Raw genomic sequence first — 140554 nt, 5'->3', positions numbered from 1 at the left:
GCCTAGCAACAGGCTTCCACCAATGGCAGAGCAGAACAACAGTTTCAGGAACCAATCTTCTTGGCTCTCTCTCTCTCTGTGTCTCTCGCTTCTGTGAAAAAACAGAAAAGGAAAACAAGAAAAAAAGTTTTGCCGAGGTAAGAAGTTCACTCAACAGCTTTATCGGGGCTGTTACATAGAAGCTAGTTCAGTTTTTCTGATCTATTTTCCCAATTGTAACGTTTGCCTGTTTCAGTTTTAAATGCAGAAACCACACGGATCAACTTAGTCCAAAGATTTGCTCCTCTCAACGGTGACAAACAACTATTGAACTTTGTCACTGTAAACAATTTACAACTTTAGCAATGATTGTGAAGGAGATTATAACTGTGAACATACTACATATATACAAATATGCGGAGCGTTTTAAACCTTTTCACAGTCAGAGAGTGAAAACTGCAGACTAAGAGGGTATCCCCCCACCCCACTCTTCAAACACAGCTCTAGGTTCGAGCCTGTGCGTCTATCACTGAGCAGACTGGTGGGTTAACCCTTACCTGTCCAGCACACCACAACCTACACACTTTTCCCCTTGTTTATAAGCATTAAACCTGTTGATTGCAAGTTTCAGAGTCAGACATTAGGCTTTATGTTATAAGACAGGGTCGAACCAGTGTGGGAATTAACTGGACTAGAGATGCCTTTTTGGACCTCTTTGTGCAACTCTTGGTCCATTTTCTCCTTTTTCTCCCCAGTTGCCTTGCTCTGATCTGTGTGTATTCTGGCAGGCAATCAGAGTGGAGCGGTCTCGCCAAGGGCCGGCTTTCCTGAGAGGAGAGGCGTGCCCCCCAGACCAGCGGGTCCTAAACCAGCAACAGTAATACTGGGAGGAAGCAGTGCTGCCTGGATTCCACAAGAAGCACACACAAAAGAGGAGGAGGAAAAAAACTAGAGATAGAAAAGGAAAAGACACCTTGCTTTTGCGAATTTGTAACGCTAGGTGTAAACACGCACATACACAATTCCCTAAAAACTCTCTACAGACTGTGTGTCACAATTCAGGGGGAAAGGCGTTGGTCTGCAACCCTGGTGAGCACGTGAGGAAGAGTGAGTTCCCGGGGATGTTATTCTAGAGGGAGAGGGCAGCTGTCACAATACAACAGGCTCCGAGAGAAAAGATCCCATTGAAAAACAGAAAATACCAAAGCCTCCCCTGCTATCTTTAGTCTGATATGACACGGCCACAGAAATCAATGAAAAACTCAAAACCATTTGCTTCATCTGTCCTCTTTTGCCTCCATTTCTCTAATAACAACCCCAGCTGTCCTTTGACTCTATCACAAAGTTTACACATGGGAAACAAAGGAGATAACACAGCGGGGCGAGTCCTGAGCTGCTGCCAAAAGTTCAAAAGATGAAACTCAGCCAGTGTTTCGGACTCGGAGTACATGCACGGTGAAATCTAGGGCGAGCTTATCTCTGCTGTTATCAAAAAACATGGGTCTAACAAGCCTGATCAGCATTGAGACTCTAACAGCTCCTGTGGTGTGACGACGCCGAGTCCCTCCTGGCATTCCTGGCATTCACAGCTGCTTTTTTTTCACCTCCCTGACAAGACCTCGGCTCTGCTGACTGAGCAAAACATGACTCATCTGACTGGGAATTGAGCCAAAAAGTTGTTGATCATCTCCCTATAACTAATGGCTATTGTAAACCTGGCACAAAGGAGCCGACCCTTCATCTGTTTCTGTAAAAAGTACATAGAGGTGATGATTCAGTCTGAGAAACACCAAGAAACAAGTTCATAACAGCAGCTTTCAGGCGACCGCACTCCACCTAGTAATCCAAACGGGAGCCACTAAATCAAAAGGCAATAAAAACGCGATGAGTCGTTGAGCCAAACAAACATTTAAACCATTTTCATGTCTCTGCTCACAGAAAACAAAACTCAACAACATCCTTTTATACAACACAACAGAAGAAGAGATGAGAGCAGTGATCGAGCGTGAGATGGACCGGCTGAATGAGTAGACAAAAACAGACTGATGTAATAGATGATGGAGGGTGGAGCAAAGATCAGAAACTACAGGTCGCTGCATTAATCTTTACTTCTGTGACACCAGTTTCACTTCTACCCTTCTCTGTTTCCACTATCTATTCTCTCAATCTCTAAACTTCACCAGGACATATTTTGATTGCAGAGTGGAAGAGGGGATGTGATACTAGTGTACTTTAAGGGGGAGGAAGTGATATGGGCCTAAGAACCATTTTGGCAGGGTCCTATTACTTCATTAATAGGCAATGAGCCCTGGTACTGAATGGCAGAACAAAATGGCTGGCAGAACCTCATTTAAGTGTGACATCACGGTGGCTGCCACATAAATGTTTAATCGTTTATGAAATGTCACTTTGATTAGGTGGAAACTTGAGCACCTCGGTCTGCACTTTTCACTGGTCTTAACCGACTCAATGTTTCCAATTATTTTACAGATGCTGGATTTTCCAGCAAACAGAGGAGATAAGATGTGCAATGTCACAGCATTTATAAAAATTTCACAACTATTGGGGGTAAGCTGTTTAGCCACATGCTAATGACTGCATCAGATCAAGATACAGTTGAAGCCAGTGAATAAGCGTGTTGATGGCGTTTCTATCATGCGTCTGGCTGAGACCAACCTACTGCCAACAACACATTGCAATTTAGCCATTTAATGTATTTTTTGCCTCCTGTATACCGAGGCACCAAGAGTAAACCAAGAGTATATTAGGTAGGAAATCCTCGGACACAGACAATCTCCTGTTTTGTGCAGCCTGTGTGGAAGAACAACTCTCTCTGGACTTTGTCCAGACTTAATACTCTGGCACCGTCTATGAGAAAATGGTTAAAGTCAGTTGCATAAAGAAAAATTCTCCTTCTCCTCCTCTGGTGATGTTTTGTGCAAGTTTATATTCTATAGATATATGTGTAAGTTTGAGTTCAGCTAGGTAGGTGTCATTAACATGTCCTAATGTGCAAGGATAAAACCCAGGTATTATATACAAACGTGTAGGGGCTGGTTTTTCCTTCAGGTACCATCTGTTACGTTGTTGTTGTTGTTTTTTCCACTTTGCTGGGTAAAGTTGCTGTTTCCAGAAACAAACAGCATAATCCAGGAACAAAAAAAGGTCAGTCAGAGGTCAGTGAGACAGGTCTGAATAACACTGTATCTACCTGTAAATAGACTTAAGTGTACAGATTATAGCTTTGGAGTCACACACCTCTCATTTTCCTTCTGTTCATGTTTGTTCCTCTCAGATTCCACATCCAGTCTTTAGGTTTTTTACAAAAATATACAGACTCAAGCCACCTGACTCAGTGTGTGCAAACACAAGAGAGACAAGTACCAACATACACAATATCCTAGTACATGCACGCTGTCCCCTTGAGACTATAACCACCGAGTTCCTCAAATATGAAAACCCAAACCACATGACATTAGATCATGAGTTTGTACTGTCCAAAACAACAGCGAAAAAATGTAGAAAATGCTGACCTCGGCACATTAGCTTCTGGGGCTAAAAGTTGCCCATACATCCCTCCAATCAAGCAAACAAATAATTACAATCACTATATCGGCCCGTGCAGTTAGATGAACTGTAAAAAGGCTGTGATTTAGATAAATAAGTATGCAAGTGTGTTCTATGTTTGTGTTCAGCAGCAGTGAAGTGTGTGGTCACATCACTTCCGGGCGTGAAGTGTTGACAATTTAGCTCCTGTGTCTCTAGAGTTAGTAACTTCACCCAAAATTGAGGAAAGACATAAACTACTTTAAAATTCATCAGTGGACGTTCAGCAGCCAGAAAGACGCGTGGAAGAGCAGTGAATGTGCCAAACTGAGCAATAATTTATCCTCATTGTCACTGTAAACGTCTACTTTTTGTTAACTTGCAGTTAAATGGAACTCAAGTATTTAGGTTTAATTTGATTTGAGTTCAATAACATGAGTTCATTCTGATGTTTACATTCACTTTATTCAGCTCTGTTTATGTATCAGTCTACATGAAAATTTTGAAATTACAAACAAATTTAAAATAAAAAACAAAATAATAATAATAATAATAGGCCTGAATTAGCTCTTGTGCTGGTTCTTGACTTTCACAAACCCTCCATGGACCTGGTAACCCTGACAGAAGTGTGTCTGAATTGTGTGTGTGGTCCCCATCCTCATGCCACAGGTAGTGTTAAGGCATATTTGCTCTGAGGTTAATCAATTACAGGACTGTAACACAGAGAAAAGAACAAACCAACGGCCGCGAATCATTTGTATCTTTCCCCTTGTGGACTTGAGCCTGATTTAAATGTCTCACTAACACACTGAAGTGTCATATATAATTAAGAGATAAGATGGCTTCTGGCCACTGTAGCATGCACTGATTATATCACTGTGGTGACGAGAAACATTAGTCACTTTGTCCAGCCGAGCAGCAATTGAGTCGTTCCTTTTAAAACAATAAAGTTGTTACCTTTATGACTACTTTGATTGGATTATTTTTAGGTTTCACAAACACATTCAGTGATAACTTCCTGCATGCAGGAAGCTTGCAGTATCTCTGTAAGTGGTCTTACATAACTGACACAGGTGGACAACATTGTATTTACATCACCTTAAGGTCTGGCAGAATTCCTATTTGTGTCATGCTTAATAAACATATGAATCTATTGTGTTGAATTGCACTGATCTGGTCATCATAAGTGTTTGTGATAAAAGACGTTTGTGGAGCTTTAATTCTGTTGATTTTGTTTCTCAGTCAAACACCACATGTAAACAAAAAGTCTGAAAATTAAAATTCATACATTTATACCCTCTATTTTCAGCAAAAATGCATCTTGTTTACCAGAATCTGACAAGAAATGCCAATAACACTAATCAGACTCTCATAGACCCCCGCTGTAGCCAACCATATGGCTTTTATTAAGACTTTGCTCATCAGTGATTATGTCACACATATTGGATGTTGGGGTTAAAGAGTACAATCACGATGAATGAAAAGAGTGATGAGGGAAGAGTGATAAAAGGTAGGAGGGCAGAGGGAGAGGATTATTTGATCAGTGTGCTGAGAGAAAGCACCTTGGACCTTATCATGGATAAGTAAACAGCCCACACCGTCTGGAGTGACATCATTGTCCCAGAGAATCAATAACCAGCCGCTTCCTGTGCAGCGGGAAAATCGATGACTCTGTACACTAGATTACCTATTTGTGCCCACTCACCTGAGGAGGCACACACTGTCATGTAGAGTACATACATGGGGAGCATTAATAGAAACAAACCCACTGTCACAGTTTTCACCAAGGGAACGGTATCTGTGCAGCTTCGGTGCAGAGTCAGCACGCTGTGGGATTAGTGGCAGCTACAGCACGGTGTAGGCCTACTGTTGAAGTGTAAAGGGGATCAGGGCTCTGCCAAAACAGATTTCTATCAGGTTTACCACACCAAAAAACACACCTAAAACCAAAGCAGCTTCTCCCACACCTCCCTGACTTCCTCGCCTCTATTCCTTCAGCCTGTTTTGGCTCCATCAACAGTATGTTATTACACAATACAGGCTGAGTTCAGGGGTAAAGGGTAGTAAAATGAGTAGGAGGAGCCTAACTGTATTTTTAAACCACACAGGCATTTAGCATCACTCAAAGGACTCCTTGTAAATTTTGTCACCCATAAATGAGCACCTGGTATGTGGTCTGAGATGTAGCCAGCACTGACAAAACTGCAGCTGGATGTGTTCACCAAATGATTTCAGTTAAGCAGAAAATGCATTGCTTCTGGCTTGTTTTCCTCACTAAACATCCAGGACGAAAAGTTCAGCATCGTGAGCCCTGCTCTCAGATTGCTGCTATTCCCCTGCCAAGGCGAGCAGTGGAAGAGCGGGCAGCTAACTGACAGGACTGGATAAGGGGATAATGAGTAACTGAGCTCCGTGCAGTCCCCCATCACCTGTTTGTGTGAGAGAGCGAGACAGTGTGTGTGTGTGTGCGCGCGCGACAGGAAGGAGAGGGAATAAGAGACGAGACAGAAATGGAAACAGAGGGCGGGAAAGCTATCAAACAACACTAACGCAGTTCAACTCACATACACCAAATACAGGCTGTGTGATGTGTGAAGTGTGTGATGAGCAAAGTTACGAAGAGACGACTTCAACTCGCAAGAGACATAACTAAACAAAATGTGTTTACGTCCTGAGGTAACTAAGGTAGAGATGCATAAGAGTGGATGTATTTTCGTGCACAATGTGCAGATTGCATACAGTCTATTGTATATTTCCCTAGTTGGGATCGTAACGTGTGGTTAACCGCAGCAGCTCTTTCAGTACTGGTTTTGAGCGAGCACAACGAAACATGAACAGTGACCAAACATGACAAGCTCCTCTCGTTTTCGCTGTGTGCACTCACCTGGGACACCGTCTGTCTGTCCCTCCACATCCTGCTGAGACACCAAATGTTGTGTTGTAATAACGTCCAGAACGGGCTTATGGTGAAAGATGGTCGCCAACCGGCCACTGATCATATTCACAGATATTCTATTACACTGAATAGAGGCGTTTCCTGCCTCTTTCAGGAACATTATTAAATAGTTTGTTCTTCCACAAATCACAACATGGGTGGCAGTTTCAACTGTGTTAACGTCAGAGTTTTATACATGTTTTTCTAGCTTGTTCACGATGGCCAATGCTGAGTGTGTCTGATCCAGGATGTGCGTGTGTGTCATTGTCTGAGAGTGTGTGTTCATGCAAACGTCTGGAAAGGAAACCTATTCTCCTGATGCACTGGAGCAAAGTTCTGGCTAGTAGCCGATAAATCTCTGACCCTCCGCTAACCTGCCTGCAAGGCCGAGACAGCTCTCACTGCTCCGAGGACCATCCTGCTGGTCGAGGGTGCGTTCTCTACGGGACTCCCACAGGAAAGCTTCACACAATACTTGATACTGAGCGCACACAGACAAACTTTAACATGCTTAAAAGATAAATACACAATCACCCTCACATCTTAAATGTGCACACACACCGTCAGACAATGGACAGTGGAGCTGTGCCATAAGAGAAGGCTGTTGTCCAGTCACTGGGCAACTGGGGCAGCAGATGGTCATCTTCCCTACCAACTAACACCCGTCAGCAGGAAGGGGTGAGGGGTGAGGCTCAGCAGAGTTGTCTCCATCTCTGAGAGAGCATCTTAAACCAAGTACATAGTAATGACTCAGCTATAACCCATGAAGCAAATGAGCTGGACCCTGATAATCTGAAAGTCTGCACAAAGTTACAGCACAGAAATGGAAGGTTTAATAGACCCAGATGTAGTGAGTGAAACACAGCTTGCCCCAGAAAGAGGTACTGCTCTCTGTAGTGTTTGAAATGAATGCCACAGATTCAGAGCAAACAAACTCGGGTAAATAACAAAAGTAGAAACATGCATGAAAAAGGCAAAGTAGGAGAAAGGTCAATTCTAACGTGAAGAAGAAAAGTGGAAAAAAAAAAAGAAAAGCTGACAAATTACAGCTTCTGAGTGTGAAAGTTATGATTGTGGAGTATGCACTGGTGTGTGTTAGTATGCAGAACTGAGTGTGTGCAGGATCCAGAGGGGGAGGAAAGAAGAAGACGAAGAGTCAACTCGTCTAGTGTGTCCACACTGTAGAGGATTGTTTCTATTATTTGTTGGTCTCAGCCTTTGTTAATAAAAGAAAAAACAACAGCAACCCTGCATTTTCTTTTATATGTTTTGGGACAATAACAAGACTTATCTTACATAAAAAAAAGGACTTAATAACTGGGGCAGGGTAGGCAGACGCAGGAGAGACGTGAGCTATTTGTGCTCAGAAACAGAAAACAAGTTCGTATGAATGGAGCGTCTGTGTGCACGGGTAGAGTGCGCCTCCTTCAAGAAAATATGTTTGTTAGAGAGCGTTACTTCACACAGGAGGTATGAGAGAGTCAGGGAAACAGAAGAAGAAAGCAAAGAGACAGATCAAGGAAGAGCAAGAACAGGAGAAAGGCACCGTGCAAACAGGGGAAAGTGGCACAAGGAAGGAATGGTAAGTGAAGCAGAGAATGATGGGTGGTAAATGAATACCCCATGCCTGTGTTTTCTTTTCACTTGGCACAGAAATAAACCACAGTCTTGTTTTCGATCTTTTCATTCGAGCTGTTTACTTCTACTGTCAATGAATACTCCTCTGTCCCCATCACCATTCACCTTCCACGCCCCTGCTCCTCCTCTCCTTTGATAATTTGCTTTTCATCAACGCCTTGACGCAATCTCCGCTGATCGTTACTTTTGCCACCGGGACAGTTGAGAAGAATGCGGTCAAACCAGGATTCGCAGCATGGTTGACGGCCAGCTGATGCATTAGTCATCTCACCGAGAAGCCACTCGGGTCACGTCTGCGTAGGCAGATAGTTAAATTGTCAAAAAGGTGATGAATTGCTGTATTAGCACATTACATGTGGCATTATGACACATAATGTGCTTCGGAGAGCCTGTTAGTCGACTGAAATACACGGAAAACAAATAGGAAAACTGTTTTGGAATATTTTATGGTGCCTGGGATAGGACCAAACTATTTTTTCCCTCCATTACATTCTTTCTAAGAACGTCCTGGTGGATTCCTGAAAAGTTGTATTTCAGCAGAGAGTTTTGAAAAACAACATCAGCTGCCAAGGCATGCACAAAGACGATGATTTTTTTCATACATGTAACTACGACACTGCTGGGACTAGAAAACACTGTAGGCCACATCTACATCTTTTCCCCTCCTCACACCCCGCCTCCCTTCGTACACCCCATTTGCCTCCTCCCTAGTTACTCCCTTCACACAAACACAGGTCTCAATAACATGTCTTCAGATTGAGAAAGCGAGTCAACAGAGGGCTGGGGGCAAGAGAGAAAAAGGGAGAAATTGAGAAAGAGGGAGCGGGGAGGGGATTAAACTATATAGTAAGCAATGTTTCTTTCATTCTAGGCTCCCAGCAGGCCCCGCTTCAGTTTGATAAATAACAGGCCCCCTCAAAGCAACAGATGCTACAGCTCAAACCCCAGCAAATTTGTCAGTCCTGAGCCAAGGCTCTCCACGGCTGTTCCACATACAGACAGCCAGTGCTCATGGAAAAACAGGTCCCCCCTCTCCCTATGGCTCTACAGCCCCCCCGCCATGAAGACAACCCAGTTATAGAAAGCCCCCAAGTCCCCAGACTTCATCGAGGAGGTACATTCAAAACAATGACTCCCTCCCCCGCTGAATAAGGTCAGTGCACTCGCAGCTTTCTGGTCAATTTCAAGACTAATTCTATCATTTCATCGTGTTTGTATCTGCGGTTTGACGCCACGATCAGCGCTACTTTACTTTATCGAGCCGTCCAAGTTTCAAACATTCCCCACGCCGACACTCCTACGGCTCAAATTGTTATACAGCATGGAAACATGGTCTCTTTGAAACAGAGGCCTTTCTTTGGGGGAAGAGTTTTGGTATTTGTTCTGAAGTGGGGTTGTGCAAGTTGCTTCGTCTGACAGGCAGCGGATGAGATATTTAGGGATAAAGTTTTGGTTGAGAAGTGCAAACGAGGTGTGTGATTAGAAGTGTTGATGCAATCAGTTTTAGTGTGATACTGGGAGAGGACGTGTGGGTGCAGGGGCCCATCATCTCATACTCTTAAAGTCAGACTAGACGGACACCGCTGTGGAAAGACTGTTATTTAAAAACACATGACACTTGCGTTTCTGTTTTTGGCTTCTTTTTTTGCTTTCATGGGCTCTGCTTTTAGAAATGCTTCTGAATTCTTCCTGTTTTGTCTCCCCCCCCCCCCCATCTGTCTGCCTTTAGTGCGAACTACTGCTGCTGCGAGGTCAGCTCTGATATCAGACATCAGTCATGAACCAAATATACCAGCTACCGCTGCGTGATTGTCTGTGCTTCTCAAGTGCTCAGGAGTGGAGGGGTAGATAAGAACAGGTCTTCCTATCAGTCGCCCCAGTGGTTTCTATGGCAGCTACATACACAACTGGGGAACAGTCCCATGATCTCAGACAGGCCACAGTCTAGAGAAACATCCAGAGGGTCAAGATACAGTGACACTGACCAGCTTTAACAATATGAGCCTGAACCCATCCGTCCACATACTACACCTCACTGTCAACATCCACCGTAAATAAAAACTTCCATCCACAGATACAGTTACACTGACACTGGAACAGTATCTGTTACAGCTTGGAGGAGAGGGTCTATAGAGGTTTATATATATCGTTCAGCACATTGTTTTGGTTCACTCTCATCATTCGAACAGCATTATTTTCAGAGGCAGCAGTTTTCAGCAGAAACCCTTAAAAAAAAAAATCACTTGCACACAACTTGACCAGCATCAAATTGCACACAAAGCGTTTTGGAGCTTTTAGAAGCTAAAGAGACAAAAACACAACAGTGAATGTCAGCGTTGGATTTATCGGGTATCCGGAAACATGACTCCAAATACTGTTGCTCTTTATCAGTATAATGTGTAAATACGCTAGTGTTGCTCCCATGTGGCCATACATTGTTATTATTGTATGTTTAAATTTAGAATAAGGGTCCATTACCTGTACTGTAAGACTGATTTCCATTCCCATTCTAGCCCAGCTGAGATGTCAAGATGTCACGTCAGAGTAAAACAAACCAAAGTAAAGTAATGTTGACACTGACGAGATCCCTAAGGCCACAGGAGTACATTTTACGTTTCTACTTTAGGCTTTATTTTCAATCTGACCTATTTCATGTCTTCCAGAAATCCTGCAAGTTGTACATGTACACGGCATTTCATCTTCTGCAGGAGAAGGAACGTCGTCATTTTTCTACTGTTCTTCATCAAATCGATTTCGCTCTGTGACATCAGGGCATCTTCTACATTGAATGATCATGCAGCTTGGAATCATTTGAACACTTTTATTTATGAATAAAGTCTAAATAATTTGCCTCCTTTTAACAATTTTAGGAATCTATTACCTTATCTATTGTAAAAGTGACTTATCAATTCTTTACATGAAACTTTCATCATGTTCTGTGTTTTATAAGCAAACGAAAATGTTTCATTTATCTTTGTTTCACCAATGATCAAATACTGAGAATCAGAATCGACGTCATTTGCAGGTTTGTTTACAGAAACCACAGGTTTGATCTCAGTATCAACAACGCAGGAAAAAGTCTGATCAGGTGAGACTGATGAAAGAGGTTGGACACTGAGACCAAAAAGAAGATAAAACTCAAAGCGAGCAGAGACAGACAGCCTGGTTTCTGACAGGATTTTCACAAGCGCTGACATCACTGTGTGGGAAAGTTCATCCATGTCTTTTCTTATCTGTCTCTGACCTCATAGATGTCAGGTGGTGTTCCTGCACACAGATGGAGGTTCACATCAAAACACAGCCCTCTGTCCCATTTTCCATGTGAATCCTCATCCACACCTGCGTGTGCACACAGTTCACGCACAAAAAAAACACATGCACATACAGTCATACACAGTAGATTTCATTGCAGAACATGGCATGAAGGAAGTCTGACCAGGATTGTAGCAGTGCAGGAAGGAAGTGGAGCACACCCCTGGATCTGAACAGGAAGCAGTCAGGAAAAGAGGACAGGACACACACACACACACACACACACACACACACACACACACACACACACACACTTACAGCTCTTTAGTTAGGAGAATGAACACTGAATTACAGCATGAACATTTAATAGAAAGTCAGCAGATGAACTTTCAGCCGCCTTCTTCATTAGCTGTCCACTTTATACTTTTAGAGGGAGACAAATATAGAAAATATAGAAAGGCTGAGATAATTTTATAGATCATTTGTCCCATTCTATGTGCTTTTCAATGCTTTTCAATGCTTTTCACAGTGTGTGTCAAACTCCACACGATGTCCGGACCTGATTCTTCTAACTCTGTCCAGAGTTTATTTTTAAAAACAGCTAAAGTAGGCAAAGACAAAAGATTTTGTTTTTGTGGGATTTCTTCTACTCAGCTTGTGTTTTAGAGCTGGCGCACAGAAATATGGTGGTCCTTCTCACAGGCATGTTAATGGATATGTCACCAAAGCTGTTCCCAGTATTCTTCATGCTGTCCTCTGACAAGAGGATCAACATAATACTGTGTTCCCTCAGGACAGGGTCTGATCTGTGTCTATGAACCTGTGTGAATGTGAGTGTGTGGGTGTCAACTAACAGTCACCTGGAGTCCCTGCTGTGCTGCACAGTGAGTAACGATGAGTGGTTCTTCAGACACAAACCCACAAACACCTAAACATGTGGCTCTAATTCCAGAGAGCAGCAGCAGTAGTGTTTCACACCTTCATGTCAAATGTCTTGGAGTTGCTGAGCAAAGCTGGAGCCATGATGTTGTGCCGTGTAGTAATGCAACAGTTCAGCACCTTAGACTTAAAGAACTCATTTATATGCTGCATCAAACTGCAGATTACCAGATTACCAGTTTCAAAAACTTTCAACATAACGACAGCATCCTCTAGGTTAGTTTACAGTCCAGGACCTCTTTTGCATCTAATTCTCATCCCATTTCTTGTCAGCTCCATTTCTACCATTGTGTTTGGTTATTTGTGCACTTTGGGTTGGAGTGAACCTTACAAGTCAGCTTAAGGTGTATGCTTCACCCAAATCCCTGTGAATGGTTGAACAGCAACTAAACCCCATAATTAAACCATAATTAAACTATTATCAAATCCTGTTTCTGTCTGTGGGAGCTGTGAACAGCTAACATTTTAGCCTACGGACATAGTTAGACGACATTTCTCACAAACTAGCATGTTTTGATGCACACCTGATTACCTACACACACACACACACATATACACACACACACACACACACACACTTCTCTTTGAAGTAATTTAAAGTCACTGTCCAGTACGAAACTGCTGCAAAAGAAAAACAAAAACTGAAAAAACTAAAGGAGCATTCGAATGTCACTGTAAAAATTTCCACTGAGCTCCATTTTCTCTTCAGTGCCTCCGTGACTTATTAACAGCTTTCATTTGACTACATCATAAAATCAGGACGACAGAAGCCTCCTACTTTCTACATTTCTTAAAACTTTGAGAGCACAGAAGACAAAAACAAGCATCTGATACTGTGAGTGTGTGTGTGTGAGAGAGAGAGAGAGAGACAGAGAGTCTGTGTGTCCAATGTTTCCCTGATCTTTGCTGCGTAGGGGCCTTGTCTAAAGCAGCTGCACAGGCTTTCTGCCAAAATAACCACTCCCACTCTATCCTCTCTCACTCTGCCTTTTCATTGTCTAGTCAGCATCTCTAAATGTGCATTTTTTTTTTCCTCCTCTAATTCCCAGTATTACATTGCCTCAGTCATCTCCCAAACTCCCCATCTGCCCATTCTTCTTCTTTCCTACTTTCCTTTTTCTCTTCTCAAGTGTTTCTCAAGGGCGGTTCCGCTCTTTGGTTAATTTCTGGTCCTTCCTTTTCCTTTCTCTGTGTGTTTTTGGCTGTTCCCACTGCAAAATCAGTATCCAGTGTGTTGTCATTACTCAAGAAGCTTCGCTGTGCATGTGTCTATTTCCCTTCCTCGAATGTGTGTTATGTGGAAACACAAAAACATAAACTAGAGGACATATCAGTTTTGGCCAGTGCAGAATGTCACGTACGGAAATAAACTTGCTGCAGGCGTCACTCCAGGTTACCCCAGGTTTACATAACACTGGAGGGGCTGAGGTGGTGGTGGTGTTGACACATGACCCTCAGCATGTTGCATCCCAGGTCGTTTAGTTTCTTATTTCTGCTGGCATCTCTTACTACGATACCGAAGCAGCATGTTTCACTACACACTACACTTTGTTTTGGACTAGACAGCTATAGTTTAACCCTCCACAACTAGAACATCAACATAACTCCCTTCTTGTAAGTACTTACTTACTGACTAAACAACCAAAGCAGTGTTTTTAAAAGTTAGAAACACCTCATGTGTCTAAAGCCAACACATTTGGCTAAAGCAAACAGCATTCTGCATTTCATATTAAAGAGGAAAAGCTTGTTTGGCGCTCCTCAACATCTTTAGGCTGCACAACGCCAAGTTTAATCTGAACCATGCAAAACTGCGATTAGTCCAAACCTATAGCAACTGTTTTGTGATTATATGAAGGTCAGCATAAAAAGCTTCCAAATTCAAGCTATTCCAGGAAGAGCCAATCATTTTTATTGCACTCTCAGTGCCAGAAATTTGCAAAATGTCAGAAACAACCACAACACATATTTTGCTGAAGCCAATTTCCCCCAAAGTATGCATCAAATCCAGATGCCTTCTGGCCCTTCAGAAAAGTTAATGGTGCCATATAAACTAAAATATTTAAATGTCATTCAGCTGTATTTCTTCTCTGTCAACTTTCTCAACACTAGAGCTACAACTAACTTGATTAATCTTCGATTTTATTGCTTAATCAATGAATCATTGGCGTTGGGTGATTTTTGGAGTAAAAATGACCAACTGTTCAAAATAGTTGCTGATTTATTTTGAAGTAATTAGTTACCTCCCCCCTAGGATTTTGCACAATCAACATAACAAGGGTATTGTAACAGCTACCACGTTAATACTTTTCACTTAAAAAGTGAAAATCTTCACAACTGACACAAACTCACAAATGTTTTGTAGAGCAGTAGAGCACCAGACTGCTCCAACATTACCTAATGGTAAGATGAGGGACTTGGTATGACTCATCTTCTAATGTTACCTGCAGAAAGATTGAACTTTTTGGCATGTAGTGTTTCATTAACCTGGTGTGTCACGATGCAGCCAAGTGTGGCTTTCCAAATCACAATGCCAAATTACCTAACACTTCCTTTAATTGACTCTACATTTGTCAGAACCTGCTCCGAGTAAACAAAGATGACTGCAAAGACTTGATGATGATGAAGTGCTGCAACTCTAACATGACAACTGGTGGTGGTTAAAGTCTGATTTGGCCTTATTGAAGCAGGCTTGTATTTATGTATGTGTGCATATGTCTTTGCATGTGCTTTTCTATCCATCCATGTATCCGTTTGAATGTACGTATACATCCAGCCAACATCCAACATCATTCAGCATGAGAGAGGAAGAACTTGTTGGCCTTCGCCCATGTCCCATGGACTGTGTTTCCTGTTCCGCCCCCTCCCCGGGCCAACACAAGGATTAGCTGGTGGTCACCCCACTCAGCCTGTTCTCCCTCCTGTGTGTGGCTCTCACACCTCTGCCATCTCAGCGTTTGGGCTGTTTGGACAGGAAAGCCTCCGCCAGCTGCCTACAAAAACAAGCCGACCTTAGTCACTGTCAGCGTGTGTGAGGCTCTGAAAGTGTGTATGTGAGAAAGAAGAGAGAAAAACATTAGCCGTGGAAGAGAGAAAGACCTGGGCGTAAAAAAGATGAAGTAAGAGTGAAAGTAATACAGTGAGAGCATAACGCTGATGTGTGAAATGAGATATATAAATATCCAAGATCTGAGAGAGAGAGAAACTGAGCTATAAAGTGTATAGTATAGATAACAACTGCACATACAGGACAAAGAAGAATAACACACTTAATATCTCTACAGTAATACAACTTGTCAGTCAACCTTTCACCATCACAGCAACCAAGTGAGAAATTACCTCATCCAAACCCAGGGAGAGCAGCATATATCTTCTTATCAATATCCACAGGCTCCAGTTGGTTTTCTTTGGTCCAATTCTCAGCAGAAAAGCACAATTTGTTGGATTGCTTTATGTGGTTTACATAGGCCCAAGTGCACATTTACAAGAGAACGGGGAGGTTTTGGAAATAAAAAGTAAAACTAATGTAATACCAATCCCTTTAGATTTATGAAACCATCGCAGATGTTGCCTTTATGTATTTAGTTTTAATAGAAGATCAAAACATATGATGAAATAGCTGAATATAAGAAGTTGGTATAGCTTTCATTATAAGCCGTCTATAAGAAGTGAACAAGTCTATCACTCTATTTTACAGTAGCTTCATGTAGAGTTGGACAATTTTTAAGTGGATCTCCATCTTTAAGTGTGACAGTGGACCTGTTGCCTCTCGAGATTTTTGTTCTCCGGTATGAGTCAAGCTTTAAAAATACTGTGCGTGGGTGATGCAAAGTGATCTTTTTCACTCAAAGAACTGTACAGCTGGTTTTGAAGTCTGAATATAATGTCTCCACGGCATTACTTTTAACTGCACTAGCCAGCCAAACAAATAGATAAGCCATATATGTTTGGTGTTTGTTTTATATTTGATAACTTCTTATCTTCAGCATGACTGATCGCCGAATTAAGTACTTCCATTAAGCTAAACATAGATTACAGCAGATATCACGCACAGCTGTTGAAACACTGAAGAAACTTCCCCCTATGACTTTAAACTACCTCTTACCAACTCTTTCTACTTCCTGTGTGTGGTAGCACACTCTGAGCCTCACTTCCTGTAAAAGACCCAACTTTCCCCTGCAAACTTTTCAGCACCAGATTTATTTTAAAAGAAAATAAATCACTGTATTTACTTGTTTTCTTCCTCTCAAACAACCATCACCTCTGTTTCTCTGTGTCATTCTCTAACCACTTGTTCACAGGTCTGTAATCTCTCCTGGGAAGAGCAGCAGTGTTGAATCTGGGAACAAACTGGTTTGTGCAAATATGCCCAAACTCAGCACCTCACTTCATAAACCACCCTTCATACAAAGTAAAACCCCTCTGTTATTACAAGTGGCTTTGTGTGGCGAGGCCACAGCCACATACCCGACAATGACAAATTAACTAGTTTGAGCCAGTGAGGACTGTGGGCTCCGGCCAATAGATACCACAGCGACACAAATCTCCTCACACACTCTCACATACACACAAATAGACATGCACGAACATGCCAATCAAGCAAAAGTGCTATCTACCATGCATCTCATGTTGTACATCATAGACATCAATGTTCTGTCTGTGTTTCAAATTACTTTCTCCACTAATGACTCAGTTGAACAATCTGACATATAATGTTTTACTAGTTTGCTTATATGAGTGCACAGTTGTTTCTGTTTGCATACGCAGTTTTATATATGTATAAATGTGACCTGTGTGTGCACAGGTCTGTTCATTTCTGTAGCCTTTCCGCATTAAGTAAACTGACCCAGCGGCAGGAAGAACATCCAGTACAGAGAGCAGGAATGTTCACGTACTTTCTGTATACACATAAAGACGTGACTGTATGTGGTTCGAGTTCAGCAGACAATTTATGTTTATGCTTCTGCTGGCAGTCGGTGGCTGTATAACTAGTTTTTCAGAGGGGACACATGAGCAGAGTGCAGGTTTATACCCCTGCACACAGTGAAAAAAAAAAAAACACATCTATAAGGTCTTCTTTGTTTATGCTGAATTTGTTGCCATGTGAATGGTTCCAGAAATGAAAATGAGAAGCATGGAGGATTATCATATCATGTCAAAACATGTCTCAACATGTCACAAACAGCATTCAGCAGCCTCCTGCAGGGAGTGATGGGCAGATAATAATCATTGGTGTGTCACATGTAGCCTCCTGCAGGAGACAGACCAGGGTTTAACAGTATATGAAGTATTTGATTAGACTTTAGGAATTACAGCCATTTTAATACACACTCACCTATTGTCAGTGGCCCTTTCACTTACTATTCCACAACAAATCAATCAGATAGAAGTACTGGAATTATGTGTTGAATTTGCATTTAGTAACTGAGCCTGTGTGTGAATACAGCAGGTGATTGCCTGGAGGATTCACCGCCAGCACGTGGGCATTTCCTTGCAGCCAATTCGCTCAGCACAACACCAGAAAGTATAGGAAATATTTGCCATTGTTTCTGTTATTGTATAACACCTCTCTCCGGGGTTATAAGATAATGTTTCTGATCATGTAACGGGCTTTACTTCGATACGCTGTAAACAACAATACATTTCTTCACTGTTATTTTTGTGTCATGTCAGGCCTTATGCACGCTCTACCCACCCCTCTCTGAAACAAAACAAACCATTTCCCCAAGTGAGAACGTGTCTCACGCGGACCATCTCCCGCTGTGTGCTGTATTTGTGAGCGAGCAACTCTGGACAATGTTTGTACCTAATTCACCAGACATTGTCTGGAGTGCATATGTGAAAACAGCTATTGTGTTTGTGCAGAAACTAGGTGAACAAAAGAAGCTCTATCCCGGCAGCCTCAACATCAACAGCAGAGCAGATAAAAGATGTTCATCAACCTGAAGAGTGAAGACAAACAAATGTGACATAAGGAGAACAACATGCTGGGTCCAGCCAACTAGTATGGAAATCCCCTTTGTACCATTGGATATTGGCTACTTTAAATATTTCAGCCCTTACAAAAACAAGTATCTCTCTGAAATCTGTAATCAGTGACTGACCTTTTACCTGTAGAACATTTACAGAAGCTTTTATAGACGTAAACCTAATTTCCTTGGCATCTGTAATAAGAAAACAACAGTTCTCCTCAGACTGGATTACTGCAAAAAAATTTCTTTAAGTTCAAAGAGTGTACTGCACGTTTCCCACTGGCTCTGTGCCACACACAGTATGTCACATTGACAAATGGTATGCATGCTATACCTGTCGGCAGTGCTCATATATATATATCGAATGTGAAAAACAAGAGTGACTGAGCAGCTGTTGATGATCAACTGGTGCCTTTGTAGCATGCAAGGGCAGGCCTAACCGCAGTAACATGTTGATTTGATTATCAGAGATAAAGATGTCAATTTTCCTCTATCACAACAACGCTTACATGCAGTTGTTGGTCAACTTTCTTGGAAGAGTGGCTGCCTCATAAATGGTGCTCACTAAATTAGCTGAGCCTGGTTCTGATTTTAAGGGGGCTCAGCACACAAACACCCAGAAAAGAAAACAAACATCCTACTTTCCTAGAAGTTTCTGAACAGGCTCCAATGGATGTTTTCCAGAGTACATGCTACTCCCCCTCCTCCCAAATCTCTTCCCTCCTGTTTCTTTACAATCAACTCTAGCCCCCGGCCAACCCTACTGCAATCATACCCCACCCCATTATCCCTTTCCTATCCTCCACCCCTTACTTCTGTCCAGAATGAACTGATTTTAGAGGTGTGCCTCCTCTCAGCCAATAGTAGGCCTCTCAAGGGGTGAATCTGGGCCAATCAGAGCAGCCTGTGGGAGCAGTTGTCTCTCCTTCTGTTAACGGCAGTTGTTGTTTTGCTGCTGCGTTTTCTGCGAGTCATGATTATGATGGATGGAACGAATAAAGAGGAGGTCAGGTCAGACCTTAATAGGCTCTGAGTGCTTGCCCAGAGTTCGGTGGGGGCTAATCTCAAATTCACAAGCTTCATTTCGTGTGTGTGTGTGTGTGTGTGTGTGTGTGTGTGTGTGTGTGTGTGTGTGAGAGTGTGTGTGAGTGTGTGTGTGAGTGTGTGTGTGTGTGTGTGTGTGTTTGTGAGCATAGTGCGTGCACAAGCTGCGCGAGCACACACACAAACACACTTTGTTTGACCCCAGAACATACAAGTATTTACGTAGCTCTATCTCTGCTCCTCCCTATAAACACACAGATCAGACTTTGTTTCTTGCACATAAACATTATTTACATCCTCCCACACACACACACACACACACAGTTACTAGTTATAGGTCAAGAGGGAGTGGATAGCTGGAAATAGAGGAAAGACTGTCTGTCTGCCCAGTACAAACAGGACACCTGTCAAACCAGTCAACAACATAACACAAACACAGATAATTCCACACTTCCCATATCAACGTCAGCACAAAACCAAAGTTCAAAACAAGCTGAGTGAGTGAAAAATAGTTTTTCATTTTTCTGAGAATATTCAAAAGTAAAAGTAGATTTAGAATCTTAAACGTTTTTGTGTTTTAATACAGGACTTGTGATAAAAATACACACTACAGCCTGTACGCAGAAAGTCTAAAATAATCTGTACAAGGAAAACATTGACAACTTGTTTTTCTCACTCTTTCCCCTTTCCTCCTATGGCCAAATTTATGCAATGGGGCTGTGTTGCACAATGAAGAAACCAGAGTGTTGTTTGCAACTGCTAATCTGTAACGTCTCAAAAGAAAAAATCTTGGGCAAACATGGCCAATATCAAGAGGAGCGTAACCACTCAGACCTCCTGTGATACCAGCAGATGATAACAGTCTCTCAAATTCATCAAAACAAGCTTTGATAAGAGTTTGTGTTAAAGAAGCAGCATTTAAAAATGCATAATAAACTGAGTAAGTGGGGTAAAAACAACTTGTTTGGATCACAGCCTTCTAAATCAAATTAGAAACAGACATTAAAAACACATAAGCACACGAGGCAAACTCAAGACACCAATTGGCTCCATATATCTAGCAAAGCACACAAAATATAATGGGAAAACAAACAGGAGTGGGTTTTGCTGCAAGGCAACGCAAAGAAAAACAAGTGAGGCGCACGGACGGAAATAAACACTCAGAACTGACAGAGAAAATAAGAGATGGGCACTGAGAGGGAAGGCTGTTTGTGTGTTGACATGTTTACTTGTTGAATAAATTAAATGCGAGGAATGAGAAAAATGGGGAAATTCAGGGTTGTATTTATATGTATTTGCCTGCTCAGTTTAATGTACTTATTGAGTGCAACCTCACAGAACATCTGCAGAGTTTATCTCTTCAATACATCTGGTTGATTTAAGATTTCTTTTTAAAACTGCTGCTGCTGCTGCTTGAGACTAATGTGACAGTGCTTTGACTTGTAAATTGACTTCTTCCTCACTGTCTGGATATCGTCACTGAGAAAAAGGCGTTACATAAGCAACAAAACATCACTTGTTTGCTTTCTCTTCTGACGTTGCATCATGTGCTGTGTACAGTCTGTAAAAAAAAAAAAAAAGGGCTCTTAGAGTTCCTTCCTTCTTTTCCTTCTTTCCTGACGCCAAGTGAGGAGAAATTAGTCAATGGGCTGCGGACACTCCCTTAAATCAAGCCAATGAACGCCGGCGAGCCTGTTACTGATTGATATCCCGAGTTGAGCAGCTGTCCAAAAAAGCTCATGTGGGTCATGAGGGGATGTTTTCCTACAACAGATATGGACTCCTTTTCCTCGCTCCTGAGATTAAAGTTTGCTGTTGGGAAAAGTTGATATTAGTTCAGGGATTACTGATATTTACCTGGAATTTATTGCCACTGGGTAAATAAAAAAAGAGGGAGGGAGAAGAAACGAGCTGACTGACTCGAGGGTCTGTGTATATTTTGTATTGGCTAGCTGCCAATCTTTACATGCCTGGTTCCCTAGGGGCCTCAAGAGTGTTTACTGCAACATGACTAGATGCCTAGAAACCTACAGAGAAACAGACAAAGGTGTGGCAACACGCCAGCAAAGACAATTCAAGAACCAGATGGAAAAGTTGTTTTTGCCTCTCCAACCATAAATCTTCCCGTGGCCTAGATAATGCTGCTCTCAAGAGTTTAGCAGCGTTTGGCCCCACTATTCTTTTATTTCTAGGCTCACTAAAAGTTGGACAAATATCTGACATCTCTTCATTTAGAAGCTTTCTTTGCTCCGTCCTTTCCCATATTTACTCTTACTTTCAAACGCCATACCTGCACATTTGCCTCTCATCCTAAACTAACCCTGGATTTTTTTCTTTCCTGCTCTTCTTACAATGGACGACATTGTTCCTAAATATTTCTGCTTGTTTAGATCTCTGACTAATGTGCTCGATGGTCTCCTAGATTATAGTTGGTATTTTGAACAAGGGGCTAATTCTTAAAAATTCTTAGTTCTAATCACCATTAGCGTAGAAATACAGTAAGCCTAGACGTCCAGGTTGAAATGCTCGGGTGAAGGCTTTGTTCACTCACCCACTATATCTGATGTTATGAAAGCTGCAAAACCACATAAAGGACCTAGCTTCTATACACATGCATATTTTTGATAACTTGTTTTCCAGTACAATCAGATTAAAGCCTGTCTACCGTCCAGTGAGAGGTCTCAGAATGACAACACTAACACAAACTCTGTATTCACTAAAATTGATGACTGAGTTTGTAATGTTATCAAAGTGGCTAAAACCAACATCTGGAGTGATTTAATAATGAGGGGACAACCGTAGATACTGTTACAAACAACACTGGCATTTTCCTACAGGGCTTATGAGTCAGAAGCTCGGCTTAAAGAGCCCCTGCCTTAAAAGTGTATGGGCTACAGCATGTGTTCAGTGACTGGCCTCCAGAATACTACTCCCCTGACTCCTGCAAAACAATTCAATAAAGTTTGCTAAACATGCTTACATGAACTACACAGACACAGATACTATACAAGTGTGCATGTCGTTGGTTGTGTGCTGTCAGAGCATTCCAGGCTGGTTGGGTTGAACCCAGGGGTCCTATGAACCACAAGGTATGATGGATGAAAACACGATGTAACAGTATCACTTCCAATAACTGTGTTGGGACATTTAGTGCAAGTGTGAGGGCATCAGAAGGATACAACAACAGCAACAACAACAACAACAACAGTGCACTTGCATTGCATCTATGAGCTGAAGTTTCCGTTCTTTATTCAGTCATGAGCCTTAAAACAGTCAAAAAAAAAAAAAAGGGAACATCAGCATTTCCCCTTTGACACGTGAGTCTACTTTTAGTTAAAAAACAAGACACACATCTGAAGTGACCAAATGAACACACAGATACCAACCACACTGGCCTCACATTCAACACATACACACACACACATAAATACGTTCAGGTTTCACTTACCACACAGCCACCCACACACACACACACACACACACACACACACACAGAGGCATATATAGACAAGTGTGACATATTTACACAAGGAGGCGGTGCAGAGTGTGAAAATCATGCCAACACTACGTTCATCCCCCAGTAATAGATCATCATCTTCATCACACAGATGTATTTTTAGGTAATTTTGTGAACTTTCATCCTATTTCAGGCAGCCCACCACTTTGTACACATCAATATCCACACACACTATTTGTCCGTCTCTGTTGCACAAATCCTAATGTAACAATTACAACCATGTGTTTACACTATCTTTGATATGAACACAATCACTACGTCATGCATAACTCAAATGTGTTTTTACTTGGCCTGTTTACATTGGTAATAACTGTCTAAAAGAACAGTAATACAATACAACCTTGAATACAGGTGCACCTGCAGGACCTATAGACCTGTGTTTACATCTTTACTACAGGAACATGCAGGTGCATGTGTGTTCACAAACTCACTTTCCTCAAATACAACATCGAGGAATAAACAGAGTTAGAGTTAACGACAAAGCAGCCAAAAAAGTGCACTGTTTTTGGCTGTCATGTCTGTCCTCTGACTTCAGTCCAGCTGAATAGGTGTTACTGTGACTTAATGTGGCCTTTGAAATAAACAAGAAGTCAAGATGGCTGCAGAACAGTTGCCAAGAAAGTAAGACAGCACAACAGTGATGTCTCACAGTTTCTGAAGACATGACGTGTTGTGGTAAGTGTGTATCCAGATTTAGTGCACGAACAACGCGAGGAGTGTGTTTTCCTACTCTAAGTAAACACAGTGAAGCAAACATTGCAAGCCCAACACACACAGTCACACATTTTCACCCTGTGTTTCTCTACCACACACTCACACTTTACCATAGCTTTGGAGAAAAGAGCTGAGGTCAGAGGTGAACGACTATGAGAATGTGGAGGTCCCGTAGCGCGAAACTGTCACCATCCTGACAAACTAGCCTGTAATATAAACAAGCACGCATACGTCAGGCCGAGACAATACCCCCGAGAAGAGAGCACAATACCCTCCACCACTCCACACAAGGCCTGAAATAATACCACACACACTGAACCAACATCACAGTCAAACCTAAGCCAACATGGAACTGGGCAAAGCTCGGCGCAACACCGCTCTGTGAGCGGCACCACACAATGCCTGCAATGGGAAACAATCCATCAAGTGCTGACACAGCGTAATATGTTTTAACGTGTTGGGTTTTTGCAAGGTGGCTGAGGTGCACAAGAACCTATAAGCAGTGTGTGGATCAATAGTGTGGATCTGTTGGCGTTTGTCTTAATGTTTTTTCCTTCAAGGGAGGTGTCTATAGATGCACAATAATTTCTTCAGAAGCATTTCCTACTAAAGTCAAAAGCAGATCGAGAAGGTTACATCACAAAAAATAGAAGCTTTCACCTGTACTCGGCTCAGTTCAGCTCAATTACAGTGGTTACACAACATTTCCTAAGCAGGACCAAGTCTCCCTAATATTTGTGTGTATTCCAGCTGGTTAAGCCTGGTGTTGGGCCTGTGTGGTTTGTATCCTAATAGGGGCGACCTCAGACTGATGCCTGGACCACAGCCACTGGGCTATTCATGCTTTGTGACCTGAACGCAGATGCCTCTAAATCCTGCATGCTCACTGCTATAAATCTCTCAAGACATGTAAACACACACACATTCAAAGTCAGGCAGGTCAGCACACGCAGACACACAGTCACACACACACACACACACACACACACACACACACACACACACACACACACACACACACATTCCTGTATGGCCAGCAGAGTGAGCTCCAGGACACTGTGCATTGGAAGTGAGGGCCACCATTTCTGCTGCACTTTGAAACAAATGCATATTATATTACAACACTAGGTGGCTCCCTAATTTCAGTTGTCACCTCAGCTTTTGGAAAATTCACAGCATTTAAGTTTGAATTTCACCACTTTAGTGAGGACCTTTTTGAAAGCAATCCATCGAGCACATTTCTGGCTAGATAATTTTGACTACTGTTCCTATTTTCATTAGCTTGCAGGTGAGCTTTCACACTATCAATTTTATTATCTTTTTTGCTTGTGTATATTTTGTTGACTACAAGTCCAGGTCACCACAGTGTTTGTAATAAATGCACCTAATAAATGTACACTTTAGCCAAACACAAAACTGCATGAGAGTGCAAATAGTATCCACAAATACCTTTATTTACACTGCCCCTTTTACAAAATAGTGTAATTGCAAAGCAATTTTTCTGTAACTGTCCTGACTGCAACCAAATGTTTGCTTTTCTGGTGCTACACCGCATATTTTTCTTGAAACTGTAACGATGCGGGTGCTTTCTGAAACTGCGAAGCTGCGCACCTCCTCAAACTGGGAAGTTTCATGATTCCTGGAACTGCTAAGCTGCGCACTTCCTAGAGCTGCTAACTTATAACTGCAATTGCTGTGAAGCAGACCTTTTATTTAGGGTGACAATTCTATTATTGACAAAGTTTTTCACATCCTTCCACGATCGTTGCCCCAACACCTCTTCTTCAGTTAGGCATGTTATGCACTGCTCCTTTCCTGGTACCCTTCCCTCAGCAATAAATCTTCCAAGGTGCTTCTTAACCGCTCTTCTTTCAGGTTCAGTCCACGGTCTTTTACCCTTTGCTGATGATTTTTTCTCTATAAATGAGAGAGAAGACTTATTTTACATTTCTGGCATTCATACTTTGTGGTCTTTGTGCAGCCAATCAGGAAAAGTACTTCAGGCACACAGTTAGTGAAGTCAACCTGACTAGTGCCATTAAACTAATGTTAAAAGTCACACTGGAGGAGAAGTGAGAGAGAGAGAGTTTAACATTTGAGAAAAATGAAGGAGAAGAAATTTAGAACTACCATCTGACATCCATCTTAAACCCAAATGTCTTCAGTGTATAACAGTAAACTAACAAATCAGCCTCGTCTTTCCAGTACTTAAGGAGATGACTGCATGGGTTTTATGAGAGATATAGTGTGTAAACCCTTTAAAGCCCAGTCCAGTAAATAGTAGTTACAACATCCTATTTTTTTTTTTAAAAATGGAGTGTGTATTGCACACTTTGTTGAAAAAACATTTTAAGACATTATTTCAAAATGTAAGATTTTTCATGTATTATGTTTGATACATCAGAAGTTTATGATAATTATTTAATCAAAAGATTTTTGTGTATCAAATATGATACCATTGGCCTTATAGAGTTAACAACCTTACCTTCTGATTTCGCCATTTTCGACTGCTTTCCAATTTTTTTTTTCTTTTTCAGCAAGTGTCTCTCCACCATTCCTGGACTCTGGTCTAAAAAAGAAACCAATATTAGTGTCTCAAAAGCATTTTGAACTGCTCACATTGTACTATAAGAAAAGGAAATGATTTTAACCTTTATTATAATGTACACACTTCAGAGTTGAGTAGTACTGTACGTTTAACTGATAGTAGTAGTGGTAGTGGTATGAAATAGTATAGTCATTTACCAAAAGACAAGCAATTATGTAAAATATGTAAAATATAAAAACACAACAAAACTAACCATCTGTATCATAAGTCCCAGCATTATGGCCGTGAGATTTGCTTTTGGGGGAGCAGAGATCAGAACCCTCATCTGAAAAACAAGAACCAAAACAAATATGTCACACAAACATATATTGTGTACAAAAGAAAAACATATTCAAAGCATGTAACTCTGCCCACAGTAAAGTACTGATACTTCAGAGTTATTGTCATAACTTACCTCCTGCTTTCATCATTTTCATCCGTTTTCCAGTTTTCTTTTTCTGCAAGGGTCTCTTGCCCAATTTTACTTCTGGACTCTGGTCTAAAATAGCAAAAGACACAAATATCAGTATCTCAAAAGCAGTCTGAACTGCTCACAGTGTACTATAAGAAAAGGTAGTGATTTTTACCTTTACTATAATGTACACACATGAAAGTTACTAGTACTGTGCTTAAGACAGGAGATTCTATAAAATTCAAATGCAAAAACAAAACATTTACTAACCATCTGTATCAGATGGTCCCATCATGCCATCATCATCATCTTGACAAGAACCAAAACAAATGTGACACACAAACATATATTGTGTACAAAAGAAAAACATATTCAAACTGCTCACATTGTACTATAAGAAAAGGAAATGATTTTAACCTTTATTATAATGTACACACTTCAGAGTTAAGTAGTACTGTATGTTTGACTGATTGGTAGTGGTATGAAAATGTATAGTCATTTACCAAAAGACAAGCGATTATGTAAAATATAAAACACAACAAAACTAACCATCTGCATCATAAATGCCATCACCATGGCCGTGAGATTTGCTTTTGGGGGAGCAGAGATCAGAACCCTCATCTGAAAAACAAGAACCAAAACAAATCTGACAAACATATATTGTGTACAAAAGAAAAACATCCCTCCATCCATTTTCCTCCGCTTATCCGGGGCCGAGTCGCGGGGGGAGCAGCTTTAGCAGAGATGCCCAGACTTCCCTCTCCCTAGACACCTCCTCCAGCTCTTCCGGGGGGACACCGAGGCGTTCCCAGGCCAGCCGAGAGACATAGTCCCTCCAACGTGTCCTGGGTCTTCCCCGGGGCCTCCTCCCGGTGGGACAGGACCGGAAAACCTTCCCTACGAGGCGTCCCGGGGGCATCCGAAACAGATGCCCAAGCCACCTCAACTGGCCCCTCTCGATGCAGAGGAGCAGCGGCTCTACTCCGAGCTCCTCCCGGGTGACTGAGCTCCTCACCCTATCTCTAAGGGTGCGCCCAGCCACTCTGCGGAGGAAACTCATTTCGGCCGCTTGTATCCGCGACCTTGTCCTTTCGGTCATGACCCAAAGCTCATGACCATAGGTGAGGGTAGGAACGTAGACTGACCGGTAAATCGAGAGCTTTGCCTTTCGGCTCAGCTCCTTTTTCACCACGACGGACCGGTACACCGACCGTATTACTGCTGCCGATGCACCAATCCGTCTGTCAATCTCACGCTCCCTATTTCCCTCACTCGTGAACAAGACCCCGAGATACTTAAACTCCTCCACTTGAGGGAGGATCTCCCCCCCAAAAGGAAAACATATTCGTAGCATGTAACTGTGCCCACACAGAGACAGTAAAGTACTGATATTAAAGAGTCATTGTCATAACTTACCTCCTGCTTTCATCATTTTCAACTGTTTTCCAGTTTTCTTTTTCTGCAAAGGTCTCTTGCCCAAGTTCACTCCTGGACTCTGAAATGAAGAATCAAAGAATCAGTTCTGATGTACAAGGCCACGCCATACTGTCTCATGTTGTTTATGATATCCTGACATCCACTGGAAGAAGCTGCTATTGAAAGCAGCCGCACAGCACAACTCTGAACTGATGATCTAGACTTTACATTGTCATCTGCCACACACAATTTTTTACATGAAGATTGATGTCTCCACAAATTTCTCTTTGCAAACATTCCAAAACAATATCTGCAAGGTAAATAATGAATACGTTGTCAGCTTCTTTCTTTTGCTACCAATAGACATGCCTTTGTTTTTGTGATTATTTTCACTTAAAATTTCTTGATGTTCATCTTCACTGTTACTTTCCTGTGCATCTGAGGTTTCTACATATTCATCACTTGAGACTGTATAAGTTTCAAGTGGAATGTATAAACCATCTGATCCTGAATTGCTGCTAATTTCAGAACTATCAGAATCCTGAAAGATGTTGTCCATCTGTAAACAAAGCATAATCATGCAAAGCTGTGAGACACTTTAAACTAATACTTTTTAAAAGAAACTCAAGTCAAATGAAAGTTGTATAGCAAGTTAATAACGTTAATATACATTTACATTTTTACATAAGTTTACTGTACATTCCAAAACACCGTTATATTCTTGTAAGAAACTGATAGTGAAATGCAATTTTAAGGTACTTGTACTTAAGCTATTGCCATTTTATGTTACTTTAACCCCATTACATTACTTATACAGCATTAGTTAATAGGTACTTTTTTGCAGGTATAAAAGCTTCGTAAAGTACTAAAAGCTACTAAGCACTATAATGTACAATATAAATGTATCATTTATGGATTAACTGTCACTACATCAGCTCCACAGTTACTCACTGCTGTTCCTGTTCCTGTCTGTAAGTAACATCACATTTTACCATCAATAGTTACTAGTTACTCTAACATTTTAACTGATCTGGAACAGACTCTACATTTATGTTATCGACAGCAGCAAATTCTACACTGTTTAGAGTACTTCTACTTTTGTATTTTAAGTAAAATTAAGTACTTGAGTATAAAATGTACGATACTTGTAGTGGAGTGTTTTTTCTAGGCATTTGCACTTGATTAATGTGAACTTTATACACCTGTAAGCGTTTTTTTTAATGCAAGCTTTTTCTGCAAGGGAAATTAGTTACACGTTATCGATTTGTCATGTTCTGTACTATAAAATACTAATTTAAATTTAATGTGAATGGTAATGCTGTGAACAACAGTCCTGATCATAGAACTAAGAAAGCATGTCCTTTCTTAAATTTAAATTCAACTCAAATATAGGTCTTTAGTTGAGCCAAAACATATTTATAAACAAACAAATCATCATGGCTATAATTTCGTTCTATTTAAGGTCTAAAACTACCGTTTCATGTCTACTTGAGTGTAACTCACCTCGACATACTCTAGCTATAGTGCACATGCATTTGAACCTACATGCAACTTGCAATTAAACCAATCCATTAACATTTCGATTTCACAAAATTCTGCATTAATCCTTCGTTATAACTACTACCAAATTTTAAAAGGCATGACAGTATAAACTTTGCACAAAGGCACATACCTGCGTTAGCCTCAAATCCATCTCTTCCTGGACCTGACACCACAAAGAAATAATTCCACGTTATGTCTTCAACACTATAAAGAGAAGTATACTTTTAAACATTTTATATTACATTTAATTCTCATCCAGAGAAAATAAAGATAATGATCTATTTTGCATTCATTAGAAAAAAAGTGTACAATCTTTTCCTGCTCTTTGACTTGTATGAAGCATTCAGTCATTTTTAGTTATACCCCTGCAAGTCCACTAAAATAGATTTACAGGTAATACTTTAATTTGTGTTTTTACCAGACCATGGACTTCTGGTTATGTGTAAAGTGGGCACCCAACTTCACAGCAGTATGTATATAACATCAAACCATACAAATCTCATTAATTATAAAGGGACCAATAGAAAAATCATTTTCTTCTTGCCATAAAGCGATTTCAACCATTTTTTCTGCCTAAATTTAGCTTAATTGTACTCTTGTGGGTATATTTAAAGAATTACAAATCATCTAGTTATCCTTATTAGTAGAAATAATGCTACTTTACCGGTATAACTGGTAATGTTTTCTCCTTGCAAAATTATTGATTAATTACAGCAAATTTCAATTTGACAAGGCGAACATCTACATTTAACATACATTTTATAGTAGATATTTTACCAGTTAAAACTGCTGAAATAGTTCATAATATTAATCTGGTTACAAAATATTAGCTATAATAACTTGATTGCCATGGTTATATATTGGTATTTAGGTATTTAATCTGATTGATGTTTCATGCACAGAGCAGATGAGGAAAAATACATTGACCAATTCCATCTATCTAATTAGATAGGAAGGCTTTACTGCAGTCTAACCTGCTTTAGCTTTCTTTGACTTTTACATTCACAAACAGTTACATTTGACAGAATCATACCCTCACTTGGAGATGGCCGCTCTAACAAAAAAACAACAACAAACACCTTCCTTCCTTCTTTCCTTTCACCTGATGCAGCCTCTGCTGCTTTTTACACAAAATGGATGACACTGTGTAAAAGTTATGTAAAACTTTTAACACTAGCAGTAGTGTGGTCAAATGACCACCTGGCCCCTGTAAACAGCTGCTTTTATTATGTAAAGACGGTCGTTACCGGCACACGTCGGCGGTGTGGGGGGGGGGGGGGAGCGGGGGGGTCGCTGACTCACCATAAGAGGAACGGAGGCACGCAGCGACACCCACCCCCACCCCCCCACCGCCGACATGTGCCGCTACCGACCGACCTTTACATAATAAAAGCAGCTGTTTACAGGGGCCAGCTACAGTGAGCTGGTCATTTGACCACACTGCCAGAAAAGTCAGTAGTTCTAGTGTAAAGCTCCAGAATAACTTTATTAACCGTTTGTGATTAACATTGACACGTCTCCTGCCTATAGTGCCCCACCCGTACGAATTTAGCTAACGGCTAACGTAACGTTAGCTTGACCTTTAACACAAACACTGCATTTGTTAGTATTATATTAAAGACACTTGGTCGTGCAAAATGCAGGGCTATAATACTACTTTAAAATTAGAATGCATTTAGTTCCTATAACTTTAACTATTCCTGACAATAGTCTAAAGTGCAAAATTTAGCATGGCTAAATATAATTATTTCACAGACAGCTCAAATGAAAAAATAGAACATTTTTAATAGCCTTACCTGTAGAGAAAAACGCTGTTCACATCTGTTGTGGTGACTTTTCAAACGCTCCAGTCGCTGTTTAAATCGCTCCAGCCGGTGTTTAAATCGCTCCAGTCTCTTCTCCATGTGCTCCACTCGACTCTGCTCAGTCAGACACAGTGAGCTGGTCACCGAGCAGGTGCGAGGGGGCGTGGCCTCCCCTCGATGGGCCATTAATTAAGGCTGTGCTGCAGGCAGCAGAAGTCCCCACAGTACTGAGGCCTTCTCAGCTCCAACTTGAACAAGTCACAGCACCTTTTACAATAACTGTCGAAATACTAGACTGTAGTATTATCACAGTGTATAAATACGTATCAAGTCAATACAAAAAGTAAAATGTGGTTGGAGTACATACAATAAAAAGTAAATATACTCCACATTGTAAAAAAACAGTACAATGTATTTTAGACAATACTGGGCATACATGTCCAAGTATAGGAGATTTGTTTGAGAAATAATTAAAATAAGGGTCAAAGTTTTGTACAATTAGGTCCATAAACAATACGTTTTTGGCATTTGGACTCTGTACACCAGCACATTGAATTGAAACAAGTGCCTGGACACTTGTTTCAATTCAATTCCCCCCTAGCCTTTGGTTGTTTTATTAGAAAAACTGTACCATGTGTTGTATTTCAGAAAAGTTTGAAATTGATTTCTATTTTAATGAGTGAAATACATTTGAAGCATGTGATCCCCTATCAAGCAGCAAGACCTCTGGCTCACAGGTCACATAAAACCACCTAGATTAGAGCTCAGATGGAGCAAACCCCTTCAGTTGCAAGGGGGCGTGGCCTCCCCTCGATGGGCCATTAATTAAGGCTGTGCTGCAGGCAGCAGAAGTCCCCACAGTACTGAGGCCTTCTCAGCTCCAACTTGAACAAGTCACAGCACCTTTTTACAATAACTGTCGAAATATTAAGACTGTAGTATTACCACAGTGTATAAATACGTATCAAGTCAATACAAAAAGTAAAATGTGGTTGGAGTACATACAATAAAAAGTAAATATACTCCACATTGTAAAAAAACAGTACAATGTATTTTAGACAATACTGGGCATACATGTCCAAGTATAGGAGATTTGTTTGAGAAATAATTAAAATAAGGGTCAAAGTTTTGTACAATTAGGTCCATAAACAATACGTTTTTGGCATTTGGACTCTGTACACCAGCACATTGAATTGAAACAAGTGCCTGGACACTTGTTTCAATTCAATTCCCCCCTAGCCTTTGGTTGTTTTATTAGAAAAACTGTACCATGTGTTGTATTTCAGAAAAGTTTGAAATTGATTTCTATTTTAATGAGTGAAATACATTTGAAGCATGTGATCCCCTATCAAGCAGCAAGACCTCTGGCTCACAGGTCACATAAAACCACCTAGATTAGAGCTCAGATGGATTTTAAGATGGAGCAAACCCCTTCAGTTGCAAGGGGGCGTGGCCTCCCCTCGATGGGCCATTAATTAAGGCTGTGCTGCAGGCAGCAGAAGTCCCCACAGTACTGAGGCCTTCTCAGCTCCAACTTGAACAAGTCACAGTGTTGGAAGTAAAAGCACCTTTTTACAATAACTGTCGAAATATTAAGACTGTAGTATTATCACAGTGTATAAATAAGTATTAAATCAATACAAAAAGTAAAATGTGGTTGGAGTACATACACTAAAAAGTATATATACTCCACATTGTAGTGACAGTTATTAGTCTTTACTTTAAGTATACAAGTATCTTAAAAGTTAATAAAACCCATAAGATCTTAGTAAAACAAACAAACAACAACAAAAACAGTACAATGTATTTTAGACAATACTGGGCATACATGTCCAAGTATAGGAGATTTGTTTGAGAAATAATTAAAATAAGGGTCAAAGTTTTGTACAATTAGGTCCATAAACAATACGTTTTTGGCATTTTGCCTCTGTACACCAGCACATTTAATTGAAACAAGTGCCTGGTCACTTGTTTCAATTCAATTCCCCCCTAGTCAAGGTCCAGACAATGCATTTCTTTTATATAATATGTTGGTACATTTTATAGTTTGATGAAAACATCCCTCTGTCTACTACAAGACAATTCTGAAGAATACATTTTTAGTGATGCATACATATTCTCAAAAAGCTATGATAAGTCCATCATTTTAGTAAAGTGGTGGCATAACAGTTAACATAATTTTCACATTTGGTTGTTTTATTAGAAAAACTGTACACAGGTGTCGTGTATTCTAAATACACTGAAGTACACACATGGACAAAATTGTTGGTACCACTCAGTTAATGAATGAAAAACCCCCAATGGTTATGGAAATAATTTGAAACTGACAAAAGTAATAATAGATAAAAATTTGCTGAAAATTAATTAGGTTAATTGATTAATGTAATCTGAATCGTGAGCTTTCCTGCTTTCTAACACAGTATAGTTTGTCCTTTTGAATGTATCTTTTGTTAGGATAGATAGCGGTAATTGTGATATACTTTTGGTAATTGATTTACTACCCTGCAGGTGACCAACTGATTGTAAGGGAGTTAAAAATATAGTTTTGGTCTATCTGATCTGGTCATTATTTGAATGGTTGGAAGTGGATTTGTCATTTTTAAAGGAACAATATACAACATATTTACTATACTAAACAATTAATTACCAAAAAATATTACCTTGTCAGACAACAACGGTGCAGCCTGTAAACTCTAATTTGAAATGTTTGTTTCCATGACTGACTTTCTGTTTCTGTCTGGACCTGTGTGATCCTGCCCCCTGCACATTATGTTACAGGACACCACAGGTTGCCTCACATAAAACCACCTAGATGGATTTTAAGATGGATGTAGAGTTGGCAGGCAAATTTAAGGCACACAATGATCCTGACTAGTCCAGCTAGCACCCTTATGCTAAGGGAAGTGAGTATTTAAGATAAGATGAGAAAACCTTTATTAGTCCCACAATGGGGAAATTGCATTTTTACAACAGCTTAAACACTAGAGCAGGGGTCACTAACAGGCGGACCGCGGTCCGGACCCAGAAGCTGTCCCATACGGACCAGGAGCTACAGACCAAACCGAACGTTTTGATTCCAAATCTAGCGGGACACCTTAATTATAAGCGCCGCAGCTACTGCGATCGTTACGGTAGTTATTTAGTGGACGCGAGAACGCATTGGCCAATTGAATGCGAGTTAAGCCATCCCACTTGACTTCACTTTGCCAATCGATTCTGTGGATCACAGGCGGTAGAGAGACAGACGACAGAGAGGAGAGAGACAGACGACAGAGAGGAGAGAGACAGACGACAGAGAGGAGAGAGACAGACGACAGAGAGGAGAGGGACAGACGACAGAGAGGAGAGGGACAGACGACAGAGAGGAGAGACACAGACGACAGAGAGGAGAGGGACAGACGACAGAGAGGGAGAGATACAGACGACAGAGAGGGAGAGATACAGACGACAGAGAGGAGAGGGACAGACGACAGAGAGGAGAGACACAGACGACAGAGAGGAGAGACACAGACGACAGAGAGGAGAGAGACAGACGACAGAGAGGAGAGAGACAGACGACAGAGAGGAGAGGGACAGACGACAGACAGGAGAGGGACAGACGACAGACAGGAGAGGGACAGACGACAGAGAGGAGAGACACAGACGACAGACAGGAGAGGGACAGACGACAGAGAGGAGAGGGATACAGACGAGAGAGAGGAGAGATACAGACGACAGAGAGGAGAGAGATACAGACGACAGAGAGGAGAGAGACAGACGACAGAGAGGAGAGACACAGACAACAGAGAGGAGAGACACAGACGAAAGAGAGGAGAGAGATACAGACGACAGAGAGGAGAGGGACAGACGACAGAGAGGAGAGGGATACAGACGACAGAGAGGAGAGAGAGACAGACGACAGAGAGGAGAGAGATACAGACGACAGAGAGGAGAGGGACAGACGACAGAGAGGAGAGACACAGACGACAGAGAGGAGAGACACAGACGACAGAGAGGAGAGAGACAGACGACAGAGAGGAGAGATACAGACGACAAAGAGGAGAGACACAGACCACAGAGAGGAGAGAGACAGAAGACAGAGAGGAGAGATACAGAAGACAGAGAGGAGAGAGAGACAGACGACAGAGAGGAGAGGGACAGACGACAGACAGGAGAGGGACAGACGACAGAGAGGAGAGACACAGACGACAGAGAGGAGAGACACAGACGACAGAGAGGAGAGAGATACAGAAGACAGAGAGGAGAGAGAGACAGACGACAGAGAGGAGAGGGACAGACGACAGAGAGAGGGACAGACGACAGAGAGGAGAGGGACAGACGACAGAGAGGAGAGACACAGACGACAGAGAGGAGAGAGACAGACGACAGAGAGGAGAGACACAGACGACAGAGAGGAGAGAGACAGACGACAGAGAGGAGAGAGATACAGACGACAGACAGGAGAGGGACAGACGACAGACAGGAGAGGGACAGACGACAGAGAGGAGAGAGAGACAGACGACAGAGAGGAGAGGGACAGACGACAGAGAGGAGAGAGAGACAGACGACAGAGAGGAGAGAGAGACAGACGACAGAGAGGAGAGGGACAGACGACAGACAGGAGAGGGACAGACGACAGAGAGGAGAGACACAGACGACAGAGAGGAGAGACACAGACGACAGAGAGGAGAGATACAGACGACAGAGAGGAGAGACACAGACGACAGAGAGGAGAGACAGACGACAGAGAGGAGAGAGATACAGACGACAGACAGGAGAGGGACAGACGACAGACAGGAGAGGGACAGACGACAGAGAGGAGAGACACAGACGACAGAGAGGAGAGACACAGACGACAGAGAGGAGAGATACAGACGACAGACAGGAGAGGGACAGACGACGGAGAGGAGAGAGAGACAGACGACAGAGGAGAAAGTTGATAAAAGGACGGTGAGACTGAGAAAGGAAGAGATAAATATAAAAATGTCCAAAAAGAAAAATGTGCACAGTAAAGAGTTTTTAATCCACAATAGACAGACTCCTGTCTGGTCATATTACCACTGGGAGCAGTAAACCAGTATGTTTGATATGTTCAGAAACTGCAGCTCTTATTAAAAGTGCCAATGTCAAACGGCATTATGAGACAAAACACAAAGGTTTTGAACACACATACCCACTGAAATCTGAAGTGTGATCACAGAAAGTTGCTGGTCTCAGAGCCCAGTATGACCAGTCCACCAAGATCTGGAGCCACATGCTCAGTTTGATGTTACATAACAATAAATTTGTACTGAATTAATTTGATTTGACAGTCAAGTATTGATTACATTCAGGCTACTTAATAATATATCACAGTATATAGTTAAACATTATAATCTTCTGGACCTTTGCTTCCAAAAATAACCTCTTTAAATTTTTGTTGAATACCCCTGCACTAGAGTGTCAGAAAGATAGTCTGACCAAAGGAGACGAAAGACTTAACTGGCACAGTCCGAGATGAATAAACTACGAAACCTGATATTACAAAAAGTACAGTAATAAATAAAATATATACATGTAAGTACAGTATATGTATGTAGCCCCCAGAATAATATCTTGGGCTTCTAAATAGCATGCAAATAACTATGCATAACTAGTTCTTTTGATTTATAGAAATGTTACAGATGTGTTCAGTTTCTTTATTTCTTCATGTGATGTTGAGGTTGATAGAAATAATGTGCTTTGATGTTAAAGTGTGTATTGTAGTTTGGTTGCGATGTACTGTGTGCCATGTGCTTGTTCGTTGAACAACCAATGATGTTTAGCCCTGTTAATGTGATTGGAAAATTAAGTGTCATGCCAGTGGTTTTGTATTGTGATTGGCTAAGGGGCGGGAGTTAGAGAGTGAGAGAGGTGGAGAGGCGCAGCGGACGGACATGGACATTGATATTGACACTGGCTTTGTGTGAGTACTCCAACTTTTATTTCTGCTCGCTAGAATGAAAGGGCTTCAACGTTTTTGGCCACCATGTTCACAAGCGTCGACCAGGCCTGCAACAGGGGTTTGTTGTCATTTTTATTTTGCTTATCTGTTTCTATTTGGTCGCCGGCTGGTGTGTGTGTGGGCCCACAAAATTTATGTTAAAATAAGAAAGTGATATTAATAATTAATGTTTTCTTTTATTTCAGTACAGACTTTTGATACTGTGTTTTATGACTGTGAAATATAGTAAGTATTGTACACCTATTTTATGTGACAGCAAGCTGCTGATATTTTATTTGGCTCAACCAAAAGTATTTTTATTTATTTTCTCTTTTAGTTAATAAATTTGGATATAATTGGCGGATATAGTTGTTTTGGTTATCAGTTTTATAGGTTGACACAGAATAATAGACAACTATAAGGAGTACTGTACTAATTCATTTCATTCTGTTCTTTACATTTAAGGGGTGTTCATAAATTAACTTTGGGAGTAAAGTTTATGAGCTCAGGGCGCTGTCCTTCTGTTAAAGGGTGAAGGAAGCGTTACATGTAGTAGTGTGAGTATGTACAGTATACGGATATTACTGGTTAGCAGTGTTGAAAATGTACATTGTAAAGTTGGTTTATGATTATTTCACAGGTGTAATATGAGTATCAGCAGTGTTCATTGTACAGTCTGACTGCAGCAGGGAGAAAAGATCTACGTAATCTCTCCTTCGCACAGCAAGGGTGGATCAGTCTGTCACTGAAGCTGCTCCCCAGAGTACACAATTTAAGGCAAACAATGATCTTGACTAGTCCAGCTAGCACCCTTATGCTAACGTTAATTGTTGTCAGAGTAAATGGACCTGCTGACCAGCAAATTGTCATATTTACTGAGAAACTTTACATAGTGTGTAGGACTTGTCACAATTCAAAGTTTAATCATCTGCTTGTATCCCATTCACTCGTGTACTGTATGTTCAATGTCCTCTACCTGACATCTCACCTGACAAAGTAATCAAGAAGTCCAGCTCTGTCCTGGGGCTGTCCCTTGGACTCAGTGCGAGAGGTGGGTGAGAGAAGGGTCCTGGCAAAACTGACATCCATGCTGGACCACGAGTCTCACCCACTGCAGGACGCCCTGTCTGCTCTGGGGAGCAGCTTCAGTGACAGACTGATCCACCTTCGCTGTGCGAGATTACGCAGATCTTTTCTCCCTGCTGCAGTCAGACTGTACAATGAACACTGCTGATACTCATATTACACCTGTGCAATAATCATAAACCAACTTTACAATGTACATTTTCAATACTGCCATCCAGTAATATCCATTTACTGTGCCTACTTACACTGCTACATATACTGTACTCACATGTATATATTTAATTTACTACTGTACTGTTTGTACTATCAGGTTTCATAGTCTATTTATCTCGGACTGTGCCAGTTTAGTCTTTCTTCTCCTTTGGTCAGACTATCTTTCTGACACTCTAGTGTTTAAGCTGTTGTAAAAATGCAATTTCCCCATTGTGGGACTAATAAAGGTTTTCTTATCTTATCTTATCTTATCTTATCTTATCTTATCTTACCTGGGCTTCATGTCTAGGGAGGAGGGGTGGTGGTAGACAGTGCTATCCAGTATTTGTATTTTAGGCTATGACTTTTAAATAGTGTTATAGTGTCATAAATAGTGTAAATTTAATACTGTCAGTGCTACATGTCGTTCCTTTAAGAACTGTGATGCCTGGATTTTTTTTTAACATTGCAATACATTTACATTCAGTTATTTGGCAGACCATTTTATCCTAAACCACTTACAAGTGAGGTACAAGGCAAGCAAAAATTTAAGTTGAGGAGAAAAATTTATAGCATAGCAATGATGAGAAAAGGCATGTGAGTGGATGATAAAACCCAGAGATGTAGTATAGATTGAAAAAAGAAGAGGAGCAAGAACTGATCTCTGTGGCTCAATGGTAGAGAGGCTGTGAGAGTTATAAATATAAGTAAGAATGAAGCCAGGCCAGAGCAACAGTAATAGAGTAATTGATTGGTTATAGGCATTTCATCTCTGTTATCTCTGTTACAGCAGTGTAATTGTAATACATGACAGGCACAAGAGGGGCCTACAAATCTGCAGTATCCAGATGTATTATTTTTATTGCCATAGTTAATATTAGTAACAAGCAGTGTATGTTACTGGTATAATATGTTTCACTTAAGAAGAATCAACCGCAGCATCACTTTAGAAATAAATTATGAGAGGCACCACCACATACATGAAATTATGACTACATGCATACACCCTTTAGTTGCAGTAATCAAATATAGCAGCACGTTTTCTTTCTTTCTTCACTGAATCTTACTGTAATTACTGGCACATTTACTCTTGTATCATAGTTTTCTTTACATACAATTTTCAGGAATTTGTACTACTTACTTTAGTATTTCCATTATATGTTAGTATTTCTCTCCTATATTTTTTTCAACAACTTAGTAGGCTAAGTAAGCTCTATCTTTAGATAACAGAACTAATAACATTGAAAAGGCAGGGCATTTAAATTCATAAAAATATTTTCTTCTATTAAAAGTTGTTAGAACATCAACAGCAACATGAAATGAATAAAATGAACCATTATCAGACTTCATATAATAGCATATGTAAAGTGTAAAACCCTGTGACTGTGTTTCTGTAGTATAAGAAGTTTAGGTGAAGTGATTGTGGGTTGGGAGGGGTCATGAGGGAGGAGTCAGAGAAATTAGTACAGTAACCCTTCGAGGACGTTAGGTGGCGCTGGAGAGAATACATTTTGCGGTAATTATGGTATGCAATAGGGGGCGATAGAGAGCACAAAGTGTGTGTATGCAAGATATGGTTTACAAATACACACAACTATTTTGACTCAGTTTACTATTTTTTTGAGGACCTCTCTGAAACTTTGAGGGAAGCATAAAAACAGCCTCTGGAAGTCATTATAGTGAAAAAAAAGTGAGGACCGGCCTAAATGTCCTCACTTTGTAAAAATGTCCTCACTCCAAAGGTTTAAATTTCACTATAGTCCTCACAACGATGGTCATACAAACACACACACACACACACACACACACACACACACTCCTACACACATACTGGATGAACGCCCAGTGACCAGGGCAAAGGGAAAAAATTAAAATCATGTGCAACATATCATGCATTCAGCCTAGTGCATGGAAAATTCCCATCCAGCCAGTGAAGCGGAGTAGAAGCAGGCTGAAGACTGGTACAGAGCGCCCTCTTGTGTCCACAGAGCTCAACAGTTCAATACACTGCATGAATGAGGAAACCACTCAAACCCGATTCTATTTCATCAAGTAAAAGGCAGGCCATTAAAGAATAACAAGGTGGATGGGGAAAGGGATACATTGATTTCTTTCATCCACTGGACAATAACCGTCATCATTAATTTATGATTGACGGCATGCACATCCATAGATCACAGTGTCCAAGCTGAGTATATGAAGCAAGTTGGGTGACATGCAGCCACCAGTTCAAGATTTATTTTGTTGGAATATGTGTGAGTGTCCTTGAGTACATCCAAAAGCCTATATAGCCTATTACCTAAGAGTAGCTTTGATTTCAGAGGTTGCATGGGGGGTGTAACGGTAAACATTTTACCTACAACTACATTAAAATTTATAGCCATGCCTTGGAGGGATCTTTTTCTGAAATATTAAACGCACATAAAAATAAGAGGCAGTGGGAGTACCCAGCACGGAGTAGTCCCATGAGCCCAACAATGTCCACCAGTAGGTACGGAGGATTTTATGCAGCCTAAAAGGCTAAATGTAGGGCATAAAGAGGACAATAAACCATCTCATAATAGGAAAAGTGTATACAATGTGTAGTCAAAGCACTGTTGAATGCAAAAATAGAAAAAAGCCTGCTGTCGCTGAGAGTGCAACACAGGAATTGCCTAAATGTGCTTTTAACTGTGCATCATTTATAGCTTTGGAATACAAAAAAGCTTCAGAAAGCTAATTTTCACATCTGGATTATGGTAACTGGGCAGTAAAAAAAAACCAATCAGAAAGATGTTCCCAATAAAACAAAACAAACTAAAACATTTACAGTCTCTCCCAATGGAAAGTACATGACATTTAGATCCGTGTTTCTTAAAACTCTTCAATTACCAACGCAGATATTTTGCGACATTAGGAAAAACACAGCTGTGAAAAATCGCCTAATGTAATGCTGCCACAAGATTACAGGCTCAACAGCGCTTTTTAAACAGCAGACACGTGTCGTAGCAGGTAATTAGTAGCAGTAATCATGGCTTAGATTCATTAGCGACCCAGTAAACCATTTCAGAAGGCCAACATACATAATACCAGGATGTGGAACAGGTGAATGAAATCACCTTTTATTAATTATAGCCGTGCTTTTCCTGCTATGACAAGACTTACTGAGTGCTAAGAGAAAGGGTCTGCAGGCCTGGAAAACCATTAAAGTTGACCCTGTGGATGAATCTGTTCAGAATAGGTGGTAAAACGGCTAAACCAATGTGATTTCTTTGACATAAAGTCACTTACTCAGAATGTTTTATGTTTTATTACCACAGTTACACAAGCTTCAGCTTTTACTGACAACATTAAACCAACAGAGAGGTGAGCTGGACACATCCTGGTAAGAGACACACATACAAATAGGAGCTAACAAAGCAGCATGCAGCTTTTCTGCATGTGTTTCTCCTATTCAATGTGTTTATTATTCCTTTCCCAACTCTTGCTACAACACTTGTTGTCCACTGCCTCGCCTCCACTCTCCACACCCTCCTCAGCCTTCTTCCACAGTCTTGGGGTGTGTAGACCAGCTGAGCCTTAAATGAAGTATTCTTGATCAGACAGGAATCAACTGCAAGCCAATCCAGATGGTACAAATCTAGGTTTGAGTAAAAATGGATATGATATTCAACTTATTTGAGACTTCTGTCTGGTTCTGGGTGATTTCAAGCTTGACTGGTTTAGTTCTGGACAAAACAGTTCAGGCAGGATGGTTTCATGCTCTGGAGAATGGGACTTGTGGGGTGCTAGTAGTTTTCCACTGAAGGCTGCTGCCACAAAACAGAGAAAGCCGATGTTTGTTCCCCCTCCTTCATCATTTTCACCTCTTCTTCTGTTTGCTCTCAGCGTGAAAACTACACACACTATTCTACAGTCTTTCCTCTGTCTTCAGTTCGACCTTCAGTGCATAGCCGCCATGTTTTGCACAGTCTCTTTTGCACTTTCTCCACACACACACACACACACACACACATCTCTCCCTCTATTTCACCCTCTCAATTCCTGAATAGCACAGCCAGAAATAATCTTAGACAAGCCAGCACCCCCACCCCCAAGCAGCAGTGCCAACCAACCCACCCCATCATTGCACCTCATGTCACTGGTACCATGACGACTGCCTATGCTGCACAAAAGTCCAAACCCAACACTAACTCACTGCCAGGATAATTCAGGCTTCACATGTTTTAGTAGAGCAGCCGTTACAATGAAGACTGATGATATCTACAGGCAACAAATGAAAGAAAACAGATGATGCTTTTTTTCTTTGTACATAGAAATTTTGCGAGATATTTTCATCCTGTAAAAAATTTAAATGCTGCTTTATTATAATTTATTTAGGCTTGTAACAGGATTGACAGTGACCTAGTTGCACAGTTACCATGGGCCCCCTTCTGTCTAGTCTACCCAAGTCTGCAGCCAGCAGCATGTTGTATGAGCTCAAAGGTGGGAGTCTGTCTGTGTTGTAGGATCAAAGTGTGAGCTTGTGTGGTAGTGCATTTTATTTGCATGTTAGAAATTGGTTTAAAAAGCCTGGCAAGAAAACCCTTTGGATGATCATCAAGAAACTGTAGAGAGTCTCTTTTATTTTTTCTATTTTTTCAGTTTAATAAGCCCTTTGAGCACATAGCTGAAATTACTAAAAACCAAAGGTTTATCTATTTAAGGTTGCCTGGTAACATATCATGCATTTCTAAATGTAATTCTATTGTGTGGTAAGTACAATAATTATTTGTGGTTTTAAAATTTTATAGCACACTAAGAAATAATATCACCTGCAGACACGTTGTACAGACATGCTGCTGTATGTGCTGTTGAATGCCTGTGACTTTATTGTTGTGCGACATATTTTGCACCAGAACCTGAAGAGGCAAACAAGCTATAAGTAATAGAAGAGCTGTATCACTGTGCAGCTGTCATCACTTGCATCATATTACAAAGTGTGAAGGAGTGTTGCAAAGCCATAGGTGACCATGATCTGACCGCTACATAAAGCTTCATGTGGCATAGAAAGGCTGAACAACTGTTCACGGACACACTGTCAATGCACACACAGCCTCATCAGTCTGTGCAGCTGGCTCGCAGCTGTAAATCCACACAGCTTTATTCCTATTACATCCTCCATACCCACAGAGAATTTCACTGTACAGTTACTGTGCTAAAGGTCACAGCTGCCCCCCCCCCTTCCCTACACCATGCAATTTGTCTGACCTGGATCAAGCAGAGATTGCCCATAATCCAGCAGATCTGTCCAGACCACAAAGCTCTCTCTCTCTATGGGTTCTGACTATTTACACAGTAAGCAGAGGTAGCCCGGAGAGGACTAAAGGCATGAACACACACACACAGAGGGTTAAACAAACAATGCACACACATACACATAGATTTAAAAACAACCAGGAGAAAACTTCCTGTCATTGTGACAGCGAGAAAAAGCTCTAACAATTCTCCAAACTAATGTCAAGGTTTACAAGTGAACTTTGACTCTGCCTTCTCAGAAAAGCTTTATTGCATCTGTCCACACTCCTGCCCGTCAAGGTTGACAAGTTAAGTTTGTTTATACAGCCTCACCACATGCATAATGCCATAGAGACGGGCTTATCCTGACAACAAGTGTTCCAAGAACAGACCGAATCTGCAATCAATTACAAATTACGCAACACACAACTTAAAAAAAAAAAATGTTGGCTGCAAAAAACATTTAAGAGGCTAATGCAAAGGCTGGTTGTGTAGAAGATGTTAGAGCTGCAAGTAGGTGAGTACTGCATTTTATTACTGTAAATGTCCATCCACATATACTTGTAGTTTGACAGACAGATTTAAAACCTGCCAACAGAGGCCTCATGCACCCTCTATGAATAAATCAAACCTGAGAAAGCAATGAAATCAATACTTGATGTCACCTCTGGCCTGGAGACACTTCCAAGCTTTCCATGCAGAGAAACAAATGTGTTCTAGGTTATTCTAGGAGGGGGCCAAATCCAGGAACCTGCCTCACTTAATTAATCACACATAAGTGTTTATTACAGGGACTGCTGAGTCATCCCATGTATGTAATTAGCAAAATGACTATGTGTAAAAAATTAGCTTTCAGGTTCCACATCCACTGACGCCCCCTGAGAAAAATAGCAAGTGATAAATCGACTGTAAGATTGTCGCTTCACAGACAAAATTAACGACTTGTAAAAACATCTTAAAAAAGTTTCATCTCTCTCAACTCTGAGGTGCAAGACATGCTGCACAATGAATGTGATTTCTCATTACTTTCCCAAGTAATTTTCCTTAATCAAAACAAGAAATATTCATTATTATTATATTAAAACATAAAATAATGGGAAACCTCAACAATTCATGATCACTTGAGATGTATCTTTATAAAAGCAGGTGCATCCTGTGATTTGAATGTAATGATACACGAGAGACCCATAAGGCTAATAACTATATACTTTTGTACGAAGCTTAATTGTGAATCAAGACAGCAACAAATAAAAACTTGGTTGTGGAACAAGCTACAATACTAACAATATAAAATAATAACTAGACAGTTTATTCTGTAATTTTATAATGAGGGCTGCATCAGTTCATCCCTGAAATCTAAGCAGCACAAGCCTGTATCACAAGGACAGGTTGATTTTTTGAGAGCAGCTTTTAATTCAAGTGAGGGCAGAGGACTAACACAATGGTGTGACTACACACCACAAAGAAACCTCTTTCTGTCTCCATCCAGCCACCCAAGACTGGACTCCTTTCATCCAGTAAGGGAACATGTTGACCAGAGAGAGAGAGTGGGCCAGTGGAGTCTGCCCACCCCTTTCATAGACTCAGAACAAACACTTACTATTGTCTCTCTTGATTTGTGTGCATGTGCATATGTGTGTGCGTTTGCATGTGGTACATTTTTCTCAGTCCATCATTATCCTCTGTTCCTATATGCATTAGAGCAATAATAAAGCTCAATGAGGTCAACTGCCTCCAGAAGCTCTGGGATGACCTTCTGACAGCATCTGCTTGCATTGACCACACTCACAGGACTGCACAGGCAAGCAGTTTTCACCCTAACAACCCTTACACAAAGACAGCTTATGGGAACCTGACCCCTCCCAACATACGCAGAATATATTTTCGGCCATGAACCAGTAACCCTTAACCTCTGAGATTCACCAGTATGAGGGCAACATAACACCACAAACATTTGAGCCCATTCCTCTGAGTGTGATAACAGCTTGTCTTACATATTCACAGGGCGCCCTGAAAAAACAAAAGAAAGAGAAGCAAAGAACTTTAACAGGGCGGAAAAAAAGACCATGCTTTTATCTAAAAATATGATATCGTTTGACAGGGATCAATGTTGTTCTTGTATCTGCCCATGATCCTAACGACTCTTATAGCTGTCCTTTAAATTTAAGTATATAAACCATCACCTTTCAGCTCAATTAGTGCAACCTCTTAACACATGCAGAAACAGATAGTCTAGCTAATCTACTACAAGGTACAAAAAATTGCTCGAGAGAACCAGGTTAAGCAAATGAGCTGCTAACTTTAGCTTTAAATTAATCTGTGTATGGACAAATATTAAAGTATAATCCATTTTCTAATATAACATTATTTGTACAAGACACCTAGAAACATGTTTGTTATTTATATGTTCCCTACTTTTTTGTTAAATTATATCAAATGGTATTTAAGTTCTTCAATATAGAATCAGTCCTTGTGAACGTGTGCCAATACCCAGTGGCATACCTTTCAATTACACTAGGACCCTATCTAGATCAGTGCCTGAAATTTGTTTTGTCACACTCACACCTATGAACAAGGCCTTGTATCTTCTTTTTAATAAATCATAATTGTGCTGTCACAGTTGATAAAATACCCAACACACTGCACACTGAGACAACAAATTTGCAGAAAACAGTTTCAGGCCAAATGTTTGCAATGCGACATTATTCTTGTAACGTAATAGGCCTTTATCATTTAGAGGAGGATTTACCATTAGGAAAGGACTGTCTGCACATTTAAAGATTGTGTCTTTAATCAGTGCATCTGCTGAAATTAGAGGGCTGTTTGAGCCCAAGCCCCTTTCCTTAGCCCCTTACATCCCATGACAACGTGAGAAAAGTGAGTGTGTGTTATTCAGGGGGGTCTTAAGTTCAGACATGGGACCAGCACTACATGAGCTGCCACATTGGCCTCATAAATGCACCCTTTGGCAAGCTCTTTGTAAATGCAGCTTAGTATAATTCACAAATACCAGACGGCGTGTACTGTAGAGGACTGCTAAACCCACAAAGCAGCTTTCTCCCTCTCTCATCTATCTCTACCCCTCTCCTCCATCATCCAAAAACACTGTTTGCTGCATAAACAGCAATAAATGCCACTACCAAACAGTCTATTTCTTCAAAGTAACATTTTGCCAGGCCATCAAAAGCTGTCAGGCTTAGTACTTCTTTGTTAGTACAGAATATTTATAGTTGAAGAGTCCACAGCTAAAACCACAGAGCAACAGGGATAAATGATGACAAAACTTAAGTCCTGGACACTTCTCAATAATTATTAGGACAAACTGGTGGTGGGGTGATGTCTCCCTTTCAGCCAGTCCTCTTCCATGCATTATGTATTCCAACATCAATTACACCTACTACAAGTCGTAGAAAAAGTAAATAAATTACTTCGGAAATGGTGGGCATATCATTTATGTTAGACACTACAGTATAATTTATCGTACCATTGTCTGCAATCCACTTGGTACAACATGTACTGGTCTTTCACACTCAACCACAATGTTTGCATTGCTTATGAAGAGGTGAAGAGAGCAGCAGATGGCAACAAATCAATACTGGGATTTGATGTTAGCTTGTGACAGTACAAAAAGCTCACTGAGGTATCATTATAATTTGTATGAATCTCCTACCTGGACAGCCTGTAGAAGCCGGATGCATCGCTCTCTCACATCTTCAAATGGACACCGTTTGGAAAGCATGAGCAGATGAGCCAGGACGTCGTTCAGATCACTGTTAGAGGGACTTCCCACGCCTGTGGGAGAGTGGGCTGATGATTTTATCGGTCCAATAGCCTCCACTTTTCTCATGACCTCCTGGCAGATGTTCTCCATGGCTTCAGATCTGGAGCTGGCATCGCTGCTCCCCAGACCATCCCATCTCCCCAGAGACTCCTGGTCTTGGACTTCCATCTTTTGACGTAGGATTAATGTTTGTTCTGTCTTACAACAGGCTACACAATAAATAACACACAGTCAGTCCAGATTGACATCACAACATTACAGTATGTGCAACAAACAATATTATTTTAACATGAGTGAGGTGTGGACACATGAATGTTAGTTAATCATACCATGACATTAAATAAAACAGCAGGAACCTGACCAATAAATCAATCAGTCGATATTAGCGTGACAGATATATTGGTTTGAGAACATGTTTTTTACAACAAAAAGGGTGTGGTTCTAAATATATTTTTCACAAAGACCGAGGTGAGAAAAACTGATAAACTCTCTAATATGAATGATACTGGATTTTAAAATCAACACTGATATTTATGTCATACATAAATGATGTGATATCAGTGTTTCAGCCAACAGGTATTTCTCTTATTATCTAGATACAGAGAATACAATATATATATATATAAACAATATGAATGATTATATGGAAACATGGTGACTCAATGATATCTTTTATTGGCCATAAGTCACAGCATAGCGTGATGAGAGCCATGTAAACATAAACACTGAATTCATAAAAATGATCTTTCACAGCAGCCTTCATATTATTATTTGCCCGAATCTTTGTCAACCGTATGACTGGTAGTTTGAATAAGCAGTCTGTCTGTTCCAGTGTTTACTTCGTTTATCGTATTGACAACCACTGGCAAACAAAACCCTCTGAATAAAAGGAGTTTGTTACGGTTGTTGGTTTGCCATGATGGCCTCTTTACACTGGTAGTTTCTGTGCTTTAGGTGGGGGAACAAATTTGATTTATGTTTCCACCTTGTGTTGGTGAGGGTTTCGACACAACCTGCAATGCACAGTTTTTTGTCTGTTGCAGAATGGCACATATGTTGATCCATTGAATCCTTTATTGACAAATTTGGGGGACTTGTTAAATATGTATATGATGTCCAGAAATTAATAAAGGCAGATTCTGCACATTCACATTCACATTCTGGTATTGGACTGACAAATTTAGCATAGTATGTTCGAGATCTGGCAGAAATGTTGGTATTCAATGATGTTAAAAACTGTTTACAAATAGTTTTTTTACTAATTATATCCTAGTTTTATATCATCTGTTGATAACCTGAAAGAAAACAGCCTGGCATAAGAACAACAGGCTATTTACTGATGTTGTGCAAAAAGTGTTCTTGTCACTTATTGCTTTTGCAACAATAATGAGTCGTCTTCAGTGCATTTTATGGATATATTTTACATTTCTATGCACAAATATGTAGCTTGTCAGCTGGTGAGGTCCATTCAATCTCTCCCTGCCTTCCTTTTTTCTACCGAGGCTTTCGAGCTCCCAGTTAACACACGTGTAAAGTAAATCAAAGCAGCGGCGAAAACAACATCCCCACACTAACATCTTTCACTGTGGACTAAAAACTAAACTTGTCATTCTTAAATACTCACTTTATCCACATTCTTTGGTGCAGTCTTCTGCTACGGGACACCTTCACAGCACCGACCAATAACGAAGACCCGAGCTCCAGACGACAGGAGGTAACAACTTGAGGGTGAACATTTGACTGGCAGAACAAATTGGCCAATGAGAGACGCGACTGGGCCCCTTTAGGGAGGAGACGTTTGGATTCTGATAAATGATTGGCTAGAGGGGAGTTGCCATGTTCGCGGGGAAGTGATTATGGGAGTTGTATTGTTTTCGTTCGTGGTGTGTTATGGAGGGTGGCGCTGTAGAACTACACATCCCGTCATGCAGCTCGTCCGCAGCAGCCCCCCACCTTTCTTGTTTATCAGAAATATCTAGAGAGAGGCTGAAAAACAGAAGAGAGAGAAGAGGGAGTTACATTTTTATGCTGAGTTTGTTTTTTGATGTAATCTCCTTTACATTTAGGTGGACTGCCGAGCTAAATAAGAAAATGATCGGTGTCGATTAAACACTGTGAACACACTTTGCAATGTTACAATGGGTTTCTAATGTCAGGTTAAAGTACTGTAATACAGACAAAAAAGTGGTTGTTTCAAATGAAGATACAAAAAAAGATAAATCGACATGAAATGCACCAGAAAAGAAACACAAATACATTCTTTCTGCCAGTGCCGCACACTTGCCATGCTGCGGACATGCTGCCTACTGCAGCTCAGGCTATTTGTATATTTGCATACTGCTGTGCAAATGTTTACAAGATGATTGACTGATTGACAAGCCAAAGACACTTATCCTTCAATAACCTTTGCAATAAAAAAGGAAACTGTTATTAAATAGGAAAATATTGCCTCAAAAATGCAAAAAATGTATATGATACGTTTCCTTCCTATTATGACTGTGCAAGTGTGTGTGTATGTCAACTGTATACATGTACACCTACTTTACTCAGTATATTAACCAGGCAAAAATACTTTTTTATCCATCCTTTTAACCAGTGCACACACAGGTTTCTAAAACCCGACAACAGCTTTGCAAGGTTTTGAATTTTCCTGAAGGGTACATTTAATATAAACAAAGCAAGAAGCTTTCACTGCAGTGAATCAAAGACAGATGTGTAAACATCCTTATGAGAGCTAGCTACCCTGCAGACGTACGTCTGTATTACATGGCTTTGGAAATATAATGTGGATGTGGTTAATTTTCAATATTTCAACATTTTAACTTTGTCTTCCTAACATGTGTCCTTCAGGGTGGAGTGGGTGTACAGTAGGCCTTTTTTTTTTTTTGTTCTTTGTTGTTCTTGTTCTTTAAAGAAAGCAGAAAGGCAGAAATGAGCACAGTGTTCTCAAATTTAACTTTGTCCTTGTTATCAAAGTCATGTTAAATGATCAGACTGTAGCCCCCTATACAAAATGCAGGTAACCATATTAATTAATGGAGGCGGACGAGTTAACAGTGAGCAGGCGGAACCACAGTGAGCAGGCGGAACCACAGTGAGCAGGCGGAACCACAGTGAGGAGCACAGCAAAGAGGAGGGAAATTTAAAAGGTCCGGACTGCGGAACAGGAAAACTGAGTCGCTAGAAGAAGTCAGTTAGCCATATTACAACTATTTAAAACCTACATTCACCGTTTGGAGGCATTGAATATACACATGTGACTCATTAGGGGCGTGTGTGACCCTCTAATTACAGGATGGAGACTTATCACGATCAGGTAACGTTCGCCAACAGTCGTTAGATGCTAGTGTGGCTAACACGTTAGCTTCGGCTTTGTTTACTTTTGCTAAGTTGACGTTTGCTGCTCGGTTGTTGTCAGAGCTTTAGTTTTACTGGGTTCAGAGATGAAAAGCGGGTTCGTTAGGTCGTCCAGCAAAGAAATCAATTAGTCTTTACGCTATTTGCAAATAAACCGGTTTATATTTATTAGGAAACGCTAGCATTGTTGGAATTAATTCGTTTTTAAGGCGTTTGGTTAGATAACTTGTTGTTGTTGTAGAAAACAGGTGCACAGAGGTACAGATTAGTGTTTAGAGTTTTAGTAGATTAATCAGTCATAAAATAACTTACCAAATGCAATTTTACAGTACAATTTAAGTAATTTATCGTGGATACAAACTGAACTTGTCTCCCGTTGTAGATATGCATTTCCTATTTCTACTACAGCCACCTCTTCTTCTTGTCTATAGATTTTAGACTCGCCTTCCAAAAATAGTTACATCGGGAGCTATTACCAGCCACCAGACAGGATACTACCATTACCAAGACAGCTGGACAGCTCTGCATACTCATCCATAAGCATGGACCCACAGTTCACCAGTATTCGAGGATCTGAGACTAAGCCAAATATTGACAGCACAGGTATGGTACAGTCATTATGTCAAGGTCTTTGTCTCATATAGTGCTTTTTGTTCTGGCTGCTTTGTATTTCAAGTACCTGGTATGCTTTTTTGTTGTTGTTAACCCTCCACCAGCTGTTATTGATGCACTGAAGACTCTTCAGGAGAAGATTAAACGATTGGAGCTGGAAAGGAAGCAAGCAGAGAAGAGCTACCAGAAGTTCTCCCATGATGCTCAGAAACATCAGCAGGTCAAAGCACCGTATGCTGTGCCTAGTCAGCCAGTAGCCAGCCTCCCTGAGTCAGATAATTCTAGCAGAAAAGGTAAGAGATAGAAATAGCTGTGTGTCATGCTTCTCCAGTGTGCTGAAATAATTCTCATGAAACAGCAAAATCTGTAGCTGTTTTCTAATAGATGTGTCTCATTTCATGATACCAGAGCTGGACTTAAAGCTGCAGTCTGCAGAGGCTCGTTGTAAGGTTCTTGAGAAGCAGCTGGAATACATGAGGAAGATGGTGGAAAATGCTAAAAAGGAGAGGAATACTTTCATAGAGAATCAGGTAGTCCAAAAGGTGACCTGAAAGTTATTAACAAAACCTTTTTTGAAACTAGACCCTAACTATAGGCCACATGTGGTACAAGGAAACTGTAGTATGGAAACAGAACATTAACATTTAAATTGGAAATTTACAACAGGATAACTAGTGCTATATAAATGCCAAGTCCTTGATCAATCTGTGTTCCTTTTCTATTTGTATCATAAATACATGTAACTAAACTGTCATATGATCTCTGTTTACTTTCCCTCCAGGCTTCATTGCAGAACCAGCAGCCGAGCAGCTCTAACACTCAATCTCAACGGGAGAAACTGGAAAAACTGGAATCGGAGTATCTCAAATTGAGTAGAACTCAAACAGTGGCAGAGGTAATTCATAGTTTTCCATCTGATTCCTAACTAAATGCTATGCATCATAAATTGGGTCATAAGATTATTGTTTTAATGCAAATGTGCTTTCAGATGAAGCTTGCTATTCTGGAACAAAGACTCCTAAGAGAAGAGCATGAGCGTAAACTTGTACAGGAGAAAGCAGAGGAAGTCAGTGAACATGCTCTATCAATAATCAAAATCACATTTCCCTTTTCTTCATATTAAATGATCTCTAGTAGCTGTTTAAGTCACATTTTCTGTCTTTAACTGTGTTGTTATTGCCATGTCATAGCTGCAGAGGGAGCTGGACATCAACCTCCGAGTTTCTGTGCCAGCTACTGAAGAGACAAAGCCAAAGAAAAAAACAAAAAAGACCATCAAGGTGCTTTTCTTACTAATGGAGCTAATAAACTGCTTGTATTTAGTGTTTTTTTGTTTGGACAAAGTTGTGATGACAGCTGTGTTCAATTCTAGAAAACCAACAAACAGAATGAGATGGCCTCGCCATGTGTCCAGAGGCACAAAAAAATGCCATTTGTTGCAGGAACTGTAAGTCAAACTCTAAAACCCATGAATGATTAACTGTTCTATCTTTTTCATTATTTATTGACTTTGATTTCCCCCTATACATCATAGTCGACAAGCCCTAGCCATTCAGTCCACGCCAACGTACAGAGTATCCTTCACATGATGAAGCATCATCATCCCCAGCTGTGTGAACGGGTGAGCGCTCTGCACAGGTCTGGTTGTAGTGTCAAGAAAAGCCTTCAGAAAGAGTTTTCTTCACCTTCCACTGTTTTTAAGAAACGTGACAGCCTGTCTGAGCCAGCAGAGCAGTCACTGGTCTCGCTGTCTGACCTGCTCTTGGCTCTGCAGGATGAACTAGGACAAATGAGCTTGTGAGTAAGCTTTTTTCATTGCAATGTTCACTTTTGCTTCTGACATTTAGCAACCTGTGGTCTGTTTTTTTTTTCTTCATCAGTGAACAACAGGATTTGGTGCGTCAGATTGATGCAACCCAAGATAGGGAGCAGAAGCAGGACCTACAGAGAGAACTGCAGAGGTTGGTCGCCAGGATGGAGGAGAAGGGAGTTCAGATCTCTAAGCTACGTCAACACCAGCAGACGGTATGTGTGTTGCCACTCTGGACAACTCTGATGCAATGACTGTAAAATGTTGCTGTTGCTGTAGAAATGTAAGTATGTTTAGTGTCTTTCTGTAGTGTCACCTGATGTGTATCATTAATTGTGTTAGTGGTGTTTTCTGCCCCTGCACAGGTCTATGAATTGACCCAGAGCCAGCCATGTGCTGAGGAGCACACAGTCGAGGGTGGGTTCAAGCCTCCTGCTCCTTCTCCTGTTAAGACTAAACAGAAGTTAAAGAAAAGTGGAACGCCTCAAAAAAACCTGCAGCTTCTCAGGGAGACCCAGAGGTTCAGAAACAGCCTCAAACAAGATGACATCTCCTGGGAAACATGAAGTTCAAACGGCTTTCTGTGTGATCCTACAGCTGGATGAACCACCATGCTCTTGGTTCCTTGCAACATATTTCCGCCCATCTGGACAATTTAAGTAAGACATGTAAAGATGAATTAAAGTGCATTACACAGGACTTGATAATGTTTTGATCATAAAACCTATAGATCGAAAATTAAATATTGCACAAACTAGATTCTTTGTAGATAGGTGTAGTTTATGAACCATGACCTTAACTGGCCAACAAAACAGTTTTATAAAGTATATCTCATCTCAAATGAAGTGCGATAAACATTTTGTAATTATTTTTAATAAAGTTTATTCTCTCTGCATATTGTATGTATGTATATATGTATTTGTTTACAATTTACATCCTGGTCTTTAATTCTGTGCTTTTGTTCAGACTTCACACCAACTACCACTAGATGGCGCTGCTTAGTCTATGTACACTAATGTGTAGCCTTTTGCCCTTTTCACTTGCTGTCATTACATTTATAAAAGCAAAATATAACTAATGTTGCATTCATCATCAGATTGTTCTGTGTTGAACAGTCCATGACAGAGATGGAGCACATACTCTGAACCTTTTACAGCTGCTGGTTGGACAGTTGAGAAATGCAGCTCTAACCACAGGACAAACACGTGTGGTTTTTGTTACTGTGTACAAGTGGGAGGAACTACTTTTTACCACAGGATTCTGCTATTTCAAATAGCCAGAACCTCTCTGTTCTCTTAAATTCAACTATGAATGCAACCTGCAAGTCTACATTTTAATTTGGTCAGATGACAGGATGTGTCTGCGATGATTGGGTCTGGACATTGTTATATAATCAGGTCACATTTTGAATAACAAATAAAGCAGATCTTGATTTCTCCTTTCATTAAAATAACTGTTTAATGAAGTTATATACACTATTTGTGACTATATACAAGTTGTATATAGTCACAAATAGTTAAATAACTAAAATTCAAACTGTTATATTATAGGCCTGACTAAGTTTATGGTTCTTGGGAGGAGAAAACAGCTGATTATTGTTGTTGAGCTCTGCATTCATTTCATTATCTAACTAGCATTGGTGCTGGTATTCTTGGCATGATCCAGAGTTCACTGTGTGGCTAAATGGACTGAGCTGGTGTATGAGAGAGAGACTAAACCTAATGCATTGTTTCCCTGTGCTCCCATATTAGATTACAGAGCATGACTGGACACAGAAATCAGGTTAGCTGAAGCCAGTTAAGATCCCTCCATGCCCACATAGGCATCTCCATCAGCTTTTAGCCACTCTCCTGACCCTGCAATTTTGGTACTTTGTGATTGCATATCCCTCTTTGTGTCTGGTATTGAGCAGCAGTGGTGTGTTGAGAAAGCAGCATATGTAGGAAGGCTGAGTGTGTGTCAGGCATTTTGCCATGGGCGTGTGAACGGATTGCCTATAAACAGCTTGCGAGCCTTCTTTTAAAGATAAAGATATGTGTACAGTGTAACATTTAAACCAGAACAAGGCCATAATTTGTCCTCAGCGTTACAGGCTCACACTGAGAAGTTTTGAAAAGTAACATCCTCAGTATGTGAATACAAGCTGACCGCACGGTCATGGAAAAGTTGGCTGAGTGTGACATTTTCCACTTCATAGTGAAAGAAGCAATAGACCATCACAAGGTTTGCCACCTCTGTCCATTGACAGGGTTGCAGATTGTTTTTCACTGACACACATGAGAGAAATAGTTCCACCTGGGAACTCTGGGCCACTGCAGGAATAACAGTACAAACACACACAGTCACACACACCTCATTTGAGAATGTAGCCAACTATGTAGACAATGATTCTTGAGTGTGCACAAACAACTTCATGGTCTCACACTGGTTTTTAGAACTGTATGTTTTTGCTACATAAGCAAAAACTTGCTGTGACTCTGGAAACCGACCATGTGTCCAGTTTGGAGCATGACACTGAACACACAACAGCACAAAAAAAGCTGCTTTTATTAGTTTTGGGTCAAGTCCACGGTGGAAAGACCAACTACACAAGTTTATAAGATGGGAAATAAAATAAGAGGGTATTGATGGGGTGGGGTGGATCCTGCATGTAGAAAGTATGTCAATGTGAATCTGATCAGACCTGTAAATGATGTTAAAGATTTTCTAGGTAGACTCCAAGTATATAAACACAATTCTGTCTGGAAACACACACACACACACACACACACAGGTCAAAACGCAGCAGAGCCTGAACTTGATATCTTCTGTTGTCGGGACAACGGTTCAATAGTAACCATGGCGATGGAGCGCACAGAGTCCTGTCTCACTGTCCCACCTGTGTGATGTGTCATGTAAATTACAAGCTCCAAGAAAGTTGACACTGCTGTCAAGCAAAAAGGCAAATGCAGTGATTTGTTTAACAATATTCAAACTTTATTGGTTTAACATTGTGAAACTGATAGAAAACAAGGCAAAGAACATAAAAGATTGGAGAGAAAAATAAGCAAAATTAGCACAAAACGTTTCATGAGGCATTGTGGCACCTGCAAGTGTCTACCTATGGCTGTGTGGGACAAAAATCGTACCTACAAGACAACGAGGACGGCTGTAACACAACTGGTAAAAAGAGTTTGACACTACAGTGTGTGCACATGGCAATAAAAGGCAAAAGGAGGGAATCAACAAGCTTTTTACTCGCTGCTCTTGTAATTAAATACTGCAAGGCTGAAAACTGATAGGAGAGGCCTACATAACCAAACAAATGCAGATCTAAATTCAAAATCCTAGCAGACAGAAAACAAGTCATTCAATGCAAGTGAAAAATACCAAAGTAGAGGTCAAGGTATCATGTGCCTGTTAAGGGGAAACTGTGGCTGTGGTCACTAACTTCATTATCAGCGAGTTGTTTCATCACAATGAGAGAGTGAAAAATTGCCCGGCCTAGAACCAGGCTTCAACTGGTTGAAAAGCATCCCATTGGACAGCTGGTAAAAGCTATTTAAGCAGCATTTAAACACCTAGGTCTATTGTGTGACAGGGCAAAATGTAGATATTTAAATGCTATTTAATTTCCATCTCTAAGTACACGATGCATCTATTTAAAATAAAAGCAGCCCGGTAATGTATCTGTGCAGCTTGTCACAAGCAAATGCTCTGTGGATTTGATCTAGAAGTTAAGGCTGTGCGACATTTAAGCAGAATACAACATAGAAAACTACTTCACAGGGGTCTGAAAGTGCTGAATCCCATTGATATTTAATATGTATGGCATATCCATTTTACAAACTATAACTATATATGGATACTAACTGAATAAGGCACTTTTCTGTAAGAGGTGCAGGGACGAACTTGTTGGGGAAGCTGCAGAGCGGCAACACAATGGGCTTCTACTGGTATCCATAGAAACCAGAGGTGTTTTGATGCACCACGGAGTTGGCATGTGATGCTGTGTTGTTGAGGAATGCAGCTACTGTGTCAACGACTTTAGTGGTTACGCACTGTACTGTTCAACTGCTGTGAATATAACTCAAATACGTCTCTAAATTTAGGTGGCGGGGCTTCTCGTGCAGAGACTGATGGGTGCAGCTAAGGCAAAGCTCTGCGGCCTACTTGCCATACTTGGGTCTTTGGGCTGTAGCCTAATGCCACCAGGTGACTGTAGGTTAAAAGGCGTGTTAATGGTGAGCAGCAGAACACATGTAATGCTCAATTACTAAAGCCAAACAAAAAGAACATTCTTACTGCTTTGTGGTCATAGAAAACATGGTGATTAGTCATCCATTATCTGGTTAATATTCAAGACCGAGTATTTATACAAGCATCTTTTTTTTTTTTTTTTTTACGTTTTTTTTTTGGCAGAACCATGAAAACATTCAGAAAGACTAAATTACAAAACAAAGCTTGTCAGTGCAATGCTCAATTTCCATGCCAAAACTGAGGACTTTGGCTTAACGCACACGGATCCAAGGCATTCTTTAATCCTTCTAGCATATGGTTTAATCACAAATAATCAAGTGGTTTTCAAAATGTGTCTAGATCTTTAAGAGCATATGCAGCGGCGGGGTGTGGGGGAGGTCACAACTACAAGCATTCAGCATGCAATAATGAAAAAGGCTGTTAAAGAAATTATTTCTGATGCTGACAACCCGCTATGAGCAAAAGGTTCTGATAAACACTCCTTCATTTAGCCTTTCCTCAAGTTGAAACCTAGAACATAAAGGAAAACAACATGGATATTTACAGCTGAGATTAAAAAAAGAAAAAAACTCAGTTAGCAGCAAGCCAATTAGAATATGAAATCTAGCATGGTCACTTGTTTGTTGCTGTTGCTGCACTCCATTCACAATCATCTCATTTACACAGCACAAAAAAAAAAAAAAAAAAAAAAAAAGATGTCAGAAATCAGAGATGCAATTCTCATCTGACCAAGCCAGCACTCAAACAGTCCAACATTTCAACCTCTACACACTCTAATACTCACGATTTTAAATTAAGCCCAATATGTTTGCCGTGTCTTTAAAAAGGTACACTCCCAAACTTATAGCACCTCAAAGCGATCCGAAAATTTCCCACCAGATCACTGTTCAGGCCTTGAAATTCAACTGAGTTTGGAAACATAAATAGTGAAGTGGGGGGAAATTTGGAACCCGTATTGGGAGCTACAAAAAAAGGACAGTGCCTTTAAAATATCTATTTATACAAAGGTCAACAGTGAGAAGACCATAAGTTTCAGGCACTGAATATAGTCCTCTCTATAAGGAAAAACGTCAATGGCCCTTGAGTCACAATTCTTCAGTAATAAAAGGCCCATCAGTCCAGCTGGGATACTACAGCTGTTACTGTTCAGCAATATCAGCACAGCGATACTGTTTCTTTCTCACAAACGAAACTAATAACAATACTCAGGCCTTAGCTAGGAAGAAAAGACTCATCCTCATTCATTTCTCTCTTTACGTCAAACAGACATTAAAGGCACTTCGCTGCTATGCTATCCATATCAAGAAAGGTGCACGCCATTTTCCTCATCTTTCCATTTTCTATTTTCTACATTATTAATTAGCGGGAATATTCTACAATTATTCATTTTCACCCCTTTTGTCTACTCCATAGCAAGAAAAAGCTCCACATTAGCAACCCGAGCGAGTTGCGGTTTTCTATCAATAGAGATCAGAAATAACAGTTTGGAGATTCATGTTTGGGAATGAATTTGATACATGACTTATTGCATTGAGCTGCTCCACTGGCAGTCCGAGTCTGACATTTTAACAACTCAAATTGGGTGAAAGATTTCCTCAGGGGATTCAAGAACAGAAAACACACAGCACTCCTACATGCCAAGAGAGACATCCATCAAATTAAGGCTGTTTAACAGAAAGATTGCTATTTTTTTCCAAATGATTTGGGTGTTGCTTTTGTTCCCTCTAAAGTAAACTCACCATTTCCATCATCTATGAACACATATACATGATACAGCTGCACGGGGGAGGGGGATCCTGCCCACGATTCAACGGGCTAAAAGCAACACTGAATCATTACGTTTAAGAATAGCTGTGAACTCAAACAGTGTTTCCAAGTTAAAAAGCTGTAAATGTTACCACTCTGGGGCCGCACAACCCCCAAGCATCAACAAGAAAGATTCTCTGTATACATGACTAATTCTTTAACTCTCATGTTGCGTATTTAATCGAGGAAGCAATGAGGAGCTGGGGTGTAAATAAACCACTCAATGTGAAGGATGATGGTCTTTGCAGGATGACTAATGACATGGCAGAGGTGGGAATAGCTACCACTTGACGTAATCCATATACTTAAGGATAAATACTCCGTCACTAGAGATCTGTTTAGTTGTACGAGTTGGTGCAACATGAATTACCGTACATATGGCGCTGGTTGGTGTCTTAATACAGACTACAATGGTATCACCAATGCAGACTGAAAAAGTGGCACATCATAAGTTAAAACAAAGCTGCTTGAAAACACTGTTTGAGTCTGTTTTTTTCTCTGGAAGGTTCTAGTTGGTGGCGGATGAGTCGAGTGATGTGGATCAAACAGAGCTGCGGCTTCAAAGGGTGTGGTAGTTGCGGTCTTTGGACTTGCAGAATTTGTAGAGGAAGAAGATGACGGCCTGCAGGCCCAGGACCAGCACTATTCCACCAATGAAGCTTGCGGCATCGAAGGTTGAGTTCTTGTGAGGGGCAGTAGTAGGGGATGCAGTTGAGCTGTTTGTAGCTGTGATAAGATAAAAAAAAAAACATACACAAAAAAACCCCAATGAGAATGGAGATTCATTATTAATTTATTACTTACTATATATAACAACAAGCAAAGAAATGATGCTAGCTCCCAATTTCACACTTACTTTTAGTGACTGCAGGTGTAGTGGTCGTGCTGTTAGTACTGTGAGTGGGCGCAATGGTGGATGTATTGGTTGCTGTCACAGGGTCACATAAGAACACACACATTAACATTTACAGTAATAAGGCAATGGAATTATTTCAATTTATAATCCTTAGAAATCCTTCCTGGCTGATTTGGCAACAAGTGTGGTTACAAAAATAACAATATAAGTGTTGTTCAATAATGCAGGAAACGGTATTTTGTCAGAAACATCATTTTAAAAAAAAAAGCAACTAGTGAATCGGGTTACAAACAAACATCATTTTAATAAAGACATCTCAACAATGTGCGAGTAGACGTGCTTGGAAACAGCAGAGCACAGTGAAGTTGGTCACCTAGCTGAGGAGGAGGTGTTGGATTTTACTTTTTTTTTTTTTTTACCATTTGTTTAACCACTGTCACAAACACGCTGCGCTTCCTGTAATAGCTCCACAGTATAAGCTAGCTGAAAATATAAAGCTATAGACCTTTGCTTCATGTTGTACCTCCTATCTCATACCCTCATGTTTCCTGTCTGTGTGTTCACTGTCAACTGTGAAAATAAGGCAAATAGCCAAAAAAAAAAAAAAAACTTTACGTGTTAATGTGAAGCAGCGGTGGTAGTAGGAATGTTGGCTTTGCAATTGCGGTAACTGAACACAGATCTGATATGTTTAACTACTGTGTAAAGAAGGATGTGCTAATTGGTTGTTGAACTCCAAAACAAAGATTAAATGAATGCAGATCTTGAGGATTATAACTTTTTAAAGATCTCAATAAGATTATTACCAAGGACACTTTGAAAGCTTCTGGACAACACAGACTAGAGCAGGGAATAGAAAAGGTTTTTAGGAACTGGTTACCTGTGGTGTTGGGGTTAGAGGTGGTGGTGACAACAGAGGCATGGGTAGCAGTTGAAGTACTAACACTCGGGCTGGTTGAGGGTTGAAAAGCTGGACAGGAAACCAACACCAAGATGTAAGAGAGAAAGCAGGAGACACCACCCAACAATGTTACGTGTGTAAATTGCACAAGGCTCCCTCATTTGTGTCTAGCAGGTGAAAATAATGTTCTACACAGGGCCAAGTCCTCTGGACACAGAGAAGATAGATGACAGACACACACAAGGTACTGAGGCTGACAATTAAATGACACTTTAGTAAGAACACAGCTAGACCCAAGAAGAACCTACAGAAAAATGTATGCCACTAAACTCTGAATAGTGTTTACAAATTAAGTCTGCTGATTCTCTTAGGGGCTAAAAGAACATGTTAATATGAAATGCAAACACCCCCCTTGATACAGGATTTAGAAGCATCATGCTCTTGGTCTTACCTTGACAGGTAGCATTTTCGCAGGTCGTGTTGGACGCTGACAGACTAGTCTTGTTGTAACAGCCGACAGGTGCTGAAACTGAGTTAAATGGTTCATTAGTGGTTTAAAGAAGATTTCAGTGTCATATTTTAGCTCCAGTAAAAGGTCTGTGTTATTCGGTCTTGACACCCTCCATAGCAGCAAAATAATCACCAACATCACTGTGAGTGTCCAAAACCAAAAAATCATAACTCACCAATCTAATAGCCTGCAGTCTGAACCTTAGACCATTTCATATTCCCAGCTGCATCTTATTACTTTTTTTTTTTTATTATTACAAACACTTAAGTGATACATCAAGTGACGCAATTCTTTTTTTCTAATCTCCACTTCAGGAAGGTCAGAGCTGTTTTTTTCCACATGCAATAGGACCACATCCTCCAGCTGCTAGACTATTTAAAATTGTGAAACCTACCTTCTATGCATTTGGTTTCCATCTTTGCCACATCAGGCAGCTTTAAGATGAGTTCATGACTGTTGACTTTTTATTACTCAAGTAAATAACTATTGTACTTAAGTGCAGTAAAAGTTACAGTTTTATTTTGTGTGTTCCGTCAAGTCACAGCTGGATCTATGTGTTTTCAAAATTTTATGATATAATCCAATTATTAATTAACCACCACAGAAGTGGACTTAGCCCTTCTCTGTCCGAAACACTTTGACTAGAAGATACAGCATTGATTCTGCTTAAGTAACAACAGGAGTTAGTTATTTATGCATCTAAGAAACTAAATTGTAGTGATTTACAGACATCTTTAACTATAGCAAGTTAAAATGTCACTTCAATGTTAGAAATGGTCTGTGCCACAGTGAGGAACACGAGACTTAACTGTCACCAAGTGATTTCATACTCACTTTATATTGTTCAAGCTAAACTGTCAAAACACTCTTTAGTAGACACATGCACATTGCCTGCATACCTATGGTAAACGATCACATTAAATTGGCTTGTTTGGACACAAGGATGACTACACAATAATTGTATACAAATATTCAGAAGGGCTGTACTGTGTATTCACTTGTGTCTGTATAATACAGCAGTGGAAAATACATTTCCCAAAAGGATTCGATTACATTTAACTCTGACACAGAAGTTCATTAACGGCCTTTAACCTTGAATCTGTGTAGATAAAAAAAAAAAAGAAAAAAAAAGAATCACTTTTCAATTTGTTTACACAAGCACATGGGGACATTACAATATCATATATGTCACCAAGGGAACCGAGTCTAATCAGTGCGCCCGCTGTTAATGACTCTCACCAGATGGACGCCCATAAATTACATACACCAATTCAATCAGTAAATAAGCCTGTGGCCTTTGCTAAAAACCTCTTTTGGTGCCAAATAGGGTCAACTTAAAGTTATGGATTACGTTTCTCCTTACTGTTGGTTTACTTATATGGTTAATACAGACCTCAAACGGTTTTTCTATATTTATCATCACATAAAGGCTGTTCATCCCCGTATATTACAGGATTTAGTACTGATGTTGAAACTGACTGGAAACAAACTGAGGCTTTTAAGAGCTCGACACTAAATGACTCACTTCCTTTCTAACTGTGATTTAAAAACGTTAATGACCGTCATTCTGAAAGTGTCAGCTGCATTATTTTTGCACACCGGTTGTGTGATCTGCATTCTGTGTATGAGAACTGTTGTTTTGTTTTTCTTTTAACCCCCACTCTCTGTAATCTCACAGGAAGTTGTGAAAGATAGGACTGGATCTCGCCTTTTCCAAAGTGGTGACGTCAACAACACAAGGTTCATCCACAGCTTGCTCGAGCCAGAGGTGTGATTGTAAGACTTAGAGCCTGTGATAATGGAGCTACAGAGCTTGCGTGTACACGTGTAAAGTTTTAGAGTGTACAAACACTGGGCTGCAGGGAAATGTGGCTCTGACGCTTGGCTTGTTTACACAAAATCCTCAAACCAAAGATAAATCCGGTAATGACAACGTGGTAGGCGTCTGTTCACTGCAGCAATGAGGTTATTCTGCATTTCACCAAAGTCATCTCAACGGGCCAGAGCTGACCTTTCCGGTTTTTTGCTGAGTTCACTTCAAATAGGTGATGCATTCTTGAGCTTGTGAAAGGTTTAGCTTTAGGCTTTTATTTGTGTCTGTGGGTTTGTGGTTTTTTGGTGAGTAGACAGCGTGGTTCAGCAGTGTTGTGACTGCTTGTATCCTGTGTGGCAGGATGGTATATGTCGCTAAAAACTTTATCTAATGAGTTTTTTTCCTATATAGACCATCAAATGAACAAATGAAAACTAATACTTAATCTATTTTGTGTACAAAAAGATGCGCAAGATCCAGTATATTAACACATATCAAATGATTATGATTTCAGTAGATTTTAATATTTGTTTCTAATTTAGTGCATGTTAATGTGGGCTTGTTGTTTCCTCCTGAGCCTATGGTGTAATTGTAAACCTGAACAGGTTTATCCCTTGGGAAATACAGCAAGCTTAACAATCCTCTTGGCTCCAAGAAGGGGTAAATAATTATCATCTTGCGTGTCCTGTTCAACTACTTAATGAGTCATTAAATAATGTATCATCATAGGGCCTTTTAACGACCTGAAACAAAGCAGCATGAGGGTGTGGGCTGCACAAATCTCAAAGCAGCCTGTCCTGAAGAGAATCAAGGCTTCTCATTGTTGAAGGAAAACAGGTTACCTCACATGTGAGCTAATGACTTGTGGTTTTCCTACTAAAGTAAACTGAGCTTAGCTTACTCATCTTCGATTTACTGGACCAACTTGCGACAGAGGTAGGATTACACAAGTAGCTTCGCTTTTTGGAGGCTAATGACAATTGAAATATAAGACAGGATGCGATAGGCTTGCACCCAAAGGATAAATTACAAAAGCACATTAAACTAATCTTCTGTACTATCTGCACACTCCTTCCCCTCAGTTATGCCGTTGTGCTTCTTCCTCCTGTTCCCCAGTGTGAGGATATTGCAGGTTTCCTGCCACACATCCTCTCACTTTGTCTCCAATTTATCTTCACAATCACTGGAAATCTGTGTGTATCTAAGTACACATACCAAACTTAAGCAAACATTGGAGTAAGGCCCTCTAGGCTGACATGGTCCGTGTCACAATAAACACTCAGCATTTCTCTTCACTTACAAGGTTCAGATTTTGGCCACAGGGAAACTGAAGCCTTCATTTTGCTTTCAAGCAAACAATCAGAGGCTTATCACTTGTTTTATTCATATCTGCTGGGTGAACTCACGTGTAAAGATAAAGTGGATTTATGTCCGCTGTACCCATAAAACCTATAACCTTATTTCCTGACGCTGATACCAACAATAAGACGACCAGTTCCTCTCCTGACCTACTTTAAAAAACCATGGAGATAGCACGCAGTAAAGAATATTGATGTTGTATTGACCCAGGTAATAATCTGTCATGCAGTTTTGTTATAGCAACTCAGTTTCATTGCATGATTGAATGATTACAACCAGCAGACTTCTGAATAAGGATGAAAAATACCACTGCAGCATATTCACTCTACAGCGCAGAAGTCCGACAAATTGCTCATGCTCTGAGCACTCATGTTTAGACAGTTATTCCATTAAGATAATGAAATTACGCAACAGTGATACAGAGATGTAGGCAAAAGGCTGCAAAACCATCGTCACAACTGAAATGAGACTTATATATCCAATAGACGTTAACAGCTAGGTTCGCCTTCCCTGCCTATTAATCAGCTAGAGTTAATTTATTGTTGTAGTAAATAGTAGTGAGAGGATGCTATTAATTACATAGTTTAGTGCAACCTAGACCTCTCACCCTACGGGGATGTGTGCCAATAATTCACTCCCAAACCAATCCAGATCCATAGTGCAGATCTGGGTAGTGTTGCCAATTACAATACAGCCTAATCTTTAGGGAAATGGGTGTGACATCATCTAAAAAACATCCACCGCCATACGTTCTCCGCATAGCCAGGAATCATGTGTCTCATCATCACGGTGTGTGGACAATGTAAGAGGCACAATGACCAACCTTTGTCTGTCGTGCAGTTCATCCAAGCACAGTCACTGGTGTTCGTACATTGATCACACTGCAGCTTAGAACATTCATCTGCAAAGAAAAAACACAAAAACTAAAATCAACTAATATCCCACATGTGGTAGAAAGTGAAACTCTACAGAGGCTGAATGAAGAAATCAACGTATAACCACAGCAGGAAGGTACAATGTAAAAAAAATAAAATAATAAAAAGCAATGTGACAAAAACAAACATGGGCGTTTATGATGGAGGAGTGTTGCATAACAAGCTGATCTGGTCCCTGATACCTGATCTACCTGATCTGACAATTACAGTTACACCTGTCTTCTTCCTGGTTCTTCTATTCGGTCCCGTCTCTTGTCACAAACTCACATGACGTTACAGTAAAAGATTTTTCCATTACATTTCGTGTCCCACGTCTTGTTAGCAGGCCACAGCGTTAGCTAGTCCTCACCACTTGACGTTAGTGGCCCCCGTGGAAAGGAAAGCGACAAGTTGCCAAAAGGATGTTTGCTTTTTAGCGAAGCGGCTAAACGCTGAATTAGCCTAAAAGCGACATGTCTAACAGACCCCTACGGTGGGCGAGTTATACGATTATAGCCACATTCAAATCACTTTTCTGCGGGCTAAGGAGCGACACGGCTGGCTGTAGCTAGCCGCTAGCTCCGCGCCGAAAGGTCGCCAACTTACCTGTGGCTGCTGCGGCTGAAGCGCTAATCAGCACCGCGACGAGAGCGGATAACAGCACCTTCAAATACATGACTTCAGCCAATTTATCGCTGTCTGTTCAACAAAGGGAAACGTTTTCTGCTGGGACACGTCGAATATGACACGGTGAGATTTCACGGCGTCCCCCCTCGTCGTCCTGCTGCTGCTGCTGCTGCTGCTGCTAGCTCGGCACTTCCTACTTGACAGGTCATGTGGCACTTTTTACTGGGAGGGCTGAGAAATGTCAGGAGGATGTGAGCTGCACACACGTCAAAGAAGAGAAAGAGGTGGTGATAATCAAACGGATGGATTTTATTCACGATTTTACCCTAATTAAAAGTGCATTAACACTTAATAATACACTAAAGCATACACAGGCGTTTTAAATGAGGCCCCCACAGGGTTATCAGCAGTGTTGAGGGTAACACATTATAAAAAATAACACATATTATATATTACTTTTCTTAGTATTGTAATATTATTTCTCACATCAGTCATTGTTTTTATTACATGTTTTAGTCATATTTGGTCATTCATGTATTCTGGACAACATGTGAACATGTCCTTATCAGTTCTTTTGGTCCACATACATAGAGATGTGTCAGCCATGTGTTGCTGAACACCTACAGAGAGATGCTCCCATCTTCATGCAGCGAGAATCTGAACAAACAAAAGTCTTCAGTAAAATCATCTAAAAAACTATGGTGGCTTGTAGCTGAAAATCTGCTATATGACCATATATGTTAAACAATGGACAACACGTGTCAGAAATACAGTATGTTGACCATATACAGTCACCATGTATGTATTAGTAAATACATTTTTTAAATGGTTTAAGCGTGAGTGACATTATATTATATGTGTAAAAATATGTGACAATACATTAAAATAATGTAACATTTCATATAAAATTATCCACTTCATCCAAGAAAGACAGTTTGGGAGCTATGGCTTTAATACTCCACAATCCTTAACTTTACATTCATACTTGGGTCTTTCATTGCAAGTCTGGGCTTCTTCTAATCTCCTGAGAATGTCGAAACCTTCAACCACCTGTCTAGAATGAAAAATAAAGACATTAAGCTTGGCTAAACTGTAAGACAAAGACAACATTATGCACAATTTGGAAATCAAATTACTGTAGTTATGCAAACCCAAATGCAACGTAGGTCTTGTCCATCCAGAGTGCTGGCTGCAGAGTGATGTAGAACTGGGATCCATTAGTGTGGGAACCCTTATTGGCCATTCCTAGTATGCCCCGCTTATAATGGGAAATAGCAAAACTCTCATCTACAGGGAGAAAGGCCATGTTCAGGTCAAATACAATCATATACATCCTGGTACAGTATGTTCTCACTGTAATGTTGAGGATTTTTATACTGTATTGGTACCTTCAAAAGTTGGTCCATAGATTGACTCCCCTCCATCACCTCTTCTTTCTGAAGATATATCTGCAAAAGTGAAAGACATTACATACAGTATTATATGACTGATGTGTGCATGATGGCTGTGCATTTAAGTTTGTAATAAAAAATCACTCTTTTGAATCAAATAAATCATATAAAACTAAAATTTTGAGATATTATCTATAACATCCACATACATATACATGTATGCACAGATTACAACATGAAAGAACATCTAATTCCCTGCCATGCTTCATATTTTTGTTGCATTTCTATTGAATTTAAACAGGCCCCTCGAAAACCCATTATACATGATTGCAAAGAAATACGCTCCATAGTACCTCCACCTTGCACCCAGCCATTGGGCACTATACGATGAAACAGAGAGCCCTTGTAGCAGAGTCGGAGGCCGCTCTGGGACAGTCCCAGCTCTCCTGTGCACAGAGCCTTGAAGTTTCTTGATGTCTTTGGACAAACATCTGAGAACAGCTGAGAAGTTGGAAGACAATGTGTCTCTGAAAAATCAGTCACCTCTAAATATAAAAGCTGGTTTGAAAAGTCACAGGAGTGAGATAACACTGGTGGTACTTGTGCAAATAATGTGAAAACATGTTGACACATGCTTCTCTCACCTCAAACAACAACTTCCCCACTGCTTCCCCTGCTATCTCAATATCCATGAAGACAAATTGATGCTATGAAGACAAAGAAATGTGTGTTTTTATTAGTTATTTGTGTAAATTATATTTAAGTAAAACCTTTAAAAATATGCAAATGTTTGGGGTTGTATTATTAAGCTAGGAAAGTCACTACTAACATTAACTTTCTATGCTCCCATAATTTTAACAATATTTAAATGACTGTGATGTTGACTTGCCCCACTTTTCTTGAGGTGTTTGGTGTAATAGTCCTCAGTGAGAGCCATGTAGAAAGCCTGCGGCCGAGTAAAAGTGAAGCCCCACTGCTCCTTGGCCCAGCTAGCAAGATCTTTTTCATTACCAAGAAGACGGTTGTTCAGAAAGCACATCAGGTTGCTGGAGTACTGCCAAACGTCACCACGCAGCTCCTTGAATTAAACAAAATCTGTTGTGAATCAGCATTTCAGAGTAACCATGATGTCAAACTACTGCAGTATTTTAAAGTGTACATAGGTGTGAAGAAGAGCAACAACATAGAGCAAGGTGTTGACCTCATTTCACATGAAGTCGCTGATGTGAAACAAACCAAGAACAGTTTTGAGATTCTTGTAGTATTTCCATTTCACATGTGTCTTTTATAAAACATTATAAATTAGGCATTGTTTTAGCATACAACACCTAATTCAGCATCAATTTGGACAGATGGAACATTTAAATGATGTTTACAAGATGACATAATAACCCACCATCGTTCCACAACGGTGGAAGAACCTACCCACATCTGCATGCTCAGCTGCCTCTCAATCTTCAAAAACCAGCTGAAAACAGACCTCTTCCGAGCCTTTCTCTGCACTTAAATCTTTATCTGCACTTAAAACCTTAAAAAAAATCTTGCACTCACACCACATGAAACTGAAACAACTCTTTCTAGAGCACTTTACTTTAAAGAATGTCTCCGTTGCTTAAATGTGCTTAAATGCTTTGCACCTCACTTAGGTTTGGATAAAAGTGTTTGCCAAATAACTAAATGTAAATGTAATATAATATTGACATGGGCCATATTTTGCTTCCTAACCCGTACTTTCAATTAACTTTCACCTAAAGCACACAACTAACACCCACTGTACCCACAAGTATGTTTAGTTAATGTGGATGACTATACTCTGCTTGATTGGCATATGCCTCATTTTCATATAATTTTCAGTCAACTCATTTGGGTGTGACAACAGTATTTATGTTTCCTGTTAAAACATAAATATGACATAATGTGTTAGCAAGCATACGACCCAGCTTTAACCTGACTGTCACATTATAATCCACAGTAAGTGAAATCTCCTCTGTCACTGTATAGGACATGCTTCAGTGCATGGCATTACATTACATGCATTGCTACTTTCACGTGAAATGTCTGATTACTTTCTCCACTGATGTAGCCATTGTTAGTTATAAACACTATGCAGAGCCGCAGCAGTCACCACACCTCTAATGTCCTCAATGGAGTTTTGCTTTTTTTTTTTTTAATAACCTCAAATTGCTGGACAAGTTCAATGGCAAACAAACATAATGACATACTTACACGTTTCTTGTCGTTCAGATAGGTGCGCCAGTCAAATTCAAGGAGTGGTTTAATTATTGGATCCAGAAATACATCAGGAAACTTCTGCTTTAGCCCCTGTTGTGCATAGTCACAATAAATAAGCGTTGTTAAAGATCAGGTGGAAACACACAACACATTAAACGTTAGAGAAAAGAAAAGAAAAGATAGGTTGACCTCTGCTATACTTCTGGCAATGTGAAAATGTCGGTCTTTAATTAAACCTACAATTTCTACATGAACTTTTGAGTCCATGGCTAAAAAGATAAACAACCATGCAGTAACGTTAAAGCACTCAGTGTAAACAAAAGCTCCGTGTCCATAGCAACAAGCATTTTGAGGCGCTTTAATATGACGTTTATTTTAAAATGTCCGGCCTCGCTCTATTTCGTTTAAGCAGTACCTTTGTTACCAACTTGTTTTTAAGGTAACGACATATTGATTGAGTAATCAAGTGTTTGTTTATTTATTATGCGTCTATACGCTGTTTTATCATCTTATAGTCGCAACTGACTTTATTGTCATCGTCGTCACAAACACACAGCAACCAAAGCAGGATAGCAGGGAAACGTTGAACGAATTGGAACGTGGCCCAACGGCGCCGCTGTTCAAAAGTTCCGGCGCGCTGTTCTGTTTTGATCTTGTCTTGTCTTGTAGTATAAATTTTTTTTAACACATTTCCCTCTGTTAAATCAACATACACCCGTTTTTTGGAGTAGCTATGGGTGTTCACGATTTGTGGTCTATTATCGAACCGGTTCGCGAGTCTGTGCCGTTGTACAGTTTGAGCGGAAAGACGCTGGCAGTGGACCTGAGTTTGTGGATATGCGAAGCTCAGCACGTTCAAGCGATGATGGGGAGAGTTACCAAACCTCATCTGAGGTAATGCTCTACTATTGTGCTTTAATTAATTCCTACTAATGTCAGCTTGAACTTGTAGCCGTGTATTTTGTGCAGCAGGTTGTCATCATTCACCACAATGAATGCGCGCATTCACTTGTTGTGTGCAGGAATTTGTTTTTCAGGGTGACATCCCTCACACTGATGGGGATCAAGCTGGTCTTTGTCATGGAAGGAGAAGCTCCTAAACTTAAAGCAGAAACCATGAGCAAGAGGACGGAAACAAGATTTGGAGGATTTAAAAAGGCTGCGGCCACCAAGTGCACGACGAGCACCAGCAGAGGGCGCTTCAAAGCTGTCCTCCGAGAGGTCGGCTGGTTCTCCACTGCTCTGCATCTCGCCACCATCCCATTACGTGCATGTTGTTGTCAAGCAGACTCTTACCTGTCTCTGCTTCTCCACAGTGTGCAGAGATGTTGGACTACCTGGGTGTGCCGTGGGTCACGGCCGCTGGAGAGGCTGAGGCCATGTGCGCTTATCTGGACTCCCAGGGTCTAGTGGATGGCTGCATCACCAATGATGGAGATGCCTTCTTGTATGGAGCCCGAACTGTGTACAGAAACTTCAACATGAACAGCAAAGTATGTTTGTGAGGGTCTGCCTCAGTGTGCAAAATCTGGATAAACTTTATTCAGACCACTGAAGTAATTGTTAAATACCAAAGCTTCGACAGTTTTAATCTATCCAGTGGGTCTTATAATTAGTTCATATAGTGTTTTTATGTATTTAGTGGAGAAATTACCACTATAACCTCTGTGTCCCTTGTTCAAGTCCAGCTGGGGATCTTTATTGTCTGTGTGTCTACTCACTTATACTATCTTTTAATTTAGCCCAGAAAGTTCACATTTAATCTAATGGTATCCAAATTACCTGCATTAATTTGTTTTCTACTCCAGGACCCTCAGGTGGACTGTTATCGGACATCTCGAGTTCAATCAGAGTTACATCTGTGCAGAGACAACCTAGTTGGCATAGCCATTCTCCTTGGCTGTGATTATATTCCTAAGGTAAGAAAGACCTTTTGACACATACAAGTCATCCCCACGAATGAACTTGTGTTAACTGTGCATTTTCATTCCTCTATAAGGGCATACCAGGTGTTGGTAAAGAGCAAACTCTTAAACTTATCCAGACACTGAAAGGACAAACTCTTCTTCAAAGGTAAGATACAAAAAAGTCCAGTCCTCACTCTCGTGTGGTGTGTTCATGCACTTGTGACCTTTCTCTGGTCTCTCCAGGTTCAACCACTGGAGGGAGAATAACACAGGTGTGTCTGAGGAAGTTGTAAAGAAGGTTCCTCACTGCCACGTATGTCGACATCCTGGTGAGTGGTGTCCTGCTTTGAACCTGATGAACAGTGAAAAGCAAAGGAGGGGGGGGGTGCTGTCCCATGTCTAACGTATGGCTGATTTAAAGCCATTTAACCTATCATGTTAAAACATACACATATGTGAGAGATGCTTATTCCAAACGTGCTCCTGACTTTACATCTAAGGTTTATTCATTACTTTCCCACTTCTATCCAATATTTATTCTGATGACTCTCCTCCTTTTTCAGGCTCAGCGAAGGCACACGAGCGCGGCGGCTGTGTGCTCTGCAACAGTAAGCATTTCTGCCAGCCTCAGGATTTTGATTACAAGTGTCCTTGTGACTGGCATCACTATGAACACACCCGCCAGGCCTTGTCTTTCGAAGCAAATATCAGGAAGTATGTGACTTGATGTAAATGAGAACTAGTTTATTGTAATTTTTTTAAAGTAGGTGTAAACAAAACAAAATCATAAAAAATGAAAGCAAACATGAAATAGCTTGAGAGAGAAAGAACATAAAATCAACATATAAGGTGGTGTTATTGTAAATCCATCTACTTAAGTGCTGAAACATTTAATCAATATATATTTAGCTATTTGCCCAGTCATTGAAGGATCTGTTCACAAATATTCATGTGTCCGTGAATAAATGCTTAAACTATTTCCACTGTAATCATAGTTCAGTTTACACATTTTTTAAGACGTATGTTTTGTGGCATTTTTGGGTAAAATTGTGTGTTTCTTTTTTCTTTTTTTTTATTAGGAAAACACTGGCAAGTCAACAGTTCCCTTTTACAGAGGTATAGCTATTTTCATTCATACACCAATGCTCGTATCTTATTGTTTCACAGCTGCTATAATAATGTTTCTAATACTCATTTTGCATTTACAGATCATTAGTGAATTTCTCATCGCCAAGGATAAACCTGTGTCCCATTTCAAGAGGAGACAGCCAAATATGCTGTTGATGCAGGTACTGGGTTTATTTAAAAGATTTCATTAGTGATCTGTTCACTAATGAAAGCTGCACGTGATCATTTGTGTCGTTTTCCAGAAATTTGCATACGACAAGATGGAGTGGCCGAAACACTACACCAGCGAAAAGGTTCTAGTCTTGATGACCTACACGGAGTTGATGAACAGAAAATATGGAAGGAAGATGCCCTCCCAAATCAACCCCCTCAAGTACTCCTAAACATTATTTTTTAAACTTTTACTGTACTGTTTTACAGAATTCATTTATAATATATATATATATATATATAATAATATACACTTTTCCACAAAAGAATAGTGAAACCCCGAGTGAGGAATGCTGTTGCTTGCTTCGAAGTCATCTGGGGCACTCCAGGTCAGTTAAAATCTTAAAAAACATTTATTTACATATACATTCAACAAAAGTCTATTACTGTGTCCTTTCCATTCAAGCAGTGCTCTGTTATCCTGCAGTGTTTCTATCCTCACACTAAAGGATCAGAGGAATAAGTGATATTTATGAAAACATCTCCTGGGTTGAGTGACATGACTGCTGCATGGAGTGGAGGTTGGGGTGCAGGGTGCTTGTCACCAGGTTGTCTGTTAGTGACTGGCTGTGAGGTGGGCCTCAGAGGTGACAGATCAGTCACAACAGCCACTAGGTGCTAAACTGGCTTCCTCCTGAGACTGGGAAATCTGTCATATAAAAAAGCACTTTGCTAACAAGCTCGCCTGATGTGACTGGCCCGAGAAAGTCCCAAACAACTAATTCAGAATTTGGCTTCTCCTATCTTATTTCATATAGAAATAAAACAATAGTTTAAATAGTACAATTTTCTGACTAAAAGGTCAGAAAATTGTATGACTTGGCACTAGTCATCTGAATTCTGACCATGTCATAAATAGCTTTAAAAAAATTATTTCAAATGTATGATTTTGTGGAAACTTGGCATCTCTAACCGATTTGTAAGTGCTATCATCCAGTGTGAGCTTTAATTCCTCGACTAGCCTGTCTTTTTTTCTATATTTAGATTATCTATCTACCATATCTAATTTGGTGGAGATTGGTGCTGATTTGTGATGAACATGGATGTGTAACAGCTAAATTCCCAAAGTGCATTAGTTCACAGCTGCTTTCATTGCATTTATGATTAAGAAAACTGATAATGAAGATTGTGCAAGTTATATACACTGTATACAGTACAAATTATATGTACAGATTAAGAACATAATATAGCTATAATATAAGTCACTATTATAATATAATTCAAACCATCACACAGACAAACACATACACTTCAACACTGTGTAAAGCAATCACACATATTACTGGTAACATGAGCTTATAAAGTTGTGAATTCTGTCAGAGGTTAATGTGTGTGTGACTCTGAAAACAGCAGTAATGTATCTTCACATAACATATACATACATTTCTTGTTTGCTGTGGTTGCCCCTGAAAATCCTGCAGTATAGAAAGTTATGTTATGTGTTTTACTGCTGCCGCTGTAAGTGCTTCCTAGAGCTCGTGTTGGGTCCTGTATCCTTCTGAATTTGCACTGAAAGATCAGCACAATTTCAGATGAAAAGACAAATGGGAAATTTCTGAGATCACATCTGAATATTTTTCTTTTCTGCAGAACATTACATATTCCCCGATGAGCATCCCGCAGAGAATCAGCATGAAGTGAGGACAATTGAGGAAGAGTCTCTCTTCTGTGTTGCCTTCCCAGAGGTGGTGGAGAGATACCGGAGCGACAGAACACTGGCTAAAGAGAACAAGACCAAGAGTAAGGCAGTATTAATAATATCCACTTCCAGGAAATTCAAATTAGTTCATTGTCTTCTCAGAGGGTTTTTGCATCTGTGTTTTGGTCTTTGGAAAATCTACGTTAACTGACGGTAAATGTGAATAATTTTTCAACATGCCTCAAAAATGGCCGCCCCTCCACAGACGTGATGGGCTTGAAAACTACCCACACACTGTGTTGACGAGGATGTCCTGATCAAAGACACCTGGGGCTGTGATTTGTTTTTCAAGGCTATTACAGCAGCTCTGACACCTGAAAATGTAGTTTAGCAGTTCAGCTAGTTCACACCAAAGGCTTTGATGCAGCCGAGAGGTGTCTGTCTCACGGGCTTTGCTGTCACTTTATGCAGTTGTGCTTCGCTCCCCCAGGATTGTCAATTCTTTAGAGCTCCACTGCAGGAAAACTCCTCATCGTGTGAAAGCTTTACAGTCAAAATATATTAAAGGGAATATGGGCTGCCATGAAATGATTTAGATGTTTGATCTTCTAAAAACGTTTAATCTTATTTTTTTTTACAGAAAAGAAAACAAGGAGTAAAAAGGAGAAGTCATCTGATGCGTCTGACGGTATTTCAGACCTCTTGGCTCAGATGACCCTTCAAAGTTCCTGTTCAACAAGTGCTGCTACTCAATCGCAAACACTTCTCCCTACCACTTCAACCACAGAAAAGCCAGAGGTGGTGGCTTTGGACACTCCAGTGACTCAAAAACAGCTTCACAAGGTGAAAGAAGAACATAGCAGTCTGCCTGATTGTCCCAACACTCCTGTGTCTCCTGCTGAATCAGAGGCTGCTGCTTCAATGTCTGTCTCTGCTGTTGTTGATGCTCTCCACCTGAGTGATATTGACTGGGATGCTTTGTCCTTCACATCCTCTCCCCCTCCACAAACGGCAACCAACCACACTCCAGATCACAGGCTAAATAAAATCGCAGACACAGATGTCAAGGAAACACAGGGTGAAAACATCAAACGAAAAACATCGAGTGATGCCAAACAAGCACACGCCAGGTCTGCTCCAGAGCTGAGTTACACAGAGTGTCCTCTAAGGGACAGGTTGCTCATAAAGAACACAGCCAAAGCTATAAACCAGAAGAGGGTAGATGATGGTGAGGTTTCAAAACAACTAAACTATGACTTACCTTCTCTTGAACACATTTCTCCTTCTGACTCAGGCTCAAAGCCAAGTGAACAGATGTCCATGAAAAAGAGCCATAACAGTAAACGGGACAAAAAAGAACCACCTACTCACAAAAGCCAGTGTGAAACAAATCAGGCAGGAATGGAAACTAAAACTTCAAACCAGCCACTGGTGCCTGCAGTTAAAGATCACTGTAAGGCAAAGTACAAATGTAATGAATCGCAGAAGCCTCCACACAAATCAAAATTTTCCAAGACAGGCATTTCATCATCTGGTGTTCCACCAGAGAGATGCCACTCTGACCCAGGTCGACGTGATCAGGACAGGCATGTGCCACAGAGCACCAAGAAAAGTGTGTGTATGATCGTGTGTTCATCCAGTGACGATAGTGACACAGAGAACCAGCAGGTTGGACCTCAAAGGAAGTCCAAGGCCATAAACAAGGCCAAGGGTAGCTTCCCCCTGAAACCCGTCGCTGCCCCCAAAACAACAATGAAACCGACTCACTGCCTTCAGCCATTAGGACCCAAATCTCAGAAACACAGTGCAGATGTTGAGATAAACAGCACACCTGTATCCACTACGAGCAGATGCCAGGATGTCTCACCAGCCATGTCGGATGGTGACGTGTTCCTCCAGGGTCCAGCATCACCTGTCACTGTGTTAGATAGTGACGATTCAGTGATTTGTAGTGAGAGTCCACTGCCACTGGCAGAGAGACTGAGACTGAGGTTCCTGAAGTGAGCAGCACCATTATCAGATGATGAACAAGAGCATGCAACTATAAACAATGTTCTGCTTTAATGTGAAAATGTATTTTAAATTATGGCATTAGTAGTTAGCCTTTCAATAATCAACAACCTGCTTGATAATGGACATTTTCTAGTAGTTTTTTTACACCAATATTTCAAAATATGTCACATTTCCAAGTATGAGAGTTTGAGAATGGGACAGTTTTCCAATATTTTATATACCAGATACTTCATGAAAAAACTAAATTGCTGTTACTGTGTTTCTCAGTTGTTTTAAGTATTAAAATATGCTTTTAAATAACATCCATTACATGTTTGCTGAAATATATGTTGACATTGAAAAGCTTGACTGATGACACCACCAATGCAGAAAACATGAAGTGATTTCCTTAAGAAAATGTCATAGGCTGTTGTTCTAATCCTGAGTGTTTATGTAAATCAGGTGAAAAGCTTGTGGATTGGCACCATTTTTATTCCCAGATCCTGTTTAGTATCACTCCCATCGCTGTTTGACAAGCTCAATGTCACCTCACAGAGAGAGAGAGGCCACTGTAGATGAGTCAGAGCCGTTGGTTTTACGACCCACTAGCGTTGGCCTCCTTGATCATGAGTGAGGCCTTACACACCTTTCCAGACATTAAAAAGTCTGGCAGGAGCTTGGTGACAGCTGCATCCTCTGCCTAAATAACAACTCAGTCCTTGTAATGACACTTATCATCAATCTTCCTTTTTTTTTATTTTTTTATGAAGTGCTAACAGTTTGTGCAAATTAACTTTTGTGTTGAGAAGTAAGGGCATTTATATTTGATGGAAAACTACACAGGTAACAAGCAGCATTACTTAAGGTGAAAGTGGGAAAAATGTGTCTACATTTAAAAGGAAAAGGAGATTTTTTTAATTCAGAATTATTATGAAAGAATGTGTTTTTGTAATTAGTGTAATGTGTGTGGGATAAGTGTTGAGTCCATCTGATAAGCTTTGTCTTTCAGACTTGTAAATTAAAAAGCTTGACTGACATAATGCCTAATGCAACAGTAGCAACTTGTTTAAATTATTTAAGATTACCTTTGTCTTAGTCTGCTGTTGTGATTCCGGACGTAAATCAGGTGAAAAGCTGTGAGATTAGCAGTTTTTGGCCCATGTTTTTTTACCTGTATAACTCCAGACTTAAGACACACGCAGGCCTGAGTTCCCAGTGAGACGTGAAGATCTCAGGTGAAGCTGAACCCTCTCATTTCTTCATATAACAGATCACATCAAGCCGATAATTGTTGTCGTGCAGACTTTAAAGAGTAATTCCCCGCAAAGGAAATCTAATTATTTTTCTTTCTATCACATTATCCGTCTATTTAGCCTTATTCACACCCCAGTGACAACGAACGACGTCCTTCGGGAAGGTCGCATTTTGGCACTTGAAGTTTCTTTGAACTTTTTTCGCCTGCCCTGTGAACCCATAAACCTCCGGAGATCTCCTTCTGTATAAAAACGCTTTGGCATAATCACTTTCACAGAATCTGCCAAGTCATCCTCGCTGCATGCACGTCTGAAGGTCTCGGAATAAACATGGAGCTGGAGGTTCCTACATCGAAAATGTTGTCTGAATGGACGAGCCATGAGAGTAGTTTTGGAGAGGACCAGGAGTCACTTCAGTCCAGATCACCAGAGTTCTCTATGGACTCGATGTGCTCTTCACCGGAGATGTGCTACTCCAGTGGGCGTCAGGAGATCAAGGATTTTTCTTTTGGCTTCACGGGGCAGAGGACGGCTCCAACAACGCAAAGGCAGAACAAATCCAAGATGTCCACAAAAAGACGCATGAAGGCCAGCGAGAGGGAAAAGATGCGGATGAGGAGTCTTGCAGAGGCCCTTCACCAGCTCCGTGACTACCTGCCGCCGGATTACAGCAAGAGGGGTCAGCCTCTGACCAAGATACAAACCCTGAAATACACCATTGAATACATCAACAAGCTCTCGGACATCCTAAGCCGTGCGTAAAGACGCAAAAGGGACCACTTTTACGCATCTTGTTTAACTTCAACTGGACGTTTGACGGAGTCAAAGATCTGTGACGAGTGATGCAACATCCTTAAGATAACTTAATCACAAAATTTCATGTAATATTTACCTTCTCATTTTGCCCTGTTGATGATGTAAATATTGTTTTGCGGGCACTTGACAATTATTTTTGTATATGAGGCTGCCTTGGTTGGAAATCTGGACACAGTGTTGGAAAACTGAGCTTGCTGTTTGTATAGATAGGGTATATTTGTTTTCCTTTACTGATCTTTCTCATACTTTGTGTTTGCGTTTTTATAGATTTTAGAGAAACCCCATCATACTGGATATCGTTTTTATTCTCTTGTACTGTGTTTCCGAGATATTAAGTTAGCTGAATGATATTTTAAAGTTTTGTTGTGTCGCAAAACTTTTTTATTTTGTTGAAAATGACGGTTTCTACTCGTCATTGCTTGTTTTTCTACTAATAAGCTGCAATAAATGTGTGTAACATGCTCAACTTGTGGCCCAGTTACTTAATGAACCGTCTTTTTGACAATTGACAATTGGAACTCGCGTCAGCGGCTTCATCCAATCACAGCGCCAGATTATCCAAAGCGAGGTGAATGACAACAGTGATGAGCCAATCAGACACCGGCATTCACCCGGTGACCGTGACCGTCATGATGTGTTCCTCACAGAGAAATCCCAACCTGGGATCCCTCCAGTCTGACGGAGACGCCATTTCAAAGCTCAAAGCAGATCAAGAAGCATCGGGAGTTTTGTATATTTTGTTCTAGAATATATTTTTTATTTTTTATTAGCCACTAGGATAAACATAGTACTTTTTGAATCTACCTCGTCGGCACCGGTGGATGTAAGTCATTCCTTCTTTACATCCAAAGCGTTTGAAACGCACAGGAACGCCCCTTTCATAGAAGAACGGAAACATTCATTATTATTTATCATATGTAATATTTTTTTATTTCGGCTATGCAGGCGCCAAACGTGACTTGAATACATTTATAACAAAACAATTATTCTGGACACAGCATTGTTGATGCCAGCTCTGCTCTGCGATGTTGATATCAGGAATTAGACCAGGCCCTCCAAGCGATTTTCGTTGTAATTAAAACAGTTTTATTGGAGCATTTGTTGCACAGGGCTGGACGATGTTTGATATTTAAGTGCTCTGTGATCACACAGCTGCAGCCGCCTCCAAGGATCAGGATAAAACAATGACGCTTGAGTCGCTTTCGACTCTGCAGGTTTTGTTTACTTCTTTAATGTTTGCATGTGCCAGTCCTCCTTTGCATCCACACAGTCTTCACTTAGAGACTTGATTGTGATTTTTATATGCACATACAAGCTGTGGTACTACTGCACAAAACCCTGTGCTCCACCACCTCCTCAATTTGTAAATCCACATGCAAGGACACCATCAAAATAAAAAATTATGAGATGAGTACACTAGAAACACAATTCAACAGCACCACAAATGACAGCCTCTAAAATGACTGACAAAAACTGAACAGTTAAACCTTCATGAAGGTAGGATTGATTGCAGGACTGAGTGAACTGCATTTATTTTTTATTTCATTTATCTCATAATATGGTTCTTTGGTGTGTTTGGCTTCTTAAGCTCATGTAAATTGTTAAATCTTCAGCACAGATTCAGGGAAAACACGTGACGTTCAAACCTCCTCTGCCAGCTTTCTTCTAGTCTCCTTACTCCAGCCTAACTGCTGCATTTTACAGAACCAATCTTTGGGGCTATTAATAATTTTCCGACTATCATCTCTGATGTTTATTTCTTGTCACCTGCTGCCATGTGAGATATTCCCAGTGTCAAATCCATCTGTAGAACAATGACATGAATGCAACTCTGTGGTTTTATGTGTCCAATATCTGCTGAGGGACATCTTGGCAGCATTGTTTCATATTTGTGGGAACCTAATATGTTGGTAGTCAGTGATTTTTATAATCTATAACATCATCATAGTTTTCAATCGATTTAAATCTCTGGCTTTATCAAGATAACAACAGTGTCAAGCCAAGTTAAATGACTTTTCTAAATATCTTACAAACTTTGGCAATGAGGCTGCCATTTGTTCATGTTGTGCTTGGTTACCTTTCTAGCTGCGGGGAACTTGCAGTTTATTCCTACATGAATTTATTTTTGAAATGGTAAATGCTCTGATTTTACTTTTTACAGAGCTTGGGTAATTTAGTTTTTGCGTGAAAGGGATCTTTTAATTTTTTTTTTTCACGAGAAATACACATTATAGTATGTCTTGTTTTTTTTTAATCTGAATTGTGACAGTGTTATGTATAAAAGTATTGATCTGAATGATTTCAGATGGATGCAGACACAGGAGAGAAGATCACAGAAACATCGACCATTTCCAAAGATGAATCTGAGAAACCTGTAACTGAAAATAAATCCAGGTCTGTCCTGTTCTCTCACTGCCTTATACTAACTTGTTGTTATGGCTGCATAATTGTTATTAACCTCAATGCAGAGATAAGCTGAGGGCTCCTCATAATTTGTCTTCTAAACATGAGTCAGTCAACAAACACTGTAATAAAATCTTGGTTTGTTAGTATTTCTCTCTTTTCCATCTCTGCTTGTATGTTTTTATGTGAAACTGAGACGTTGAGAAAGACGAATGTAAGAAAGCTATAGCTCCACGTTGTGTTTTATGATTATTAACATGAAACCTCTCTGCTTTTGGGTTTGCCAGTGTTGTACAGTTTCACACGACAGAACATAGCTGGCAGTTTCTCAATATACCTTCTTTAAAAAAAAAAAATCTCTGCAGAGGTCGTGGCTGCAAAGGCCGAGGACGAGGTGGTCGGATGAGCCAAGGTGGCTTGCGGGGTGGTCGTGGTATGATGAAAGGGTTTGGTCCACCTGGACATGGGAGGGGTCGAATGAAGGATGGTGCTGTGAATGGACTTGGACCCATGAGGTACTTTACACGTCAAATATACGTGGTGTGAGGTGTATAAATCTTTCTTAGTTAAAATACAGATAAATAGTGGGGCTATAAAATATACTGTATAGTACAAGAGAAATGCAAAAACTGTTCAATTAGAATTAGTTTCAGCTGCATGAACCTAGTACACTGCCAACTGAGTGTGTATATAGAGTGTGGATTCAGGTACTATTCAACTGCTTTACAGTAAAAGTTTGGATAAAATTATTCATATATATTTTTTTTTTTTAGAGGAATGGGGAGGATGCGACCTTACCCTGACCTTAGAGGCCATCGAGGTAGGCGTGGGCCGATGGGCCCCCCTCCTCCCCCGCCTCCCCCACCTCCACACCTCAGAGGCCCCTTCCCACCCATCCCCAGGTAAACGCCTCACATCAGTGGAGCTGCTCCAGTAAAATAGAGTAAGGACTGTTTAAGACTTATCTCATTTGTGTCAGCAGTGGCAAATGTTGGACACCAGAGGTGGTTTTTACTGTCAGAAAATGGAAATCATGTGTAAAATAATGTGAAATATGTAAAATCCGGGCCCTTATTGTACTAAACTGTTCTTTGTCCATGTCCCTAGGCATGGGCCTCCTCCACCTCCACCTCCTCCTCCTCCAGGACATCCTGGTTTCAGAGGGCGCCCGCCGCATCCTCGAGGTCGTGGCATGCCACCACCTGGACCTCCACAGCATTTCCACCCACGTGGCCCAAGAGGGTAAGAACTCTTTTATATTAATATCATGCTCAAGCTTTTCAAGTCACAACTCTCTGCACTTTGCTTGCACACTTTATGTAAAGTATTTGTGTTTACACGAGTTGCATTACTTTAAATCTATGATGTGGACATGCAGGTAACAGCAAGCAAAAAGACTGAGGGTTGTGACACAAATGCACAGTCCTTTTGCTCTTCTCTCTTAAGCTGCATTATAACGTGATTTTCTTTACTTTAACTTGCCCTATCAAATTTCTTTGTCAGTTCGTCAAACAGAGGAAATGGTCTAGCTTATTGGTCAAATAATATGAGTTAAGGAATTTTAAATTGTTCAGTAAATAAAAAATCTAGACAGGCTCTTAAATAGTGCATGGAGTAAACAAATTGAAAAAGACATTTCACTGTTTTCTGGCTCAAAGGTACAAAAGTTATCGAGAGGAAATAAATCCCTGAATAGTTGAGCTGGCTGCTCTTATCAGAGTGAGTCCTGTATTGGCCAAAGCCAAGAATCCAATGTTTGGTTTTATCCTTTTACACAGCTACCACAATGGACCGGCCTCTCCTCCTCCTCACCCCCCACCTGGCAGAGGCCAGAGGTGGCCAGGGCCCCCTGGTGGCCGACGCTTTTAACACAGCCTACCCTAAAAAAACCATAACCAAGTACTTGTTAATGTAGATGGGGCCTGAATTATGTGTTATACAAAGTCTCTGAGTGTCTTTTGACATACTCTGTGGCCAAATGTCTGGTTATTGATATTGTCTACTGGCTAAAAAATAATGTGAAAGTGACTAATGACAACCGAGGACTTATAACAAAACAATGTAAAGCATTGTCGTTCTGTTACTTATAGAAACTGTTGGTACTGTAGAAACGTTTTGACGTTGTTGAGAGAAACTGTTAAAACCAGGCTAAAAGCGCTGTTCTCAAAGGGAGGACAATTCTTGTTTAATTCTTCATTTAATGTTTTGTGGTTCTTTTTACAGTCACCCTGTGAGCCTTAAGATATTTTTTCAGTTTATTAATTAAGAGTAAATATGGGTGACACTGTATGTTTGAAGTTGGGGAAAGACGAGAAATATTTTTGAAAGAATGCACACCAGCCCTCAAACACCACTGTTGAATAGTCTAGTACACCTTGGACCTCCCTAATATTTCCTTCTGTTACATGGAAATAGTTATTTATTATAACCTCACTAAGCACTGCAGCAAATATTGTTTAACACTTACAGACCTTCAAGTGATAAGACTTGATATATTCCACTTGTAGGTATTAATGAGTATTTAATTTTATATTATTAATGTGCATTTTAAGTTATGAGTATTGCTGTTTGGAACATTCATGTTTGTCTCCAGCACTCTATTGTGTAATGACAAATAGAAAAGATATTAGAAATGAATAGTATACTGAAAATTAAGTATTTATATCTATATATCTAGTAGCTTTTATAAACAAAACAAATACCATTAGTATTTGCTTCAGTTAATGAGTCACTCATGACTGTGTTAAGGTTTTTTGAAGTGTTATTAATACTCTCTTCACTGTAATTAACGTAACTTTTGTGAATTTGTGATTGTGTTTTATGAGAACCGTCAAGACATATGACATAGTCATGAAGAAAAAATAAAACTAACAATAAACTCTACTTCTCTTTTTTTGTTTATTCACAAACAAGTCTGAGAGTTGTCATTACAGTTTACAACACATATGTAATATACGAAAGCGTTGCAATATCAAAACTAGAGCATGTAGTGAAAGAGGCACCATAACAAATGTGAAAGTGAATATTTTTATCCATTTAAATATTAAATATTCAACTAATGACAAGTGTGGAGGACCAAGAGCCATTAATGAAGGTGATCTTCAGTGGATCTTAATGAAGCCTTTTAATTTGTTTGCTGAGGGCTGAAATGTATTGCAGACCAGACAAGCAAAGGCTCCAATGTTACGTCTTTGGCTGCAGAGGATTTAAAACACACTGTATTACCATTTTATCTTGCTATATAAATTAGACAGCGGACTCAGAACCACTCCACTTCCAAGGTATGGAGATGCTCTAGGCTGAACATGATGTCACCGTTCAAATTCAGTGGTAGCATGTTTAAAACGAGGACATCATCTGTAAAGGATAAACACTCTAATATAAACAAAGCTCATCGCATTTCATTGCTTTAATAATTAGTAATTTAACATGACAGAATCTCACTGCGAATTAGTTTTTTCTGTCCAAAATAAATTGTATAATTTCACATTCTTATAATATTTATTTCTCCTATACACTATATTTTTTACTTTTTTTTAGGAAATACTAATTTGTTGCCATTGCATAGCAGAGAGTAATAAAAGTTATTGTTATGAAATTTATGTTTTTACAAAGAACACAGAGATTTGCTCTTTAATCTATTATATAACCGCATCATCTTATGGGAAAGTTTACAAGCTGTTTGTGAACCTGTGTAGCTGTGCCTTTTATATCTGATCACATCATAGATAAAACAATCATATAGCTTTTGGCATTGATTCTGGAAGAACAGGTCTTCCTGCTGCAGAATACTCATGTAGCAGCTACTGATCGCAATCATTCCGTTTCAGTAAATGCACCACATACAGGTGGTGCTCTTCCTTCTCCTCTGTCCCTTTTTCCATTTTCTCAGCACTTTCAGTACATTTTGCTGCCTCTTCAGTTTCTGCAGTCCCTTCTTGTTTCTCCCTTTGGTTGATTATAACAGACTGACTGTTGTTGTCTCCTGAAGGGGGGCACACAGTACAGTTAACCTCCCAGGCCCCAGGAACCCAGGCTCTCCCTCACATCTCTCCCCTCCTTCTCCAGCGACGTGACACCACTTCACTTTGAAAAGGTGAGCCTCCTCTTGTGTCTTAATCCCTAAACCCTTCTTCCTCTGATGCCTAGAGATTCTCTTTCAGGTTGGAAGGTGAAACAACCACAGTGATGTACCAAACTCGGTGAGGGACTCAGGTACTTTGTCTCTTATTACTTATTCTTAACAAGAACAGATTTGTGATAATGGGATGAGATACATCAGGAAATTACAGGTTGTAAATCAGTGTCATTACACACTTGATTTGAGCTATAGGGCTTTTTGACAGAAGAATATTTTACCTCAGAGGTTTAAAACTACATTGATGGATGGATGATCTGGGTTCAGCATGTAATGTTACTTTTCATGCTGGCACAGAACTGCACTACTGTTAATGTCATTAATAAATAACACCTGCTCTTTTCCCTGCTAATGAGCTCTAGTTTTCTAGTTGGCAGAACATTGTTCGGATTTATGTTTGGTAATATTAATGTCAGCAGGGACCACAAAGTGAAAGTCATATTCTTAAAGACTTGCATATCTTCCTGAGCTGAACCTTTTAACCATGCAGTACATGTACACAAGTCAGATTAAGTGCACATATAATAAACAGAAATAAGTAAAATAAGATGCACTGCATGTCTGGAGAAAGATTAAAGGCATTTACCACTGGTTCCTTTATGGAAATGACACAGTATGTTTTTTTTGTCCTGATGTCCTCTCTGTATGACAGACGATTTTAAGACGGGACAATGAGGGCGTTGGTCCTGAGCAGTCTTTAAACAGAGCCTTGGAGAAAAGTATTATGATACTGTAAATACCGAGACTTTTAACTCAGTTACTGTTAAGCGGAAAGTACATGTTGAGTTTGGTTTATTTTATGTTTTGCTTCATCATTTTTTGTATACTAACAATTCAATAAATGTAAAAAGAAACAAACAAATGCCTCGTGTGCTGGTCTTGTTTCCTACAGTAAATACAGATCTATAACCCAGTCCAGTATCACTGCAGAAAGCTACGGAAAAACATTAATGTTAAAGACTATAAGTAACAGTACATGTGTGAAAGTTATTGGATGCTGAATTTATTTATTGCAAATAACATACAATTGACTCCATATATTTTGAAAAGATAATACACAACACAATTGTCAGTACATACAAATGCTATTATACAGTGATATGGTTGCTGAGAGGGATGTTATTCCATTCTATGAACTTTGAAGTCTCATTTGAATTACATGTGATGAGCATTTCAGCAGTCAATGACAAGCATACATAAGTTTGGCCTTTTTAAAGTCTTCTAAATTCCAACATGTCCATTGATGTCTGAGAAAACACATCTTATACCAAAGCATCTGCCACTCATCACAGCTGTCACTGGCTGGGCTTGTCATCAACGGGATGGTCCTTCCACAGGGGCTTCAGGATGTGATCTGGAACTTTCTCCATGGCGGTCTGACAACACAAACCGAACAAGAGGAGGGGAAATAAGTACATTAGTGAGTGGCACACAGGTCAGGTTACATCAGTTCTAGAGCAGGACTCTGCAGTTCCTCACCTTTGTCACCTCCATTGCTACACCTTCAGGGAGGTTCCTCTGGATGTATTCAAGGTACACCTGTGCTGTGCAGCCTGTTATATGAGACAACTACAAAGCAAGAGAAGACATCTTAAACTGCTGAAATGTCACAATCTACTTGTTAGACTGAATTATAACCTAACAACCATTTGAACCAAATGACCTAGCTGATTAGTTGGGTGTTTTCAACTTGTTTGATACAGTAAGACTTTTAATCAGACTATATCCTACACCATTTGTGTGGAGGGGCTTGCAGGTATATTTTAATGACTCCAGGTGACAATTGCCTGGCTGCATTAAGCAACTTAAAGGGATTTTTATTGCCCATATTCTGTTAGTTCTTGAGTAATTTAAAAGGGGCTTGAGCTACTCACCTCAATGCACCTGTAGTGCGTCCTTATTTCATACTGGACCCTGTGTTTTTTGAAGATGTGCACCGACTTCAGGAGTGTAAACCTCTCCATTTCTTTGGGACATTCAAAACTGTTGTGGAGGAAATGAATGGAAGAATATGCTGTAAAACAGTTATCAATGCTAGTGTGTGGCTGCTTAATGGCTCTGCTAATACTCACACTTTGCTGATGGTGATGCCCAACTCTTTAGCTGCCGTGGTGGCAAAGAACTCATAACTGTCTAAAACGGCTTTGTCATGACCTTTGACTAAAACTGACACCTTCTGGAATAGTGTGTCAGGTTCTTCTGTGACTGTAATCTGCAAAAAAACATGAATGTAAGAAAAAAAATTCAACATCCACACACGTTTTGTTAGAAAAATACAAATAACTTACTGAAGTAGCTGTTGAAGAAAACACTGGCGATGTGTGGAAAGACGTGTTGGGTGTCAACCTGCAGAGACATTAATAACTGGGATTAATAAAACAAAGGTTAGGACAAATGTGTACGTTGATCCCTTAAGTTTCAGAACACATGTCTGTGTTCATATACACATATATGTACATATATGTGTATATATATATATATATAAATTACCAAAGATTTATCAGCACTAAAACGCATCACTGCACCAGGTTTATGCCTCGTTTTCACGAAGATTTCAAATGAGTAGCGTTCACAAACTGTTACCTACCTGACTGCATTATATTTTCTGTGATTTGAACAGGCGCCCACAGTTCTCGATCCCTGTAAATGAAGAAACTTACATTACTTATAGATTATTATATATTTGAATATGACATTATTCTACTGAATAGCTCAGTCACATTGCTGCATGCACGTCATTGACTATAGTTCACTCATCCACTACGTTGGATTTTTCTAACCTAAACAGCTGTCGAATTAGTTGATTATTCTCAACATTTGTTGTGCAAAATAAAAATATATATTAGTCGGAGTACCAAATGTGAGATTCCTGTCAATATCCTTGCCAAAGATACCGCTTCTCTCCTGAGAGCCATGGGGGCAGCCATGTTTCTGGAGAAGGTGGGACAAAAGTGAAACTAACTTTACAACACTGCCCTCATGGGTACTGGAGGGTGAACTGCAGCGTGGTGTTGAAAATAAAAGAAGAATAAATTAAATAAAAATAAATAAAAGAAGAAATAACTAGAAGAAGACTAAAAACTTCATGATAATAAAGAGTGCCATTTAACTTTATCAAGGAAAATGCATCCTGGTAATAGATTTAAAAAAAAAGGGTTCCTGCACAGTTCCAGGACTGCGAAGTTAAGTCATGATGTAGTGGAGCTTATCTGCAAAATGAAATGACCTGTTCACTCAGTACTTGTTTAACTGTATACTTTACTGTGAGAATTACGTGTATGCACAGTTTTAGCCTACAAGGAAAATTAGTTCTCAGTTAGTGATGATACACTGAGGACGCTAATCCAGTGATCAGGTCATTCAACAATAATTACATATTGAAAGTTCCAGTATATTTCAGTGAGAAGATAAACAGTGAATTCATCAATTAGCAACAAGACATGTGTAGCGTGTAAAAAAACATGACATATATATTTTATTCAAAGCAGAGAGATTTTTAATGGACAGAATTGGAACTTTAAGTTAATTAATACGTTAATTTAAACATAAACCTGGGGTTTTCTTTAGTTGGTATCTCTGTAATTTTTATTCCATTGTTCTCAGCAAAACATATGAGCTATATATGCTAGAATAAAGCATAAAATAAGGTTAGAATTAAGCACCACACCTTTAGACGTGAGCTGTGATAATTGAGTCGCTGTGAATCACGTGTGTGTCATGTGACAGAGCTGTGGGCCCAGCCAGTGAACGGTAGCAGGCTGCGGGCAGAGGAAGCAGCAGCAGCGGCGGCTCAGGTAAGTGCTTCTCCGCCCGCTGATGTCTCTCCGGCTTTGTTGACGACAGGTCGGATATTTGTTTGTCACGTTGCCCTCCTCTTCACCGATCCATTATTATGTGGAAGGGCTACGCGCGATTAATGGAACACATCAAGAACAACAGCCGGCTAACGTGCTAGCCATAGCCTGTTAGCGACGGGTGCCAGCGGCGGATGGACGGAGTCAGTCCCCGCCGACGGAGGTTCAGGAGCAGCTAGCTAGCTGCTCCGTTAGCCCATTAGCTATCACCGGTTGGGCTTTGTGGTGGAGACAACACAACCAGCCAGTGTTAGCTGCATCCCCGAGCAGCTAACCTCCGTTAGACCTGCGCCAGCCTGCTGCACAGAGAAGATTAATTTAGGCAGGAAAGATTAATCTAGCTGCCGACATGTTTTGATTTGTGGAGCCCACGGACCAAGGAGCTAACGCTGGTCGGAGCTAGCAGGCGGCTCACGGCGATGGCTGTTTGGGCATCATTTCATGTACACTGTTAGGGATGCTCTAATAACGTTTGTTTAGCATTGCTGACACTGCTGTGCATACTCTGATCTCTTCATGGTGACAGTTGGCTGAATCAAAGTGACAGTTTTTTTGTCGTGCAGCTGTTGTTGTATAAGAATTATGTTGTAACGTTAAGTGTTGTTTTAGACATTTTATCGTTAGATGAGTCTCAGCATCCAGATAGTGTCCACCGGTGTTTGTGTCCAATCTAGCTGGATTTATGTTATAATTCTCACTCCCTCCTCATTATCTACACCCCTGTTTTATCTAAATCTTAATCATTTTTTGTAAGTTAAGCGACCACTTTATCAAATGATTGTGTTTCTTATTAAAAAAGAGTGATATTTAAGTAATTAAAATAATTCACCAATTGGATATATATCCCTCCGCTCAGAAAGATAGTGCGATAGTAATGATGAGTGTAAGAAGGGTCGCGCATTAATATTATTAATACAGGTGAGTGTGAGCTTTTACATTTAATCAAATAAATAAATAAATATGAAACATAGATTTGTTTGACAGTGATCGTTTCTGTGAGGTACTGACGCTTGTTTCTTTTGTTTTTTTTTTTGTTGCTGTAATCCAGCAGGCCTGCATGGGATCCCCAAAGGAGGGTTGAATGAAAAAGCCGTGATGACGTTACCGGGAGAAGCGGCTCGTCCTCGGGCTGACAGCTAGCGGAGAGGAGTCCCTGCTCCTCCTCTCACACGCACAGCCGGGATCGTGTGAGGGGGACACGGAGCCCACGAATTACGCGCTGAACTGGAGAGAAAACGTAACCCACCACACCAGGAGGCGCTGGGACGTGTTGAATGGATCGGATGCTCTGGCGTTTTTTTAATAGTTTACACGATAAACCGTTTTGTGGGTGTTTGCTTGCTTTGGATCGGATGACACACGAGTCTGGAGTCTGTCACGGTGGATTTGGAAGTCCTTGCCCGGGACTCTCATCTGTTATATTGCGTCAAGGAGCCAGGTCACTGATCAGACGCATCAGAATGACTTGAGTGAGTGCCTTTTGTTATGGATTTGGACCATTTGGCAACACTATATGTTAACTTTAGCAATGCTGATCTATTCAGTTTTGTGACCTCACTTGTGCTTTTACACAAATTATCACTAATCACCTTTAATCATCAATATTGACAAGTACCCGTCTAGTTTAAGGAGAGCACCAGTACTACTATGCACCTTTGTGGCGACCTCACAGCTGACAGTGAACCGGTGACCTCAGCGGAGGAGAGTCGCTCATAACGGTACCGACCCCTCTTAGGAACCCCAACCAGCCTCCGGGTACTTTTCTTTCTTTTTTTTTTTTTTTTAATAAATCTACGAAGGGTGTCGAGACCTGCGGGGATGTTCGCCGCCGTGGAGCATGGCCCGGTCCTCTGCAGCGACTCCAGCATCCTATGCCTGTCCTGGAAGGGCCGGGTGCCCAAGAGCGAGAAGGAGAAGCCGGTGTGCAGGAAGCGCTACTACGAGGAGGGCTGGCTCGCTACCGGGAACGGTCGAGGGGTTGTGGGGGTCACATTCACGTCCAGTCACTGCAGACGGGACCGCCCGACCCCGCAGAGAGTGAACTTTAACCTCCGTGGACACAACAGCGAGGTAAGAGGGATTTTACAGGTGTGGAGCTTCTGGTGGTAACTGTAAACTACTCTGTTATACCTCATTATCTAGAAGTACTTTAGAAATATTAATTAAGCAAAAGCACAATTTGATAATCTGTTATAAATATAAAACAATCACCAGAAAGCGTTTTCAATACCACAGTGCTAAAGCACTCATCCTTACAGTAGTTGCATTACACATCTGCTCTCCTGTTTACCTCATTCTCCAAAATTATTAAGCAAAAACAGAATTTCCTAAATGTAATCTGTTACATATGTAAAATAGTTCATTTAAAAACGTACTTATTTATTTACCTTACACCTCTGCTGTCCTTAAAATGAAAGTCTTTCAGTGTACAATAACAAAATACCTCCATTTAGCCTAATGATGACTGTGATAGATTATTTATACCATTGATCACTGTGGAACAATGGCAAGAACAAGCTTCTCAAATGTCAGTCATTTATACAACAATGTCCTTGAAGCTTCTAACATTTACACTTACTTACGGTAGACATGTGTCAGAAAGTATTTGTTTTGTCTAGCACAAAGATATTTCACTTTAGTTGAAGGGTTTCAGACAGAGTTGTAAGTTTTTCTACAGCAGTTGGATTCAATGATTGAGCCAGAACAGAAGGAGCAATAATCAGTCAAATCAACATTTGTAGTGTCTGGTTGGAAGTATAATCTGCGTGAGGTGACACACTTGCATTAGATCATCTTGATGCCCATCACTCAAAACAATCGCAGTACTCTTCTTCCTGACTTTGCCCTCTCAGCATAGTAAAGGCTATTTGTTTTGTTATTGGAAAGTTCGACAATGTCCAGGTTTATTGCCCACTATGTGTATGAATATTCCCATCAGTATATAGCAGTGCTGGCACAAATGGAGATTGCACACAGGTTGCATTTTAGTGGGTGTAGCTGTTGGTCAGATGGAGCTAGTTGCTGTGTCAGCATTCCATAAGGAGGCTGAGGGGAGAGTGGATGAATCCCTACAGAGAGTGACTGAAGCACAGCAGAAATGTCATTTAACTCGGCCCACTTGAATGTGGTCCAGCAACTGATTTTTTTTTTTTTTTTTAATGCGGTATTGAGATTAAACCTACATAAATCAAATTTTCCCCCTGATTTTCACGTTATTGTTAATTAGACTTTGTCCCAACATAGAACTAACACAATTCTTTATGACATTATGATGGAAACGGTATAATTTTGGAATTTGCCTCAACCCTTTTTAAATTGATTGATTAACTTGAGTAACTTATATTGGAGCTCACACTGGCCTTATTATATTATTATTATTATTATTATTATTATTATTATATTTCTATTACATGTTCTATTCACGTTGCTGCAGCTGCTAGAAAAATCCACATTTCCCCACTGCCCTCATCTCAGCAGCACCAATAATGAAAGTAGTAATGTCCTCTCCACTTCCCCTCTAGACTTGATATAAAGCAATAAATAAATGCTTTGACAAATGTGCAATCCATCACTCGTCCACTGTGTGCATAATTTGGGTTTTTTGACAGTGGTGGAAATCAAACTGCCTAATGAATTCTGTCAAGTTATGACAGATCTGTTTACTCACTTATATCATATTCAATCCCGAATTGCATGAGGCAAGTAGAGCGTGCTGTACACAGCGTTAAGAAAAATGATTTAATTTTTTTTTTTTTGTTGAAGTTTTTTTGTTGTTTTTAGTTTCACAACAGACAAAATCTTCCTCAAGCCAACATGATAAAAAAAAATTTAATATAGCTATATCAATATTTGGGTAACCTTTCTTTGCCTTCAAAGCAGCTCACTCAGCAGAAAAAGCGGCGTGTCTCGTAACAGAGCTGTCGTGTCCCTTAGCAGAGCTGTCCTTTGAATGTCAGCAGTGTAATTGAACACTTGTCGTGGTTGCTGGTGTCCAGGGTCCTTTCACATAAATTAGTTCAAATAATGATATGAATGGCCAGACTAAAAAAATGCAATATGAACTCATCCTGTAGGAGTTCAGACTTGCCAAGATCAATACCAATGCCAGCGTCCTTAGGATTGACCATTATTCCTGTTGAGGAATAGACTCAACTGTCCTGTGATTATTTTAATGTAAGTGAACATCTAAATGGATTTGTCTTTTGGATTTGGTCCAAAACACTCAATGTAGTAAAATGAAAAGTGGATCTTATACTGTCAGATATTTGTTAAGAGCAGTCAGACACGTAGGGGACTGTATTTGTGTTGCAGTGCCAGCCAGAATCAGGGGTTGGCTGTTTATTTCAATTCACCTATGAGAATAAGGTTGGGTAGTACAATAAAGTACACTGTAAAGACACTGTAGTACAACTTATGTTGTGGTGAAGGTCAGTTGTTACCCTGCTACACTCCTGATTCCAAAAGCTCTCATGATCTTCAGATAATGAAAAGGTTTTTCCTAGACCTGTAGCGCATAGCCAATGAAGGTTTGTCTTTACTTTGTCTAGCTCCCCTTCAGCAAATGTGGGAAATAATTACAAGGTAACAGCTTCAAAGGGAGCAAGGTGTGTGTGCTTGGTGCCATGCTTCTTTTGTTCTGTCTCCCACAACCAGCTTTTCACTAAGGGATGTCAGAAGCACGCTACTTTTGCACTTTTTGTTTTTACATTTAAATGTGTTGCTTAGCAGAAACGTCTATAGAGAAAGATCAATATACGGCGACTGATCATCTGGATAAATTATTAATCCAGATCAGATCCACTGAACAAAAACTGTATTTTTAACGGATCACTAGCAGCTCTGTCAGCAGTCACAGTTCGAACTGCTAAGTTGAAACTTTAGGTTTTTTTTTTTTTAAGGTAAAGGAACAATTCAAAGTGATGATAAATAATAATCGCATTATTTTCTTCCCTCTTGTACACTTTAATGTAACAGTACACTTTGTCACTTGACCAAAGTAGTCACTACTTTTGTCAAATGAGCTGCCAGTGGATCAGATTATCTAATCAGTGTGTGGCGATAAAATGAGTCTATGGGGATGCAGGAAATACCCCCAAGGGTTGTCCAACCACTTCACAAACATTACCATGTACTGATTTATTTTTTTTTTTCTTCTTCAGTATTTTTGAAAAGAACTGCAGGGGCATCGTAGGGGTCAGAAAGTTTTTGAAACGTGGTGCTCATTGTATTTGGAATATAAGTGCACAATAAACTCTTGTAGCTTGAAATCCATACTAGTCCCAATCATTTTCACTTATGCTGTTGCTGCCGACATGGCGACATAAATAGAACTAATCACTTGACGTCCAGAGCTCTGTGACATCCGACAAAGATCCACTGGTCAGGATTCAAACTGGATGTTACAATTACATGTTACACATCTTAACCAGTCGTCCACCAGGCTCCAAGAAACGTTGTACTCTAAAAATAAATCCACCGGTCAAGTAAAACAAATTTATACTAGAGGATAATTTGGCCTCAAATGTCCTGATGCTATTTTTATAGATTTCTTTTTAAACAGAGCTGCTGACCTTCAGTAGTAGGCACGTCAGTTGGACTACACTTAAGTGAAATTGAAAATAGAAGAAAGCAGCAAGTTCTGTGTCTATTCATGTGAATATACATGTGTTGCTGCTGAATAATCCCACTGAGACAAGCATCAGAATAGATCAATGCCTCTTTTGACAATCCGTGCTTTTTTTTCTATTACAGTGAATTCAGATGCTGACGAGAGTGAGCAGCGAGTCACTTGGAGTCCATTCATTCTCATTGAGGGCTGAACATCTTAGACAGGCTTGACAATGACTGTCACCATGTTGCCAAGAAAATGTTGACCGCAGCGCAGGTTTTAGGCAAATTGTCTGTCAGTATCTCATCAACTGCTAGCTGTGCTATTTGACCAAAGGTAGAATCATACATGCTGCATTTTTTACCATATGAGGGAAAAGTTTATTTTCAGTAAAAATATCCACTGCTGATGGATAATGTATTGCATATCCATTGTTTTCTTTGTACAGTTTTTACTGATGTTTTAAGAAGGTGTTCACCTTGGTTGCTAAAAATATACATCCTGTTAAAGTCTGCAGAACAATGACATTGTTCCATGTAGTCATGGACAAGAAGTTTTGCGTGCCTGCTAAAACTGTTGTGTAGTCAAAAACATAAAACGGTAAACACCTTGCTCCCGTTCCCATGAGTCTTGTGCTTGTATTCTATCCCAAAGGTAAGAGTCCCACCTGTTGATTTTTCACTCCCTTGGCTCTTTGATAAGGCAAAAGGGACAAGGTCTTATGGCTCTAAGCCAACAGAGGCGGCTGACCCTAGAGCACCAGCTTTTGTTTTTCACTTCACTGTGTAGGCTGAACTCACAGTGCAACTTCTTGTGATTTCTGTGGCCTGTGTGGCCACACTGTTCAGATGTTCCTAGTGCTAGTTCAGTGGTAATTCTTTATTTAACATACAGATAAAGAAACTATCAACCTTGTACATTTTAAGTTTTCTCTACAAAGGTTTATTTCAGTAAATGAGTCTAGCTGAAAATCCAAGTTGAAACTGATAATAGAGAGAAATAAACCTCACCACTGTGGTTCCCTCTCTCTCTTTTGCTGTGTGATGTTTTCATGTACTAAAAATTGTTTCCTGGCGAAGCCTCATAAATAAATCAGTTTATCTGTGGGAGAGGACCTGTGCAGGAACCAGTAGTGATGTTGGACCTGCAGCTCTTTTAAATAGGAGTAATGTGGATGACGTCTGTGGTGCACTGCAACTAACTTGTACGTGCAGACATAATGGGGACTGTAATTATGGATTGTAAGACAGGCGGAATATAGCGTAATTCTTTCTGCAATACAAGCTAAGGAAAGTAGGAGTGAAGCCGTCACTTTTAATGGACTGTGCTCCATTTCTGCCTAATTTTGTGTCATCACCTAGCATCTATCACCACCTGTGTCTATGTTTCTTGGTCTTGTTACATTGTCTAATTGTCCACAGCTTATTTATTATGATATCTTCCCATGTGCTGGACATTACTACGCCTTCTTTCTTTTCTGTTATCTGATATCTTGACATTTGTATCCTGTGCAGGGATTCCAGAGAGCATGAACTCTTCACTACTTTTAATTGGTTTCACCAAATGTGCTTAGTAGAAATGGCTTTAGTATGCTAATCCATCCTAAGAGAGGTTGTGTTGCATAACACCTAGACTTGGCTACTTCCTCAGGTCCAGTTGTATGTGTACATGCTTCACTTTATGCTTCACTATAAAGGGAAGCATGTACATTTTGGTTTTCCTTTTGCTATGAGCTGTGTTTCTAGCCAGGGGCTGTGCAAGCTGACACATCTGCACACTTATCCTGTTGCCTCACACCATCATCATCTCTGCAAACTGACAGGTTCATACTGTAGGATTTATCTTTACGAACAAGGCAGTGTTTCCACTTGGCTGTTACTGAAGTGCACCATTTTCCTGCAGATGCTATTTCACACCCAGAAATAACAGTTACGCAAAGTGTTAATTTAAGGTTTTATCATGTTTGCTCTGCTCACAAACATCTCGGATTGTACCTCCCCTGAAGGTCCTGTCCCACTGCATCACTCATGCCTCACTTTGCACAGAAGCTTTTCAGCTTTTCTTTAGCAGAGTTTTACAGTTAGTGGTGGCCAATATGGCCAAAAGATCTTATTGCTGTTTTCTTAATCGGTATTACAATCCATCTTCCACATCCACAGCTGAGATCATTCTTAACAATATTGAAATGTGCTCTAGTAGGCTAGAAATAGCTAATCTGGTCTAGTCATCTAGTTGAATTTATCACTATAGCTGTACATGTCAGCTACTACTTTAAATAGTGAAGATCCTCATTCAGAACTAAAAAATATATTTTCTTTATTTATTGAGCTTTGTATGAATACAGTTTTAATTGGAATTTGACATACGATCAGCTAAAGTTTTTCTAGAGAAGATGTGTCCCCTGCAAGTACACAACGGTTGCTCTGCTCTGCTGTTTCTCTCATCTGCTCCGCTGCACTTTTTAGTTACAATGGACATGTGAAATCCTACGTTGTAGTACCCGTTTAAGCTATATTTTGAACGGAGTTCCTGTTCAACCAGTTCAATCTGCTTATTTGTAACCTTTTTGCAAAACTGAAGTACTTAGTGTCAGGGCCCAGTGTTGCAATGTACCTACTTTGACGTGGCACTGTCACAGTGTCCTCTCAATTCTGCTGATTCCAAAGCTGTCCCTTGCTCATCCTCAGTTAAGTTGTTGGGCACAGCTCAGCTCCCAGTCGGTGTCCCTGCAAAAGGCCAGAGCTGCAGTGACAACAGCAAAGCACTGCAGGAGTGAAGACAGTGCCAAGTTCCCAAGCAGAAGTTGTCAATGGCCACGTGCTGGCCAAAGGCAGAATGAAGAGGATCGTTTACACGCTGTTTGTACTTCTCTTACATTTAGAGAATGATAGATGGAGACATTAAAATGGCTGGCATTACTGAAAATGTGCTTACAGGGTTTTTCAGTTGTGGTACCATCGTCCTACAACTCTGTGTAATTTCCAAAATTTCATCACCTTTAGCATAGTAACTAATTTTTGTTGGTAGTGATCATGCAGCAGATAATAATTATGGAAGACCTTTTTTAAGTCTGTACTTGTTTACATGTATGCATGTGTCTTTTGTGCCCATGATCCCTTTCGCCCCTCGCTGTCCTCTGACTTTTCACTCTTATCCTGTCTGTCTCCATGTGTTGTCTGATCTCCTAGATCGCTGTGTCACCATGAGGTGCTCAGCTGTCCCCCTCGTGGGATGCCTGACCAGCTCACACTAATCTCCATACTGAGCTAAATTTATACAGATTACTCTTACCTCTGTGGGGCTAGAGATAAATGCTCACACATGTAAGACACGTGGTGCTAATTACTTACCTTACTCCAATTCTTTCTGGATAAATGTACAGTGTATGAATGATGTTAATGTTATGTAAACTGGAGCTCCTACCTAATCTACAGCCTCATGTCTACACTGGCTGAAGCTGAATTATGTTGTATAATACCATCCGGAAAATCCATTTTTCTCACTAGAGGTTGCAGACAGTTCACAGTGCGGATTTGTATTCCTCCAATGAGATCCTATGCATGGAAATTTGTTATCTTAGACAATACTACTGCCAAAGCCTGTTAGCTTTGCTAACACATGACTGCTGTGGCTGAATGATAGATGGCAGGCAGTTTTTAATGGTCTGTGAATATGGTCACCTCAGTCAGAATGATGTAGAGACCTTAACTATAGCTTTGCCACAGAGTGGCTATCATTGTGGCCTCTTTCCTGCAGCTTACCAGCTGAGACACACCTATAGAACCACATTAGATTTTATACCACTGGGAGTGGCAGTGACAACACAGTAAATCTGGCTCACATGACATTTTGTTGCTGAGGGAGCAGGGCCAGGAGAGCAATGAATGCCACTGTACACTTATTACACTTTTTTTTTTGCACAATGTATTCATATCAACATGTTTGTCAGACATGGATCACAACAAGTTCACCTTGGATAACTATGTCTTTGATCACTTTTATCAGATACGTCTAAATAAACACAAGACAGAAATGGAATTATTATTTTTGTAGATATTTTTGGTTGTGATAAATTTACTATTGTAGCATGTGACTATTTAGTCGGTATCTGAAATTGTAGTGTTTTAATCTAGTGTAGGTAATAGTACCTTTTGGAGGAAGACACGTGTTTTTTGAATACACAGTTAATGACACCTGTCCCACTGAAGCATGGATAGATTAGACAGCGTGTATATTTGTTTGGGTGAGGAGGGATAGTGTTTGGGGGGAGGGGGACTTATCCAACTCCCAACCACTGATCTGTTGGACTTGCACTCACAGAGCGTGAGCCCTGCTGAAACCTGTCCTGTGTTGTGTGTTTAAGCGTGTACAGCCCACGTGCTTCGCTCAGCGAGAGCAGAGCTGCTCCTTTCTTAGGATTATTCCTCTGGGAATAGGCTGAGTCACGCTACAGAAGACCAGACAGATGGAGACATACAGTGAAGAGGGGGCTGAAGGGTGATTGTAATAGGTGCCTTAAGATGGGTGACACTGACAAAGAAAGAGCTCATGAACAATTTGGCCTATACTGCTGTCCGCTAGTGATTTATACTCATGCAACTCATTTCTCAGGTTATGATGATCTCTGTAGCCACAAAGCTCTGGTCAACCTGCATCTGTGAGTCACGGCTATTGGAGCATTTACAGTGTGCCTGAGCTTTTAACCACAATATAGTCTTTTCTGTAAGGACGTTCATGCATCAGTGCGCTTAGTTTCTCTCTTCAGTTTGTTCTTCTTTCCTTTCCTTGCATCTCTTACTGTCTCTTTTAGATTTATTCAGTGGTGTGCTCCAGTTTAATAAAGCTACATGCTTTAACACACCATCATCTACCTGCTGGAATCAAGTATCAAACAAGCCGAAACACTGAGAAATTTCATGTTTGAGGGAAGGTCTGGTATGTAACAATAGAAGAAGATATAACTGAAAATCATTTTCCAAAATATTCAGGATATTAGCAGCTCCTTGGTGACTTTTTCGAAATGAGGTTAACCCACTTTGTGATATATTTTTATCTGGTGCAAAGCTAAATTTAGATTATTGAAATGTGGTATCGTGAATGTTACTTTATGCATTTTAGTCATTGAATAGATGATCTCCCCTAAAGAGACTTGGTGTGCTGACAAGGCTACAGTGTCTTGATCAAGGTCAGTTAGATAGGACACTGTTGGCCACATGTCTCACATTGTCTGTTGTAGGAAGGTACCACTGTATTACAAAAAGGCCATTAAAACAAAATCTGACCTTCCATACAAGACAAAACACATTCTGCAATTTAATTTGCAAAACCTTCTGAAAATACTTATTTCACCAGACAACCTTGATAGGTACAGAACCTGTAGCTGTTACTAGAACTTAAGAGTTTCCAAATCATTGCTAATGTTGCTCTTTCATTCTTTGTGTCTTTAAGGTGGTCTTGGTGCGGTGGAATGAGCCATTCCAAAAACTGGCCACATGTGATACAGATGGAGGGATTTTTGTTTGGATCCAGTATGAGGGACGCTGGTCTGTGGAGCTGGTCAATGACCGCGGAGCTCAGGTAAGATGTATTACAGATGGTTTATTTTCACCTAGACCAGTTGTTGACTACACTGACACAGAAGATTGAAAGCTTAGGCAGACACAAAAATTGTATTCATAAAATTGTAATTGAATGAATGTAAAAAAAAAAAAAAACACTAATGGGAGTAAAATACAAAAATGTTTCAACAGTATAATAACATGTTAACCACATTAAGATAACATTTTATTCTTGTATATTTCTACTATATTTTCACTGATAGAACCTTATGCCTCTTGCATTTTTCAGCTGAAAAAAAAAACTCCGACCATTACATGTCCTGATTTACATAACAACTGCCGAGCAAATATATGATGCGTAGGTTTGTTCCATCAATCACTGTCAGCTGCTGAACTGTCTGACACATCCTAGTGGCTTATCTTTTGTGATCAATTTAATGACTTGATGACAGGCTAAACAAAAGCTTCTCTCTTCAAATATATGGCCTATGCTGTTTTTAAATGGCAACTTTGCTCTTTACAACCTGGAGTTTAAGGATTTATTTTATACTAGTGCATGACTTTATAATGTTTGCAGAGGTCATCATAATTTCAGTGGTGGCAGATTCTTTTACTATAAAGAGCCATGTATTTAATTCACCTTATTAGACGGAATTCAGACAGCACTGGTCTCTGTTAATATTGGGACAAAGCTAGACATTTCTAATTAACAAAACTCAATGGTAAGTCTAAATGTATTTGCATTGGCTCTTAGAGGTTGTGCACCTCTTGGCCTCTTAAGGTATTTTAAAATGACAGACTGTGGTTATAATCATTGGAGTCCTGTTAGTGAAAGTAATAGGGCACCTACACATTTGGACATTGTGAATAGTGACTAGTTTCTCGTTGTTACAAGTAGTTTTACATTTTACAGTGTTAAAAGCTGACATCAGAAGGTGCTGATACTGTACACAATGGTTAAGGTTGTTAATTCTCATTAACACAATTTCTTTAACATGTATTGTCCCTTGTAGGTGAGCGACTTCACTTGGTCCCACGATGGCACTCAGGCTCTCATTTCCTACCGTGATGGCTTTGTTCTGGTGGGCTCTGTCAGTGGGCAAAGACACTGGTCCTCAGAGATCAACCTGGAAAGCCAGATTACATGTGGGATCTGGACCCCTGATGACCAGCAGGTAATACACTCTCTTTCACGCACACCCTGAAGATTTTGTTGGGTATAACAGCAACCCCCAGCACAGTGCCTATGAATGCTAATAGATGTAGAAGTTTTATTTGCCAGTGTTAGAATGTAGACTTGTCATTCAGAAGGCAGAGACAGACCCTGAGGGAGATCAGTTGTGAGTGACAGCATGCATTCTCTGTCTTTCATGTGTTGCGGTTTTGTCAGGCTGTGTTTGTGCTTTCATGCTGTTAAATTGTCAGCTCAGGTTGGATGACATCAAGCTTGTCTGTATATGTGTGTCTCTCTTTGTTTGTCACCTTCATCCTATTTCTGTCTGTATATTTCCATGTTGTTTTCATTGTGATATGCATTTCTTCACTTTCTGTCATCTCCTTTTCTAAGTATGCCTCCATTTAAATCTTTGTTCTTATGCCTTTGTGTCAATTAATTTTTCCCTCTGTCTTCTCTCTTCTTTTAACTGATAATCCTTTGTGGTTTCTTCTTCAGGTGCTGTTTGGTACTGCAGATGGACAGGTGATAGTGATGGACTGCCATGGGCGCATGCTGGCCCACATATTGCTACATGAGTCGGATGGCATCATCAGCATGTCCTGGAACTACCCCAGTTTCCTGGTGGAGGACAGCAGCGAGAGCGATACTGACTCTGATGACTACTCCCCACCACAAGGTTTGCTGCTTAGGGTTTGAATTTTTTGATGATGCTTTTTTCATTCTTCTCATTTCTCTGCAACACTTCAAATGTGTTGACATGTAAGTCTACACCAAACATCATCAAACATGGATGTCTGCAGTTGGTTACTCTCAATGAAAGTTAGGCTAAAGTTGCATTAATGTTGTTGAAAATGTTGTTTCTAGCATTGTACAAAAAATACAGCCAACCAATTAAATTTATTGTTATGAGACTCCTGTTAGGTACTGGCCTTTTCTGTATACTTTATTTTAGATTTAGAAATATGACTTTTTAGCATATCAGCTAGAGTGGGAAAATGTCAGCCATGCATTGAAAGCAGCTCAGCAGCAGCTGCCAACAGAGGTCATACCCCAATACACAACCTTATATTTAAGAGCCTAAAATTATGACTCAGTTTCAGTGGTTAACTTGACAGTGTATATGTTTTGTAAGATAGACACATTTAAAATGCAACCGACACATATCCATTGCAAACGTCATGTAAATTAATAACATGATATATAATCTGTACGTCAATTCTTCTTCGTGCTCTTAGTCCAAGAAGGGAAATTCGGAGGGGAAATAAGTGGTGCTTTAAAGGTCTGTACCATATTATCATTAGTAGTAATCCCTAGTCCCTGTGGTATGTATGTGAATATTTAAACTTTTCAAGAGGTCGTGCACAGTCGGATATAAACCTTTTCTGGATCTTGTAAGAGGTCATTACATTAATATGATTTTCTGTGAGTTAGTAGGTGTAGAGCTTTTAAAAGCTTTGCTCTTCCCTGTGAGCTGTGAAGAGTGTGACTACATGGAAGGTAGGTAGAGTGCTACAGAGAAAAATAGAGGCAGGAGGAAAATAAAGGAGCACATTAAAAAGTGAGATCTCCTGATATTATGCTGACATTGTCATCAGACCTATTTGCTCGTAATGATGCAGAAGCTGTTGTTAACAGCAGCAGCTGTCACAGAGTCTGTGCATCTAAGTATGTCTTAAATTAAGTTGAAATACAAACCTCTTTGAAATGTCTGAAGATGCCACTGGCGGGCTGTACAGTAGTGGACCAAAATAGTCATGTCAGTGTAAATGATGTGTTCATCTATTCTTAGCGTATTTTTAATGGGGCTTTCTTTAATCACGTCTCCCAGGATCGCCCAGAATGAGTTTTTGTGCAGTGCCAAGGAAATGGCCCTGGGGCCTGTTTTAGCCACAGAAGCTGTAGCAAAGGTCTGCAGCTTAGAGATGAAATAACAATAAATACAACCTCCAACTAACTTTATTTTTATTTTCCTGATTTACATATTTTTGTTAAACCTTTCATCAGCTTTACTTGTACTTAATGGTAACTTTATAAGGTACACCTGTACAATCTAATAAATCCAGTACAGCAACTGTGCCATGAATTCTGTGACAATGCATCATTTGACATTTGTTCTTTTTGTCTTCAACTGAATTCCCAGTTGCTACGACTGTGTTGGTGGGGCTATGTCATCTTGCTGTGGTTTTTTTTCCCTTGTTCTCACCACAGGCCAAGTGGAAAATCTGCAAAGTGCTTGCCTTTGCTGAAACACCGATAACATTTTAACTTACTAATTAAACAAGTCAATAGTAATTGATTGGTCCTAATAGAAATTATCTCACAAGTCGACAACCTGGCTGGGACACCAGGCTGTTTCTTCCTCAGCCCGCCATTTCTCTGTCATGATACATGGTGAAGACTTTATATCACTGTACTGCACCGCACAGCAAATTGAAAGCAGCATCATATAATTTAATGCAACACTCACTGTATACTGATTACACTACCATGGGTAAAGCAATGGTGGGTGCTTTATTTATGTTGGTATTTGGGTCACTGTAAGACTCATAAAAATAGAGGCTCAGGGATGTCTTGGAAAACATATTGTATGGGTGGTTGTCTGAAGAGTGCCACTTTTTTGCAGCAGAAAGGTGTACATGCATTTGTGCATGTCCTTGTTGCCTTGTATGGACAACTTTTGTTCAAATGTTATTCTTGTAGCCTGTCCTCACAAGTTTTTACCATGTTTTAGGGTTAGATTTGGGTTTTGGTTTGGGTTAGGGAACAAATTGTTAAGTGTCCTCACAAGTATAGTGAGATATGGCTGTGTGTGTTCACATGAATAAGAAACAGTGGAAACTCACTGAAAATAAACTACAGCTGCTATAAATGTGGAGCTGTCTTTGCCTTTCCCATTACATCCCCCAGCTACGCCCACAGTATACATATTCAGCCTTACAAATAAACAGCCTTACACATTGTCACAGTGTCTTTCTCACATCCAGTGTGTTTTTTATGGCCCACTCTGGCAGTTCATGTTTATCTTCCGTATTTATAGCTGCAAGTCACAGTTCTTTACATTGTTGATCGATTTGCCTATTACTTTGACTATTAATTATGGGTTTCATAAAAAGTCCTTTTCAAAAGCCCAGGGTGATGCTATCAAAACTCCTTTTTTCATTCTATATCATCATGACACATTAAGTTCAATTCAATTCATGTTTATTTATATTGGGCCAAATCATAACAGAATTATCTCAAGGCACTTTGCAAAATACGAAATTACTTTATAAAACAAAGCAAATATTCACTGTGAATAAGGTAGAATGTGGGTGTGAAGCTGAAATAAAGCGAGATGACTTTTTTTTTTTTTTTTGCTTGAAAAAATGATTACATGAAACACTTATTGTTTAACTCTTGACTGTTGCAAGTCTGTTGAAAGCTCTTTGTTTTACCACATAAATAGGTATTTAATATTAGCACCAGTTATCTGGTGAGACTTTTAAAGTAAATACTTGAATTGACATCCATTATCAGTACTACATTACCTTCATAAGCTCATTGTGGATCTCGCCCACTGCTTTTCTAAGATGTTAATGCTGTTTTCTTCTTTGTCCTTTGTCAGTGCACAGCCAGAAACCACTACTGACAGTCAGTTTCACCTCTGGAGACATCAGTCTGATGAACAACTATGATGACCTCACTCCCATTGTCATCCGCACCGGCCTGAAAGGTGTGTGGGCGTCTGATCATTAATGTGTAACCAAGTGTTCCAGCAGCTTTGCCTCTGTGTTATTATGACTCACTCAGTTGTTTATAACTATTTACAAATTATGACTGAATAAGGAATGCAGCTCCTCTGTTGTATTTTCAATCTATTGTCAAAAATGTCTGCATATGTTATGGTTTCTAACATAAGTTCTGTTACATCTGTGTTGTTTCTGTAGATGTGGTGGTCCAGTGGTGCTCACAGGGTGATCTCCTAGCAGTTGCAGGAATGGAGAGGACACTCCTCTCACCTGACTCATCCTGTCCGCCCCCCACCAGAAATGCCATTGTCAAGTTCTACAACATGAGGGGTGAACACATCTACACACTGGAAACACCAGCACAGGTGATCAACATCTATGTTTGGCTGTGTTGCTGTCTTTTACAGCATTAATGCTTCAATGCGTCAAACTCTCTGGGCCATCATACAGTCATCTGTTGTTTGCACTTTGAAAATTTAAAATATTGTGCCATGTTTTAAGGTTTTCAAAAAGATGAAAATAAAGTATATGCTATTAATTAGTTGAAGGCAGATGAAGACTTGAAGGCAGCCAAGCTGCCCACCATCGGATTGTATTAACAAAGATTCAGAATTCCCTGAAATGTAATCTGAGAATTATCATAGTCAGACATTACACTTTGAAAAGACGTGGTGTATTTTGTAATAAAACTTTTCTTCTTCGCTACTCCACAGCGCCCCATCACTACGCTATGCTGGGGTCACCGGGACTCTCGTCTGTTTTTGGCGTGTGGCCCAGCACTCTACGTCGTGCGAGTGGAGCACCGCGTTGCCAGCCTGCAGCTCCTCTGCCAGCAGGGCATTGCCACAGCAGTGAAGGAGGAAAAAGATGTTGCCAAGCTCACCATGCCTTCCCGCCTCTGTTCTTACGTCACTGCAGCTTTCATCCCCACCATCAAGGTGATACAAAGCAGTAGGGTGTTTGATCCACTGAAATGATAAATATAATAACTTTCAGGAAATGGGCCTGATGCATCTCAGTGCAGTCATAGATGTCACATTCTGCGGCTGAAAGGCTAAGACAAATGATAAACAAGCCCAGGCTTGTTAATTGGATTTAAATCTTATTTTTGATTTGAAATGTATCTTAACAGTAAAAACATTAATAGTACCACACTCGCTTGTGGAGGTAGTGAGTATACATAACTACAAACTCACAATTTCTCTTCCAGCCCCCAATTCCAGATCCCAACAATATGCGTGATTTTGTGAGCTACCCAACAGCTGGGAACGAGCGTCTGCACTGTACAATGAAGCGTACTGAAGACAACCCTGAGGTGGGAGGGCCATGTTACACTCTGTACCTGGAGTACCTTGGAGGTTTGGTGCCTATACTCAAGGGCAGGCGAATAAGTAAACTGCGTCCAGAGTTTGTCATTATGGACCCGAAGACAGATGGGAAAACAGGTAAAACTAAAAACGTATTTCTCTGAGGCATATTTGTCCTCTCAAGTACTTCTCCATTTGAGTTCCTTGAGTTGGCAATCACACAGTGAGAGTGTTTAGTCATACAGGGCAGACTGGACCCATGTTAATTAAAAGCTGCTTAATGGGGGCTCTGATGGCACCTGGGTTTATCATAAATCAACCCACACCCTCCCTACGCAGTGATAAATGAAGCCAGCCATGAAATGGCTCCAGCCCATTCACACTAATGTCCATCAAATAAATTAGCTTGACCTAAACTAGAGCAGCAATGGTTCACAAGCTATTTGTGATAAGGACAAAGAACTGAAAACTACTGAATCAACAGTAACAAATGCGGAGGAGCAGCCTCCAGGTTGCCACTAATTGGATTACTATTTTGTGGAGTGTCTCATATTTGTAGTACCCCAATTCTTCTTGATGTAGTCAATTTGGTAGAAGTTTGTTGAAGATTGCAAAAAGAATGTACAAGTAATGGACACCTATTGTGATTAGTGAGGTCTTGAGAACTGCAGATGTATAACAAATAAACAACTAATTTCATCTTCCATCTTGTTTCTCTCCTCAGATGAGATATACAGCAACAGTCTGATATCTGCCATGATCGATAGCTGTAACTGCTCAGACTCTAGTGACATAGAGCTGAGTGATGACTGGGTTGGCAAAAAATCTCCAAAGATATCCAGGGGCAGCAAATCCCCCAAACTGCCCAGGTAACCACACCCCTGACCTCTGTATTCTACACAATGCCGTCTAATCTAGTATATTTTTATTTTATTTTTTTATTGGACTTATCATTAAGTCAGTAAGTATCAGCATGTACCCTTTTTGATTTACATTTCTGCCCAATCCAGTGTACTTTGCAACTGGAATTCATATTCTTAGTTGCACATTGTATCTAAGGCCTATGATATTAAAATTGTAACCCATCAATATTACCCCTTTATTTAGATGATGGGTTTTAATTCTACTAATTCTTGTTCTACATTTGTTTTTTGTTTTACTGCATGCCTAAACTTGTTTTTGTATTTGCTACCTTCTCTGTAGAGACTTAGTTTGTCCCTTTACCAACAGAATTAACATTGATCCAAGAAAATCACCCAAACTGTCACGCGCCACACAAGAGATCTCAAGGTCACCACGGTTACCCATACGGAAACCCTCTATTGGGTCACCTAGTCTAACACGAAGGGAATTTCCTTTAGATGACATCACTCAGGTAAAAGGCAAATTATTTGGTCAAGTGAGATGGGATCTTGTCCCTGCTATAGTAGTTCTGTCTCTGTGGTTCTGTGGTTGGACCTGGACAGGAGAGAATAACATGTGCATAACATGTGCACGCATCACAAATCTCACACATTTTTACTTTTGATGAATTGATGATGAATTCTTTGTTCTTGTCTTGCAGCAAAATTACCTTGCTCAGGTCACATCCAATATTTGGGGAACAAAGTTCAAGATAGTGGGTCTGGCTGCATTCTTGCCAACCAATCTTGGTGCAGGTAAACAATCAACTACTTTTGTCAACTATAGCTTTATCTCTGGCCAATTAAACTTGATAAATAAATTAATAACTGAAGAAAATATTTCAATGTATCAAATTTTTCAATTTCCTCTATTTTCTTTTTTTTTTTTTACTCTGGCCCTGCCCTCAGTCATCTATAAGACAAGCCTCCTCCATCTGCAGCCCAGACAGATGACCATTTACCTGCCAGAGGTGCGTAAGATCTCAATCGATTACATCAATCTACCCGTCTTCAGCCCCAATGTCTTCAGTGAGGATGAAGATGACCTGCCTATCACAGGCCCTGCTGGTGGTGCTGATGACAACCCGCCCTGTACTGTCAACATCCCTATTGCGCCCATCCACAGTCCTGCCCAGGCTATGTCTCCTGCTCAGAGCATTGGTCTAGTCCAGTCCCTCCTAGCCAATCAAAATGTTCAGCTGGATGTGCTAACAAACCCCACTACAACCACTGCTGGAGCAGCTGCTAGTGGGTCAGACCAAAGTCAGGACACTATCTTGACAGCCCAATACACAGTGCCCACCAGGTACTCCAGTCCTGGCCAGGTCATCTTTGGTGGACTGGATATGGGTCGCCTAATAGTTGGTCCTCCACCTTCTCATCATTCTTCACAACAACAGCAGGAACAACCAAATCACCATCAGCAGCAGCAACAACAACAGCAGCACCAACAACAACTACATCACCAACAAATTCAGCACCATCAACAACAGCAACTACAGCAGCAGCAGCAGATGCTTCAGCACCAACACTTACAACAACAGCAGCAGCAGCTTCAGCAACAGCAGCTACAGCAGCACCTTCAACACATACAACAGCAGCATCAACAACAGCTACAGCAGCACATACAGCAACAGCAGCAACTGCAACAGCAGCAGCAGCAAATTCAGCAGCAACAGCATCAAATGCATCATCAACAGCAATCACAGCAGCAGCATTTGGTACAGCAACAGCCGCACTCCCATCAACTTCAGCAGCAGCTTCAAATACAGATCCCGTCGATGTCTTTAGGGCAAACTTCAGGTGCAGCTGTCCACCAGCTCCAGCCGGGGGCACTGCAGATCCAGATCCCTCATTCACCGGCTGATTTAGTGGTTGACAGAACGGTGGGGGGTGAACATGAGCACCTACTGAAAATCAAGACCACTCGGACTCCACAGCTGGCTGAGGGTGACACACTGGTCTTCAGTGCTCCTCTTGAGCTCAGTAAGATGAACCCCCCACCCCCTTACCCTGGGACAGTAGCGGCTGCTGTGGCTGCTGCAGCAGCTGCTGCTGCCTCAGCATCAGCTTCTACTGCAGTCTCAAATGCCTCTTCTGGAACAGGAGCAGGCACCAGTGGGACTCCCCCTCCTGGTGACCTTTGTCTGAAGAAGGGAGAGTTCCCACTTTATCCTTCAGGTCAGCAACAAGCGCAGTACCCCACACCACTGGGCTATGAAAGGATAACTACGTTTGACAGTAGTGGCAATGTGGAAGAAGTATGTCGTCCTCGAACGCGCCTTGTATGCAATCAGAATGTGTACACACTCCAGGGACCTGGCAGCTCTGCTACTCTCAGGGTCACATCTTCATCCTCCTCGTCCTCAGCTGACAAGAAGATCCAGCTGCCCTACACCTCTGCTACTCTCAACAGACTCACTGCACCTCGATATTCCATACCCAGTGGAGACCCACCCCCATACCCTGACCCAGCCAATCAGAACAGTGCTGTTGGCAGGAATCCTGGACAGAGGCTTGACAGCAGTCTGATCCATGCCACTCTCAGGAGGAACAGCCGAGAGGCTGCTCTCAAAGTTTCCCAGATGCTGGAACCACCTAGACCACTGCCTCCAAAGGCCAAAAATAGTGCACTAGCAGCCTCATTCCAGCAGAGGGTGCCAACAGCCTTATACACCTGCAGTCAGTGTAGCAGTGGATCCAGTGTTGGAGGCACTGCCCCAGGGAGTGCTAATGGAATTGCAGGAGGAACTATTATCAGACAAGATTTCCCTCCAGGGAACGGAGCACCACACAGCACAGTTATTGTTCACTCTAACAGTGCTACTCCTCTAGCCTCCCAGTCTTCTTACAACCTGCTGAGCTCTCTTGAAGGGTCAGGAACTGCAGCAGGAGGAGGAAGTAACAGAGACAGAGCTGATTATGTTAATTCAGCATTTACTGAGGATGAAACATTGAACCAGTCACTGAGGCATCTGGCGTTAGGAGGAAATGATGCAACAGGACTGGTCGTCAAACGCCCTCCTCCTTACCAGTGGGACCCAGGTGCCACAGAGGAGGTGTGGGTTCCTCAGGAACGGACTGCAACTTTGAACCCCACTGCTCCTCCTGGACCACACAAACCACCCCCACTTATTCTTAGCCCAGCTCAGCACTTGGATGTTTCCAGGCTGCCTTTTGTCCTTTCACCGAAGTCTCCCATCAGCCCCAGTGCTGCATCATTTCAAGCTGCAGCAGCAGCAGCAGGTTACCAAATCTCTCTCCAGTACCCTCCATCTACTGCCTATTCTGGAGCCCACCTCCAACCAATCCCAGCATCACCACGCCCCTGCTCTTCCCCCAAGGAGGTTGTTGCACCAGTACCCTTCTCACAGCAGGATACAACCCTGGTCTTGCCACCAGGTTACCCTGCAAACTTGGCAAACTTAGCCTGCTGTCCTCTCCCACCCATGTATCCAGGAAGTAGTTCTTGTGCCACACTTCCCATTCCCCCAATTGCTCTTCATACTCCTTGGGGTACCTATAATTCATGTCCCCCCATACCCACCCCAGCAGTGCCACTACCACCCAAAGCCTCCCACATGACAGTAGACAAAAATGTTAACTCTCCTCCTCCTCCTCCGCCGCCACCCCCTCCACCACCACCACCAGCAGAGCTGCAGAGCCATGGAGGATTACAAGAGGCCATGGCAGAGACTGGGGAAAGTTTTCAGGAAGTGTTGTCCTTGACTGAGAGCCCTGTGCCACAGCGGTCTGAGAAGTTCAGCAAGAAGAACCGCAAACGGGCAGACGGTCGGGCTGATGAAGCTAATGTGCCGCAGTTGGCTGAAGGGAGCAAGTTGAAAAAGGAGGGCAGAGCTCTGGGTGATTTCAACTCACTTATCTCCAGTCCACGTTTGGGAGGTAGGGACAAGAAGAAGCTGAAGGGACAGAAAGAGCAGTTGAAGGCTAAGAAGCTGAGTAAGGCCACTGCCAATAGTGAGTTCCAAGACAGTTCAGAAAGTGAGCCAGAGCTGTTCATTAGTGGGGATGAGCTACTCAATCAATGCCAGAGCGGTAAGAAGGGCTGGAAGAGTAAGAGGAACTTGAGGGCTGCCAATGAACTGGACGAGATCAAGTGTCGAAAGGCCAATGAGAAGGAGGACAGAGGGCTGGGCAGCCAGGGGTTTGTGTATGTCATGGCCAACAAGCAGCCACTGTGGAATGAAGCCACACAGGTTTACCAGCTGGACTTTGGTGGGAGGGTCACACAGGAGTCTGCTAAGAACTTTCAAATTGAACTGGAGGGCAGACAGGTAAGAGAGCTCTAGTTCAGAAACTCACTGCACGTTCTGCTTATGTTGAACTTATCTATCCAAATATTTTTGATTTGAAGTACACTATGTTTGTGATTATATCTTTGTCTTTTTTGTTTTTTTTATTCAGGTAATGCAGTTTGGCAGGATTGATGGTAATGCCTACATCCTGGACTTCCAGTATCCATTCTCTGCTGTGCAGGCCTTTGCAGTGGCTTTAGCCAATGTCACTCAACGCCTCAAATGAGTTGTGCCCACCCTACTTACGATTGCAATCTGTTAAAAGGACACAGTTGCATTATTAGGTATCTTTAAACTTTGATTTGAAGAGATGAGTAAAACCAGCCATGGTCATAGAGAGAGATACAATCACGCTGCACTACACAATGCTGCCACTAGAGTTGGTGCAATAAGCATTGGCTGTATTTGCCAAGGATCCCCTCAGATTTACTCCATTTGGCGGTCAGTGGCACCATGCAATGCATGTAGGGCCGAAAAAGCTGAGCTTTGGTGATCACCATGCAAATAAATGCTGCTTTAGCTAGAAGAGGCTTGTAGACGTGATAGTCGATCAGTTAACTGAGAGAGGTCAAGGTGCGGTTTCCAAAAGAAGCAGCAGTAATACTTGAAAACCACACTCTGGAAATCAAAGTTATTTTTCCAGAGTACACAGGTACTACTGGGCACTGAAATCCATTGCTGTAAAAAATGTTCAGTGAAACTGTTACAACTTTATTATACTGCTTTTGCTTTTAGGATTTTATTAAATAACTAAACACGGTCAAGGGTAGGACAGTTGTTTTCGCTCTCTACCATTCCTTTTGTTACTATCTCAGTCTATCTAGGCTGGAACTGAGGCTTTGATATATGCATCATTTAGGAGCACTATTAATGGTTCACACTTTTCACTTGTGAAAGATGTGGCTGTTAGAAACTTGGGAAAGTCGGGAGTAATTATAGCTGAGGTTTCTACATGGTTCCCTGAGATTTTGAAGGAAGAAGAAATGTTACTGTGCTACATGAATTAATTTATATGTACTTTTTTTTTGTTTATCTTTTCAAACACAAATTTTAACATTGTTGTCCTCGTTTGTGATACACAATCTTCATACCCCATCAACATGGATTTCACCATACCTGCTTCATTTGGGAGACACGTGGATGAATTTGTGTAGTCTGGAATATTCAGGTGGCAGCGATGTACAGAACAGCTTTGACTGACATATTGTGTACTTAGTGAAATATCTACATATGGTGACATGGGCGTACAAGAAGTTCCCAAGGCCTGGATTGAACAAATTAACCCCTGGCATGAAGTGATTTGTCACCTGATGTCACTTCTGTGAAGTGAGTGTGTAGTTGGGGGTGCTGTCCCTGCTATGAAAGAACACACCAAACGTGTAAGCAAGGTACAGGAAATATTTTTGTATATTTCACCGATGCCATTTCATACTATTTCAGAAGTCATGTAAATACATATCAGTCGTGTGTAAATGTTGTAAAGAGACTCGGGTGACTTTGACAGATTCCTGTTTACACCCGTCTCCACTGTGTTTTAAGCATCACTTCAACTGTGGAGCGAAGCTTTCGCACCACACACACAAGAAAAAAGTTAAGCTGAAATCATTGTCACTGAATCTTTGAAGTCAGAACTCCAATGAAGGATGAAGCTTTTGAAATCATAAGCTGACACTCAGTTATGGAAATCTGTTTTTTTTTTTTGTTTGTTTGTTTTTTTGTTTGTTTGCTGACCGTGAGGTTTACGTTCATATTGAATTAATGACTGAATGCTAGATGATAGGAGCGTGGGCAGGGGTAAATTAATAGACACATCGCCATTATCTGTAGTAGGGTTTACTTGTATAAGATGGTAGCCAAAATAACTGAAAAGGCAGTAATATTTAATAACATTAAATAGGTATGATTAGGGTTACAGCAAATACTTGTGCCAAATTATTTAAGATATACAGCTGGAATAAATGGACCTAGAGAGAAGTATAATCTAATCCTAGGTATAAAAAAAAAAGAACTTTTGACTTGTTATGGTCCATGAATTATTGAGATTATAATATACTTAAGTGTGATTTTTCTATATCACAATGGGATGTGCATCAGAGTCAAGATGGGGATTGAAAAAGAATTTCAACAATGATGTTTAAAAAATGAAAAGAAAAGCATGTCGTAAAGAAAATGCCCATTTTTCTGTTAGTTGTGCAATATTTTCTTAGGGTAGAATCCTTTGTCATAACTTTTGATTATAGTTTGTTACTGTTCTTTTGGTTCAGCATTTTGTTGCTGGTCTGTATATTTTATTTATAAGATTATTTCCTAATGGATCTAGTATCTATACATACTGTATATTGTGGAGTTTTTTCTGAACATTTCTTTGTGTTGATAAGTTTGTTACAAGTCACAAGTGTAGCCCAAATTTTGAGACGGGAATATGGGTCAGGTTGGCGGGTGGGCGGGCAAATTTTGTGTGTTTTGTGAAGTTTGCATTGGATGGAAAAGATGTGAATGAGTAAGTGCCCAGTTTAGTGTAGTTGGTAGACTAGTTGTGTAGAGTGTAAGTGTCAAGTCGCGGTGTGTCTGCATTCAACTGTGCAGTCTACCAATCCCACCAGTGTTAAATCAGTTATCTTCTAATGTGTGTGTTTGTGTGTGTGTGTGTGGTCATGGCTTCTCATGCATACATACATACAACCACATTGTTCACAGACGTTCACAAGTGTAAGCCACTGAGTTCAAGTTCTTGCCTATGGACTTAGATCAAGGATTCACTTTAATCTGATTTTTTGAGGCGACCTGTTGTAGATATTGTAGGATTTGCCTTTTCTTTACAAAAGTTATGTGCTTTGTATTTGTAGATGTAGATTTAAATGACAAAAACACTTGAAAAAAATGTCTGATTTGGTGACTGAACGTTTATAGTGAATGGATAGTAAGGCATGCCATGTAAATTATTTTATAACTGTATAAGTTACACATCTTTTGAATAAAATGTTATTGTTTTAGAAAAACACTGGAGCTTCTGTATGATTGTTGATGATTGAATATGACTGGATGTTTTTGAAACTGGTTTAAAATTAATCTGCCACTGTTGTTAGAGCAAAACCTGCAAAAGTGCAGATTGCTAGCAGTTTGCTGTTTCATAACAAATAGTTTAGCAAACATAAACTAATTTTCACATTGAGTTGCTTTGTTTGTTTTTTTTTAAAGTTAAACGAAACTGGGTAGTAATTTCCACCAGGTTTCACAAACCAATTCAGATAAGGAACATTTTAGCGTCCTGTTAGCCTGTTTTGTCAAATCATAATAATAAAATCTCCTGTTATGACTGATGGCACCAGCTGAGCTCCTCCACCCTCAGCTCCACCGCTGTCTGTCTCTGTCCGCGGTGCTGAACTCATCATGTGACCTTCCTCCAGTGTGTGTGGGGGCTGTTTCCGCCCCCTCTTCATTTTTTTTTTTTTTTTAAACTGCTTTTTTCTTTCTTTCAATCGACACAAACAAAACAGCTTCGGCTGCACTTTCAATTAAACGACGGAACAATACAGACGCATCATTTCGCTGCTCTCTAAAGGCCGCCGATTGTTTCCCCATCGCCATTTTCAGCCGCCAGACGGCTCCGTGCAACAATGGACACCGACTACTCGTCCGGCTTGGAAAACCCTCTGTACAGCGAGCTGAAATACTTCTGTAGGAAGATACAGGAGGCCTACGACGAGCTGAAGGAGGATCTGACACCTTATCGAGATGACCGATTTTACAGGTGGGTCCGTGTTACCAAAATGAAATCCATTATTGTGCTTCGCTGTGTATCCATATGTGATGAGGGCCTGCTGTGTTAATGATGACAGATACAAACAAGCGTGTGCACTGCAAAGATTTATAGGACGATTGTTATGGTTTGATTATTTGTTTCCTATATTAAACTAAAAATAAGCATGGTCCTCAATAAATGGATGAATACAAGACAACAGCACAGGTAACAGGAAAAACAGGACAATTAATGCTACGTAAGATTTATATTTACATATTCACAACATTTAATATCCTTTAATTACTATAATTTTATTAAAGAGGCATTATTCTCATCAAAGGCAACAAGTGTGGTCTTGGGGATGCGGATGCAGCCATGTCTGCATCTAACAGTGGTTCAACAGAGTATTCCTAAAAGGTGTGAAATAAAATAACGTCGATTAAAATTAAACGTCATCCTTGACAGACTATTCATGCAAACAAGAGAGGATTACTGATCGGGCCTGTGGATGCAGGAGATTAACACAATACTGGTCATCACCTGCAAAATGTCTCCAAAAGAGACACACGACATAAATCCAATATGTAGACTAGTTTGTGTTGTCAGTTGCCATTAAAATCTTATCGCAAACCAGGAGAAACGTACTGACAATGCAAAGATAAAGGATGATCACATTGAGAACATTGAGATTTGACAAAGAGACAGAGTGATCACAGAAACAAAAATGCAACTCTGAGTCTGGGTGTATTGCTCCAACAAAAAGAGACGAGTCCTTCTACATGTGCCGAATAAAAATAGGTAATTATTCGTATATGACAGGTTCCACCATGTAAGTTTATTTAAAGAAGGAGGCGGAGGAGGTGGAGGAGGATGTAGGACGCAGCCATTCCTCCTACTTCGCTCCCTACGCGCTTACGCAAGTGCCCTTTTACGCCAGCCGTCGTCACGTGATCTGGCCCCTCCCACTCGGTGACGTCGCCGTCCAGTTGTCGCAGGCTGATGTTGGTACACGGATGTGGAGACGCGGCGAACATTTAGCTCTTTTACTCACCACGGAGGCCGCGAACCGAAAGAAATGGAGCTGTAAGTGCGATACGGATACACCCGAGACGCGTTGCTGGCGTGTGAATGCGTGAAGACGAGTGTTAAAACCACTGCGCTTCTCTTCACTGCCAACTGTTTCTGCTAGCATGAAGTAGCATGGATGCTACCAGTGCTGACATAACCGCACCTGTACCACAACCTCAACCACAAAACAAATACTACCTTCCACGTTTTGTTTGTTCTGCTTTCTTTTAGTAGGACTGACAAGTAACTAGTGTTTGTTAACCCTAACGAATGTCTCCCTGTGACAGACTAGCCCCCATGCGGCTCTACACCTTGTCTAAAAGACATTTTGTCTTGGTCTTTGTGGTGTTCCTGGTCTGCTTTGGCCTCACGGTCTTTATTGGGATTGCAGGTAAGTCTGATAAACGTTACTGCACTTGATGATAAAGCCGGGTGCTGGTCTCGAGTCGTAAAAGACGTGTTAGGTTTCAGATGCAATGAATATGAGTGAGCCTATCTGCCTGGTTATCTATTATCAAACGTATTAGCAAACAAAGAGGAACATGTACTATCTTAACCACTTCTTTCTGGATTGTGCAATGGATGTCGAGTTTCTACATTATTGGCATGCATTCAAATGATTAAACTACCAAAAAACAAGAAAAACTGACGCCATATGTATGGTTTTAGCCTGGTTATTTCCCATTTAGACCTGCAAATTATCGTTTTAGCACACATGCCATGTACATATACATGTTCCCTGATGATGCACACACTGGGAACTGCTGCTATAGCTACTTTTCAGAACCTATGTTGATAGAGTAAAGTGTTTTTACAAATAAACCTTTTACTTAAAACTAATAGAAAGCAGGCTTATTTATGCATTACAAATGTGGAGAATTGTTTTCTCAGTAACTGCAGACACATACATTTCACTCATCCAAGTAGTAACAACTACAGTGATCTTTAAATCAGTCTACTTGTCTGACTTGATGAGTTGTGTGTGTTTCTTTTTAGTTTTAAAGTAAAGCAAAACTGTTTTTTTTTTCTTGAGAATTCCATCGAGACAAACATATTTGTTCTCTTCATTTTTGTAGGTCCTAAGATTATTGCTGAACAAGAGCACAATGGTGACCAGCTACTTGCAAAAAATTTCTCAGTTAAGGTAAGATATTTCTAAGAAAGACACGTGTGTATTTTTACTTGTGTGCCAGTTTTGGCTGCCTGACAATTGGGTAATGATGTGACATGTACTGTATGTGTTTTGGCAGTGTATTTGAGAGAAACCCTAAGTCTACGTTTGTTACACTTTCTATGTTTGTTATTTATGTAAATCATTCACAACTTGAAGCATATGATGTTCTAAAAATTACATAATTTGCAATTTCTAAGTTTTTTTTTTTATATAAGTTTAAAATTTTTAGTTATATATATCATGGTAATTGACATCATCTGCTATATGTTTTCAGACTGGGCCCTTCAACCTGGTTTCTCCTCCCCTCACTACCTACAACCAGCAGCTATGGCTCACCTGCGTGATGCAGGCTGAAAACAGAAATAGTAAGATTAAACAATGAGCTACAGATAACAGCTGTTACTGTGACAGTTGAATGTCGAGTACGATATCTAGCTTTCTCTTTGATCATGCTGTAAACAGACTTGCCTTTAGTTACTAACATGTTGTTACTCTTGTCTGTGTCAGTGGAAGAATTCCATCGGCATTTCGAGATCAACGTTGAACTAAAGGGAGTGATGCAGGATGCCAGTGTAATGCGCATCAACAACCCGCATCAGAAATCACGAACACTTCACTGCGGGGCTGTAAGTGTCAATCACCAATTCTTGCAGTCTGCTGGATTGTCATTAATCATTCAGTCCAGCAGCAGCAGCAGCAACCAGCACAGCTGTGTGAGTTAAAAAAATGAGGTTGCACTGCAGCAGTGAGTGCACGACAATAGTGGGATCGTTATGTTACATTAACAGATGTAAATATCTTTTCCGTTTTAATTCATTGGTGCTCTGTATACTGTAGTTGTTGACTGAATAAGTAGTGATACAGCAGCTTTTTTCTCCTTACAGAAATGTGATGAGATCATTGTGCTTCATCTGGGCTATCTTAATTACACGCAGTACCAGGTGGAGGTCCGCTTCAATGACCTTGAAAATATCACGCATGAAATCAAGGTCAAGTTCGTGGTAGGTGATGAATGCTGGCAGACGTCTTGTTCTAGCTCATAAAACAAAACAAAAAAACTTTTTTACAATTTTATTTATTTATTTTTGTCTTCTTGTGTTTTTCTCAGTGGAAAACGTACAATCCCACCTTCTCACAAGTAGAAATCTGGTTCCGGTTTGTCTTTGTGGTGTTGACCTTCATGGTAACGGTAAGAGCACTGGTTACTTTAGGTCTTCCTCATCTACAGTACAGACCAAAAGTTTGGACACACCTTCTCATTCGAAGGGGTTTCTTTATTTTCATGACTATGAAAACAAGTGCTAAGCATCTCTGGGAACTCCTTCAAGAATGTTGGAAGACCATTTCAGGTGACTACCTCTTGAAGCTCATCAAGAAAATGCCAAGAGTGTGCAAAGCAGTAATCAGAGCAAAAGGTGGCTACTTTGAAGAACCTAGAATATGACATATTTTCAGTTGTTTCACACTTTTTTGTTATGCATACAATTCCACATGTGTTAATTCATAGTTTTGATGCCTTCAGTGTGAATCTACAATTTTCTTAGTCATGAAAATATTGAATGAGAAGGTGTGTCCAAACTTTTGGTCTGTACTGTATGTAAATTAATTTAATCAAAAGATGAGGAGCATACAGTCAGTACAAAACAGTCATATTCAATGTGGTGCTGTACAGAGGACAACAGGCATCATTTAACTGAAACGGGGACTTTCAGATTGCAGGATGATATTCTTTTTCTTTGTGTTCCAGTGTATGTTTGCACACTCGCTGAGAAAGTTCTCTATGAGGGACTGGGGCATAGAACAAAAATGGATGTCAATCCTGCTCCCATTGCTGCTTCTTTACAATGGTAAGTTTCAATATTTTCACTACATTTTACCTTTTAATCGTGATATAATCTCTTGTTGTGTACATTTCCTGTATATTGTATTGAAATTGTTATATTTTTAATTTTCTCTTCAGATCCATTCTTCCCCCTGTCATTCCTGGTGAACAGCTGGTTTCCAGGTACACTAGATGCTTTCTTTCAGGCACTCTTCCTCTGTGCGCTGCTGCTCTTCTGGCTCTGTGTTTATCATGGCATCAGGGTCCAGGTTGGTCCTTTATTATTTCAATATTTTATTGTTTTCCTCTAATTTTATCTCATTACAAATCTCATGTCATATGTTTTATGTTGATTACACAGGGTGAAAGGAAATGCCTGACCTTCTACCTGCCAAAGCTGATCATTGTAGGTCTTCTGTGGCTCTCAGCAGTTACTCTAGGCATATGGCAAACGTAAGTGTGACATCACTGGCCACAGCTTGTCTGATTCAAACTGTGGATTACACCAAGACGTACACAAACAGTTTTCTTTTCCTGGATTTGCAGAGTCAATGAACTCCAGGACCCCACCTATCAGTATAAAGTGGATATAGTGAACTTTCAGGTGAGATTTTCACTTTTAAACTCTATTTAAATAACACCCAGTGTTTCTTTTTGTTTGCTCGGAGGGATGATCATATCCCATTGTCTTTTCTCAGGGTATGAAGGTCTTCTTCCTGATAGTCGTTGTCCTCTACATCCTCTATCTGATTTTCTTGATCGTCAGAGCTTGTTCTGAACTCAAGAACATGCCTTACTCAGGTATCACAGCACAACACACATCGCTGTATTTGATTCCGATTTACCTTTACTGTGTTGGCATTAATGCGCCATGTTTTCAATCACTAGATCTCCGGCTGAAGTTTTTGACAGCTCTGACATTTGTGGTCCTTGTTATAAGGTATGTTTATTGTAAAAACTAATTTAAAAAGGATTTTTGAAAGGTTCAGTTTCTTTTAATTTGATCTTTTCCTCTTTGCACCAGCATGGTCATTCTCTACCTGAGGTTTGGTGCCAAGGCTCTTCAAGACAACTTTGTGGCTGAATTGTCTACTCATTACCAAAACTATATCCTTTGAACGGTATATTTACCACAATTTTACTTTAAATGTAATATATCATGATAAGCAATGATTCCTTAACTCCAGACATACCAGCTGAATTTTTATCCTTCTATGGTCTACTCAACTTTTACTTGTACACATTAGCATTTGTGTATTCACCCTCCAAAAATGCTCTTTATGGTAAGTCATACAGCACAGCCATTAGTAATTCTTAAGTCTTCTCTGTTTTCTGCAGTAGATAATCTATCAACACATCTTGTTTTGTTTCATTTCTCAGACTCCCAGTTGAAGGACAATCCGACTTTCTCCATGCTAAATGACTCAGATGATGAAGTGATATACGGGTAATTGTTTATTAACTGTAAATTGGGTAATATTTCAAAAGATCATAGCTTCTGCAATTTAGCCAATTTAGTATTTTGCAATGAACTACATGTTGAATGTAGACTGGAAACATGAGGCACTACAACCAGTTTTTCGCTGTAGAAGGAGGTAATGTTTATGGCTTTTGTAAATTCTTGCTCCTCAAACTTTGGCAAGTTGTATTCAGTGTAAGATCTTTGAATGAACCCCTTTGATGTTTCTTTCTTTGTAAAGGAGCGACTACGAAGACATGCCTTTACAAAACGGACGTGCTATCAAGGCAACTGCCAAGTACCACGATGAGAGTGACAGTGACTGATGGATCTCTGACTGCTCCTCTTCTGTGTCCCGTGCTGGAAACTAGTATCATGTCCATGTGTAAATAAGTATTTGCATTGGAAATATGAAATGATGTACTGTAAGTGTACATAAATATATTTTTAAAAAGGGTAAGTTCCATGTCTACTGAATGTACTGTAATTTTAATGAAATTTATGAAGCCGCTCAGGCTTTTTCCTTCATTGTTTATGCGTCAGTATCACTGAAAACAATAGAAACCACTAATGTAAAATAATAGTTTCGACCAATTATTTCCCACTCATAACCACAGTTCTTCACAACCTGATTGGGAAATCAGCTCTTTTGTTTGTTATTTTAATGCTTTCTGTTGAACCCTTGTTTTCTCCTCATACTCATACTGTTGTTTTTGCCATTCCTTTCTACTGCATGTACGTGGCCAAATCTGAGTACTATTATACTTTTGGAAGAAAGTTAAAGCTCATACTACAGCAGCTGCACTCTAGCAGCAAACTGTGGCTCACCAGCACTAATGTGATTTAAGTGCCTGAACAGTATTGGCTGTTTCCAAATCAAAAAAATAATGCAGAGAGCCTTAACTGGATGTACTGCATGTACCAGTGATTCTTTACTACTCATCATTACCAGTTCTTTCTTTTGAAAGCATCTAGCATCTTTCTAATTGCACTTATATAAGAATTGTATTTATTTTGCCAAAAAGTGATATTTGGTACTGTATTCTGATGACCTGGATGGGTGTAGGTGAATCTGCATGGACTCATCATGACATTTCTAGTCCCAGCACAGATGGCCAAATATATTTTGCCTTGTGTTATTCTAAGTAAATATTTTTTGCCATAAGTTTTCTTTTTGCCTGTGATTTGAGCCTTGCAGCCATTTTCTTTAATAAAACTAGAGCTTATGGACAAAAACAGCCAAAATAAATATTCTTCTTTTTAAGTAGCATCTCAACATGTGTTCTAATCAAGACAGTGCCTTGTCTTTACATCCCTCTGTTTTCTTCTAAATGGCATTCTAAATGTATAAATGCTTCAAAGTGTTTCATCAGTTTAAGTGTGAATGCAGTTTATTTTGATTCTGGGTGGTTTAATTGGGTTGTTGAAATGCTGAAAGTACTTGTAATTTTTGTTGCTTCAGGAGATAAAAGCTGTAAATGTAGCACAGTTATTTTACATGTAAATAAAGAAAACATATATACAATTCCACATGTTTTAATATAATGCATTAAACATAAAAACATAACTGTTTAGACAAATATAGTCAACGTGGGCAAACATAACGTGCTGGCTCTCAAAATTACATGAAATCACATGAAGGTTCAGATGGACAGCCCAAAAACACTGACGATACAGTACATAGACTTGTTTTCCCATCTCACTGCACAACTTCCTGTTGGGTGAAATACAAAATAAATTCAGTGACAGTATAGCTGTTGCATTTACACATAAATCTTGACTTAGTCTGCAGTCGTGCCAGTGTACAACTCAAAAGCTTGACTGAATTTTTTTTTAAGACAGGCAAGAAAACATTTGCCAGATTCACGTCACTCCTGCCTTGGGCAGTTGAACTAATTACTGTTTAGGACTTTGGCTATAAAGATTGCTGCTCAAACACCCGTATTGTTTCTGAAACAATCCACTAAACAACTTGTACAGCAAACTGTGAACACAGATGTGTTTTATTTACCATCAGTAGAGTTGTCCCAGAAGCATGTGCTGGCTGTCTGCAAACCTGCTCCGTTTTTTTGCATGATAATACAAGTTGCTTTAGGGGACGAAACACACACTGCATTTTAATATAATCATTAGAGCACAAGTACCATTGTCTCATATGATATATGAGGTATCAGTGCACATACCAATATATTTGAAAGGCTTTCCCATCTTGCTGAGTTGACTGAGGCACTGCTCCACTACACTGGTCGTCCACTGATTCACTCTGCTGTGCTGGTAGGTATTTTTTCCTATGGTTGCTTCTATTGACTGTAGAGACAAGTAAACAATAGAAACTGTAAACGAGACTGTGTTTAAATAGAACAGCACACAGTATTACATATCTTTAAGTAGGTTTACAATAAGTCTGTGAAGCTATGTTATAAGTACATTACGTTTCAAACGCAACTAAACCAGCACAATACTTAAAGAAAGTGTAATTAAAATTAGTTATAATTATTAAGTTGTGTGGTTTAAATCCTGTGGTGCTGATATAGACGGTCCCTAGCAACCGTTGCAGTGTCCTTAGCAACTGGCGATCTGCTAAAAACAAAGTTGCTAACATCGGCAGCAATAAAAGCCAAATTTGTGGATAATTCAAAGGGCATCCAAACTGCATTTATGCTTACCTCTTTTATTATTTTGCTCACTTCATCAACGACGAACCCAGTCTGTTTGATATAAAACAGAGTCGTTAAGGCTAACTAGCGCTAGCAGACATCACTGCTACTCATTTAACTAGTCACTTATCTGTCAGCTATAATCTGATTTAAAAAAATACAGTTGTAGAATTGTGTGGTACTAGGAGCTGTTCATAATGGATGAGAATACTATACGCCATAATTTATCTTAAAGGTATCAAACTCACCTCTTCTTCTGTCTGATAATCGTCCATGGTTGATGTTACTGCGTCAAGTGAACCACGTTACTCCAGACTTCCGCTGGTTTTCAGAATAAAGGCGTCATCTCTAAAATTCATTCACCATGAAAGTGAATTCAATCATTGAAATAAACAAATGAATTAAACTGCTTCTTTTGAGAAAAATAGAAAAGGATGAACTTACTTTAAATGTTTTGAACTTTCAGTTGATATATACTGTATATACTAAATATATAATTTGTTTTTGAACAGATGTTTCGGGATACATTGTTTTATGAAGTTAAGGTATTATAATTTTGAAAGTATAAATATAAACAAAAGTTTGATTCATAGACAAACTGAACAAATAAGAAGCCCAACCCAAACTTAATTCTGAGAATTCAAAATCTAACAAGAATGTAATTTCTCCTATTTGGATAGGAGATAGTTATAGATAGTTATAAAAATAAAAGTTGGGGGCATGCCAATTTAACCTTTTAACATAAGAATATTATTTTAAATAATTTTATAAAAATAACAAACTAAATTTCAAATGGTAAAAAAAGCGGTAAAGATAAATAAACACCAAAAGATCTATATAACTGCAGAAATGTGTGGAACAAAAACAGCACAGGTTGCATGGTTTTTTAACCATATAATAAATTATTATTGAATTAGCGGATTGCTTGTTTTACTATAACCATTCACGGAAATACATGTAAATGTACTTAACATGAGATACTTCCACCTGATAAATCACTTTAAAAGAGAAAAACACCGCTTTTTTCTGTCCATCAAGTGTAAAAACCCTAAATCAACGTTAAATTGGCGCAGTTGGTTCACATTAACCGTTCACAGGTTTTCAGGTAAGTTATGCTAAATAGTCATGATTTATGTTTCAATAATGTGTTTTGGTTTTAGCCAACATCTACGTTTGCTAGTAAAGGTAATAATGATGTGAGGTTAGCTACTGCTGCTAGCATAAACAGCATGTGTTGTGCTAGGCTAGGTTAGCTGGTTAAAGTTCGGTAAAGTTGATTAGGGCAACAGACATAATTAGAAATGTGTCTAATATTATTTGTTAATACGAAGTTAGTGTCACAGTTCAATTCATCCAAGTAGCTTAACGTTAAAATAATGTTAAACCAAGCAGGAATTTACGTCAGTCGCCCACAGCTAACTTGTCTTAGCTTTAATCTAACTGTAGCTTGTTGGTTGGTTAAGAGAACACAGCTTATAGCTAGAAGATGAATCTGGTGAATAGTGAGTACACTTCTGAAGGTCTGTGCAGAATACTGTAGTGTACATTTAACTTGATTTTCATAACAATCTGAACAGAAGTTTGAAACGTGTAACTTTTCAATGCTGTTGTTCCCATGAGCTTTGACCTATCGATTATTTTTATTGGTTTTGAAAATAAAAAGAGGCGGAAATGGATTCACAGGCACTGGTCCGTGAATGTCCACCTAACTTGAGGTTAAATTTACTGAATTAAGTAGACATCAATGAAACGTTAAGTCGACTAGTAATGGCTTCTTGGACAGTAGCTTGTTACATGACCACCAATGGCAATAACCAGAGTTTACAGCTATAGAGATGATTTGTAAACAAGCAAAAGCTTATGTGCTTTAAATACATGTTCCCATCTCTAACACTTGATTATTTTCAGCTCAGTGGTCCCACATTGGTGGAACAAGCTACTGAATTGCATGCCCAGCAGCCTCACCCTCAGTATTCAACAAACAATTCAAGGTGGAACCACACCTTGTATCACAAATGTATGTATCACAAAATATTTTCTTAATCTGACACTCATGTCTAAAGTGAGATAGATATTATTATGAAACTTTACCGTTTATTATTTACAAACTCACTCTTTTGTTTTCTTATTGTCACTCCTTTCAAGCCTCAATAATAAAACTGAGGAAATAGAGAAACAGCAACTAATATCTGCAAAACCTTTAGGCTAAGAAACAAATATATGGGTCCCATTCAAACACACCACAAATGAAGCAAACAAAGCGATCTTATGCTCAACCAAGAAGCAAAATGTGCTTATTTACTTATCAAGTCTTTTTACATTAATGTTACAAAAAATAAGCAATCATTCAATCTCAGTCTGCAGGTAAAACACTGCAATCAATACTCAAAGAGCATTTAAACAAAGGTCCAAGGAGAGAGATATTTGATAACGTTGAATGTTATTTCTGCGTGATGGGAAATGAATTCTGGTCCATTAATTCACCAACTCTTTCCTGGAGGGTGTGAACCACCTCTGCAAGGATGAAAACGTGTGTGTCATCAAGGTCCTTGAGGATGAATTTCTTTCCCAAGGCCATCGTTTCGTCCAGGTAGAGGAGGAACTGTTTCATGGCAGGATCACTGGTCCATTGCACAGAGAGAAACAAGGAAAAGTCATTCAATACGTAACTAAATTTCTGTGTAGCATGTCACAAACAGGAGAGACGCAGCATTTACATTAGCACGGCTTGTTTAGGATATAAAGATGTGTGGGTACACGTTTACAGCGCTCCTTACCATTCAACAAGTACTCCTTTGTGTACGTTGACCATATTGGCAGATACTGAGAAATCGAGGCCAACTGAACTGCTCAAGACCTGCAGCACAATTAGGAGATTTTATTTCCCTGAAAGTGAATAGGAACAGTAACATGGCGATGGGTACATTTAAGACAGTAAATACAAATTGTTAGTGAAATTATAAAAGTCCGTCTTTTCTTAAGAAGTTGACGTAGTTTATCAAAACAAAAAACATCTTAATAACGTTTGAAGAGCACAACTTCTGACTGATGATTTGAGTAACGTTGCTAGCTTAGCTTGCTAGCACCAACGGCAACGTGAACTCTGGGGACTTTCTATCGATTATAGAAGATAAAACACAGAACGAACTAAACTGCAAATACATGTTTACACGCATATGTTAAAGCAATAAAGTTAAAACACGAGGACGAACCTGATGGTTGTTGTTGTTCCCTTTGTATGCCAACGTTTACCAAAGCATTGTGGGATTATATGATGGTGTCTGACGAGGGACAATCTTAAAGGGGGAAAAAAAATGGCGAATGAGCTTAAAGTCGTTTTTAGCGACATCCCCACTAGTAGTAATTAATTTTACCTGGTGTAAAAAGTTGCATGTTTATTTTGTATAAGCCTGTTAATTCCCATCCGTAATTAGTTTGTTAGCCGTTGTTTTCCATTCCATTGTTGGCATTTGCCAAGAATATAAAGATGGATAATGAGGAGGATCAATGCCCTATTATGACATATGTCATTTTATATACTGTCAATTATCGTACATACTGACATCACAAAACAGTAAATTTTCTGACAAATATAATGTAAAACTAAGTAGATGGCCAAATGGGAATGTGTATAATGTAAATGTTCACATTGATGCAACAGTTGTATACAGTAAAGCTGACCATTTAGCTCTTTACATACTATGGATGTAGTAAAACACTGCAGTAGTAATACGGTGAGGAAAAAAAAAACACACACACACACATTCAGGAATGAGATATGCATTGCAAATCAGCTTTAGGATAAAAGTGAAGCAGTGCAACAAAGTGCATAGACAAGACAAATTAAGCCTCAGAGTGTATATTTACTCATTGTCAGCATTGCCTGTGGCAACCTGGAGTTTAAACGCAGACATAAAAAAAAAAAAGAAAAAATCCTCCCTAAATAAATAAAACGGCCTGAATGAACATGACTAAAATTACAGGTTCATCTGAGGTACAGTAAGGCTCGGGAATTAATATAATTTGGCACACAATAAAACTATCATATTGTAGATAAAATTAAATCCATAAATATAAAAAATAAAATTATAAACCATTAATGTGGTTAGAAATACTGAAGAGCAAGAGTGGAAATGATGGGTCAGTGCATGTTTAAGTAAAACAGAAGAAGCATTATGTATTACAAGTCTAAATTAATCAAATTAAAATTCAGGAAAAAACTAATTTTAAAACCTTTTGTAAACATAGTAATCATGATCTTTAAAAAAAAAAAAAAACTTACTAGTGACAAAAGCAAATCTAGAAGGATGACTAGAACACATTTAGCACCCAGATCTCTTGTCACAACTTAAAACACTTCATATATCAATGTGTAAAATGATCATAATTCCCCTAATTATACTAGGATCAAGTCAGTGGGTCTTTGTTATCAAGGAGAAGCAAATATGTTTCCATTTGGCATTGGTGTGTGATGGTACTCTCCTTCAATTAAAGTATTTAGTAGGCTCTGTCAGTGTTCTTATGTTCATATATTGCAGTCAGTGGCTGATGTAGCCCTGCAGTGCTTCCTGGATAAACTGGAGACTGCGCCTATACAGGAATGAGTCCTTCTTCTCTGGCTTGCAGATGTTTAGATGATCTACATCTACCTCAATGAGCTCTCCAATGCCAACATCTGAAACCAAATAAAGGAAAGGTTCATGCATTCATATTTAAACTATACATCACTTTATTTCCCATATACATTAGTGTTACATACTTGCTGAGTGTGTCGGGACCACCAGTGTTTTGATCATGGGACCAATGTTTGTTGGTAATGTCTCTGCAAAGCTCAGCACCTTGAATTCCTTTTCTTTGGCCATGTTCAGGAAGTTTTCATTCAGGTTACGCAGTGCTGGTGAATCTGAACACACACAGACAACAACGCGCTGTGGATATGAAGCAATCTCTACAAAACAGTAAGTGGATTGTCTTTGACCTCAGAGCTTATTGACTTACCTTTGCAAAGTTCTCTGACTTCTATAGAGGGAAAGAGGAGATATCTGACATTGACTGAATATTCGGCCATAGAAGTGCCGCGGTGAGGAACGCTGTAGAACATAATACCCTTTGTGTTCTTTAACAGCCCATTCATTTCGGGGTTGTCTGAGGCATCCAGCAGCATTTTCTTTACAAGCAGTCCTGACAGCAAAAAAACAACAAAACAAATGCAGACATGCAGGTGTGAAATACAGCCAAGCTGGTTGCAAGTTGCATTCCAGAGATTTGAGTAGAAATCTGAGTAGAAATGCTTCTGTGAGAAAAAGGAAAAAAATACCTCCCATACTGTGGGCTACCCAGATCACAGGCCTCTCTCCAACACCTGCTAGCTTTAATTTCTTTAGCAGCTCTTGACTTCTGTAGGCCAAAGACTTTCTGGAGAGTCAAAAGCATGAAGTATGGTGAATATAGGAAGATTCAAGGGCAATGAGACATTTTACTTTATTTTAGCTGTAGGTAATAGCTTTGCTATATTATCTAATACGTAAACACCAGTGGAAATTTAAATAAACAGGAGATTCTTTACCTCTGATTCTCAGCAGGACATTTGGCCATCCAGTCACTGAGGTGACTGTCATACTCCACTGATAGCACTCTCAGATTTGGACAATCAGCAGCCAACCATGACTGTCAATAAAAGAGACACAATGAGAGATAACTCATTTACTTAACGAATAATCAAAGCTTTACATTTAAGTGAAACACAAAACACCACCAGGTTTCTCCGAGATGTAAAGGATACTTATAGAGTGCCACAATAATGTAATGTTGTTGTTAACATTGATTAGAGGTGCTAAGAGGAATTCTCACCTTTGGCCAGCACTCTGTGTAGTTGTCCTTGCTTTCTTCCTCTTTCCCATCATCTAATATATTTCGGTCCTTCTGCCTCCACGTCTTAAAAGCTGCCCCTAGAATCCCATGGATGAACAAGACATCTGCTTTGATTGGCTGGCTGGAAATAAAAAAAGATTGTAAAAGGTAAGGGTAAAGGTTTTGGTACAGAACATGACAAATTATAAACAAGGTTTTGAGACAGTAGATTTCATTGTTTTCCTACTTGCCACGTGTTTGTGGGTGAAGGATGTAGATGCCATCTTGGTATTTCTCTTCCACTGTCTCCCTGTCGAGATTGGCCAGAGCACGAGCTGCATGGGATGCGTGCATGACATGAGGGGACTGCATCATCTCAGCCAGGAGTGATACCCAGCCTGGAGGTGTAATACAGGTAAACAAAATGTGAACAATCTGATAGGGGACAAATTAGGTCTGGGTTGACAACATTTAGAATATTGAGAAATGTTTTAATTGTGAATATGTAATCTGTAGACGAAATAGGGACATGCAAAAATAGGTTTTAAATCTTTTTTTTTTAAACAACGTCCTCACTACATGTAAGCACAATCCTCTATGGAATAACCTTTTGATTTACAGACTTACCCGACTGTGCTATGGCGTGGTGAACACTCTCATTGAGTGCAAGGTTTCCTATTATACGAACAATGTTCCTCTGAATTTTCAGGGAGTCTCTACGGATCTGATAAACCCTCTGGAGGAGCTGCAGACCCCCATTGGCAACAATGTGGTCACAGTGACTTTGGACCTGCGGGCAACAAATATATTTCAGTAAGTTAAGACAATTTATTCACCTCACCTGAAGATCAAAAACATTCTCCCCAGGGATTATTGCAGCTCACTGTTCATGTGTGGTCCCTATTCACTGGTGAGTTAATGAAGTAACAGATATTTTAATTGGCAAAATGTAATAAAAAGAGTACTGTAACCAATTTATTTCAATTAAAGCACTACACATACATACCTACATACTTACTATACAAGAGCCTCGCATCCATGAAAACTAAGAATCAATTGAACAAAAAAAGGGGGAGCTTTCCTTCTGAATTATTTTTTTTCGTGAATTCTGCAGAAGAGGAATAATATGTGCTGTGATCATATTTAGATGCATAATGGTCATTTTTACCTTTGAGTGCTGTACCAGTGCCTGTAGACAGAAGGACTCTACCTTCTCTGAGGGGACAGAGGTTAGGCTCTGGGCATAGGGAAGCCCATTGCCACCAAAACACCAAAGACCTCCCTGCAACGTAGAACAGCATAGGTGTTGGTGACAGCATAAATACTTTTGATAGGCATACAGAACTCTTTTTATGTATTGTAGGCTGATATAATCCTAAAGACATAATATATCATTACCCGTTGTGCTGCCATTGACTGAGTGCTTTCTCTGAGTGCCAGTGAGGTGAAGTACTGAACACATTTGTCTACCTCAGACAGAGGCAGAGATGCCAGTAGCTGCCTGAGTCCATCTTCTGCTGACAAACCCTGTGAAGATGTGAATACAATATCAACATACAACAGGATCAGAAGGGGAATAGCCAAAGTTACTGCCTTCAGATTTCTTTGAGGATCCCTACATCTTCTAGATCAGGTAGTGGTGGTGGGGGCAGGAAGAATCGCAGATCTACGTGAGAAGTCCGAGCTAGGCCCACAGCTGTTCTCTGGTCTAGAACCTGGGCTGCTGTCTGGTACTGGTAGTCTGCAACATTGACAAAAAGTGTGAACTAATCTTATTTAACTTGTTGTATAATCAGTTATTATTGATGTGTGTATTTTACCATGCCAGTGGTGATTGTCTGCAAGCTCCTGTACAGCCTGTAGTCTGGTGGATTTATCGGTTGACTGTGTTCTCTTCAGCAAAACCCATAGTGCCACTTCATGTGGGTCTGCATCCACATGGCTAAAATGCTCTAAGACATACAAATATAGACCAAGCCTTAGAGTACAAGGAGGACAAATGTGCCACATATGTCACTACAGGCAGCGTTAAAATTTAGGCTATCAGACTAACTACCAGGATCTGCAAAACAGCCATCCTTTTGGCAGCTATTCATTTTTAAAAGGTCAAATGTTAATGTCTCACTATTAAGCAATATTATAAATAAGCGTGTGATATAGTTTACACATCTGTCAGTTTGCAATAAAAGATAGGGGTGATTAGTACAGCCTTATTGTAAAAACAAACCAAACAATCAGAATTATTGAGTCTTCTATAGAATTACACATTGATTAATGTGACATTCAAAAACAGGATGTCCATGGGTAAGGCAGGTGTTTCCGTTGGCCTTCGTGTACACAAACCACATAAAAAACAGAAATGGCAATTTCAGTTGTTTAGATTAAATAGTTTAACTTCTGCTTTCTAATACAAGAAACCCTGGGGGAAGTACTACATTGCGTCTTTTTAGCACAGTTTTCAGGTGGTGTAAAAGCAACTTTTCTGTTCTTACCATCTAGTGACTCCAGCAAAAGCCTAGAGGACATTTCCATAAACCTTCGTGCTGCTTTATGAAGTTCCTTCCTTGCTTTATATGTAAGCCCTGAAACAGTGTGAAAATAAATACCACATTTTAAAACATTTTGATTACATCTCTACAGCAACACAACAAAACAAGAAATTGTTAATCTAGTAGTGGTTGTTAGTTGGTATCTACTTTGTTGTTAGTATTTCCATTTAATCAATGAACCTTGACTTGTGGAAGTGAGATCAGTGAACAGACTGACCTACACATACAAGCAGGAAAGATGACAGAGAGCGGAAGGAAGGGAAGAGAGGAAGTAATGATAACAGATGTCTCTGGACACCTTGGCATGGCAAAATTAGTATGACTGTGTGCCCATACAAGAACTAAATCAAGCCACTCAGCATATTTACCAAATCCAGCTGTATGTGGGAAGTAGGACAAATGTCCAAAAAGAGTGCAATGGAAATCGTACACTGTTCTAATCTTTTATGTTTTGTAAGATGGGTTTTAAAAGGAACACATGACAAAGTTTTACTTTAGCCACAAAGTTTTCATAAGTACCTGCAGTAAGATTCTCATTTTCATCTGAGGGTGTGGCTCTGAGATAAATGTAAGACTTGTACTTCTCTTGAAGAATAGCACTAGTGTCAACTGTTACAGCCTTGTTCAGTGCTACTATCTCGTAGGTAATAAAAAGACAGCCCCTGTGGAAAGATAATGGATAAAATGTTACCCAGTTAGTGTAATTCACAAAAAAACAGATCAGATTTGTCTATTAAAGAGTCAAATAATAAAATCTTCACGCATATAGAGTAACTTACCCCAAGACAACCGCACTGGTTACTTTAGCAAACTTTCCTAAAAGTCATGAAAAGAAATCAATATAAAAGAAGGTTGTAAATATGTTGTCAGGAAAGCATCATGGTTGACCACATGTATTTATATGGGTTTGGTTTATTAGATGACTGACAGGGCCTTATGTAATAAGGTGTGTGCATGTTTACTGTTCATCAACTACCTAATAACTTACTTAAATCTTTCCACTGAAGTAATTTCCTTGTCTCAAGAGGACCAGCTGTGCACAGTGTCCGACAGCGGATTAAACGAAGGGCTGCAGCAGACATCCTCCACCTGCATGTTCCCAGTAAGTTGAAGCCAGGTTACATCAATCAGATCACCAAAGGAAACTAAAGACATAGTCCTCGTCCATGATCCGTGATACTTTGGCATTTAAATAGCGGTTTAAGTTACCCTTACTCAAAACTATCATGTTACTCTAGGAATTCAACTAAGTCAAGTAATTATTGTGGGGCATCAACTCATTTCTAAGTCCCCTAGAGTGGGCTTAATCTAGCTCTTTAACTTGGTAGCTATAAATCAGATGCAATCTCAATAAATCGTTCAGATTTATAATACATCAAAACAATCTTTGTAACACTCATAACTAATTTCAACACCGCAGTCAAACTAACAACGGGATAAGCTTTGTTACCGTTAGCTAACGCTCACACGAACTTATTTAAGATTTAGCTTTAGGCTAACGTGCAATCTTTCCGCTGACAGTTATAGTTGAGTGATTCGTAGTCATTGTTGAACAATGACATTACCTCTTTTATCGCCTGTGAACTTTTTTAAAGATCACCGAAGTGAATATTCTCCACGACCTCAGCGCCCGGTTCACATTATAAACAGAACGTAAACCTGTCTCACAAATAATACGTCATCAAGTGCGACCACAAAGTTTAACTCACTTTAAACTAAAAGTAAATATCCTGGCCTTTTGAAAAGTCCTTCACTAAAGCGTTTTTCATTTTATTTCAAAATGTATTAAACTTATTGCTGTTGATAACATAATCTTTTATTAGATTTTATTAGGTGTTTATATTTTTTACAAGAATCCTCCACTGCAAAATGTAACTGGTAACTAAAATTGTTAAATAAAGTTAGTGGAATAAAAGTACATTATTTCAATCTATAAGGTAGTGGCATAAAAGGTAAAACCATAAAACTTAAACTTTAAACTTTAACTTAACTTAACTTAACTCCAGGAAAGAGAATTACCTCACAATTGTTCTGAAGTATAGCACTTAAGTAAATGTACTTAGTTACCACGCCTGATCAATATTATACTAAACATGTTTTATTTTTGATGTAAATGTACTTACTGAGTCATTAGAACAATATAATAGCTGTGATGTTTTTTGTGGTTTGGTTGTCGGGTCTTATTCTGTCCTCTAAAGCTTAAAGGCACCTTCACCTCCCAACTTGACTGGTGTTTATCAGTTCTCCACAGAAACACTGGCCAGACTGGACATATAGCTAAAAGTCTATCCCAAGAGGGTGAACAAAATAATAACTACTACTGTTTTATATCACTATAATACAGTAAATAAGGCAGTCCAATGCAACAATAGTATAATACATACAGCCTGTTGTAAAGATTGTAATGTTCACAGAAAGAAGTGAACATGGGACAGGTGGATTGACACTTGTATTAGATAGCATTATAATCCTATTGTGTCTACTAAAGGATTTCTATGCAGTGCAAAACAAAACACAACAATCTATAAATATTATTTGTCTAACACAGTGAACAGAAACAGAAAACAGTTGAACTTAATAAACATGTCTAAAGTAGTATTTGTTTGAAGAACTACTTTGTTGGTTTGCAGGTGTTTGTGTTATTAGTTCCATGTGTTAGGCCAGATGAGGTTACTGCTTTGTTTGTATTCAGACGCCCCCTAAGTTTTATATGGAAGAAACAGCTGTTAGGGGTGTGATTCTTGCTTTTATTGCTTTAACTTCTGAGCAGAGTTAAGTAAATTACATTTCAAACATACATATTATACCAAGATCTTATGTAAGTAATGCCCTCTGTGTATTTGTGTGTGTTCATACTGCAAATTAGTCTGAATGCCACAGACACAGAAAACCACAGCACTGGAAAAAAAAATCTGTGTGGCAGCAATTAAGACATCAAAAGAGTAAACTGTTGTTTTTAGCTCTGTTTACCAAGTTTTGCGGACATCTGCACCTATTATGAACACTTATCTTCATTTGGGATACTTACATAACGCACATCTTGTCTTGCATAGATATTAGATCAATAGGGACAAAGCAGAAGTCTTGCCTTGCATCATAAATGTGCAGCCAAGAGCATGCAGTTGTAGATACATATTTTGTGTAAGCATACATCTGTGTGAATCACCATTAAATACAGTCTGCTGTTATTTAAGATAAATAATTACTGTTCATATAGAAAGCAGCCATTTTCACATTGCTAAAAGTGTCAAGTGACTTTTTTTTTGTATTGAATGATGAAAGGCAAGTATGCCTATGTCGATACCAAATACACATCAACAAACCAAATGACAAACTGTTTTGGGATGTTATTGTGTTGTGTAGAGCACACGATTGGCCCTGACTGTCTTGTTTGCAACATCTGCTTATTTAAATCCAGTTTATTCCAGTATCATTTGTAAAATCCATTTACAACTCTGGGCTCATTCACTGTCTCAGCATGGTGCTGTCACTTCTCAGGTGCATGTTTCTTGATAAGCTCTAATAATGCTCTCATAAGCCGGAGGTGGGGTCTGAGTGGCATGGATTCCCCTCAGGCCGTTGTTTCCCCAGAATGACTCGGGTCTGGATGGGGTAGCTGCTGAATTAGCGGATCCAGTTGATGTGGTCAGAGTTGGTGTGCGAGGCAGCGTGGTCTGGCTTCCCTCCTCTGCCTCCCTTGCAATTTGGCTGCACTGAAGGAGAGGATGGAACGTGGAGGCCCTGAAGCTAGATTTGTGCCCCATTGGGTCTAGGTGATCTGGGGAGGATGTCTGGCGGTGGAAGCTGAAAGCAGCGCTGACCAAACTGTTGTTGCTGCGCCGGTCGTAGCTGCTGTTGCGATTAAAGCCTGGACGTGTGCGGGAAGAAGTGCGTGATTGACGAGGTGGGGGACGGGTGATGCTGGCAGAGCCTGCTCTACGTCTGGACATCCACGTCAAGATCACATAAACCAGGGCCCCTAGGACAAGGCCCACCGCAACGGACACACAGAAAGCTATGATCAGAGGGACTGTGAAGACAGGAAAACATCAAACATTTTATGGTCTGTGCTGCAGTGTGATCATTACTTCACAATCATCATTCAAGGCCTTTTCACTCTTAATACTTATGTAGATGCAATACATTAAATGCACTTTACATCCTTAATAGTCTTTTTTATCTTCCCCTGGGAATGGAAAGAATTTTAATAAGAATCCATTGCTTTACAAAGATTACTCAAAACATCTGTTTATAACAATTGGAGGATAGCCAGCAGTGTTTTGCAAGATGGTGTCCGTTGACGAAATAATAATAGGCTTTCCTTTTTCATGTTTACCAGAGCAAGTCTCTTGGATTCAACAAACTCATGCATTTCTTTTAACTTTTGCTCATTGCCTCTTTGCCTTTTAAGTAGCATTGCCAAAATAAGTGTGCACGAGAGCAGAGAGAATGCAGGAGCTAAGAAAAATCCTGTTGGACTTCTGCCAGGGAAAACAAATCAGTTTCCTTATAATACAGTTCAGCGTTTAAAAAGGAATAAACCAGCCCATGTTTCCACAGTGTTTTTCTTTTTTTCTAAGACTTTAGCGAAAGGGAAAGCCGACACTGGTCAAAAGTCATCTGGAAATGACATTTGGGAAAACTGAGGAAAAAACACAGACACCATATCAGTACCTCATGGATTTGAGTATTACTATAAACTGTAGTTCTCTTTGAATATTCTAATTAGTTTCATAAGGCAATACTCAAAAGGAACCAGAACCACATATTTTAACTACTCCAGAGGTGATTAAAACGTACATTTTACTGATCAGAGAGACCACGTGAAAAAGTTAGCCAGTTAAGAGAGAAGGGAAGTTTAAAAAAAATCTCACCAGCATCAAAAGACTGAAGTATTTCCAGAATGAGATTTGTGGTGTTCTCAGCCATGACTTAGTTTTGTCCTAGGAGAAGAAGAGAGACCCCTTTTTAGTCTTTTCTCCCTCTCTTCTTTTCTTCTTCTCCTCTTCTTACAGTTTTTGCCTTTCTTTTCTTCTGATGGGTTTTCCTGTCTTTCTGCCTCCTCTCTTTCCTGTTCTCTCACTTTCTCCCTGTCTCGTCCCTCGCTCACTTTCTCTGTCAGTATGTCTGTCTCCCTCAGAGGGAGACTCAGCCCAGAGGCACACAGGACTGGCGGCAAACTCTGGCAGTCATTGTGTTTATGGAAGTGGAAAACTACACTGTCACATTTCCTGCTTTTCTGCTTGAAATTAGCAACAGGAGTGGCTTATCTATCCTGGACAGAGATCCTGGAGGTGGGGTGATGGGTTATTGCTGTAATCACTTCCTCTCCCATTCCTTCCTTCAGGTTGATTGATGTAAAAGTGTGTCACCCAAGTGTGTTAAGATTAAGTTTTTCAACTCTCGCCACAGGAAGCTCTGATATTTTTGTTCGTTTAAGAAATGAAAAATATTTAAGGCTCATATGTTTTTCTTTCACCACAGTGACCAAAGACGACACTTGTGCTATTAGCTGCATCAGCATTTACAGCTCTGGGCCTGAAATGGACGTATAAGTCAAAACCACAACTGAAATTGATGATGGCAATACTGTAAGTGCTTTTGATAGTAGTTGTAAAGATGATAAAAATGATACCACACTAGTACATTGCAGCTTCTGATTTAGTGGATTTCTGCTTGTTCTGATTTCAGGTGTTCCACAGTGTCTGTCAGGTCAGTGGTGCCTGCAGTGGGTGTCTGGTTCTTTCTCAGTTGGAGAGATCCGGTAAAAACATTGTAGTTTGATAAGATAGAAAAGCACCGCTATTCTATTTCAGTGCGCCAAAATGTATTGTTTATGTTTTTTCCCCATCTCAAATCAGGATACACGGAATGAAAATGAATCTCTTGATATTACCCTTTCTGGATATCCATATCTGCAACATCACTAATACAGTCAAAAGGAAGGATGCAAGTAGACATGCTGTTATGCATATAATGTAGCCCAGCCCCATTAGCGCTTCCACTCCAAAGTTAATATTGTTGGATGGTTTATGATAATCAAGTAAACCTATTAACTATTTAGTATGACAAGAAGTATTTGACTTTTTAAAGAAAACTCTTTGTGGGGTTATTACTATATATTAAGAAGTTGATAACCTTCAGCCTTCTCACTGGCAAAGAATGTTCTGAGCAAAGCTTGAACTTCCTTTAATTGTTGGCTTTGCTGTAGATCTTGTCCAGCAATAACCAGCAAACACCCACAACACTCCATGAAATCCTGTGCGTCGCCATTGTAACCTATTTTGTTGTAATTGGAGTATAATGGACTGCTCTGTCCGTAGGTGGAGGAGACATTAGTTCAGCTTTATAGCTTAAGTTCATGGCTTTGTCAAAATGTCACAGGGGGAAATTGCAGTGCACAGTCCTTAATGTCTTTGAGGAAATCAGCTTTCAGTCAGGACAGTGGGCAGACATAAAGGACAGAACAGTGTTTCCCACATAGGCTCAAGAGAACGACTTTTTCCTCTGTGCTCTGACCACGATCACCTCCAGAATACATGGCGATCGTGGTCAGCACTACATTTTTTCTCATGCTGATGCCAATTGTCCGCAATTCAAAAACTAAGGTCATGATTAGGTCATGTTACTATTTTGAGTGTAGTCACTCACTTTTAAACTCATCCAGGTTGTAGGCTCTTTATAGGCTGCCTTAAGGTTGCACGATTACTTGTCCAGTTGATGTGCAAAACACTAGTGCAGCTCCAGTTACTTATGTGATAAGAAAAGAAACAAAGATAGCCTCTTCATTTGCTGTCAGTCCCCTGCATTTATAATTAAACAATGATAATTAGACATGATTAAAATTGAGCAGGAAAAACTCTGGCTTTATTTTCACATCTATTATTATCATCATCTTTATTTTACACACTACCAGCCTTCTTACCCTGCTTACGACTAGAATAGTTTTGAATAATTTGAGGTTTTGTTTCTTTTTTTTTTTTTTTTTTACACAAGTGCCGTCAAAAATTTTGTTTCTTCCTAAACTGTGGTTTGGTCTGCCATTCCTGAAAGCCTTTAGGTATTACCCTAAAGATATATTAGAAATGAAGCTGCGTTGGGTAGAGAAATTGCACACCGCTAGGGAGTGACACCCTCTACTGTGTGTGTGTGTGTGTGTGTGTGTGTGTGTGTGTGTGTGTGTGTGTGTGTGTGTGTGTGTGTGTGTGTGTGTGTGTGTTTATTTTATTCCCTTCTTTGCCAGTAGATGGAGGAATACTCCAGGATATTTCCACAGCACAACTCAACAGATTCTGAGACTCTTCCGACACAGTTACTTAATATGAAAGTGAATTCAAATTTTTACATACAAATTGCTTTTCTTAACATGAAATACAGTGTGTTTACTCTACTGCACATAGCGATGATTGTATTGGATCCAACACATCACCCTTTTACATATGTTTAGCACAAAACTTATCCCATAGTGTGGATATCATGAGCATTGTGCAACTTGACGAGAAATTACCTACTGTGACACAAGGTAATGATTCAACGTCTCCACCCATCCACCACCTGATTGGTGGATGACCACTCAAAGACTTAGTAAGAGTCAGTACTTGATTGAATGGCTTATGTGCAGAGATGGATATCAAATAAAATAGTTTCTCCCTTTCACATTTTGTTGATTTTGACATGTAGGGTGATGACAATATGTATAAAAGAGATTACCACACGGACAGGACACAGGTTTCTGCCTGTGCAGTGATTAGATAAGACAATTTATCTTAATGGGAAAAGGTTTGACTTCTTATTGAGCCCTGTGCTTTGTCTCCACTCTTGGCTCCCCTCTGCAGCAGCAGTGTGTGTGCTCTTTCTTTTTTGCTGAATCTGCATGGTCCTGAGGGGCTCGCAATGGTAGAGGTCACCCCGAGCGGAGAAGCTTGAAAAACGGAATCAGGAGAGTAACCCCACTGCAGAGGAGCCCGCCAGTGCAAGTAAATGCAAAAATATTTCTTTACCCTGGCCTGGCAAGTCAGCGTCTGATGTTTAGCAGCTTAACCATAAAACTGTGTTCATATATTATGATGTAGTGCTGATTTATGTGTTACTGAGAGGATTGAGGTTAATCTATCAAGGTAATTGATTTACTCCTGACTTTTTCTATGACAGCTGTCATTGGGCAGACCTAGAATTATGATTTATTTAAATTCTTTCCTGTTTACAGCCCGTAATTTCTTTTGGCAAGATATGCCTATTAGAATTTCTTTTTTTGTGACAAGATTATCATAAATAAATACAGTAGTTTCCTTTTGGCAGGAAAGCGTTTCATGTTTAAT

At 40.1% G+C, this 140554-nt stretch overlaps 14 protein-coding genes across 23 annotated transcripts; 6 read left to right on the top strand and 8 right to left on the bottom strand.

Moving 5' to 3' along the window:
- Positions 1 to 24519: 24519 nt before the first annotated feature.
- LOC113149726 lies at positions 24520 to 34181 on the bottom strand. Its single transcript, XM_026341974.1, has 7 exons — positions 32686 to 34181; positions 31287 to 32047; positions 29621 to 29653; positions 27949 to 28027; positions 26335 to 26406; positions 26019 to 26102; positions 24520 to 25450 (listed from the first exon to the last, which is right to left on the bottom strand). Exons 2-7 carry the CDS (start codon positions 31479 to 31481, stop codon positions 25212 to 25214), a joined length of 702 nt encoding a protein of 233 aa, XP_026197759.1. The 5' UTR covers positions 31482 to 32047; positions 32686 to 34181; the 3' UTR covers positions 24520 to 25211.
- A 16459-nt stretch (positions 34182 to 50640) lies between these two features.
- On the top strand, positions 50641 to 54654 carry cep57l1 (centrosomal protein 57, like 1). Of its 2 annotated transcripts, none has more exons than XM_026340743.1 (11): positions 50641 to 50867; positions 51340 to 51511; positions 51625 to 51813; positions 51929 to 52062; positions 52302 to 52415; positions 52509 to 52586; positions 52711 to 52800; positions 52893 to 52967; positions 53055 to 53317; positions 53401 to 53545; positions 53696 to 54654. In XM_026340743.1, the coding sequence occupies exons 1-11, from the start codon at positions 50847 to 50849 to the stop codon at positions 53894 to 53896; spliced, it is 1482 nt and encodes a 493-aa protein (XP_026196528.1). In that variant the 5' UTR covers positions 50641 to 50846; the 3' UTR covers positions 53897 to 54654. The 2 variants fall into 2 exon arrangements, with proteins under 2 accessions (XP_026196528.1, XP_026196529.1); XM_026340744.1 differs by having other exon boundaries at positions 50642 to 50867; positions 51929 to 52050; positions 53696 to 54653.
- A 2887-nt stretch (positions 54655 to 57541) lies between these two features.
- cd164 (CD164 molecule, sialomucin) lies at positions 57542 to 66563 on the bottom strand. 2 transcript variants are annotated; one of them, XM_026341009.1, is made up of 6 exons: positions 66336 to 66562; positions 65639 to 65716; positions 61584 to 61661; positions 61112 to 61201; positions 60232 to 60303; positions 57542 to 60101 (listed from the first exon to the last, which is right to left on the bottom strand). In XM_026341009.1, exons 1-6 carry the CDS (start codon positions 66403 to 66405, stop codon positions 59935 to 59937), a joined length of 555 nt encoding a protein of 184 aa, XP_026196794.1. In that variant the 5' UTR covers positions 66406 to 66562; the 3' UTR covers positions 57542 to 59934. The 2 variants fall into 2 exon arrangements, with proteins under 2 accessions (XP_026196794.1, XP_026196795.1); XM_026341010.1 differs by lacking the exon at positions 61112 to 61201 and having other exon boundaries at positions 66336 to 66563.
- Positions 66564 to 66801: 238 nt separating this feature from the next.
- Positions 66802 to 70306, bottom strand: ppil6 (peptidylprolyl isomerase (cyclophilin)-like 6). 3 transcript variants are annotated; one of them, XM_026341006.1, is made up of 9 exons: positions 70169 to 70301; positions 69974 to 70069; positions 68637 to 68825; positions 68392 to 68454; positions 68101 to 68248; positions 67745 to 67804; positions 67508 to 67643; positions 67342 to 67410; positions 66802 to 67013 (listed from the first exon to the last, which is right to left on the bottom strand). In XM_026341006.1, exons 1-9 carry the CDS (start codon positions 70244 to 70246, stop codon positions 66977 to 66979), a joined length of 876 nt encoding a protein of 291 aa, XP_026196791.1. In that variant the 5' UTR covers positions 70247 to 70301; the 3' UTR covers positions 66802 to 66976. The 3 variants fall into 3 exon arrangements, with proteins under 3 accessions (XP_026196791.1, XP_026196793.1, XP_026196792.1); XM_026341008.1 differs by having other exon boundaries at positions 66959 to 67410; positions 70169 to 70306; XM_026341007.1 differs by lacking the exon at positions 66802 to 67013 and having other exon boundaries at positions 67311 to 67406.
- A 314-nt stretch (positions 70307 to 70620) lies between these two features.
- Positions 70621 to 77704, top strand: LOC113148969 (GEN1 Holliday junction 5' flap endonuclease). The gene is made up of 13 exons (XM_026340745.1): positions 70621 to 70873; positions 71002 to 71200; positions 71296 to 71472; positions 71788 to 71898; positions 71979 to 72052; positions 72130 to 72215; positions 72450 to 72600; positions 72966 to 73002; positions 73095 to 73175; positions 73257 to 73387; positions 73492 to 73553; positions 74815 to 74964; positions 75504 to 77704. Exons 1-13 carry the CDS (start codon positions 70713 to 70715, stop codon positions 76865 to 76867), a joined length of 2784 nt encoding a protein of 927 aa, XP_026196530.1. The 5' UTR covers positions 70621 to 70712; the 3' UTR covers positions 76868 to 77704.
- A 661-nt stretch (positions 77705 to 78365) lies between these two features.
- On the top strand, positions 78366 to 78879 carry msgn1 (mesogenin 1). Its single transcript, XM_026341911.1, has one exon. The coding sequence runs from the start codon at positions 78439 to 78441 to the stop codon at positions 78868 to 78870; it is 432 nt and encodes a 143-aa protein (XP_026197696.1). The 5' UTR covers positions 78366 to 78438; the 3' UTR covers positions 78871 to 78879.
- A 736-nt stretch (positions 78880 to 79615) lies between these two features.
- On the top strand, positions 79616 to 86364 carry si:ch211-51e12.7 (uncharacterized protein LOC336335 homolog). 2 transcript variants are annotated; one of them, XM_026340691.1, is made up of 6 exons: positions 79616 to 79747; positions 81230 to 81318; positions 81693 to 81842; positions 82101 to 82229; positions 82435 to 82569; positions 85319 to 86364. In XM_026340691.1, exons 2-6 carry the CDS (start codon positions 81230 to 81232, stop codon positions 85401 to 85403), a joined length of 588 nt encoding a protein of 195 aa, XP_026196476.1. In that variant the 5' UTR covers positions 79616 to 79747; the 3' UTR covers positions 85404 to 86364. The 2 variants fall into 2 exon arrangements, with proteins under 2 accessions (XP_026196476.1, XP_026196475.1); XM_026340690.1 differs by lacking the exon at positions 85319 to 86364 and adding an exon at positions 83106 to 84515.
- Positions 86365 to 86446: 82 nt separating this feature from the next.
- Positions 86447 to 88411, bottom strand: mrps10 (mitochondrial ribosomal protein S10). The gene is made up of 7 exons (XM_026340688.1): positions 88321 to 88411; positions 88053 to 88105; positions 87754 to 87811; positions 87538 to 87677; positions 87340 to 87448; positions 86945 to 87034; positions 86447 to 86841 (listed from the first exon to the last, which is right to left on the bottom strand). Exons 1-7 carry the CDS (start codon positions 88390 to 88392, stop codon positions 86761 to 86763), a joined length of 603 nt encoding a protein of 200 aa, XP_026196473.1. The 5' UTR covers positions 88393 to 88411; the 3' UTR covers positions 86447 to 86760.
- A 738-nt stretch (positions 88412 to 89149) lies between these two features.
- tulp4a (TUB like protein 4a) lies at positions 89150 to 114914 on the top strand. Of its 5 annotated transcripts, XM_026341059.2 has the most exons (15): positions 89209 to 89259; positions 90368 to 90788; positions 91119 to 91389; positions 100376 to 100504; positions 101499 to 101660; positions 102158 to 102338; positions 105267 to 105374; positions 105589 to 105755; positions 106104 to 106328; positions 106601 to 106835; positions 107422 to 107566; positions 107928 to 108072; positions 108262 to 108355; positions 108509 to 111894; positions 112025 to 114914. In XM_026341059.2, the coding sequence occupies exons 3-15, from the start codon at positions 91138 to 91140 to the stop codon at positions 112139 to 112141; spliced, it is 5346 nt and encodes a 1781-aa protein (XP_026196844.1). In that variant the 5' UTR covers positions 89209 to 89259; positions 90368 to 90788; positions 91119 to 91137; the 3' UTR covers positions 112142 to 114914. The 5 variants fall into 5 exon arrangements, with proteins under 5 accessions (XP_026196841.1, XP_026196844.1, XP_026196840.1 ...); XM_026341056.2 differs by having other exon boundaries at positions 89150 to 89259; positions 90371 to 91389; XM_026341055.2 differs by having other exon boundaries at positions 90368 to 91389.
- Positions 114915 to 116630: 1716 nt separating this feature from the next.
- On the top strand, positions 116631 to 122705 carry tmem181 (transmembrane protein 181). The gene is made up of 17 exons (XM_026341914.1): positions 116631 to 116740; positions 117013 to 117116; positions 117802 to 117869; positions 118174 to 118264; positions 118407 to 118525; positions 118784 to 118900; positions 119008 to 119088; positions 119647 to 119746; positions 119860 to 119990; positions 120083 to 120174; positions 120268 to 120325; positions 120420 to 120522; positions 120610 to 120661; positions 120746 to 120828; positions 120915 to 121004; positions 121102 to 121168; positions 121422 to 122705. Exons 1-17 carry the CDS (start codon positions 116733 to 116735, stop codon positions 121504 to 121506), a joined length of 1449 nt encoding a protein of 482 aa, XP_026197699.1. The 5' UTR covers positions 116631 to 116732; the 3' UTR covers positions 121507 to 122705.
- A 2-nt stretch (positions 122706 to 122707) lies between these two features.
- dynlt1 (dynein, light chain, Tctex-type 1) lies at positions 122708 to 124192 on the bottom strand. The gene is made up of 5 exons (XM_026341915.1): positions 124086 to 124192; positions 123847 to 123888; positions 123364 to 123487; positions 123192 to 123269; positions 122708 to 122894 (listed from the first exon to the last, which is right to left on the bottom strand). Exons 1-5 carry the CDS (start codon positions 124110 to 124112, stop codon positions 122824 to 122826), a joined length of 342 nt encoding a protein of 113 aa, XP_026197700.1. The 5' UTR covers positions 124113 to 124192; the 3' UTR covers positions 122708 to 122823.
- A 1911-nt stretch (positions 124193 to 126103) lies between these two features.
- Positions 126104 to 127151, bottom strand: gtf2h5 (general transcription factor IIH, polypeptide 5). The gene is made up of 3 exons (XM_026341512.1): positions 127050 to 127151; positions 126615 to 126694; positions 126104 to 126458 (listed from the first exon to the last, which is right to left on the bottom strand). The coding sequence occupies exons 2-3, from the start codon at positions 126647 to 126649 to the stop codon at positions 126278 to 126280; spliced, it is 216 nt and encodes a 71-aa protein (XP_026197297.1). The 5' UTR covers positions 126650 to 126694; positions 127050 to 127151; the 3' UTR covers positions 126104 to 126277.
- A 450-nt stretch (positions 127152 to 127601) lies between these two features.
- Positions 127602 to 133900, bottom strand: serac1 (serine active site containing 1). Its single transcript, XM_026340662.1, has 17 exons — positions 133802 to 133900; positions 133225 to 133325; positions 133016 to 133052; positions 132756 to 132898; positions 132180 to 132269; positions 131508 to 131639; positions 131307 to 131428; positions 131086 to 131214; positions 130856 to 130969; positions 130315 to 130477; positions 129935 to 130085; positions 129688 to 129829; positions 129404 to 129504; positions 129155 to 129252; positions 128836 to 129018; positions 128597 to 128740; positions 127602 to 128512 (listed from the first exon to the last, which is right to left on the bottom strand). Exons 2-17 carry the CDS (start codon positions 133316 to 133318, stop codon positions 128376 to 128378), a joined length of 1980 nt encoding a protein of 659 aa, XP_026196447.1. The 5' UTR covers positions 133319 to 133325; positions 133802 to 133900; the 3' UTR covers positions 127602 to 128375.
- A 1062-nt stretch (positions 133901 to 134962) lies between these two features.
- On the bottom strand, positions 134963 to 137443 carry myct1a (myc target 1a). Its single transcript, XM_026340794.1, has 2 exons — positions 137111 to 137443; positions 134963 to 136266 (listed from the first exon to the last, which is right to left on the bottom strand). The coding sequence occupies exons 1-2, from the start codon at positions 137163 to 137165 to the stop codon at positions 135731 to 135733; spliced, it is 591 nt and encodes a 196-aa protein (XP_026196579.1). The 5' UTR covers positions 137166 to 137443; the 3' UTR covers positions 134963 to 135730.
- Positions 137444 to 140554: the final 3111 nt, after the last annotated feature.

Source organism: Anabas testudineus, chromosome 24 (assembly GCF_900324465.2).
Source record: "Anabas testudineus chromosome 24, fAnaTes1.2, whole genome shotgun sequence".
Classification (NCBI taxonomy): domain Eukaryota; kingdom Metazoa; phylum Chordata; class Actinopteri; order Anabantiformes; family Anabantidae; genus Anabas; species Anabas testudineus.
The sequence above is the reverse complement of the archived record's forward strand: the minus strand, read 5'-3'. Positions and strand labels throughout refer to the sequence as shown.

Coding starts and splice junctions, on each gene's coding strand:
- myct1a (XM_026340794.1), bottom strand. CDS start 137,165: ATGGCTGAGAACACCACAAATCTCATTCTGGAAATACTTCAGTCTTTT. Junction 136,267..137,110: donor ACTTCAGTCTTTTGATGCTG/GTGAGATTTTTT, acceptor CTGTCTTCACAG/TCCCTCTGATCATAGCTTTC.
- LOC113148969 (XM_026340745.1), top strand. CDS start 70,713: ATGGGTGTTCACGATTTGTGGTCTATTATCGAACCGGTTCGCGAGTCT. Junction 73,554..74,814: donor AGTCATCTGGGGCACTCCAG/GTCAGTTAAAAT, acceptor TCTTTTCTGCAG/AACATTACATATTCCCCGAT. Junction 74,965..75,503: donor TAAAGAGAACAAGACCAAGA/GTAAGGCAGTAT, acceptor TTTTTTTTACAG/AAAAGAAAACAAGGAGTAAA.
- tmem181 (XM_026341914.1), top strand. Junction 119,089..119,646: donor TGTTGACCTTCATGGTAACG/GTAAGAGCACTG, acceptor TTTGTGTTCCAG/TGTATGTTTGCACACTCGCT. Junction 120,175..120,267: donor ACTCTAGGCATATGGCAAAC/GTAAGTGTGACA, acceptor CTGGATTTGCAG/AGTCAATGAACTCCAGGACC.
- LOC113149726 (XM_026341974.1), bottom strand. CDS start 31,481: ATGGCCCATCGAGGGGAGGCCACGCCCCCTCGCACCTGCTCGGTGACC. Junction 28,028..29,620: donor TGGATTTGAGGCTAACGCAG/GTATGTGCCTTT, acceptor TCTTCATTTCAG/AGTCCAGGAGTGAACTTGGG. Junction 25,451..26,018: donor GAAAATGGCGAAATCAGAAG/GTAAGGTTGTTA, acceptor TCTCATTTATAG/AGAAAAAATCATCAGCAAAG.
- cep57l1 (XM_026340743.1), top strand. CDS start 50,847: ATGGAGACTTATCACGATCAG. Junction 51,814..51,928: donor AGATAATTCTAGCAGAAAAG/GTAAGAGATAGA, acceptor TCATGATACCAG/AGCTGGACTTAAAGCTGCAG. Junction 52,416..52,508: donor GAACTCAAACAGTGGCAGAG/GTAATTCATAGT, acceptor ATGTGCTTTCAG/ATGAAGCTTGCTATTCTGGA.
- msgn1 (XM_026341911.1), top strand. CDS start 78,439: ATGGAGCTGGAGGTTCCTACATCGAAAATGTTGTCTGAATGGACGAGC.
- serac1 (XM_026340662.1), bottom strand. CDS start 133,318: ATGTCTGCTGCAGCCCTTCGTTTAATCCGCTGTCGGACACTGTGCACA. Junction 129,505..129,687: donor ACACAGAGTGCTGGCCAAAG/GTGAGAATTCCT, acceptor TTTTATTGACAG/TCATGGTTGGCTGCTGATTG. Junction 128,513..128,596: donor GGTCCCGACACACTCAGCAA/GTATGTAACACT, acceptor ATTTGGTTTCAG/ATGTTGGCATTGGAGAGCTC.
- mrps10 (XM_026340688.1), bottom strand. CDS start 88,392: ATGGCTGCCCCCATGGCTCTCAGGAGAGAAGCGGTATCTTTGGCAAGG. Junction 87,678..87,753: donor TTTCTTCAACAGCTACTTCA/GTAAGTTATTTG, acceptor GTTTTTTTGCAG/ATTACAGTCACAGAAGAACC. Junction 87,035..87,339: donor CGCACTACAGGTGCATTGAG/GTGAGTAGCTCA, acceptor CTTGCTTTGTAG/TTGTCTCATATAACAGGCTG.
- gtf2h5 (XM_026341512.1), bottom strand. CDS start 126,649: ATGGTCAACGTACACAAAGGAGTACTTGTTGAATG. Junction 126,459..126,614: donor AAAGGAGTACTTGTTGAATG/GTAAGGAGCGCT, acceptor GCAATGGACCAG/TGATCCTGCCATGAAACAGT.
- si:ch211-51e12.7 (XM_026340690.1), top strand. CDS start 81,230: ATGGATGCAGACACAGGAGAGAAGATCACAGAAACATCGACCATTTCC. Junction 81,843..82,100: donor AATGGACTTGGACCCATGAG/GTACTTTACACG, acceptor TTTTTTTTTTAG/AGGAATGGGGAGGATGCGAC. Junction 82,230..82,434: donor CCCTTCCCACCCATCCCCAG/GTAAACGCCTCA, acceptor CCATGTCCCTAG/GCATGGGCCTCCTCCACCTC.
- ppil6 (XM_026341008.1), bottom strand. CDS start 70,246: ATGGACTCAAAAGTTCATGTAGAAATTGTAGGTTTAATTAAAGACCGA. Junction 70,070..70,168: donor TTGCCAGAAGTATAGCAGAG/GTCAACCTATCT, acceptor TATGCACAACAG/GGGCTAAAGCAGAAGTTTCC. Junction 67,644..67,744: donor CTATGGACCAACTTTTGAAG/GTACCAATACAG, acceptor TTCTCCCTGTAG/ATGAGAGTTTTGCTATTTCC.
- dynlt1 (XM_026341915.1), bottom strand. CDS start 124,112: ATGGACGATTATCAGACAGAAGAAGAG. Junction 123,270..123,363: donor AAAGCCTTTCAAATATATTG/GTATGTGCACTG, acceptor CGTCCCCTAAAG/CAACTTGTATTATCATGCAA. Junction 122,895..123,191: donor CTGGGACAACTCTACTGATG/GTAAATAAAACA, acceptor TTCACCCAACAG/GAAGTTGTGCAGTGAGATGG.
- cd164 (XM_026341009.1), bottom strand. CDS start 66,405: ATGTATTTGAAGGTGCTGTTATCCGCTCTCGTCGCGGTGCTGATTAGC. Junction 65,717..66,335: donor TTCAGCCGCAGCAGCCACAG/GTAAGTTGGCGA, acceptor TTTTCTTTGCAG/ATGAATGTTCTAAGCTGCAG. Junction 61,202..61,583: donor CGAAAATGCTACCTGTCAAG/GTAAGACCAAGA, acceptor TTTCCTGTCCAG/CTTTTCAACCCTCAACCAGC.
- tulp4a (XM_026341056.2), top strand. CDS start 91,138: ATGTTCGCCGCCGTGGAGCATGGCCCGGTCCTCTGCAGCGACTCCAGC. Junction 91,390..100,375: donor TCCGTGGACACAACAGCGAG/GTAAGAGGGATT, acceptor TGTGTCTTTAAG/GTGGTCTTGGTGCGGTGGAA. Junction 106,836..107,421: donor GAAGACAGATGGGAAAACAG/GTAAAACTAAAA, acceptor TTCTCTCCTCAG/ATGAGATATACAGCAACAGT.